Below are 144,179 nucleotides of genomic sequence, written 5' to 3'. Positions count from 1 at the left end.
CGGACGAGGGATCGGATTGGAATCTTGCGAGAAAGTTGATCCAACACCGATAACACTTCTAGGTCGTCATCGGTCATCAAAGACCTCGGTCATACATTGAAACGTGTTGGATCCTTCGTCCAATAAAAGGGAAACTTGGGTGTCTCACCGTCAAAGAAAAATTGTCGTCCTCCCTCCTCAATAACAACCTTAAAGAATCATGTCTTGAAGTTCTTATAAGATGTCGTATAAGGAGCGAAAAGGCTATTTTTAGATAGACCGACAAGGGACAACCAACCTATTCGGTCACCCGATCTAGTACGGAAAAAGTGCAAAAAAGACCTAGCTGTTGCCCTAAGACTCAACACATCACACAACAACTGAAAAACTTGGATCACTGCCCAGCTATTCGGATGTAGTTGCGTAGGGGCTACATTTAAAATACGCAACACTTCCATGATAAAGCCATCAAGTGGAAAGCGGACGTGGATATCATAAAATAAACAAGAATAGAAGTAGAAAAAATCCTTTCGCCCTTCCCCTCTACCCAAGCAAACAGTCTCAAACTCCCGACACCTACAAAGAGCGAAAGCACCACTCGACACGCCCTCTAACACAATATCTACACTATCTACAAAATCTTGAAGTAAAGAAACCTTGGTAAAGTTAGAGAAAACCTCACGAACACTACTATGTACTCATATGTACTCGGCCTCTCGGGTTTCCTCCCCTGGATACCCACTTAGTGATAAAGTCACCGCAGGTTCTACACTTTCCCGACTTAGAGGACCGACAGCCTGAGAGGAACCTTCGGCACTCTCGGAATCTCTCACAAGGGCATCATCACCCAATGGCCTCTCCCTATTCGGACCTCCAGACACATATGAAAATGAGGTGGTAGCCGAAAGAGAAGACATCGTTACCTCTAGAAAACTCTTCAATCAGTGTATATAGAATGTAAGGATATAACTCGGCTATCGGACTCTCGGAGCTAATACACGGTTCACACGAGGAAATCGGAGCCCACCATCACTCCTATTTATAGGCAACGAAGATGGAAATGCGAACCGTCAAAATGAATATCAATCGTTGGATCAACATCCAACGAACGAATCAGATTACACCTAGCGTACGTCTTTCACTATTGCAGCTACACGCGTCTCGAGTACAAGTCACCACACTCGACACCCAGCAACTAAGCAGTCACGAACACACTTGGCCTGCAAAACCTCACGGCAATTTGAATCTACTTTACGTTCAAACCAACTCACTCGAGCCTGGGGGGCATATGTACTACCGGATGGCCGAAAGGCCAACCAGACAACAAAGCCGACTAGACGACAAGATGCAAAGGTAAACACCTAATTAGGTATAAACAAGCCAACTTAAGTGATTAACACGGTTAAGGCACAATTGGGCCTTCGTTTGGACCCTAAAGTAGACCCATAGCAACCATAGCCCATCTAGAGCAGTATAAATAGCAAAAGAGGCACAACACCCAAGGTAACTATTCACTCCCTACTCCTCGGGTACTTAGCTCTCAGACTAACTTGATCGTCGGAGTATCTTTGTAGGTACCCCCCATCGTGTCCAGATCAGAGATCCAGCCGAAAGAAGTCTAACCGTGAGACCGGGAAGACGAGAAGATTGCAACAAGAAGAAGTGTTCTGCAGAGTTTTAGTGTTGCAGGAACATTATGTACTACCGGATGGCCGAAAGGCCGACCAGACAACAAAGTCGACTAGACGACAAGATGCAAAGCTAAACACGTAATTAGGTATAAACAAGTCAACTTAAGTGATAAGCACGGTTAAGGCACAATTGGGCATTCGTTTGGATCCTAAAGTAGGCCCATAGCAGCCATAACACATCTAGAGCAGTATAAATAGTAGAAGAGGCACAACACCCAAGGTAAATATTCACTTCCTACTCCTCTGGTACTTAGCTCTCGGACTGACTTGATCGTCAGAGTGTCTTCGCAGGTACCCCCCCCCCCCCCCCTCCCATCGTGTCCAGATCAGGATCCAACCGAAAGAAGCCTAACCGTGAGACCGGGAAGACGAGAAGATTGCAACAAGAGGAAGTGTTCTGCAGAGTTCTAGTCTTGCAGGAACATTATGTACTACCGGATGGACGACCAGACAACAAAGCCGACTAGACGACAAGATGCAAAGCTAAACACGTAATTAGGTATAAACCAGCCAACTTAAGTGATAAGCACGATTAAGGCACAATTGAGCCTTCGTTTGGACCCTAAAGCAGGCTCATAGCAGCCATAGCCCATCTAGAGCAGTATAAATAGCAAAAGAGGCACAACAACCAAGGTAAATATTCACTCCCTACTCCTCTGGTACTTAGCTCTCGGACTGACTTGATCGTCGGAGTGTCTTCGCAGGTACCTCCCCCCCATCGTGTCCAGATTAGAGATCCAGCCGAAAGAAGCCTAACCGTGAGACTGGAAAGACGAGAAGACGAGAAGATTGTAACAAGAGGAAGTGTTTTGCAGAGTTCTAGTCTTACAGGAACAAAAGGTAAATAGAATAAAAAATGTAATAAATATGTAATTATACTCTCAACCACCCATGTAAAGTCAACTAAGTCAAAAATATTGTGTTACATAATCAGGAATCTCAAGTGCACGTTGATTAAAGGATAACAAAGTAAAAATTGTTTTATCTACATGTATTCTTTCGTTATTGAAGGCACATACATAAGGATTGTCATGTTGAGTTTATTTGTCTTTCTTCACCACCAGTTCCACGTCAATTACATGATTCAAACACGTAGAATAGTTACGTTTCCATTCAAATGAACAATAATCATTTAGATCCAAACAGACACTATAAATAAATTATTATAGTTAGATAATAAAATACACGTAATAATTTAAAAGAAAATATTTAAGTGATAAATATTTTTATATTTTTATGACATTTATAAATTTATGGAATTGAAATAAAGATAAATTAATCATTTAGCATAGGAAAGCTAAAGGACTACACTTTGTTAGCAACTACGGTATGTGGGACTCAACTAGTTACTTTCTCTTTCCCTCCATGCTTTTCTTCCATTCCAAGTTACTCTTACATTTCAAATGAAGTATTATATATTAATTAAAGGGTCATTTTAAAAAATAAAATAACATTAATAACATAATCTGATTATAACTTATAATAAAAATATTGATTGATAAAAGCAGCAAAGCAATTTTTGAAAAGCAATTTGGGGAAGTAGAAAGTTGAGAGATGGATTACTTTATTGAGTTTTTGTTGATGTGATTGAAGTTGACATCTTAACTTTGGGTGGGTTGATAATGATGATGATATTTTCTTCCTACTTAACAAACAGATACCCTTCCAAGGATTCAATTGTCCCTCACTCTCAACACAACTTCAAACATAATGCTCAGCTATCTTCTAACAATTTCTAATTGAAAACTAGGGGTCAATTAGGAGTCAATTAAGTTGGTTAATTTTATTTTTTCATTGCCTTTGTAGACTCACTAGTATGTCATTTTTATTGGTTTTAAAATAAGTGTTATTTGAGTTTTTACCATAATCTCATATTTACTGATACCAAGATGAAAAAAAGTAAAAAATTATTATATAAAAATGAAAAGTTTATTCAATTTTTATTACCATACCCGTTAAACCTTTTGGTGTATATGAAATTTGTGTAGTTATATGTTATTAGAAGGTTTGCAATTTTATTTTTTAGAAATTATATGAGGATGTTTGTAATTTTATCTTGTAAAAGTTACATCCGGGAATTTGCAATGACATGTTGAGTAATAAAATATTTTTGTTAAGGATATGTGAATGAAAGATTGTGTTCAGTTTGGTTAAATGTTATTGTATATTTTAATTTGTGCTCTTATTCTTATTGGTGGGTGTACTCTTACTAGAATAGATTATTTCCTATTTCACTATTTCTAATATGAACAAGATGAAGTAAATTCTCAATTAATTTGTAATTCCTAGTAAATTAATTGTTTATGGGTTTCAATGTGTCATGAGATTTTTTTTAAGAGTTATGTTATGCATCTCAATTTTTGTATGAAATAGATTATTTTTTAGTTTTTTTATTTGTAAGTTTTTAACTTGTTTTCACCCCTTTAGAAGATGGTAACTCATTAAAGAAGGGTAAAATTGTAAAAGAGTTGAAAGACAAAACCTTAAAAGTCATGATGATTTTAAAAAAGCATAAAAATAGAGTAGAAATAAGTGTTCTCAAAAACTTCTATTCTTATGTGAAATGGAAGGTTTCATCGAGATTCATAGAGAGAGAAGTTGTGAATAAGAAGAAAAATACACGGTCCATGTAAGAGAAAACAAAAAAACTATTTTGTTATTGAAAATTGTACACTCTAAAAGCTTAACCTGGTTTATAACATAAAACATGTTTATATAAGCTTTGAAAATCCTAACTCAAACAAACTAACATTAGTAACAAATAATTTATTTTCTATACACTAAACGATTCTTATATAATATATGTATTAGATGATATTCGTCTAAGGTGTATTATACAGTTTCTCGTTTTTCATCTTTCAATGCCAATAATCCTATCAATCATAATTTTTTTTATACATTAGTTAGTTTGCCAACTTATATTACATTGTTAGAATAAAACGGTACTAACTTGTTGTAATTGTTTTGTATCAAAAACCAAGATTTCTTCAAATTGGTAAAAATTGAGTTGGGACACTAGTGTCATGTTTAAAGGAAATTGCATTCACTCTCATTAGATTTTCAAATAATTTATTTTATTAATGTAGCCTCATTGAATGCACAATTTTTTTTGCATTTTCTTTAAAAAAAATCGCATAATAAATCTCTTACATGAAGTTTACAAAAATAGAAACAATGTAGTCCTCTATTCAACGTGTCCCTCACTTGTTAACAAAAGGTCCATAAGTATTCGAATATTTTTTTTACACAAAGAAAAAATCATTACAATATATACTTTTATGTCTTTAACAACGAGCAAAATAAAAACATAAATTTTTTTATTAATACTTTAAAAAGCACATATAATAGGGAAAAAGTATATAACAAACACAAATCAATAATTAAAACTTGAATAAATTCCGATGATTTGACTACCTCTAAATGCACGAATGATTATAAGATGCATATTTTGTTTGTGAGGATAAGGATTTCTTTTTAGAACAAAAATACAAAAATACAATCTATTATTAAAAAGATAAAGTATTCCTTACCATTAAAATATAAAATTGGTGATTGAATGAACAAATGTTTACTTTCACCGGTATTAAATTAAAGGATATTGATACCAGAGTTATAGAAAGTGTATTAAAGAATATTGATATCAGAGTTATAGAAGGATACTAATATTAATGGTGTATTTTCTAATTTTTAGCGGTTTTTTTTTATAGAGGTGAATAACCTTTATTTTTTTTATTTGTCAGTTATGATTTTAGTATTTATTAATTGATTCTTTCTCTCTTTAGCTATATCTAAAATGGATGTATTGCTTGTATTTCTTTACCTTTCTTTTACTCTTTTATCCTTCTCTATATTCTTTTATTCATCTATGTTCTATTTTATAATAAAGTGTAATCAAAATAAAATAAAATGAAAACTAAAGTAACTCATCTATAAATTTTAGAAATTAAATTGTTTAACTTTTTAAATATTTTATACAGATATTTCAATTACTACTAAATATAAAATATCATGTAACCTTACCGACATTAATGGAAATAATCATTATAGATTTGAATAAAAAAATAACTCTATAAATTTTGGTTAAGGTTAAGAAAACTTTAACAAAAATTAATCATTAAATAACTATGTAGTAATATTGGTGGATAAATATCCCAACAATATCAACTAGAAAATCATTCATATCAATATCAACTAAAGTCAAAAGATTATCTTATTAGCGTCAATAAAAAGTCCTAACTAATGTATCAATTAAAAAATATCTTGGTCAAGAAAATTTTAATTAATATTGATGGAAAATTAAATTTAATTTATGTTTTGATTGTTTGACACTAGTAAAAAACTCCATCTCACATAAACTAAAATAATATTTATTGACTGTTAATAAAAAAAAAAGTGTGTTTTACATTAGCTAAAAATATTGTCAATATTGAAAGAAAAAACATAACTAATTTGAATTAATGAATAAGGTTGACTCATATCAATATCTATCTCTAGTTTTTTTATATTAAATTAAATTGATTGTGAGAATCATCAATATATTTAATTAAAATGTAATAACTTTGCTATAAGATGTTATGAATTAAAATCTATATTATATAATTATAGATTGTCAACATACTGAGTTGTTAATAGATCTTAATGTCTAACTTTAAATTCAATCCTAGTCTTAAAAGTTATTAATTTGATCATAATCTAATAGAAAGGATTTGGTCTAATCGATACCATCTTCTTCCTACATATCTACTCTTTCTCTCTATTTATATACACCACACTTAAATTATTAAATAAAAATTAATTTTAAAAATAAAAAATAATTAATTATTATATTAAATAATTATTTATAATCTTTAAAATTAATTTTTATTTTAATAATTTTCTTATGATAGTATAACATAATTCCAATTACTTTTATATTCTCTAAAATACTTAAAAATATCATTTTAATAATAAATAATTTACATTATGATAATGACTAAACAATAAAATTAACTAAATATAATTTTTTACATTATTTTATTATTTTAAAAATTGTATATAGTATTTAAATTGAAACATTATGAATAACGTAATAAACAGTAAATACTGTATTTATTTTATTTAAAAACTTAAATTTGTAATTTCTTTTCTTATTTCTTAAATTAATTTATTTTTTCCTTGTTTCTGAAATTATATTTTTTTTCTTGTTTCTTAAATTAATTAATTAATTTAGTTTATTTATTTATTTTGATTTCTTAAATTAATTAATTTTTATGTATAAAGATGTACCGTACTGAATAGTGACTGAATGGTCATGAGAACATCTCATTTATATTCATATGATGAGTAATTTTGATGACAATTTTTTTTACATCACTTGACTCATTGTCCACGTGTGTGGCTCATCAGCAGTAAAACATTGAGAAGATTATTTGTTGTTGTAATATCTGACATGATGTTTTCTATTTAGGTTTATCTTGTTAATAATGTCATTTGTAATTTTATAAGCAATTACATGAAACAAAAAAAAATAATGCTGAACATCTACTTTTGTTAAATTATACGTGTAATTTTTCAAAATTAATATTAAAGAAAATAAACTAAGTTAAGCTAAAGTCTTCTTTTAAGTCTCTCTTTGTCTTAATGGAAACTCTGTTTGAGTGGAAGACTGTAAAAAGAGATGATGAACACTAATATCCATTTATATAATTTGTTTGGATCTAGTAATGTGCGTAGAAGTGTGAGGAAGGTGATCCCGGTGAACAATGAAGTGATAACATATAAACATATACTACGTTCTCATATTTGTATTTCAAAAAGACATCCCTTTTTATAGGGATTTAATATATACACATTTGTTCCTCTGGCTACTCATTGAGGAGCTTTATCACCTGCAACTTCATCTACTCCCGTGTAAATTAACACGACACAGATTTAAAGAAAACAAACACAAAACAAAGCACAAGGTAAGCTAGCTATTTTTTAGAATTCTAATATAAATTTGATTTTAAAAACACATAATTAATCAAATTCTCATAATTTGCACAAAGTCATCAAGTGTCTATCACATTTATCATCCGCATTATTTTTGTCAGATTTCTACCGACTCACATACTCAAACACTCTACTCTACTTTCGGAAGACTCGTGTATTGAAATTAGTATCCAGAGACCTGCACCTGTCATACTACTCACTGTGAATCCACAAAATCATGCACATAATCAATCATAATATCTCATCATCTCATATGACAGGGTAAATCCATTTGATTGCTCTGATAAGTTCTTTCAAACCTCAGACTCAACCAAATGAACATCATTCGACTCTCACCAACTGAATAATTTCATCTATGTGATTTCATTATATCAATAGAGTCATAATTATCTCATTCACAGGACACTCACAAATCAATGCACCTTTATAACAATCTCAACACGAAATTTTCTTTCTTGAAAATATTATGTCTTGATTACACTTTCACCTCATTACATACATCATTTAACACATCAATGCACCATTCAATCACATCATATTTTAAACTTTCTAAACAATCCAAATATATCTCAAAATTCACTTAAACACATAACTAAGTTCTAAATATATGCTCTCTAAATCAATCATCATCTAAAATCAAACAATCACTTCTCATCAAACATATCATTTAAGTAATTCAACAAAATATTCAAAAACAACCATTCAACTCATTTATATTATCATTCAAACACTTTCAATTCTCAATCACAAACACTTTCAACAACTTATTCACCTTAAAATCAATATAAAATATTCAAAATCAACCATTTCAGTCAATATATCATTTTACTCTTCAAAAGAGACAATCCTACAAGAAAAAATTGGAATTGGTGACCACGTCAACCCCACATCCAAATCTTCTAACCTAGGGTTCTATTTTAAAAAAATAAAACTAGCTTCCCTTACCTAAACTTGAGCATATGTTCCATAAGAGCTCCAAACTACCAAAAGCTCAAGGGTAGCCTAACTAGCACACACAAAGTCTTGATAAAAAATCTAACTATACCACTAGAACCTTGAGCTAATAGAGACTATTTCTGAAGATAAAAGCATCACATGCAAGATTAAACTAAAGACAAACCTAACCAGATCAAAACTAACTCAAAAGAAAACGAGACAAGAATGAACTTACTCTATCAGAGATTCTGATCGGGCAGTCTTGTAGTCTTTGCTGCCAAGAGTCTAATGGCGTACTCTGATCGTCAAATTGATGATTGAGGAGGTCAGAATCTTAGAGAGAATGCAGAAGAAAAGAAAATGAAGTTTTTAGAGAGATGATGGTTCTTTTAAAATGAAACCTGAAAAACTGAATTTCTATTTATATGCTCTTTTAAATTTAATAATAAAATATTTAGGTGTCATTTTAATTCTACCACTTCTATTCTAAAACTATTTTTCTTGGTTCTTATAGATCTCAATAAACTTTCCTTACACATCCACTCTAACATACCTTACTCTAAACACATTCACTTTGTTCACACTTTTCTATAAAATCCTCTCAGATCTACTCTACTCCCTCAAATTATCCCATCCAAACACACCCTAACATTTTATTTGGATTATGAAGAAGATTTGAAAGAGTGGAAAAAGATTCTGAGATGAAAAATGTGGAGAAAGTAAAGTTCTTTTGAATTAAGAAAAAAAAATGAATTTGAATGTAAACATGGTAGATAATTTGATTGATATAATATAACAAATTTTTATATTAATATATTTATAAATAATTTGTAAAATAAAAATTTAAAAATAATTTAATTTATTTAATATATTATTTTAATATTTTTACTTTACTTTACTTATTTAATTATAAAAAACATAATTATTAAAATAATTATAATTGATTATTTTTATAGTAATTTGATATTTGCATTTTTTTAAATTCTCTAACTTTTTTGTTTTGTTTGGATTAGAGGATGGATTTGAGATTATTTGAAGGGAAAGTGAGAAGAGAATTAGGTAGTTTGGATTAAAGTAAATAAAATCGTAAGTGAAGGAAAATTTATGAAAGTTTGTAAGTGATCGTATGAATGTGATTACAAATTTGTTCTTGTATATATAAAAAAGTAAAATATAAATATAATATAATTTGTTGCGAGTTTTAATTGTTTGTAATTAATATTTTTTTTCCAAACCCGTGTAAGAGATGTGTACAATGTAATATGATGGAAAAACAGTTATATCATAATACTTAAACGAGAAAAAGGCAACAATTATATAATCACATTTAGTTAAATTCTCAATACATATAAAAATGTATAAATTTTTTGATAAAATAAAATAAATTTATATTTATTATATAATTTTATAAATTTATTTTGATTATAATTATTTTTAATTTTGTACTGGACCAGAGCGCTTAGCTCAATGCTCATGTGATTGGACATCGGCACCTGCATCATCAGGTCAACTCGGTGGTTTGGTCGAGTTAATGGGCCGCGAAAGTGGGTCCGAGGAATGCATGCGTTGAAGTTCATTCATTTATACAAGGCTTGATCTGTGAGAAAGTGCAGGTTGTGTGTATAGTACATTCGGATCTAGCACAAGTAAATATTCCCCAAAGACACCTAGGCCTAAGAGCACTAGGGTTTTCAGGGGTAAGTTGCATGCATGATACGTGAAGGCTAGTGCGCCTACAGTAAACTGATGGGCCCCATGATGTTGGTACCTGAGTTGGTACCCTGACGACCATGCTGTTAAGATTGTGCACTCCGAGGAGGAAGATTTTGTGCGGTTGTTGTACTAAGATTGTGCACATTGTAACAAACTGTCCTCCCATCAAACCTACTTTCACTCTAGATAAGGTTCTCGTGAGAGAAGGGTTGTTACAATGAAGTAACCTAAAAGTAGTCTATAAAAAGGACTTGAGATCCCTGGTAAAGGTACACCGTTTCTAAGACTGAAACTACTTGCTTACTTACTCATTATTTCTTAGTCCATTACTGACTTGATCGTCAGAGTGCAATCAACAGGTAGGACCCCCTCTGTTTCAAACGGAGCCACATTCCAACATCTCAGGGAAAAAACAAATCCAGCAGAGGCAGACGGAGTCACAACCTGTTCCCAGAGCCAACTGATGACCAGGTCAACCGACGAGAACAAATTTTATTATTATTATTTCTTTTATTATTATTTTAGAATTTCATTATTTTTATTATTACAATTATTATTTATAATAATAATAATATTATTATATATATATATCGTAAAGTTGAATTGGAAGTTTTCAAAAAAGTTTATGCAGTTAAAAGGTTTAAAAAAAACATAATCGATTATGTAAAATGTATAATCGATTCTCTTTCTTAAAAAAAATAGATATAATCGATTATCAATATTTTGAAAATCGATATTTGTATCAATTTTTGTATTATTGTTATTTTGAAAAATAAGGGCATAAAGAGATTAACCTTTTTGCTAGTTGTACTTCTTCATTTTCTTTGCATCTCACAAAGCAACCACGAATGTACATCTCCTGTATATTCTCATCCCCAAATCCTCTAACATTGAAACCACACAAGATGTATCCATGCTGATGAAGAATAGTCACTCAGATCCAAATATATACTCGGATCCAAACATATACTTCAGGTCTAGAAACAAAGAAGTATGCCTGATTTATTTCCCAAATTGTAAAGCTTAACCTAATTTATTTACTTCGGATATGACTTTTCTAGCTTGAAAGTATTAATTTCCCCCAATTTTATAACTAAGGTTTTGATGTGAGTTGATTTTAGAATTGCACATTTTTATGGGTTGCACTTTATTTATTGTTAAGCATAATAGGGTAAAAATCCCAAAAAAAATTCTTACTGGACACGAACTTAACCAAGTGGTTAAGTAAGTGTGAATGTTCATTTCTAGAGGGCAAAGAGAAAACACAATTATATGGTGTTGATGATGAATAAGTGCAAAATCAAAGAGCATATAAGGGAAAGAAAGAAGATGGAAACCGAATAGAAAAAGATGAACAAAAGAACATAAAAGGATGGAAAAATAAAACTAAAAAGATATAAGCAAAGAGAACCTTAGGATGATGAATGTGTGGTGATGTGAGTTGATTAGGAGATGACCCATGAAAAGATACTTTCAAGAATTAGGATCAAAATTCTACAAAAAATCCAAGAACAAAAACAAGAGCAAGAAAACCGAATTGAAACTATGATACAAACACACTAAACCAAATAGAAACCCATTAACATGAAGATGAACCGAATAGAATAACTAAAAAGGAAAATGAACCGATTAAATGGAAAAACAACACATTTCCACCTATTAGAATCAATCAATAGCAATATTTTACCAATTGAAAATCAAGAACAAGAAACAAAACATGTTTTAGAGTTTTGATATGGAATAGAAATGGAAGAAGAAGATGAAAGGAGGAACTTATGTGGTTGTAGAGAAGGGAATGGTCACGCCACTTGAAGGATGAATGGCTCCAAGATGAGTGAAGAATGCTGCCACTTGAGAGTTCCCAAAACCCACAAGATAAGACTAGGAGAAGGAGAACAAGTCTCACAAAAACCCACTCAATTTTAGGAGAGTAACCTTTCTTTCAAATTCAATATCAATTGTTATGTGTACAATAACCAAGCACTTCTTTATATAATGTAGAGGGTTGGTCACATGAAAAGGCATGGGAAGGCAAAGGCATATGAAAATGCCGCCCAACAAGTTACACGCTCCATGGAAAAAGTGACTTTTGGTACTACTCTTCATAAGTCCTATACTCCTATTCATACTTCCCTTTTTATGTTCTATTTTAAATTTATTCTAAAGATATTACAGAAAAGATATTAATTGAGCTTGGGCCTCATTTTGAGAAGAGTAATAAGAAGAACTTCAAATGCTTTGGGCCTTGTCCATTTCTTTTATTGATGAAGTCTTTATTTGCTTGTTGAGATGATCCTTCAAGTATAGAATCCTTGGTCATCTTCATGTATTTTTGGGTCACGTCATGTGGTCACGCCACTTAGAGGGGGAGGAGACTCTAAGATGAGTGGTGAAGAGCCGCTACTTGAAGTGTAGAACACTCAAGATAAGACCCAAATTCTAGGATACTCAACTCACTAAACACTCTGATAAAGTTTCTTTTTTATTCAAAAATTAAGTGTCAAAATACATGAGGCAAGACACCCTTTTATATAGGAGAGATTGACTTGGGGAGCAAGAGTGAGAGGGGTAGGAACATCATTTGTGAGAAACATTCTAGAAGGTAGGTCAAAGAAACCCTAAACCTAGGTGCACATGTCATGAAAGGTGGGTTTGACACAAACCCAAATTACTAAGTACACCCTACTCAAATTACTAAGCACCCCTTCTCAAATTACTAAACACACCCTACTCTAGCTTATTATTCTATTTGGACTCCCAAAGTGAGCCAAGTTTATTTACATAAACTTGTCTTTTAAAAAGACCAGAAGAAAGAACATCTTATGCTCTAGCCTATGTCTAGTTCTTCTTGTGTTGAGATTCTTCTGAAGTTTGGTGAGAGCATTGTCTTAGATGTTGAGATGATTGACTTAATTGTGAAGTATTTGTTGTGTTCCTAGTCATCTGTTTGTCAAGATGATTTGTATAAGGTTTTATTGGTTTTCTTATTAAAAAAAATCAAAACAATTCTTATCTGTAAATTATCCAAAATTATATATATATATTTATTATATCATTTTAATTATATCTTCAAATTTCATCATTTAAATATTTAATAATTCTATGCCTTCTATTTAATCTGTAATATTATGTTTAAGAAATGGGAAAGCATAATTAGTATAATTATAATTTTTTTAAATGTAATCCATTGCCCTCAACAGTATCTCAATATGAAAAGAATTTGTGTATCTTTAAAATTAGTTTAAATAGTTACATAATATTTTAGTGCAAGCAATATTCCCGTATCTATGATATAAGATTGTAGGATATGATTCGTTACCTTAGATTCTCCTCTTCTTGCTTTTGGATTACTGAAATGAATATCAATTGACTATTAATAAAGTGTGATACAAATTTGATAATTAGCTTAATCGTTTCTAAATACGTTGTTGATAAAGGCTTTATTCTTAGTTATATGTATTAATTTTCATAATTTAAAAACACTTAACTGAAATTCTGAATAAGTGGGTCCTGGATTGGTGACTTATTTCGATTTTATTTTATTCTCCTCTTGAATGGTGGGATTGTACAGAGTCCATTATTATTATTATTATTATTATTATTATTATTATTATTATTATTATTATTATTATTATTATTATTATTATTATTATTATTATTATTATTATTATTATTATTATTATTATTATTATTATTATTATTATTATTATTATTATTATTATTATTATTATTATTATTATTATTATTATTATTATTATTATTATTATTATTATTATTATTATTATTATTATTATTATTATTATTATTATTATTATTATTATTATTATTATTATTATTATTATTATTATTATTATTATTATTATTATTATTATTATTATTATTATTATTATTATTATTATTATTATTATTATTATTATTATTATTATTATTATTATTATTATTATTATTATTATTATTATTATTATTATTATTATTATTATTATTATTATTATTATTATTATTATTATTATTATTATTATTATTATTATTATTATTATTATTATTATTATTATTATTATTATTATTATTATTATTATTATTATTATTATTATTATTATTATTATTATTATTATTATTATTATTATTATTATTATTATTATTATTATTATTATTATTATTATTATTATTATTATTATTATTATTATTATTATTATTATTATTATTATTATTATTATTATTATTATTATTATTATTATTATTATTATTATTATTATTATTATTATTATTATTATTATTATTATTATTATTATTATTATTATTATTATTATTATTATTATTATTATTATTATTATTATTATTATTATTATTATTATTATTATTATTATTATTATTATTATTATTATTATTATTATTATTATTATTATTATTATTATTATTATTATTATTATTATTATTATTATTATTATTATTATTATTATTATTATTATTATTATTATTATTATTATTATTATTATTATTATTATTATTATTATTATTATTATTATTATTATTATTATTATTATTATTATTATTATTATTATTATTATTATTATTATTATTATTATTATTATTATTATTATTATTATTATTATTATTATTATTATTATTATTATTATTATTATTATTATTATTATTATTATTATTATTATTATTATTATTATTATTATTATTATTATTATTATTATTATTATTATTATTATTATTATTATTATTATTATTATTATTATTATTATTATTATTATTATTATTATTATTATTATTATTATTATTATTATTATTATTATTATTATTATTATTATTATTATTATTATTATTATTATTATTATTATTATTATTATTATTATTATTATTATTATTATTATTATTATTATTATTATTATTATTATTATTATTATTATTATTATTATTATTATTATTATTATTATTATTATTATTATTATTATTATTATTATTATTATTATTATTATTATTATTATTATTATTATTATTATTATTATTATTATTATTATTATTATTATTATTATTATTATTATTATTATTATTATTATTATTATTATTATTATTATTATTATTATTATTATTATTATTATTATTATTATTATTATTATTATTATTATTATTATTATTATTATTATTATTATTATTATTATTATTATTATTATTATTATTATTATTATTATTATTATTATTATTATTATTATTATTATTATTATTATTATTATTATTATTATTATTATTATTATTATTATTATTATTATTATTATTATTATTATTATTATTATTATTATTATTATTATTATTATTATTATTATTATTATTATTATTATTATTATTATTATTATTATTATTATTATTATTATTATTATTATTATTATTATTATTATTATTATTATTATTATTATTATTATTATTATTATTATTATTATTATTATTATTATTATTATTATTATTATTATTATTATTATTATTATTATTATTATTATTATTATTATTATTATTATTATTATTATTATTATTATTATTATTATTATTATTATTATTATTATTATTATTATTATTATTATTATTATTATTATTATTATTATTATTATTATTATTATTATTATTATTATTATTATTATTATTATTATTATTATTATTATTATTATTATTATTATTATTATTATTATTATTATTATTATTATTATTATTATTATTATTATTATTATTATTATTATTATTATTATTATTATTATTATTATTATTATTATTATTATTATTATTATTATTATTATTATTATTATTATTATTATTATTATTATTATTATTATTATTATTATTATTATTATTATTATTATTATTATTATTATTATTATTATTATTATTATTATTTATTATTATTATTATTATTATTATTATTATTATTATTATTATTATTATTATTATTATTATTATTATTATTATTATTATTATTATTATTATTATTATTATTATTATTATTATTATTATTATTATTATTATTATTATTATTATTATTATTATTATTATTATTATTATTATTATTATTATTATTATTATTATTATTATTATTATTATTATTATTATTATTATTATTATTATTATTATTATTATTATTATTATTATTATTATTATTATTATTATTATTATTATTATTATTATTATTATTATTATTATTATTATTATTATTATTATTATTATTATTATTATTATTATTATTATTATTATTATTATTATTATTATTATTATTATTATTATTATTATTATTATTATTATTATTATTATTATTATTATTATTATTATTATTATTATTATTATTATTATTATTATTATTATTATTATTATTATTATTATTATTATTATTATTATTATTATTATTATTATTATTATTATTATTATTATTATTATTATTATTATTATTATTATTATTATTATTATTATTATTATTATTATTATTATTATTATTATTATTATTATTATTATTATTATTATTATTATTATTATTATTATTATTATTATTATTATTATTATTATTATTATTATTATTATTATTATTATTATTATTATTATTATTATTATTATTATTATTATTATTATTATTATTATTATTATTATTATTATTATTATTATTATTATTATTATTATTATTATTATTATTATTATTATTATTATTATTATTATTATTATTATTATTATTATTATTATTATTATTATTATTATTATTATTATTATTATTATTATTATTATTATTATTATTATTATTATTATTATTATTATTATTATTATTATTATTATTATTATTATTATTATTATTATTATTATTATTATTATTATTATTATTATTATTATTATTATTATTATTATTATTATTATTATTATTATTATTATTATTATTATTATTATTATTATTATTATTATTATTATTATTATTATTATTATTATTATTATTATTATTATTATTATTATTATTATTATTATTATTATTATTATTATTATTATTATTATTATTATTATTATTATTATTATTATTATTATTATTATTATTATTATTATTATTATTATTATTATTTCAACATTGCAACTTCATTATGGAAACAATCCCATTATTGCTGTCCAACATAGAAACGACAACATACTTGTTCCATTTAAACCATTGTTGGAGGAATCCTCCACCATCCCATCACAACCACCTACATCAATATTTTCTTCAAATATAAAATATTAAACCCTATGAACTAAAGTATCATAAAATATCAACTTTATACTTTTTCATTGTTTGTGATAAAAGAAAAAAACATCACAGCTCAAAGAGAGAAACAAAAACATTAGATTAAGATTCTTGAGATTTCTAAAACTACCCTTGTAATGCCTTTTCCTTTTTAATAAGCAAAAAGACAAGCCTTTTGAAAAATCTCTTAACCATGAGGGATGAGGACCCACAAGGGTCATTGGTGAATGTGAGGGACATACATGAGGATATGCTCATTCCTCCACCAAAACATATAGTCATATTTGTTGTGTTGTAACAAATGTTTTATTTTGTCTAAAGGATTTCAGATAATTATGGTGTTGGGGCAAATGGTTTGTCAAACAACGAATCTTCTTTGCCTTTGGTTTTTATGATTAAGTCAAAATAATTGCATGAACTCAAAGGCCAATGTAGGCCTCATTTTTTTTTTCAATGACACCCACCTCTTTTTCTAATCATGTCCGCAATTTCATTTTATTCTATCTTAAATATATATTTTTTAGTATGTGAAATTAATTTTTGTTTCAAACTTTAGACCTCATAATTACATGTAATAAGAAAACTATTGAAATGAGATATTATCCGTGTTTTATAACGAATTTTCAACTTACGAAAAATTGTTTCCTTAATACTGTAAATCCGTTTGACACGTAAAAAAACTAGTAAAGACTCATTCTAATAGTTTCCTTACTACAAATACACATGAAGTCTAAAGTTTGAATAAGGGACAAAAATCAATTTCGTGTAAGGGTACAGAGATGGAAAACATATTTAACCCTTTTATTTTCTCCATTCTAAACATAAATTATAATCTTCACTTTCAAATTTTGTAATTGAATATTTCCAAAAATCCTTTAAAAATTCATTGCTTCATTAGATTCTTTAAAAGTTCATCCAAGTTATATTAAATTATTTTTTTTATAAAAAGCTTTCATGTTAGGTATTACTATGTTACTTAACATCTCAACTCTATTAAATTATTTTTTATCAACATATACTTATTTACTAGTGAATACATGAATAAATTCGATATGAAATTGTTCTATTTGTGATACTCAACTTGGTTATTTTGAGTAAGGCATTAAGTTTGAATCTTGTATATCGAAAAAGAAAGTGAATCTCACATCGACTAAAAATAAAGATATTTCATAGTGTACCTAAGTGGAGAGATGGGGCCCAGGCACGGTCTGTTGACGTAGTATAATTGCTGACGTGTCGATCTTCCTCTTCTTCGGTCGGTCGTTCCTTCTTGGTGTCTCCTTCGGTCGGGCGGGGGAGGGTACCTGCGAAGGCACTCTGACGCTCAAGTAAGTGAGAGATTCTAAGTGTGATTCAGTAAGTGGATGAAAAAACGTACCTTTCTTTGGCTTGAGCACAGTATTTATAGGATTTCCTAATGGGCTTTCTGTCTCTTGGGTTCAGGATGGTCGTGGACAAGTCTTGCTAGGTTTTCACCGGGATGGCCGGGGAATATATCTTTTATAAGCACGTTCTCCTTGTTTTTCGGAGGTGTATCTTAACTACCTTAGCTTGCCACATTTTTCGGAGGTGTATCTTAACCACCTTACCTTGTTACGTAAATGACCTTATATTTATTATGCATTCGATCGGTTGGCCACGTGTGTTCGTTCGGTGCCTATCGGTACACATAGTATATAAGTGAATGCAAACCTCATCTCATAAACTCACTTTATAAGGTTGAGTTAGGCTTAAAGTACACTTTTTAATATGGTATCAGAGTCATTTAGAATTTATCTTATTGAGAGTTTGTTGGGTTTATCATGTTATCTGTTATCTATATCAGAAAAGAAAGTGAATCTCACATCGACTAGAGATATAAATATTTCATAATATGTGTGAGTGCAAACTTCATCTTATAAGCCAATTTTATAAATTATTACATTAAGCAAATAAAGCTTATTAAAGGTGACACATATATAAAATTTGACAATTTATGTATTATAAAAAATGAATTAAAATTTTGAACATTCAATTGTCTTAATATCTAAAAGGGCAGTTTGTGACTTATATTAATTCTATCCTAATTTAGTAAAAAATTTACTTAATTAAGACATTTCAATTGAGATTATTCGTTTTAATTTTGAAAAAAAAAATCCAGAGTACAGGTTACAAAACTACTACGAGAGTTTATGGCAGGAATATAAAATATCGTGGATAAACTCAAATGATATATTTTAGTTGATGAAAGTTGAATAATTTACTTTAAGAACTATTTTAATAGCTTTAGATAAAATAATTAAAAATTAAATAAAGCATGAATATGTTATTTAGAAAAGGTAAATAACAATTTTTATCCTGATTTTTTATAAACAATTATCTCTCTGAAATTATATATATTGTCCTTTTTTTCATTCAAAATTTTCCTTCTAAAAGACAACAAAGTTTAGATCTAGGTAATTTTGTGTAGTACAATTTAAATTTTCTATTTTCATGATTTTTTTACATATTGTGAGTTATAACATTCAGTATAAGAAAATCATTAAATACAAAATAATTTTAAAGATAAAAAATAATTAGTTACTATAGTAACTAAATTAGAGATCATTTTAAAGACTAAAAAAATTGTTGGTTTCTAAATTAGTTTCTATTAGTGATAAATAGTTTCTAAATTGGTATCTTATTACCTACAAAGGTTTTAACTACCAATTATTTAGATTCTAAATTTGGTAGTTAATTCGATACCAATTTAGAAACTATTTATCAATAATAGAAACTAATTTAAAAACCAACAATTTTTTTAGTCTTTAAAAGGGTCTTTAATTTAGTCACTATAGCAACTAATTATTTTTGGTCTATAAAATTAGTTTTTATTTAATAATTTGTTGTAGTGATCCCACTTGTTTGATTAGATGAGAAACAAAATTATTTAGTTTGAATTAGTTATTATGTGTAAGTGTGTGTTTGTAGGTTTAAGGAAAATAATTTAAATTAAATTAAGAATGAAAATTTTATCCAAAAAATTATAGATATAAAAAACACATTCATTCTTCATTTCCTATGTATGTTTATTTCTTTAAAATTATATTCTTTGTTTTAAGTTCATAAGATAATTATTTATTTTTCTTGTTCAGATTTTACTAACTATCACTACAAGAAAATCATTAAATAAAAAATAATTTTAGAGAAAATAAATAATTAGTAACTATATTGACTAAATTAGATATTATTCTAAAGACTAAAAAAATTATTGGTATCTAAAAGTAGTTTCTATTATTAATAAATAGTTTCTAAATTGATATCTAATTAACTATTAAGGTTTTAACTACGAACTTTAGAATCTAAAGTAATTGCTAACAACCTGGTAGCTAATTAAATATCAATTTAAAAACTAATTTATAAATTTTATTAATAATAGAAACTATTTTAGATATCAATATAAAGACTAATTAAGTTTTTTTTTCTAAAATTGATTTCTATTTAATGATTTTTTTTGTAGTGTATTACTATTTAAAGGTGATATACTAATTTCTAAGATAATTTTTTTTTGTCTAGACCCTACCAACTAGAATAGAACATAGTTCATTATTCAATTAGGATCTTGATTAGAGTAAGTTTTTTTAATAGTATGAATCTTCTCATTTTATTATATTTTTCACCTATGTGAGTTTACACTACACATTCTTTTATCAAATAAGAATTTTGGAATCTTACTTTAAGATTTTCAATTTATTCTTTAAGTTTTTGTTGACTTTGGAGTTCATTTTTCTTGTTTATCAATACGTTGGATCAAACTCTTACCATTAGACCAAAAGTTATTATGATCAGTCAATGTGAAACAATTTCTACTTAAGATTGTAGTAGCTCAAATGTTACCATTAGATTGTGGCTTGATCCACCTAGTTTCTGCCACAAGACAATTAATGCAACCCCGCAACAATATCTCCATTAACAGTTGTCATACTAGAAATCGAACTCGTGACCTTAGCTTTGATATTAATTCTTGAATCAAATATTTTTCACTAGGCCAAAAGTTATAGTTGATAGTTAGGACAAAATATTTTCTACTTAAGAGTTTAGCATCTTAATTGCCACTTCGATTGTGACTTGGTCCACATGACTTCCTTCACGAGATAATTGATATAACTCATAACATTTAACTCTAGTAGGGAAACTTAAATTAAGTTCATAATTTGATTTGATTAAGATTTTCATAGAATGATAAGGTTATAGGAAGAGTGAGATGGTTGTGAGTATTGAAACCATAGGGTAGTCTCTTTTGGTATATTCTAAAAGAAATGTTTGAATTATTTGATATGTAGACAAGGTAGTTTAATCTTAACGCAGTTGTGTAAAATTTGTTTAATTATTGCTAAAATAGTGCATTTTATGGTTAAATTCTGATTGGAAATTTTTGGTCTTAATGAAGTTAAGTTTTTCTACATAAGTTGAAAACTAATACAATTAAAAAGATTTATCAATGAAGTGTCAATCTAGTCACTCAAGCAATCAAACACTTTTTCTCAAGTTATAACTTATAATTTGAATGAGAAAGAGACTAAATCAATTATCTCTCTTCTAGAGCTATAACACGTAATCATCCTACATGTGATCAAGTGTCAAAACTTGCAACTATAAGGGTCAAATCTTGTAGCTCGGTAATGAGGTTACAACTTAAGCAAATGAGAGTCAATAACCAGAGAAAGGTCACTCAAAATATAACATTTTTTTAAAATTATGTTTTATTATTTTTTAAAAAATTCTTTATCTATTAAATTCATAAATAATGTTGGATTATTTGTTTCGATGAAGTTCATGATAAAATATGATTACACATGATGATTTAATTTATTGAGGAAATTTTGATACTTGTGATGATAATCTGACCTAGTTGTGGATCTTGTTATTAATATTGCAACCATTTATTGAAAGACAATATAACAATTTTATTGATAGTCTAAATTATATAAATTAAGATATCACATGGTGAAAAACTTGCCAAAGTTCTTGAACAACACTTTGTTAAGTATATGAAATACCTTATTGCATGAAGGTATTATTGACACTTTTGATATGATCAAATATTGATTTCTAATAAGACTTACTCAATGTTTCGATAAACAATATTTTTCATTGATCCTTTGTTAAGAAAAAATAAATTATAGTGTATGTGATTATTTGACTTTGTTAAGAAAAAAAATAATGATGAGTATATATATAAAAAGTAAATAGTAATACTTCTATATGTATTTGTAATTTGTTAAAAGAAGTAGATGAGATTATTTTTTTCTTCCAAGTGAATTATCCATTTTAGATTAATAATATAGTTTCAAAAAGAAATATGTAACGGTACACATTCTAGTGGGTGCCTTTTTTTTTGTTTAGAAATGAATTAAAGAAAAATAATAATAGTGAAATGAAACAGTTTGATCAAAAAATTGGGAAAGAAGAAGCAGTATAATTATTACTACACATCGATATATAAAATAAATTTAGAACTGTATTAAAGAAAAAGGTGGTTGATTTTGTTAGGTGTTAGTTGTGTGTAATTTGAAGAATGGATTGTAAGTTTAAGGAAGATGTAGGGTAAAATTGTAGTATAAAAAAGAAATGTTAAAAGTTACTACCTTTTGACCATATTCCGGGTTCAACGTCATTAAGCTCCCTTTTTCGTTTTAACTTTTACTTTTAACACCATCTAATTCAAGCATTCTTTTAGACTCTTTTTTTCACATAATACTATTTCTATTTTTATTTATTTATTTACTATTTCTATTTTTATTTGAAATTTAAAATTTGAAAATTAAATAAATAAAAATTTATGAAAAAATATCAATACAAAGAGAATAAAATAAAATATTTTATAGATATTTTTATGTGAGTAAATATTATGTGAATAATAAATGTAAATCCTAAATCTTAAGAAATTATAAGAAATATTATATAATTATATTTTTTATTATAATTTATGACATATATTTATATACATTATTTACATAATTTTTCATTTTAAATATATTTTTGTTTTTAATTTTTATTTTAAAATTATAATTTATACATTTAATTTTTTATTAAACCTAATAATAAATTTATTCACTTAATTTATTTTATTATTTCATACATATCATCAATGAATAATTTAATTTTTCTTTGTAATTTTTAAACCATTCTGTTAATATTTTTTTTATAAAATATTCAAACAGTTTTATTTAATTTTTACTATTATTTATTTTGATATTTTTTAAATTCACTATAATTTTATAAATATTTAAAAGTGAAAATAGTGTATATGAAAAAAAAAAAAAACGGTACTAAATAGAAAAATAAAAATAAAATAAATGATGCTGAATAGAAAAATAAAAATAGAAATAGTGGTATTTTAACAAATAGTTACTTCTCAACCTAACTCTGCAAATTCTGAACTACTATATCAACCTTAAACTCTAACAAAAATATTATTAAATTAATGTCCACATAATTATATTTTTTCTTTTCTTTTATTTATTAATTTCACGTTGGTCAATTACTTTTTTAGGGTTTTGTCATTGTTGTTAACTATATTATTAATCATATTAAAATGGTTAAATGTGACTAACATTAGTTTCATTGATTATTAGTCTTTAGCCTCTCTCTCTTCAAAGTTGGATTCAACTTGCATTTCCTACAACTCTTTCTCAATTTAAAAGGTTATTATTCTTCAAATTAGTATTTTTCAGAGAACAAATTACAAACAAAAAACAATTTTATTAATTAATCTTTAAAAGCATAATTTGATGCAGGTATTTTTAAAAAAACATAAAAATATTTCATAAGATACCATATATAGCATCCCTATTTTTATCTATATTTAATAAAATAATATGCAAGTAATATTTAATTAATATATAAATATACAAATAATATTTAATTAATATATAAATAAAAGTTTTAAAGTAAAATATTAAAAAAAAATCTACTTCTCCAACTACTCACTCAATGAAGAGCTTTATCACCTGCAATTAAGGTTATCAAACTCTAAAGTTAACAGACAAAACCCTTACAAATCTAAGAGCCCACTGGGTCACGAGTACTCGTTTTTCAACAAACTTGGATTAAAATCGGTCAAACTCGTTGAACTTGACTCAAACTCGCAAGTTGAGCCGAGTGAGCGATTATTTCATTCGCGTTTCACTAGGCTTAATCATTGTCGCATCGCCTTGCCACCGTCTCGTCGTACCTCGCGTTGTGTCGTCGTCATCTTGTTGTGTGTCATTGTCATCTCACGTCTCCAAGAATCGCATCACTGCGTGTTGTTGTGCCCCGTTGCCTTGTTGTTGCATCTTATCGTTGCAATCGCGTTGTGCCTTGGTCTATCCTGGTTCACAAGTTTGGGGTTGTGTGTTTTGTAGTTTGCGAATGGGGTTTGGTTGGGTTGAATGTGGAATACAAATTTTGATTTAGGTTAGGTGAATTTGAAATAGAAAATGGTAGAGAGATATTTGGGGGTTGATTTTTTATACTTAGCCCTTGTTTGGATTGGGGGATGGCACAATAGCTGCAAACGGATGTGGGGTGCCACCCCCGTTTGGATCCGGTCATGGTTGAGGGTGTGGGTGAGGGTGAGGGGAAAGTTGGGCCAAATGAGAGAGCATTCAGAAGTGCAGAGAAAGGAGAGGGTGAGAGTGTGAGTGTTAAGTAGGATGAGTGAAATATCATTTGTGCCCTCACTAGATTTTTGGATGTATGTGGGCATTGTACATGAAGCATGCATGCGCATCTGTGAAGAGAAGCTTTTCAGCAGCAAGCACATGAGATTCCTGACCATTGTTCAGGAATCTGTTTGACCAAGTTCAAAGCTCAATGAATGCATAGGCAAGTTGGTGAGAGGATGGATGAGCGTAATAAAGAGGTGCAACAATATATATGTGGTTCCCAAGCTCACAAAGCAGAGGCAATTCGGTTCTTCACAAAGCACATACCTAGAGAACTTGGAGAGGGTCGTGAGTGCGCTTGGTTCTTTGTTTGTGACCTCAGGTGAGCTGTGTGAGTTTAGTTTCATTCTTAATCGATTATCACTGAAAATGAACATATGCCATAATCGATTATGAGGAAAAAAAATAGTTGATAATCGATTATGTTCATGACATAATCGATTATCTTTAAAAAAAATTGTGAGATAATCGATTAAGGTCGTTTTTGCACTGGAAGCATAATCGATTATGTGCCATAAACATTTAGATAATCGATTATGTGCCATAAACATTTAGATAATCGATTATGTGCTATTTTACATTAGGGTGATAATCGATTATGGTTCTAATTTTCTAGATTTATGATTTTATGTTTTTTGAACTAATTTTTGAATGATTTTTTTTTTCACACACAGTTTGATAAATCTTAGACTTGCATTGTGTTGTGGTTTTGTTCGGCTCTCTTGAGGTATGTGTTTTTTTTTTTTTAAATTGTGTTTGGATGTTTAGTTTTATTTTGAATTTAATTTGTTTAAATTATTTTAAAGTAGTTGTTAATTAGTTTTTAATTTTAGATGTGAAAGTTTAGGAAAATTGATTATCTAAGATTGTATATTGTTAATGTAAAAATTACATGAAATTTGAATATGTTATTTTTGTGACATGAATTGAATTAAATTTATAAATTGAAATTAGAGATCTAAATCTATTCTTTTAAAATAATGTTATTAAAAAATTATAAAAATTGTTGCAGTAATTTAAAACCAGAAAAACCAAATATATAGAAGATTTTTTTAACATAAATAAATTTATGAATGTATAGATAGTAATTTTTTTATATTCTATTTTTTAATTCATTTCAATTTTATATTATTTTTTAAGTTATAATTGAAACTTACAATTATTTTAATTATCAAAATTATGTACAAAATTAATTATTATTTTATTATTTTTTTTTACACATGGACAAAAGTATACTTTATTATTATATATAACATAATGTAAAAGAAATTAAATAATATAATACTAATTATTTTAATTAACTTAAATCTCCTTTAAACTAATTAATATTTTATTTTTCTATTTATTTATATACAAGGGTAAATTTGTAATCTTGAAATTTACATTATTTAAAATATATTAAAGTACTTTCACAACTATCACATCATTCACATTTTCCAATAAACTTTCTTCACACATCCACTCTAACATCCCTCAATCCAAACACCTTCAACTTTCTCCACACTTTGTTTACACTTCCACTCCCCCATACCCTCAACTTTCCACTCACACAGAACCTCTAATCCAAACAAAGCATTAGTGTGTGGCTGAAATTAGATTGAGGAGATAAAATAATCTGTTATTATTTGGATGTGTTCCAACAGATTCAAGCTTTAAGACGTTAGGAAGCAGAAGTGGTTCAAATTCTACCACCATCTCCACCATCACCTAAAAGTAAAAATGCTACTGAATGAAACATATATGGATAGAAACGTGGAAGTTATTGGGTTGATTTTAATGATTTAATTATGGTATAATTACTTTATTCGTCCCTACATTTAGGGGCAATAGTCAATTTAGTATAGAGGTTTTTAAAGAAATCAATTTGGTCCCTATGTTTCTTAAAATGTATCCAAAATTGTCCTTTCCGTTAAATCCCCTCTTACGGCGTCAAGGACTGCTTATATGGCAGAGAAAAGGGGAATTTGGTTTACTGTGAGGTGTGACGTGTCAACTGGGGTGGATGGTTGCATTAGTTTAGTGAAAATTGAAATAGGGGTAAGGGTTTTTTCATTTTGAATTGGGGGTTACGAATTTAGGGTTTTTGAAAAACGACATTCTTAAGGTGCGAGTGTGAGAAAGATTTTGTGATGCGATCCTGTCGTGCCTTTGTTGCGATTGTGAGGTGGTATCCCGTGGTGCGATCCCGAGCCCGTGGTGTGTTTCCATGACATGTACAGAGGGTCAGATAGACGATTTTGGATCCTTCATCGGCGTCGACGGCGACATGTACAGAGGGTCCTGGGTGGCCGACAGAAAGCACAGAAGGGGTTCTGGTGCGGGAGAGGTTCTAGTGTGGGCGAAGGAGTTTATGGAAGATTACTCGAATGTCGTTGTTCTAGACTCACCGGAATCAATCAAGAGGCTCCACAACCGGGTTTCAATGTTGCAAGTTGTGTGGGATTTGAAAATCGACGACCAAACCTGAACTGTTGGGATTCTGAAGCAAATTATGATAAACGACAAGGCGAAGCTGTTCGACCAACGAATCTGGAAGCGGAAGGAAAGGAGTGGTTGGGGAGAGCGTGAGGTGCATGAACCGGAAGTTGCTGCCGGACGTGGGAGAAGAGGAGTTGATGAGGGTTTTGGAGGATTTTGTAGGTTTCAAATTTGGCAAGGGAAGAAAGAATTGACTATAGGTACTATAAGATAATGCATTTGGATAATGCTGAGATGCCTCCCCTGAGCTTCCTTACTCGTATAACTCGGGAGTTGAGACGTGTGATGAAGTTGAACCTGTTTAATTTTGATGTTATTAGAGATTCTGAACGTGTTTTACTAACTTTTTTGTGTGATGGGTTGTGCAAGAAACAACAAAGGGGTGAGAGTGAGGAGTGTGTGAAAGATGCAATTAGGATTGTGAACGGTACTAGTTGTGGTGATAGGGATGAGGGTGCCATTGAAGTTTCTCTTTATCTGGAAGACAAAGAGAGTTCTTTACAATTATGAAAATATAGTATTTAGTGTTCAATGTGTTATCCTCCTAGTTCAACATCCTCCTCCCATTCTTTAATAAACTATCAATTCCCAAACCACTACTCTATTTAGATATTCCTTCTCAACATACTTGAAGTTGGGTTTCCACCAAAAATATTATTGTTTAATGTTTTCTTTTTAAAATATTATATTTAAATTAATCAATTTAAAATTTTAATTTCAAGACAGTTTAATTCCTATTACATGTAAAAATTATATATAAATATATTTCAAATTTTAATGGTGGACTTTATAAAATAAAACAATGCCCAGTTTTGAAATATTCAATAATATAAAAAAAATTATGATATCAGATAATATTTAGTAATTAAAAATATAAAAAAAAGTAGTTAAACAAAGAGATAGAGAAATAAGAAAAAATAAATAAAAACCACAACCACACACAACAACGTCAACATTTGATCTTGACACGTCACATTTCTCAATCACATCTCTCTGTCACATAAGCATCATTTGACGCTGTAAGGTGAGATTTAACGGAAAGGACCAATTTGCATACATTTTAAAAAACATAGGGACCAAATTAATTTATTTAAAAACCACTATACTAAATTGACTATTGCCCCTAATTGTAAGGACGAATAAGGTAATTAAATCTTTAATTATCTTATCAGGTTGACAGTTAATATTTTGTTTTTGGATGAACTTATTTATTTTAATATTGTATAATTGGTATTATGAATATGTTTTTAATTGAATTTTTATATGAAGTAAACTCTTATGAGTCTACGAGTCGGGCTTACGAGTCGAGTTTATAAACTTTCCACGAGTCTACATAGACTCTCGAGTATGATAACCTTGCCTACAACCTCATCTATTCCCTATAAATACACGATCATCATACATAAAGAAAACAAAACACAAACAAACAATACGGTAAGCTAACAATAAAATAATTCTATATAATTTCAATTTAACAAACATAAGCCATTAGGTCTCATACAATTTAACCATGAAATGTCTATCATAAATTATCATTCACATTTCTTATGTTAGATTTTTCCTAACCAACATGCTCAAACACTTGACTCTACTTTTGGAAGACTCATCCATTGACTTAGACTCAAAGATTTGCATTGTTCATACTATCTCACTGTGAATCCACACAACTATGGGCATAAATAATCTCAATATCATATCACCTAGTATGACAAGGTTAATACATTTGACCTGAAAGACCATATTTGATTTCACACCGCAGACAAAATCATATAAACCTCCTTCAACTCTCAACACCTGATAACCGTCATCTATATGACTTAAATATATTAGGAGTGTCAGGATATCTCCTTCTAGATGAATCCCTAATCAATGCACATTGTAAACCATCGTAACACGGTATTTTCTTTCCTGAAAATACTATGTCTTGATTAAAAATTCACATTCCACATCTCACAATATCCAAAATCACACAATTAAGTTTTACCAAAGCTTAAAATTTCAAAACACACAATTTCATTTGATACTCGCATAAACATCTAATTAAAGGATTTTTTCAATTAAATATACATAAAACAAAATTTTGCATAAGTTATAAGTAAAAACTATAAAATAGAAATAAACCAACCTTTTAAAAGCAAGTACAAAATTTCAATGTAAGTTTTTTTGTATAAAAAAAACTAGTTTGAGTGAAAAAATTATTGTTTGAATGAAATTCAACCTACGAGCACTCTAGAATTTCCCCATTTTTGCTTGAACGAAATCCCATCTTGTTTGAGCAAAAATGGACCAGAAAACACCTCAGAATTTACCCTATTTTCGCTTGAATGAGATCACATCTTGTTTGAGCGAAAATGGACACGAGAGCACTTCATATTTTCATTCAAATTGTTATTTTTATCAAATATACTAAATCAATGTAACAAATTCCTTGCTAGAGTTTGATAATTACTCTAAATCAAAATCAAACAACCAATACTCAACAACATAAAGTGATTCATCAAAATATTTAAATACATTCATTTACTTATTTAAATAAAAAACAATATAATTCTATAACATCTATTACATCAACAATTTCACATTCTAATCTCCATTAAAATTCTAATATACTAAAAAACAAGCAATCCTGCAAGAAATTTTCAGACTGGTGACCACGTCACCCCCCACATCCAAATCTTCTAGCCTAGGGTTCTATTAGAAATTTAAAACTAGTTTCCCTTACTTGAACTTGAGAAAATGCTCACTAAGAGCTCCCAATCTATCAAAAGTTCAAGGGTAGCTTAACCTGCACTACAAAGTCTTAATAAAAAAATCTAACTATATCACTAGAACTCTAAGCTAACAGAGACTAATCCTAAAGCTAAAAGAGCCATATGCAACACCTAGATTGAGACAAACCTAACAAGTTCAAAATTTGACTCAAAGAAAAGAGAAAAAATGAACTTACTCTATCAGAGATTCTGATCGGACTGTCTTATAGTCTTTGCAACCAGGAGTCTAATGACGGACTCCGATCGTCAAACTAATGTGCAAGGAGGTTAGAATGTCAAAGAGAAGGGAGAGAAAAAGGAAAAGAGAAGTTTTATAGAGATGGTGGTTCTTTTAAGATAAAACCTAAATAACTGAATTTTCTATTGATAACTCTTTTTATTTTAATAATAAAATATTCATGTGTCATTTAAATTATACCACTTATAATCTAAAGTTATTTTTCTAAATCCTTACACAATATATAATATTAATTATTTATTGTTCTTATTGTTTACCTTGTTATTACATTATCTTTATTATTAGTTTTAAATCTAAATTAACTATCATCATGACATCAAATTGTTATAAAACCATATCACTCTTGCAACAACTACCACCACAATATTATTATTAACTAAAAATTTTGTTAACTCACCGTCGTTATATCACCTTGTCATATACATGTACCAATTAAATTATATCTTCTTAATATTTATTAATATTATCACTTTTGTCATTATCATATTTAATATTAAGATTATTATTAATTAAAGTTTTGTTGATTCACCATTATTATATCACCATGTCATATACATGGTACCAATTACATTATCATAATATTTATTAATGTTATTACTTTTGTCAATATCATAATTGATATTATTAAGATTATTATTTTATTGTTCTTACTATTATACTCAAGTCATTCTTATTATCATCTTATTATTATAATTAGTATTTTTATTGTCACCATAACTATCATTATCATTGATACTTTCTTTGTCGTCATTATTACCATTATCATCAATGTCACTACAATTATCATTACTTTCATTATTGTTGTTGCTCTTCATTTTACCACCATTTTGATTGTCATCATCATCTAATTGTTATCATTTCATTATCATCACTACCTTCTTTATCCGTTAGAATTTATGGCTCAAACAAGGGCGAGGGAGGGAGGGAGTTAGTTGTTTATGAAAGTTTTTCGCAAATAATGACTAAGAATGAAGTTCTTTAATGATTTATAGAAAGAAGAATCAGAGAAGCCAAAAGAAATAAGCTATTAACACGGTTATTAGTAAAACAATCGATTGATATTTCGATATAACCGGTTGTTTATATCACAGAGATAAAAGCAAGTATAAGCAGTGTATAAAACAAAAATATTAATTGGTTGAAAATATGAAATAACCGGTTGATTATGATAACAAATCAAATAACAAACAGATTATACCAAAGAGAGAGATAGAGAGATTCACACAATTAGATTATACTGGTTCACTCAACCCTGAGCTACATCCAGTCCTCAGAACAACCTATTAGTATTCCACTAGCAATTAAATTCATATTACTACAACACACCACAAAGAGGTTACTTTGAATCCCACAAAGCTCATTCACCCTCTTTGCAACACTTCACACCTCAAGCCAGAATCCCACTGACTTTACAGGATTTGACCAACACTTACAAAGGTTTATCAAAGTACAATTACAGGAAACTAAGTAAGAATAGAAAACACCTGGAATTACAAAACCAGAAGCCCTATGATCAGTTCTTGCACCAGAGCAAAGCTTTAACAACAATCTTGCTAAACTTTGAAAAACTTCTTTCAAAAACGAATCTTTAATTTCTCTTTTGATTCCACAACAATATGTTAAACTTGTATATTAAACATTTGAAAGAAGGCTATATATATATATATATCATTTGAAATATAGTCGTTTAAGACAATTTTAATCAGTTGAATCAGTTAAAACAAGTTTTCAAAAAATTGTTATGAAAACACACATTTAACCGGTTGAAATCACGATTTAACTAGTTGAATGAGTCAAGCAGTTGCATAATTAATTCAAAAACCTCAAGCCAGCTAAGTGACAAACAACCGATTATCTCGATGATTCAACCGATTGTTTTCCCTTTGCTTGGAAAAACACTTTGTTTCTTTTAAAAATTATTGATCAAACTTTGTGTAGGAATAAAAAATGATCTTAACAAAGATTCTAAACAACCTAATCTAAACCCAAACCAAGAAGTAGCACAACTTCGGGCTTCATGTGGATTTGAAACATCAAAGCTCCAAAGTTCAACAATCTCCCCCTATTTGATGGAGACAAATCCTTGGGATGCTTTTAGGAATGTTCTTTGTTTAGAATATGTTAAACTTGCATTCATGAGCAAACACAAAAACACAGGGTAATCTATTCCAAAACAAATAAGCACCAAAAACCAATTCGCTCTTGCTGATTTCCAAAACAGGAACATCATCCAAATCAGATGAGAAACCAACAAACATACATAGATGCAAAACAGATAAACAATCGGTTATTTCGCAGGAATAACCAGTTGAAATTTGCATATCAAACTTTAACAGTTTTAACAAAATTCAATTTAAAACCAGTTAAAGCAGTTTATAACAGCAATGTTCAAAGCAATAAAGAAAGCAGTTATTAAGAACATTACAGAACCAACTTTTCCCCCTATTTGTCTCATCAAATAGACAAAAGGCAGGATTAAAACAGCAAAAAGAGAAGAAGAAAAACTTAAACCAGAAAAATTAAAATGAAGGACTGTCTTCCCTCTCAAATTGTAGTTCCATAATCTGATTTTGAACTTCTTCAATCTGTTCATCCAATGTTGAGAAACGTGAGTCCATATTGTTAAATCTTGATTCACACATGTCATAAAGGTTTCTTTGATTCTCAACAAAGGTGTCCATACGGTTGATCATCAATATTTCAAAAGGTGACATTGTTGTCATCCTTTCTCGTCCAACACCTTCACTTGGACCAACATCATCTGCAACATTAGTAGTAGCAACAACAGCCTGCTCAGTAGCATTTTGTTCATCTTGAACTTCACTGGTTGAGGCAGCTGGATCATCACCTTTACTTACCCAAAAACCATTGATCTTGGTGAACCCATTTTACTAAGTGAGCCACTATTAATCTCACTTGAGGATTTCACCACTTCAGCCAACTCTTCTTCTAAGTCCACTTCAAAATACTGAAGAAATTTAGTAATTAAAATGGCATAAGGATAATGAAAATCACATAACCTTGTGGCCTTCTGCATGTGATCCTTGATTATTTGAATCCAGTTTATCTTGACTTGGTTTATGATGCAATAAATCAGCACAAAATCTTCTTCTGTTAAGGTTGAATGGTTGTTGCCCCTTGGTGTTAAAATCCAGGAGACAATGAAAGCCACCAGCCTTTCACTCAATTTCAGTCCTCCAACTACTAAGCTTCTTATCCTTGAAAGTGGGTTTTTGAGATAGCTTTTATAAAACTGCATTTTGTTGAACTCATCAATTGCTCCAATGTTTCCCTTGTTGATTCTAAGACCAGAAAACTTCAGTCCAGTGACAACAGTCCATACTTCATTGGTTATTTCCAAATCTACTCCTTTAACATGAGAGAGAAGAGTATCACCATTAAATTAGAGATTGGTGTAGAAAACTTTTACCAAGTCTGGATAGATTTTTCCAGACATCTCCAGAAAATGTCTCAGCATTTGAACCTTCGACAACCTTCTCACTTCCATGAGCTTTTGTTCCTTCAACCATTTGAAAGAGATAACTTTTGGAGTGTTAATCATTTTCCTACTTGTCTCTTGTAAATATTTGTTTATCAAGTCTAGATCACTTGAAAACAGCTCTCTAGTTTTCCACTCCTTCTTACTGTTCTTGTTTTTCATTCTCTTTGAGGAGGGAGGAGTTGATTCCATGGCTAAACAAAAAGAAATCGGAAAAGGAACACTGCAGAACAAGTTAGTGCGGAGAGAGAAAAAATAGTTGATTGTTTTTTTGAGGAAGAACAATCGGTTATTTTAATTTTATAAACCCAGAAAAGGCAATCAAGCATTTGGCATTTAGTGGGTTAAATTCAAACGTAAGGGAATCAAATTAAAACCAATAAAGTTGTCTTGTCAAACCCTATCAGTAAACACATGTAGATTTGACTAAGCATTAAAGAATTTTGTTTTCCAATAAAAATAGAATATATTTTTCTAAAAAGTAATAACTGCTCAGAAATATCATGTTCAATATTGCAATAAATGTGTATTTGACCGCTAACGGTACAGAGAAGGATCAAGTATGCAAATCAAAGCTTAAATAAATAAAGCAGAATCAGATATAGTACTGTTAGGGCTAAAATAATCGATTGTTTCGCAGAATCAACCGGGTGATTTTCTGTGACAGGAATTTTGAAACAGAGAAAATTCAAATCCTTCACCAGAACCTGAAGAACACATATACAGGTTAAGGCACACCATTTGAATGATAATAGGGCAGATATAAACCAGAAACACTTTACAAAAACACATAATTGAACATAAGATTGATTGTCCAAGCAAAGAAGAGAGATAAGAACTTATTCTATTAAGAACACATGTACAGATTTGACAAACAGTTCTAAAATCCATAACACTAGTTCTAACACAAGAACTTGCATCTATGAAAGCTAGTTTCAACATATTCTTCATTATGGAAGCAAAGTCCTAAAAAAGAAAACCACCAGATACCGAATCTTTATCCCTTTATTATTTGATTCACAGGGACAAAGATTGTCTTTACTCTTGTTGTTTTTCCCTTTAGTAGTCATTCTTCAAGCCCAAAAGTAATTCTTGGCTGCCAAGGATACCTACAAGAAAAGATTAAGAAGCAAGATTTGGTCCCCTATGAATTTGAGTACAATGATGTTAGTAGCAATCTTAGGAACCTTCAAAATCTTAGGAACCCACTTTAACAAGCATCTAGGAACAAGAATTTTACGAACTTTACAAAATCTCACAGAATGACCCTTTCTCATACAGTAGAAACAACAAACAACCGGTTGTTTCGACTTTTTAATCGGTTGATTTTCTGTAATGGTTGAAAAAGGTTTTAAACAATCACTGTTCTTGCTTTGTGGGTTAAAACCCAAACCAGATTTTCCTAAAACACAATTCTGCGAGGAAAGCATAATTTCAAAATTGGACTTCCCTTTAGCAAGCTTATCCACAGTTTTTATAAGATACAAAACTTTCTTTTGAAGAGATTCACAGTTTTCACAAACACTAGAATCACACTTGCAAGAAGAATTTTGATAAATCATTTCAAGGTTTTCAAAATCAATTTTTGAATTGTTCAAATCTTCTTCCAGAACCTTGACTCTCTCTTTCAACCAGTTGTTGTTACTATTCAACTGATTATTCAAAAGGGTCAATCTAGAGGCTTCTTCATGAGTCTCTTTAAAAGCCTCAAGAAGTTGAAAATTATTTTCATTATTGATGGATAAGTTTGAACTTACAATATTTGATGCAGATTCCTCTTTTGCCATCAGACACATGTTGACTTCTGAACTTTAAGAGGATGATCCAGAGGAAAGCATGTCATTGTCCAACCAAGCACTTCTTGAATCTTTATGAGTTCTTTGAAGAGTGTCCCACATATCTTTACCTGAAACACACTTTGAAATTGTAATCAGTTCATTAGAATTAAGGGCAGATACAATGATGTTCACAACTACACAGTCAAGATGTTCGCTTTCAGAAGAAATATTTTCAAATATAGGCATAACATAACTATTTTAATAACATTCCAGATTTTTCTATCTATAGATTCAACAAAGAATTTCATTCTTATGCACCACAGTTCATAGTTCATACCACAGAACAATGGTGGTTTATTTAAAAAGGCACATTCCCCAAAAGAAAACTCTTCAGCCATTTAAAAAGGATTTAAGATCAAAACTTGAATAACTTTCGAGAACCTTGCTCTTGATACCAATTGTTATAATTGATGTCTCAAACAAGAGGGGGGGGAATTGTTTATGAAAGTTTTTTGCAAATAATGACTAAAAATAAAGTTCTTTAATGATTTATAGAAAGAAGAATCAGAAAAGCCAAAAGAAATAAGTTATTAACACTGTTATCAGTAAAACAATCGATTGATATTTCGATATAACCGGTTGTTTATATCACAGAGATAAAAGCAAGTATAAGCAGAAATATTAACCGGTTGAAAATATGAAATAATCGGTTGATTATGACAACAAATCAAATAACAAACAGATTATACCAAAGAGAGAGATAGAGAGATTATACCAATTGTTAAAATTAATGTCTCAAACAAGAGTGGGGTGAATTATTTATGAAAGTTTTTCGCAAATAATGACTCAAAATAAAGTTCTTTAATGATTTATAGAAAGAAGAATCAGAGAAGCCAAAAGAAATAAGCTATTAACACTGTTATCATTAAAACAATCGATTGATATTTCTATATAAACGGTTGTTTATATCACAGGGATAAAAGGAAGTATAAGCAATGTATAAAGCAGAAATATTAACCGGTTGAAAATATGAAATAATCGTTTGATTATGACAGCAAATCAAATAAAAAATCGATTATACCAAAGAGAGAGATAAAGAGATTCACACAATCAAATTATACTGGTTCACTCAACCCTTAGCTACATCCAGTCCTCAGAGCAACCTTTGAGTATTCCATTAGCAATCAAATCCAGATTACTACAACACACCACAAAGAGGTAACTTTGAATCCTACAAAGCCCACTCACCCTCTTTGCAATACTTCACACCTCAAGCTAGAATCCCACTAACTTTACAGGATTTTACCAACACTTACAAAGGTTTATCAAAGTACAATTACAGGAAACTAAACAAGAATAGAAAACACCTGGAATTACAAAACCATAAGCCCTATGATCAATTCTTGCACCAGAACAAAGCTTTAATAGCAATCTTGCTAAACTTTGAAAACTTCTTTCAAAAACAAATCTTTAATCTCTCTTTTGATTCCACAACAATGTGTTAAACTTGTATATTAAACATTTGAAAGAAGGTTATATATATAACATTTGAAACCTAGTCGTTTAAGATAGTTTTAATCAGCTGAATCAGTTAAAACAAGTTTTCAAAAAATTGTTATGAAAACACACATTTAAACGGTTGAAACCACGATTTAATCGGTTGAATGAGTCAAGCAGTTGCATAACTAATTTAAAAACCTCAAGCCAGCTAAGTGACAAACAACCGATTATTTCGATGATTCAACCGGTTGTTTTCCCTTTGCTTGGAAAAACACTTTGTTTCCTTTAAAACTGATTGATCAAGTTTTGTGTAGGAATAAGAACTGCTTTTAACAAAGATTCTAAACAACCTAATATAAACTCAAACCAAAAAGCAGCACAACTTCAGGCTTCATGTGGATTTGAAACATCAAAGCTCAAAAGTTCAACATTACCGTCATCACCATCATTTTCTACCATCTCACTAATGTCATATTTGTCATTATCATCATAGTTGCCACAATTGTTATTGATAAAATATAGGTTGAGTTCAAGAGAGAGTGAATTAAATTATGAAATAAAGTATGATTAATTTTCACTAAATTAAATTGACTAAGGTTGTAACCTATTATTTATGAAGGTTTGAGATATTAAGTTAAGAGTTCAATATGTTTTAAGAATACATGTAACGAGCAATATATAAAAAAAAGGAAATATGTGAGAAGTATAAAAATATAAAGAATTATAGTGAATCACCTCATACTAGAGTTACATGTAGCACAGATATGGATACGAACATTGACACGACACGGAGATACGTATAATCTCTAAAATGTAAGACACAAGGACACATATTTATATATTATATACTTTTGAATTATATAAATTGAAAATAAATATTTATGTGCAAAAGTATGTTTGAGATTCTTTTGGGAGCATGAAGATATTTTTCATGACAAGTTCAAAAGAATTTGTTCCTTATTTTTATAATCATAATAAAAATTTATACAATAAATTTGAGTTTTTAGAAAATTATTGTATTATACCTTTTAAAATTGTGTTAGAACCGTGTTAGAATTTTAAAAAATCTAACAAATATTTTTTGAATTGAAAACTTCACTGATAAGTGTCCTACGTATGTCGTACGAGTGTCGACATCGATACGTGTGTCTGACACGGATACGCCATTTAAGAGAAGTGTCTGAGCCTCATTACATCTAGTTGTCTAATCCTCTAATAAATCAATCCACTACATTTTAAAAAATTTACAAGAATCTCTCAAGAAAAAAATACAATACATCAAAGAAGATCTTGAATCCTACAAGATCTTTCACCACTTGTGAAATTATATTAGAAGTAACACCCTTAATAGCCCTAGTCAACATTAATTACACCAAGCAAATTAGAAAAGTAACAAGAGTAAGTCCAAAAATTGAGTAAAGAAAGACATATGATTTGCTATAAGAATAGTGAAACAAGTGTTTGAACCAATGATCAGGTCAAGAAAACTCCAATAAGTGTTTTTTTTATTTAAAGCATGCATCTCTCTCTAATTTGTAAAATTATTTCTTAAACAAGGGAAATAATATCATTCAATTTTGTAATATGTATAGAGAGTTAGCTTGATTTATATATGACAATTTTAATTTGTTATAATGAGATTTTAATCTATTTAAATCACTAAAATTTGCATTTTAAGTTATTTTAATTATTAAAATGGCTTTTCAATATATGAAAACAAAGTCAATTTCAAGACTTTGAGTTTTAAGTTAATTTTATTCATTAACTTTTGCTTTTAATAAATTAAAACGTTATGGCTTGCAAACCCAATAAAAGTATGAACGCTTTAATAAATTAAAACATATTTTAATCTCTTAAAATATAACTTTTCAAACACTCTAAAATACTTCCACATACTTTATAACTTAATCAAACCCAAGCCATACATTAGAGAGTCACTCAAAACACATCCAAAGTCAAAATGAAACATAATAACAAGATCAAACACTCTAATCAAGTTTTGTTTATCTCTTGAACCAAATCAAGTGTGTGATTAGATAATCAAATATTTATTCTTTAGTTTTGCTTGAAGTCTTGAACCTTTCATTAACTAATGCTTATTTTATTTTTACCTTATGTAATATCATATCCTATCATAAAAAAAACATATGCATATTAAATTATGATAAAAAAAAAATATATATATATATATATAAACCACATTCACCTATCTTTAGGGTGCTTATTGAATAGAATAAGTCAACGGCCAATTCACCAAAAATAAATTATATTGACTTTTTATTACAATTTGATCAAACTAACACTACAAGAAAAAAGACTTTGAGTGGAGGTTAATATAACTATAGGAATTGATTTAATTAACAGAGATTTTTTTTAACCTTTGTTAAGTTCCAAAGATTATTCTAAAACCTCAACAAAATAACGGAAGTTTTTTTAACATTCGCTAAATTTTAAAGGTTTTTTTTAAAACCTCAACAAAATAACAGAGATTTTTTTAACTTTCGTTAAATTACAAAGGTTTATTTTAAAACCCAAGCAAGATAACAGAGGTTTTTTTAACCTTCGTTAAATTCTAAAGGTTTATTCTAAAATCTCAGCAAAATAATGGAGGTTTTTTTAACTTTCAGTAAGTTACAAAGGTGTATTCTACAACCTTAGCAAATTAATGAAAGTCTTTTTAACATTTGTTAAGTTTCAAAGGTCTATTATAAAATCTTAACAAAATAACATATGTTTTTTTAACCTTCCTTAAATTCCAAAGATTTATTATAGAACCTTAATAAAACACTCCATATTTTTCAAACTTCAATAAATAAATATATTTATAAATAAATAATTAAAAACTATATAATTTTAATATATTTTATAACTAAACTCTCTAAAATTTTGAAAGTGTAACTTTTACATTACAAATAAGTTTTCTAAAGTTTCAAAAATTTATTTTAAAAACTCAGCAACTAATATTTGATAAAATTAGCAAATGTATTTTAACCTTGGATTATAAGTATTTCAACAACTAATATTTGATAATAAGTATTTCAACTGTATTTGCATATTTCTTATCATTGATGGTAGTTGGTTTATATAATTCTTTGTTTTTTTTTTTGTTACGAACTATTACTTCAAAAAACTTGACTTATTTTATTTTAGCTTTTGATGTACTTATATTTTATGTGTAATTTTAGTTTTAGTTATAATTGTTAATATTTAATTCTCAATTTTGAAATATTTTAAATTAATTCTTTTTTAAATGCATCTAATAATTAATTCACTGTGAAAGTGAGAATTAATAAAGTTAATTTCTCCTTGCAATATGTTCAAACAATCTTTAGGCAATAACACACATGACTTTGAAACTCACATATGACAGATAATGCAATTATTTAGGATATATAAAGTAGTGATAAACATTAGTTGTTGTCGAGTTCGGTAACATTGGTTTATGATCCAAGTTGGGGCAGTAAGGTGATGGAAGAAGCAATATTGGAGTAAGAAGAAGATAATGTCTTATTTAATGTTTCTTCTATTTAGATATAATAGATACAAATTTGGCTGAATTATAATTCCTTGCTAGGACTGTCGACGACAGCCATTGAGTATGTGCCCAGAGAGCAGTGTGTCTACGGTGGAAGAGAGAAGTTCGGAGGAACGTTAGAGATTGTGGAAAATGGGGTTGAAGGTTATTTCAAACAAGTCATTTTACGAAAATTTTGAAACTCGTGGTATTTTACGAAGGTTCTTAAACCCATGGTATTTAACAGGAGTTCTTAAAGACTTTTCCTGAGGTTTAAAAAAGTCCCAGAAAAATGAATGGTTTAACGAGAAAAACTACAACCCTAAGTAAATGACTTAATAGAATTTTTAACTCTTGACAATGTAAAAATAAACCCTTATTAAAACCACCATTTTTTTTTCCTTGTAGTGTAAACTCAATATAATCTAACTCAATCTTCTAGGATTTGGATAACAGGTTATATAAGTTGAATTTTAATTAAATCAATCAAAAGTCGACCAAAACTATTAAATAATAATATATAGCAATATTACTAACATTCAATTTAAGCCAAATTTATTAACTAAACGTCTGTTTAATATCAAATCATTTAAATTTTAAATTATTTAAATGTTATGTAATATAGTCTGTTTTTAAAAAATTATAAAAAAATATAATATAAAAAATATTTTGAGATTACAAATTTAGAGGAAAAAAAAATCAAAAAACTTGTAACCAATTCAGTCTAGGTAAGAATAAGTTGAGTTAGATTAAATTTAATAAACAAATGGCAGAAATTTTAACTCAATTTAATTTATAATTTTTTTATAAATTTGGTTGATGAATTTGCAAGATAACAAAGGTTTTTTTTAGCCTTTGTTAAATTCTAAAGGTTTATTCTAAAATCTCAACAAAATAATGGAGGTTTTTTAACCTTCCTTAAATTTTAAAGGTTTATTCTAAAATCTCAGCAAATTAATGGAGGTTTTTTTTAACTTTTGGTAAGTTCCAAAGGTTTATTCTACAATCTTAACAAATTAATAGAAGTCTTTTTAACCTTTGTTAAGTTTCAAAAGTTTATTCTAAAATTTAAACAAAATAACAATTTTTTTTAACCTTCCTTAAATTCCAAAGATTTATTGTAGAGCCTCAATAAAACATTCCATATTTTTCAAACTTCAATAAATAAATATAATTATATATTTATAAATAAATAATTAAAATTATATAGTTTTAATATATTTTATAACTAAATTTTCTAAAATTTTTGAAAGTGTAACTTTACATTTCAAATAAGTTTTCTAAAGTTTCAAAAATTTATTTTAAAAACTCAACAAAATAACCTTGGATAATAAATATTTCAACCACTAATCTTTGATAATAAGTATTTCAACAGTATTTATATATTTCTTATGATTGATGATAGTTGGTTTAGTTGGTTTATATAATTCTTTTTTTTTTACGAGCTCATATTTCAAAAAACCTGACTTATTTTGTTTTAACTTTTGATGTAATTTTATGTGCAATTTTAGTTTTAGTTATAATTGTTAATATTTAATTCTCAATTTTGAAATATTTTAATTAACTTTTTTATTTTAAAATATATCTAATAATTAATTCACTGTGAAAGTGAGAAGTAATAAAGTTTTCTCCTCACAATATGTTATTGCAATCTTTAGGCAAAAACACACATGACTTTGAAATCCACATCTGACAGATAATGCAATTATTTAAGATATATAAAGCAGTGATAAACACTAGTTGTTTTCGAGCTAGATAACAGTGGCATGTGACTCAAGTTGGGGGCAGTAAGGTGATGGAAGAAACAATATTGGAGTAAGAAGAAGATAGTGTCTTATTTAGTGTTTCTTCTCCTTACATATAATAAATATAAATGTGGTTGAATTATGATTCCTTGTTAGGACTGTCGGCGGTGGCCATTGAGCCTGTGCCTGGAGAGCAGTGTGTCTACGGTGGAAGAGAGAAGTCGGGAGGAACGTTAGAGATAGTGGAAAATGGAATTGAAGGTTCTTTCAAATGACAAGTCATTTTACGAGAATTTTGAAACTCGTGGTATTTTACGAAAGTTCTTAAACTCATGGTATTTAACAGGGGTTCTTAAAGACTTTTCTTGAGGTTTAAAAAGTTTCGAAGAAATGGATGGCTTAGCGAGGAAAACTAAAACCCTAAATAAATAACTTAATAAAAATTTTAATCCTAGATAATGTAAATTAAACCCTTGTTAAAATCACAATTTTTTTTCTTGTAAACTCAATATAATCTAACTCAATCTTCTAGGATTTGGATTAAGTTGAATTTTAATTAAATCAATCAAAAACCGACCAAAATTATTAAATAATAATATATAGCAATATTACTAACATTCAATTTACGCAAATTTCATTAACTAAACGTTTGTTTAATATTAAATCATTTAAATTTATTTAAATGTTATCTAATATAGTCTGTTTTTAAAAAATTATAAAAAATATAATAAAAAGAATATTTCGAGATTACAAATTTTAGAGGAAAAAAAAACTTGCAACGAATTCAGTCTAGGTAAGAATAAGTTGAGTTAGATTAAATTTAATAAAAAAATGGCAGAAATTTTAACTCAATTTAACTTATAATTTTGTTATAAATTTGGTTGATGAATTTTCACAAATATAATCTATCTTGGCCGTGTACATCCTATTACATAGTTAGCTATTTAAATTATTCGTAGGTTGTTATACAAATAAAAATGGGAAATTAATTAATTAAATAAAAGGGTTGAAAATATATGGGTCCAGTTGGCCCATGGTGTATAAAAATGATGGGTATAGATTTGGGCATTACTTGTAGCTTAAGGGCTTTGCTATTCCACACCCACACTTTTGTTGTATATTATTGCAAACAAAACATTTATTACAGTGTTACTTTGCAATGCCTAACCAAGATACATTTTCATAAATAATGCAAATATCTTTCCATCGAGTTAATTTTTAGCAAAAAATAAAAACAGAAAAACTATTCTCTTTCAATCAAACAAACTCATATTTGTTGAATTTAAGTGTAAAAAAACTAATTTATCCTGTTATTATTTTACAGATATCCTTATATTTAAATTTGACCATCATCTTCAATAAATATAATTAAAGGAAATTTGGAAAACATATAATTTTCTTTTTATGAAATAAAAAAATAAATAAACCTCAAAAAAATTAATTTGGCGTGAAGTTTCAAAAGTAGTACATAATGAATTTTTTATTATGTAATTAATTCTAAATGTTTTATTTGAAAGTTTACCATTTCATTTAAACTAAATTAATTAGAATATAAGTTACATATTTTAATAATAATTATACAAGTTACTTTAATGACAACGCAAATTTCCCTTTTAGTAGTAGGTCAAATTATTTTACGAAAAAATAACCCAACAAAAACTTGTATGTACGTTGTGTTTGTGTACTGTGAAATCAAACTCCTATAACGCAAAATAAACACGATTTCTTCAACGTGTTTTTTTTAAAAAAAAGTATTCATAAAGTTAAGAAGAACTTAGCAAAATTGGGGAGTGTAAATAGTAATAAACTATGCTGATAAATTTTAATTAAAAACAAGTATTGGGTTTTAGGCCTATTTATGACCAAAGCTAACGCTAAAGACAAGGGCAATTGCTTCCTGCACCATATCACTGCACCCGATTTCAGTGAAAAAGACGAAACTGTCCTTAAAAAAAATTTCTAAAATATGTATTTCGGATTTTTTTTTCCAGAACGAAATTTTATATTATGGATTTTTTTTATCTGGAATGAGTTTTTCATTTTTGTTTCTGGATTTTCATTTCCGAAACACAATAATCTATTTTCCAGATTTTTTTTTCTGGAATGTATTATTTTTAATTCCGAATTTTTTTGTTCGAAATAGAATTTTAATTTTTGTTTCTGGATTTTTATTTCCAAAACTCAATAACCACTTCTGAATTTATTTTTCTGGAATATATTATTTTCAATTTTGGATTTTTATTTTCAGAATTAAGGGCATTTTTGGAAATTAAAAAAATATGTTGGGTGTAGGTTAAAAATGATTGGGTGTAGGAAGCATTTGCCAAGTCAATGCAAAGTTTTAAACAAACCTTTTATATTTTGGCAAAAATGAATTGGCTAAAAAAATACATGTAATGAAAAGCTTAACAAAATCGACTATATTAATGTTTTACCCCAAAAAAAACTGTTTATTCATTCTATATACTTAAATTTTACAACTAATAAAGGGTTTTGAATATAAAAATATATTACAATAAAAATCCATAAGAAATTAATATTTTAAAATAAACATTATTTTTTTTTACATTTATTAGAAATAGTTCATATCGTGATACTAAATCGTTCTAATTATTATTTTCCAAGTTTATTGCTTTGTATAGTAAGGCTTCAATTTTTTGTTTTATTTTTTTTTTCAAAATAATCATCTTATTGATATAAACTTTTCACTGACTTTGACAACTAAATTTTACTTATTATTTTGATCTATAATATTCAAAAGCCAATAATATTTTATTCTACGAATCCAGAGCCAGTCTCTTGAACCAATTATTTGGTTCATATTTGGAGCTTGAGATGGCCATAGACATGTTAATTTATGTAATTAATATCAAAATTGCTGAATTGACTTTTTTTGCCTTATGTGGACTAAAACATCAACAAATATCTTAGTTAGCTCCAAGTGGGTCAACCTTTGGTTGAAAGAAAAAAAAAGTATGGTTCATTTCATCACATGTTAACATGTTAACAATACATTTAATTAATTTTTGAGTAATTCTTTTTAAAAATATATTTTTTTAATTATATTACATATTTAAAATATTTTTTATTTTCATCTAAATACTCAAATGTTTAATTTTGTTATTAATAGAATGAAACAGTTATTGCTTTTATCCTTTTATTTAATTACAATAATTGTTATTGCTTTTTTTCTACCATTTAGTGGTGTGTTTCTTATTTTTAATTTCTTAGTTTATAATTTCTTAACATCATTCACTTAATCAATAAATTTATTTCCATACATTACAGTTTTAAGTTTTCACCCAATTATTTATCTTAAAAAATTAAAATAAATATACAAAATAAAATAAAACAACATGAAATTATTTTTACACAAAAATAACACCATAAATTAAAAAAACCTTATTTCTAAAGTCATGGCGCAACCCACGACTTCTAAAAAATAAAAAATAAAGACATAAAGTTAGGACCGAATCCACGGCTTCTACTTAATTTAATAAAAAAACAATTTAAAAAAATAAAATAAATAAGTCATGTCTTCATGCATGACTTCTATTCGATTATAAAAAAATGGTTAGGACATTACGTACGATTTTTATAAAAAAAATTAAAAAAATTAAGACTGAAGTCATACTCCTAGTGATTTCAGTAAAAAAAATCTGATTGATAGAAAGTAGAAGTCATAATTAAATGCATGATTTTTTTTCATTTTAAAAACATCATAAAAAATATGATTTACCTATTTTTGTAAAAAGTAATAAACTTACCCATTTTAATAAATGTAAAAATTACACCAAATCCGTAAAGAAACCTAAAAAAAGTCATGCTTTAAAATGTTTTCTAATTTATACGGGTCTACAAAAGTTTTGAAATTTTAGGGATATTCTTCTTAACAATAATCATGTTTAAAACACGGAATAAAAACATGTTTTCAAACAAATGAAAGTAAATTATTTCTTACACTACTTTTCCTGAAAATAAGAAGTTGAATGTAAAGATGCTGTGACAAGATGGAAGACAACTATGTACGATAGTCATCATTCACAATTTTGAGTTTTCAAAAACATACTTATGCTTCTGCACAATAATTATATACTAATGTTGCAACATTCATCTTTTCAATTTTGTTCTTTAGATTTTTGGATTCTAATTTATTACAACATCAACTATCATATATTCAGTGTTGACTTATTTAATCTACATCATTCTTTTTTATTATTATTGCTGTGAAAAGACATTAAATATTATCACCACTTTTTTTTTAAAATCTTATCATGACTTGCATGGAGATATTGGTGGTGCAATATGTCTCTTGTAGATTGAGATTCATTTTCTTGGTTCATTAAACTAAACTAAATTTTTCCAAATTTTGCTTTTGAATTATTTCAACTATTGCTAATCAACATCTTATCTAAAAAGCATATTTTCTAATCTTTAGTCTTCAATTCAATTTAAATAATTTGATTTGAGTTTGGAGATTAAATTTGGAAGAGGTGGATCCAAATCTTGTATTCTGGTTCATATCTAATCAATCCATCACACTCTCTACAGTGAACACGTTCTACCTTTTCCTTCGTCTTTTCTCTCTCTCTAACTAACAATAACTGGTAACCCTCTTGTCTCATCCTTCAACATAGTTTTTCTCCCCCAAGTAGATATTTCTGTGAAAAACACAACACAATACAGTGACCCATCATTGAAGTTGGAGTCTTTCCTCAAAAGGGGTGTGTGGGGTGCTTTCCATGGATGATGGGTTGGAGCAGAGTTGGTGGGCCAACATGCCCCACGAGCTTCTCAGAGAGGTTCTCCTCCGAATTGAGTCGTCGGAGGCCAAGTGGCCACCGCGGAGAAGCGTGGTGGCTTGTGCCGGAGTGTGCCGCACCTGGAGACTCATCGTCAAGGAGATTGTCAAGCCACCTCAACTCTCTTCCAACATAACATTCCCCATCTCTCTCAAACAGGTTACTGCACAATCCTCTCCATTCAAATTTCCTCAATTTCAATTAGTCGCCCTTTACTCTTCCACCTTTATTTATTTTCTTCTGGATTCATCATACTTCATCCTGAACCACTTGAAATACTAGCTAAAGTGATTTTCTATAAATATTCATCATGTATTTAGTTTCATCATAAGGAACTGATTCTGGTTCCTTAATTAATCTAGATTAGAGTAACATTAGTTAATTTTAGGTTAGATCGAAACTTTTTTATTGAAATTTCCAACTATATTTTTTGGAATAAAAGTATCCAAACATAAATCACCTCACTCTAAAACAAATTTTACTAAATCAAGATATGATGCACACACGGTCTTGCTTGCTTGTTTTGGAGTTTTTAATTTTGAATGGATTCTATGGAGATGCGGAAGCTATATGGAGGTATAGGTCAGATCAGAAAGGTGAATTTGAGGTGTGGAAGTAGAGGTTTAGAAGAGGTGAGACCAACTTCTAAAGAGTCCTAGGCTAGACACACAAATTGGTGCTAAAATAGAGTGAACTTGAGTCAAGTGAGACAACATTTTGGCATAAATTTCTTACTCAATTCAGGTTGCATTACAAAAGGCTTAACACACTTATTTATAGTTCTAAATGCAACCAAGGTTCAAAATTTAATCTTAAACTCTTCACTCCTATGGTGACAAATGACTCCCTCCCATTGGAGTAAATCAAATTAGAGGTTGACAAATGACCTTTCTTTGTTGGTGAAAAATTCTCTCATTAGAGAGATGATGACATGTGGACCTTCATGCCCTCCTTGCCTATGCTTAGATGGATTTCTCATGCTTCATATGTCATGCTTACAATTTACACCCTCTTTTCCTGTGTATATCCTACTCTACTAGGCTAAATACATGAAAAATAACCAAAAAACAAGTCCAATAAAATCTTCACTACTATGTACAAATTTTCAATGCTAGAAAAGACTCTTCCAAAATATGCTGGTTAGATGGTCATCCATCAAGACATGTGTGGTTATATAAGAAATATAAGATTAAATAACACATTTGTCTAGTGATTTATGAGTTGGATTTTTGAAAATTAGACTTTTGTCTTCCTTGTATTGTTATTCTTAAGTTGCACTGCTTAAACATAACCTGAGTTGGTAAATACATTTTGGCAGCCTGGCCCAAGGGAACATCTACTTCAGTGCTTCATTAGGCGCAACAGTGGCACACAGACATATTATCTGTTTCTCAGTTTATCTAGTGGTTAGTAGTTAGTCAATAGTTGAGCTTATTCTTGATTCCCTTGTCTAAAATACTTCGTTAGTTTTGGAGGATAATATAAGGTTTCCTTTTTATGCTTTCTCAATTCATTGTTTAACTGTATGTTCCTTTTGGCCACTATCTTTTTCAATTGCAGCACTAGCTGATGATGGGAAGTTCCTTCTAGCTGCGCGTAAGTTCAGACGCCCAACCTGCACAGATTATATTATCTCCCTGGATGCGGATGATATGTCCAGGGAAAGCAGTGCCCACATAGGGAAATTGAGGTGCATTCTTAATCACGCGCTGTTGCCATTATTGTTCTTTTTAGTTTCTTAGGGTGAAGATTAACCCATTTTCCATTATATTTTATAAGATCAAATTTTTTGGGAACCAAGTTCACAATCTACGATAGCCAACTGCCTCATGCAAGGGCAAAGATGACAAAAAGTAGCTCCACTAGGCTGGTGAATCCAAAACAAGTTTCACCTAAGGTCCCTACAGGCAACTACCCAGTTGCCCATATCTCATATGAACTGAATGTATTAGGCTCCAGGTAAAGCTTTTAACACTGCTATCATAGTTCTTCATGTTTTTCTTTTGCTTGACAAACCTATAATGATTTGAGTTATGGATGTTTCTGCTGAAAGCATATTAGCTAACTGAATTTTTCTTATATACAAACTAAACAATACTTACCATATGTTCATGGCAAGCAGGGGGCCAAGGAGAATGCATTGTGTCATAGATACCATTCCTGCTTCTGCTATTGAACCAGAAAGGGTAGCTCCTTCACAGACCAGTTATTCTACTAGTAACATAGGTACTTCATTCCCATTTTTTCAGACAAACTCAACTCATCTAGAAAACTCCATATCTGGAGAGCAGAACAATAAAAAAGATGACGTTCTAGTGTTGAAAAATAAGGCTGCCAGGTGGCACGAGCAGATGCAGTGTTGGTGCTTAAACTTTCAAGGGCGAGTGACAATTGCTTCAGTTAAAAACTTTCAGCTGGCTGCTTTGACAGTCAATGGACATGCTGAACCACAAGAGGATGACGTCATCCTCCAATTTGGAAAAGTTGGGAAGGACATGTTTACAATGGATTACCGTTACCCTATCTCAGCATTTCAGGCATTTGCAATCTGCCTCAGCAGCTTCGCTACCACGGTTGCTTGCGAATGATGCATGTTTGGAGTATCTTTGGACAGGTATTCATCTCCAAGCTCAACATTCTAAAATTAGAACATAGCTTGGACAAGAAATGGATAAAGAGAAAGCTAGAGAAGGTAGAGGGTGTTTTGCAACAGCCTAACTGGTAGCTCATTGTGCAAAATAGCAATTGTGTTACATGTTTGTTCACTGCAGTAAGAATCAGCTTAGATTAGTTTATTAGCTTCTTTTTTTCTTCCTTCTATTAATCAAAGCCTTACTGGTCCATTTACAATACTTGGCATTGATAGCCATATTTCCTTTCAAAATCAAACAAGGAATATAATTTTTGTGGCTGATGTTGTGTTGATTCTGGGTGTAGTTTTGTGATTGTAACTGTCATGTTTGCTTCTTTGATCATGTTGGCTTTCATTCAAGCGTGGTCTTTAGCAGTATGGTGTGATTTGATGATGGCTTCATGGGAAGAATCTGACAAAACTGCCCAAAGGTAATTGGAAATTTGGATCATCGTCAGCTGAAATACTAGGGCGGTTATGTGGATGTGTGAGGGTTGTTTGTTTTTCTGAGATAATTTTTTCGTCCCATATTTGTATCTAGCTCCCTGTTGTGTGCGTGTATGTTTTATTCTTTCTTAGCTTTGTCTTTCATTTGTTTCTAGTTTCCTACAAGTGCAAAACACATGTTCTTGAATTATAAATTACGGAAATAATGTTTACAAATGCATTTTATTGAGTCCTCACAACATCCGGGCTTCTATCTACTATCACTTCTTGTAGTTTCCTAGCCTTGTTATAGCCTAATTTTATACGAAACAGAACATGATTTGAATCAGCCAAAACCACACTAAACTATTCAAGTGCTAGAAACAAAAATAATAAGTCAAACAATTCATACTAAAGGAATAGAGTAATCAATTTAGTGCATGTTTGGACGTTCTTTTCTTGTTTTGAATCTACTAATACTTGGTTTTGCGCCACTTGAAGTTTTTGAACGTGAGTTTTATTAGAAAACGTGGATCCAAAACACCAATCCAAACATGTTAAAAGTTTCGAAATTTAACATTAACCAAAAAGTACCTCTTCCGTTCGCACTTTTCCACTGATTTCACGAGTCTTTAAAAAAACGTACAATTAACAATTAAAGTTTATTGGATTTTTTACTAATAATGTATATTGTAATTATAAAATACCCATATTAAGTAAAAGATATTACTTTTTTTACTTAATGCACATGAATAAGAAATATTAACTACATTAAAATGCACATAGTTTTTTTATAACACATCTTTACAAATTATCACAAGTTGTTGTAAATTATCAATTTAGCATTTTTTTTATCAGTTAACTCTCATACTCATTTCCCGTTTTAGATCAAGACAAGTGATTTGGGTTTGGTAACATGTAAGCAATTGATTTCAGACTATCGTTTAATAATAATTTATCATAAATTTGTTTATTTTTATAATTGCTATTTTAAATTATATTTACTATGATCTTTTTATTGATTAATAATATGATTTTTTCCAGTGAAATGAAAGTGCGCAGAAATTAAACACGTCGAAACCAGAAAAATATGTAAAATGTTTCCCTGCAGTTTTATTACTAATAATGGCAATAAAAAAAATGCTATCCAATTATAGAGATATGGTATTGATCATTGATAGTACCCCTTTTGTTAGAAAAGTAGGACATTGTGTAAAAAAAAGTAGTACGTTGAAACTTCAATCAGTTTTACAAATCCTGGAAAGACAACATTAAAAGTGAATTTGAGCTGCCATGCACAGAATATTCTCATAGTGGAAAGATGGAATTGAAGAAGGAAATTGAATGCTTATCAAGAAATTAAAGACTCTGTTAGTTCAACAGCTAGAAGATTTGTACAAGAGGATTGCAGCATCTTACACTTCATGAATTTATTTAAGCATGCTAAGCTGATTCATTACTAAATAATCTTCAAAGTAAAAACCTCCAAAGACAAAGACACCGCCAATTTAACTGCTTATGCTCGACAGTAAAAAGGGTGCATGATTCCTGGTTTGTTGGATGAATTTCACAGGTAGAGACTATGCTATTGAATTTAGGGCCGTGGCAGAGCCGTGAGAATACACTTTAAATATCTAAAACAACAAAACTTATTTGAGAGACATTATAAATGCATGCATCTAATTTTATCCAAACTGTCTAAGAACAATTTACCAATGTTCAGAAATCCTACGCACTTCAAAAACTTAGTGTGCTTGAAGCTCCTTATTGTTGAATTTTCGACAACTGTAATTTTTAATACTCCTTTCTTCAAGGTTGATGCATCTTATTATTTAATGGTTGTGGGAGTGCACCACACATGAAGGAAAATAACTATTGGAAAAAAGTGTGGCAGAAAGGCTAGCATGCTCTAGTGCCAGAAAAAAAAACACTGGATTGTGTATGCTAAATTGTTTAAGGAAATTACCTAATTTGATAAGAATAATTCGTGGGAAACAAAAAATTGTAAGAGTAAAAACGTTGACCCCTGGTATTTGCTTTCTTTTCCCCCTAGCTAAGAACAGCTTTATCAAAACATATAACTGTTCCAACAAGACAAGAAGCATGGGCCTTACTGCCATAGTAATAGAATTACTAATCCTAGTAACTTTCCATGTTCTCTTGACTCCATATCAAAATAAATAACATGGCCAGGCCACATAACGGGCATGAAAACTCCTCTTCGCACCGCACCATAAAAACAATACAAAACCTTCTTAAACAAATTATTCCTTTCAGTAAAAAGAGGGAAAACATAACATTTCAACAAAATGAGAAAAATTGAAACGTTAAAATTCACCAACAAGTCAGCCAAATTGGTATTCATTTTTCGATTGTTACACAGCCAAATAGATATTGTATACTTGTTGAAAGAGGAGTTTTCCATGCAACACTAGAATAAACTTTCCCACCACCTCACAGGAATACCAAATGATGATTTGAATAAGGGGACAATTAAATATGCCTATGTATAATTAACTAGAAACCCCCTTACAAATAATAAAATTAATTTTTTTCAATCTGATTATTCCTAGGAATAAACAAAGATAACTTACAAACACCTTCTAAACAAATTAGAACACTACTGTATTAGTAACGTTTACAGTACTCCCTAAACCTACAGTTGTGAAATACTTAAAATGTTGTAAAGCTAAAGGACCTGCCAGATGCACAGAGCAATGTATATACCCTAGTCTTTGTCAATACAATTTCCTCTGTTCCTATCCAAACAAAGGAGACGTCTACGTATTGAATACAAATTTAAGACCACACCTGGTACACTAAGGGTCTTCGAGAGCAACATCTCAAGAGCTAGCAATATTTAAGACGTAGATATATCTCTCTTTTAACACAATACTTGCAATCCAGTAGTAATAGACACTAGTTACAAGAGCTAGCAATTTGTTAAAACATGGCATGCCTATGTAGAAAATAATAGAAAATAAAATATTTTTCATTTCAAGAAATGTGCATACAGAACTTGATAGGTGCACCTTTTTCGAGCCATTGAATTGTCATTCTCTAACACCGATTCTTCAAAAGCTAGAAAACAATAATGTAAAGAAAAGGCACAAATCAATAAACTTCAAAATCATATTAGGTGGCACCACCACCATTCATAAAACCTTCTTTGCGACCTTCGAAGCCTGGTCGCATAAGCTTTTTCTCTCTTTTGGCAATTTTCCGCATTTTCTTCTCATGAATCCTGCCAGCTATGTTCTCTGTCCTTTTCTTCTGTTTCTCCGCCTTCAATTGGTCCCTCGTTTGGATTCTATCTTTCCATTTCTCGGAATTTTTCTTCTGCTGCTTCTTCTCCTTATTAATACTTTTCTTCAGGAGCTTGGGATCATCGTGAACCTTAACCCCTGCTGCTCTATCCATGGCTGCTTTCCACGATTGCTTCTTGGCAAAAGCTTCAGCCTTCTCAGGATCATTCTTTTTCACTTCTTCCAACTTCTTGGCCCTTTCAAGTTCCTTATGCTTTGAAAGTTTCCTCTTCTTCCCTAGCATTTCCTCATTCTGAAGTTTGACATGGCCAAACACAAGCTCCTTGGAAGCCTCTGCAGCATCCTTCTTTACTTTCTCGACCAACTCAGCACTCACATTGTTACCTTCATCAGTTTCATCATCCCTCTTACGTTTATGGTCCTTAGTATATCCTCTCCTAGCATCTCTCTCATCCCTTTTCTTTTCTGAATTCCCAAGGTTTCGTCCTGCCCGAAACTCTTCAAGTTTGCGATGAAGCCTTTGCCGAAGCTCTTCATAAGTCACAGACCGATCATCTTTTTTCAATCCAGACAAAGGAGGTTTAGCCACTGCTGCACCCTTCTCTTCATCACTGTCATCCACCTTCTCTTTTCCCAAGCTTTCCTTGAGAAGATCAAGGGTAGTTGCAGAGGGTTTGTCAGGGTTCAAACGGTCCCTCCGAGACTTCTTGATATTCTCCTTGGTCTCTTTCTTCGCCTCAGCCTTTGCAATCTTGCTGAGACCCTGAAACCATGGCTTCTCCTTGTCGTCAGTAGGCAGATAAAACTTGGCCGGAATCAACTCAATTAACTTGTCAAAGAAAAGGGCATGCTCGTGGATCACACGCCCCAAATCTTCAACACCACCATCACACTCTGCCACAACACCACCCTTTTGTTTTCTGTTCTTCATCTTCGTCAGTCACTGTGTAACCCTAAAACCTCACTGCAATAGGATGGGGAAATTAAAACAAACTAATAAACACAATTATTTTTCGTTTAAATAGAATCAAATAGTTCTCGAGGACAAAAATAACGCAACAATTATGATATAGCAAAACAAAAAAGGGGTTCAGCGAAACTGAATTCGAAAACAAGAATGAAAAAAAATGGGTTCAACAAAACTGAATTCGAAACAAAAAAATGCAAAACAACGGGTTCAACCAAATTGAATTCGAAAACAAAAATGCAAACATTCAGCGGAACTCACCTGGGTAGAAGACGAGTAAGCTGTGCCCTCAAATTAGGGTTCTCATGGGTTGGAATCCATTTAAAAAAAAAAAAACTTTTTACTTATTTATTTTGTGTCCAGACATGGTTTGGCCAAGGCCCATCTCAATTGGGAAGGTTCATATGAATGTATTTAATAAAAGAAGATTTCAGATTTTTATTTATTTTTTAATTTATCATTATTGTATTTAAATTGTCATATGCATTTGACTATATATGTACATGGATATTTCTTATTTTATGCTAAATATATATATATATAAAATAATATAAGAAACTAATCTTAAAAAAATTATGTAAATCATGTTATATATGTGCAATTTTGAAATGTGAAAAAATAAAATAATTGATTATTTTATACCTATATTATAAATAAAAATATTTTTTTATAATATTTAAAGTTTGTGAACATGTTTTATTAATAATTTAAATTATAACTAATTAAATTAAAAGGTTGGTATGAAGTTAAATATTATTTAAATAAATTATTATTTTAATCTTCAATGGAAACATTTATATATATATATATATATATATATATATATATATATATATATATATATCTGTGTGTGTAGTTAGTTTGTTAACACTTATATAAAACATACTAATCATTGTGTTATTTTATATAGGTGTTTTTTACTTTAAATAATCTTTCAATGTTAAATCATCATGAAGAAATACAAAATATAAGTACGTGATATTTTTATTCATATGTTTCAAAATATTTTTCTATTAAATATTTTTAATGATATTATTTTATACCACATGTCATAAGTATATAAAAATTAAAAGCCAGTATTTTTTTAATTCACAGTAAAGTTATATAAATTAAAAGACTTTCCTCCTGTCAGATGTATAAAAAAATAACACCCTAAAAACTTAACGACTTGATAAAATAATATATATATATATATATATTATGATGTAAATATGAAAATAAATAAATAATATGTTTTATTAAATAATAGTAAGTAAGTAAGTATGAAGAGTGAATGATATCTTATTAATACCTTTAATATAAAATATTCAAAATAAATTAGTTAATTCAAATTAAAATTTATCAAATTAATTTGATGTAGAACTTTTAAAATAAGTTTTTTTTTTATCTAATGTCCATATGAGTAAAGGTAGGATAGATTATCGGTTGATGTACTAACTCAATCAACTCGTTTATGGTAAGGTATATTAAAATATATTATTATTATTATTATTATTATTATTATTATTATTATTATTATTAAGCATGATATCTATTTAACTATGATAAGTTTGATAAATAAATAAAGTGTTGAAATTTTAAATAAATTATTAGAAATTTTTCCAAAATTTATGTCTATTTTTGTGTAAATATTGTGATCCTTGACTATAATTTGATAATAACGACAATTTTTATATATTTTTATAGATATTTACTTATTTTAATTAAATTTTATGAATGTGACACATATTAATAGAATTATTTCAAGTAATATTTATACTAAAATATATGATATTGTAAAATGTATGCTGAATATTAAATTTAGACTTTTACACAAAGATATATACTAACATGTTGTAAGTTTTTTAATTTTCAATTTAGATAAACCATCCATTGTTTGCAAATACTTATATTTTCCCTAATTTAAAATCTCAAATATAAATACTCACTTTTTTTTTGTTTGAGTCTTGACCATTTATAGTATCAACATAATGTTTTAGAAATTTTCATCAAATTAATTTTGGATTCTTATCATATTTCATTAATATTAAAATAATTTTTTTCGTATAGATTATTTTTTTGACCTTTTTTTATTGGATAGAAATCTAACCAAAATATTAGAATGAGATTTTTTTACCACTTATAAAATATTTATTGTTGTAAATAATTGCATAAGAACATCCTAACAATATTATGTTCTCTAGTATATATTTTCTTCCATGAAATAATATTTCAACATTAAACCACAGTTAAAATATATCTTAATTGTAATAAATACTTGATAAGTGATATTTTTATTCCTACAATTGAAAGTACTTATTTAAATTTAATGATATTAATGGTTACAATATATCATAAGTATATAAAAATTGAAAGCCAAATTATTTTTTATTTACAGTAAATTATATAATTTAAATGACTCTCCTGTTACTCTTAGATTTTTAAAATTATTAAATATATTACTCAGTTAAAAATAACTGATTATTTTATACGTATATCATAAATAAAAATATTTAAAATTAAAAAACTAATGAAATTAAAATCTAGGTATTAAAATGATATATTATTTAAATAAATTAACATTTTAATCTTCAATGCAATGAATATATATATATATATATATATATATATAAAATTATGTGTGATTATATTATACAGGATAGGGAATAAAGGGTTGATGATTGAGAAAGATAAAATATGTTGTAGCTCTCTGAAGCAAGACAATAAATCAGCAGCACTTTTGCAGCTTCACCAAACACCAATGCTTGTGAAAAATAATTGGTGTTCTATTGCAATTCTTTAATTATTTTTGAATACTCTTTCACACCATATCTATCTATAAGATTCCTTCTTTGAATGTGTGCGCCCATTCCCATTCCCTGCCATCTTCTTCTTTCTTCTTGGTGCATCCACACTAGTTTCCATTAATGGACCAGACCAGGTCTGGATATTTGATTTAGGATATGACAAGTTTGTGGAACTAAATGGAACATCAGGAGGATCAAAAATTGGATCCATGTGACGTGAAGAACCCAAAGGATAGCCTAGAGTTCCATCTTCATGAGGTGGAGGAAACTTTTCACTCTTGCTCTTGGCATTTGCATGTGTTACCAGTCGCCATCTCTGTAATAACAGTTAAACCATTACTACAGCATTCAGACACAAAAGTAAGCTCTCATATGAACCAACAACACTGTATGTATCAATGTCACTTTATCAAAATTGGAAAGTGCTTTAATTCTTAGTTAACTGGGATGGGAAGATACATACAAATGCATATATATGTAAGTTTCTCATTCGATCATTGAAAAGGGATGAGAAGGAGATGGAAGACGAATTTCAAGTGTTGTTTTAGACAAATGGATGCATGTGAAGATCAATGTTTTCAACAATCGCTTTATTCATAAGAATAATAAATATGAAGAATAAAGTATTCACCAAGTAATCTCTTAGTGATAATGGAGTTCGTGTTGTTCAAACTATTAGGAAGAGACATCCTAGAAAAGGTGTTAAGATGTCTATTAAGAAGAAATGAGAGTCCTTACTTTTCTGGGATATTCATCTATTGGTGTTATTTTGGTTCTTTTGTTTGTTCCATAGTTTTTCTTTGGAGTTCTTTTTAAAAGTATTAAAATCCTATGTTCTAATTGATCTAAATTTGATCTTTCTTATGTATGGGGTTTGGCCTAGTCCCCATTCTTGTTTGTTCTCTTTTTTCTTTATTTTTTAATAAAACTTTTTCATGTAATGACAGAGATGCTTAACATGAAGTTTAAAAAATATATATTCACCAAGACAAAACGTATTTGCACAGATGAATGAGGTGCTTATCTGACATACATCAATATTTGCTTGCAACTCAGCACTGGAATCTGGAATTGGAATTCCCCTTCCACCTCTATCACGTGGACGTGATTTCTTCACACCAGCGTTAGTTTTGTTAGCAGCCCTCAATCTACAGTCATGAAACATTACAATTAAATTATTGAAATTTGTGGATCTTCAGTATTTTCAATCAGAAAAATCTTTTGATTCCACCAGTATCATTGAGAGCTAGAGAATAAGAGAAAGTTCACAAGATGAGGGATAGCTGAACAAATTTGTTCAAACTATATACATGCCTCGCAACTTCCTCAGTCAAATATAGAAAAACAAGGGAATCGAATGGCAAAACAATCTAACATACAAACTTGGTCAGAATAGATTTTTATGCAAACAAGAATTCAAAAGATAATTGAGAATTTCATCTATAAGTTAGAGAAAAACTTGATCTTCAGTATTTAAATATATTCATGAAATCTTTGTTATGATGACTAAAGCAATTTAAGTTATCCACCTTCTAGCTTCTTCATCCCGCAATTTTGTATCCATCTCCTTGCTGGGAGGATATTTTGGAAGGCTAGAGGGTTCACAGGCATAAGGTTTTGTAGTAAAGAACTGCAAAACAGAAGCAATTAATATTAGACTTAGATTCTTATATTAAATTGTTGGAGTAATAAGGATTTCAAGCTTAATTCATCATATCTATACTTAAAACTATATATAACCACCTACATAAAGCTATCCCTGCCATTTTCCATGAGTGTCAAGCAACCTCGGTTTTCTTTAAATATAGAGTAAAACCAATCCAAGGAAAAAACAAATTCAAATGAAGTTCAGTATTACTAGTCCATCCACTAATAGACGCAATTTAAGTGATTTTATGAACTCTGTAAGACAGTTAACTCATGATAAGAATGTATTTCTTGATAAGTGGCAAACAAAGCCCTGACAATCCAGAACTTTTATTAAGAATAAACAAAAGCAATAAAAGTCAACAGGAGGTGGTATATGGCATGAACAAAGCAAATGTGGCTTGCTTAAAACCACACCCATCTTTGTTTGCAGTGAATTACTTATTCTATTTGTGAATTGAAACATGACAAGAAGGGAACAGTCAAGTAGATGTAGCAATCCTATGCATATATTTTAAGGAAATAGCAGAAATAAGTGATTTTGTAGGATTAACTAGTGATAAAATTGTATCTTACTTCACTCTGTAATGCAGCTGTGGCAGTTTGGCGTTCAGCTGGATCGATTGCAAGAAGGGTCTCAGTTAGTGGCAGAGATGATGCTGGGAAATTCTTAAATGTCTCTTCTATGCACCTCTTGTATGATTGTCGGGGCTTAAAAATGGTAGCATGTGGCAGCTTTGACTTTTTCCAATATTCATCAGAAGGAGAACCACAAAGCTTAAATATCTTATGTAGCTGCTCCACCTATGAAGCACAGAGGATATATATATCAATAAAATCAGAAGCACAAACCTCACAGCATGAGCAACAAACTCTTGCACCATTTACTAAATTACTAGTAAAGTGAAAAGTCTTATGCTCTTGAAAGGTTCTCCTAGAGAAATTATAAAATGAAATGAATCATTCAAAGATTACCTCGGTTCGACCAGGCATAATAGGCTTGCCAGCCAACAATTCAGCAAGAATGCAGCCAGCACTCCAGAGGTCCACTCCTACACCATAATCAGTGGCTCCAAGGAGAAGCTCTGGAGGACGATACCATAAAGTAACCACCCTGCTGGTCATAGGGTGCTTTTGATTAGGATCAAAGAAGGAAGCTAATCCAAAATCAGCAATCCTAAGAATTCCTTCGTTGTCAATAAGAAGGTTTGACCCCTTTATATCACGATGCAACACATGACGGTTGTGACAGTGTTCCAGTCCAGAAAGTAGCTGATGCATATAACATTTAACCTAAAACACCCAGATATGATCAAGAAAAGAAGTTCAAAATCAGAAACAGAAGACTGATTTGAATTATAAATTTCAACCAACCCTAGTTCTAGATTTTACAATATGCAAGCTAAATAAGTAAATACCTGAGACTCTGTGAACTTTACTGTTGGACTTGTAGCAAGTCCAGCCAAATCATGCTCCATGTATTCAAACACAAGGTACAAACTGCATGACATCCTTGAAGTCACTAAACCTTCCAGTTTGACAACGTTGGGATGATCCAGATGGCGCAGAATAAGGATCTCTCTGGCCATGAATTTGACACTCTCCGGCTCTAAATTGTCAAAGCGGACCTTCTTTAGGGCAACAATTTTCCCTGTCAAGGTATCCTTTGCTTTGTAAACATTGCTATAAGTACCTTGTCCAACCTGATAGAAAAATAGTCCAAAAAAGCCAGTTATAGATCAGATATTTGTTAACTTTACAAGAACAGAATGGAAGTAGACATTTTAATAGAAGGGCTTTCTATTAATAACTTTCAAGATAACAGAAAAACCCAGATCACAAAGAATTCTTGTTGTTAGATGTTGCTTACATTTGAAAACAAAAACAACATAAGCAATAAAATCTTCAAATTTGAAATCAAAACAACCAAGTTCCACATACTTAAACTGGAAAAGAAAGCAAAGCAGTCATTAACCTCCATACCTTATTCAGCTTTTCAAAAGTGTCGGCTCTTCTAGGGATCAACCCATTTATAGCTTCGCCAGCAACCTTGGAGAGCCAAGAGGGCCACCCTGCAGCTACTTGCTCACCATGCACATGGTTAGGTGGATTGCTTAACCTTGGATTCGGCTTCGAGGATCGCCTTCTCTCCCCTTTTGGGGGCTTGCTCTTTTCCTCTTCTCCACCCTCCTTAACATTCCCACCGTTCTGAACAGCACACTCTTCTGCTATTTCAACTTTCACTTCCTCTTTCCTCCTTGACGCTCCTTTCCCAAACACACACCCCATGTCTCAAAACACTCATTTACTCAAACCCGTCTTTTCTTCTTCTTCTTTTTCCTCTTCCTCCACCTCACATTTCCTCACTTGCCAGAACAACATTTTCCCTCATTTTTTTTGCAATTCAAACGCCACAGAGAACGAGAATCAAGCCCTAATAGTAGTTTCCCCCCGCCAATCTAAAAAGCTGAAAGGGGGGTTTTGAGTTTCAACCAAAGGAATGTGCAAATGTAAATTCAAAAGACCCTAACTTTTCCAGACAAAAGTGAGAATGCAATGATTTGGTGTCACCCCACAAGTTGCAATGCAGTCAAAGAAAATGAGCTTATATCAGTCAGACATGCACAGCAGAAAAGAAAAAGCAGAAAAAAAAAACAGTAAAATATGACCAGCTTTTCCCCCACTAGTGAAGTTCCTTTGTTCTTGTTCTTCCTACTATGTTCTCGGAAGTGGTTTTTTCTTCTAACCCTTTTAAAGTGTATGTGGATATGGATACTGAGCTATGTCAAGGTTGTAAACAGTAAAATTTTAGGAGTTTGGGGCATCCCAGATTCAAAGATTAATGTACATAAAACAATGTCTCGGAAAATAGAAATGGAATAAAAAAATAATAATGCGTGGAAAGGATCTGATATGCTTTTCCCCACTTCACTCTCGCACTCTCACACACAACGTTGTAGTGTCTACATACAAGTTAGTTTCGAACTTTTGCAGCACTGGTTTTGTATTCACTAAGGAAACTTCCATGGAAAACTATGGAGAGAAAAATCAAAGAAACGTGCCTTGGACACATTTAATTATTTATTATGCTTGATCAACGACCATGGTGAAGTGTTTTTATTAATTTTAACATGCAAAAATATTATTGGTTGAGTTAGTTGAATGGTAAGGTGGGTCCTATATGTTCTACCAACTAAACTAACTTTACCTGCTCATGGCTTCCTTCCTTGGCTATTGCACATTTATTTGCTTTACTTTTTTCTTTGGAAAAGGAAAGAAAAACTGCTCATTCTTATTAACACAACACAACTTTAATTTTAGTTCATGTATAATGATAAAAACCCCACAATAACAAAAATATTATAGTATTAGTATTACATATGCATTACCTCAAAATTGGTTGATTTCTTTAACATGCATCTTATTGTGAAAGGAGACAGTTGGCTTGAATCGTACATTCTGCTGGTTTGGTTCTTAGCCATTGGTGATAAATGCCTACTTTATTACGCTCTTCCCTCCTGTTTGGACCTTTTGTTTGTGCCAACGTTGGAACTTTGTCGGCTTCTCAAAATCATGTAAAAAACAATATATTTTTAGTATAATTGTTTTTGTATATATATTTTTTAAATAGTGTGTTCAGTATATTATACAAGTTGGTAAAATTGTGTGGTGCATGGCAATGGCATAGGATATATATGGGCAATATTATGAGCCACACTCATTGATTGGATAAAATGATAAAAAATGTGGAGAAGTAAGAGTGTGATTGGTTTACATTATAGTAACCCACTCACTATTTTCTTGGCAAAGGACAGCTACAAGAAAACAAGGTTGTTAAGATAGGTGAGCATAAATTGACCTTAGACATTTTAATTTGCCCCCTTCAATTATATATGTGTGTGTGTTACATATATGATGAGATAGATTAGGCAGCAACATTTTCCAAAAGTAAGAAAATTTCGTTGGTTGGGATTTCTGAGTTGTTGCATTGTACCATGTACTGAGGTATCATGATTGGGAACACAAACAACTATGTTTAGTTGTTGTTTGTCTGCTATCACAGAAGGAACTTCATATTTCTAATATACTCCACGATGCTAATTTGGTGAGTTCTTTTCATCCCTTTCTGGTGAGTGGGGTTAAGTTTTGTAGATTATTTTATATTTGTAGTATAATTTCTTGAGGGTTTTGTTTAAGTCTCGAATAAAATGATTTTAATGGACAATATCTCCACAGCAAAAAATTGTTTCTCTACACTATTATATTTATTGAGGTTCACATCAATATTTACTCAACTGCCCAAAAAAATCTTTCACTTGGTTAGTTGTAAAGCTAATGTATTAATTTCCTAGCCACAGCTTATAATTAATTTATGTAAGATTGTTAACAGGAATCATCTGTCCACTGTAAAACATAGACTAAAAAGTTATCTTTGTATATGAAGATTAATAAATTAAAGTATTTTTCTTGTTTGGTGATAAAAATTATTTTTTTATTGAATTAATTTTACAAGATTCAATAAAAGTAAAGGTATCATACACGAGATTCCACTGTCGGGTTGCTGTTAAAAGGGGGTAAAATGAGCATAACCTAAAAGATTTTAAAAAACAAGAAAACTTAATTTTCAAATTCACTAAATTTTTATAAAGTTAAGCGTCAGATGTTGCTACAAGAGATTTGAAGATGTTGCTCTACAAGTATTGGTTAAATAACACGTTGGTAGTAAATCTAACAAAGCTTAAACCCAATAATTGAAAGGAAAATTGGTTAGAGTGTTTGATACAAGGACTTGGACCAATAAACATGATTTTAAGGATGTAAATATACTAAGTAGATTTGACTTTTTAAAAAGAATTATTTATTGGAAATCTTATACTTCAACAAGTAAGATTATACACAAATTTTTGTCTCACTTTCTATCAATTGTAAATTATCCTCAAATATGATTTATAACAACAAAGTTGAGAGGATGATATCTGAATATCGTATGCATAAATGGTTGAAAATCTTATGTATGTCATACTTTGTACAAGACTAGACATTGCATAAATAGTAACAATGATTAGTAAATTTATGACAAATCATGGTGAACAACATTGGAGTGCTATTAAGAGTATCTTAGATACATCAAAACAACCTTATGTGTTGCATTATGTTTTGAAGGATAATAATTAGGTTGTCAAAAGTTATGTTGATTTAAATTTTGTCACTAGTTTTGATAAAATCTATTATTGGTTATATGAGTTTACACTTGCAAGATTGACACTAAGTTGTTTATCCAATTTACATGATATTATAGTTTTATCTACTACAGAAATTCAATACACGACAAATACCCAAACGTGCAAAGATACTATATGAAATCAAAGATATTGAGGAACTCAAGTACAAAGACTAAAAAATTATTATATATTATGACAATTAGAATGTCTTGCACATTGCAACAAAAAATCTCTCTTTTATTATGACATTACTTTATTGGAAAAGTAAAGTAAGAAAAAAGTATAAATATTTACACAAATAAAAACCTAACAAATGAAAATTTTGATTAATAATGACAATTTCATACTACTTCAATCATAACATAACCTATATAGAAAAATAAACAACATATATAACCAAAACAAATAATAAAATATAATATAAATATTTATTTAATTTTATCAAAAAAACTTAAGTGAAAGAATAGGAAAAGAGAAATATTAGGAGAATTTTATTTCTATGCTTAATCTTTGTTATTATAAAAGAAATATAATATTTTTTAAGTAAAACACATCAAAATCATTTTTCTACTACGTTTGAGAGAAAAATTAAGAAGAAAAAAAATCTCTTTTAAAATTATTCTAATAGTTATTTATTCATTTTAAAAGAGAGTTTATTGTTTTGTACTTTTAGAATAAAAAAATTATAATTTTCTTTTCTTTAATAAGATCATGTTACTTTTTTTTATATTTTAGTTATAAATTATTGTTATGTAATACCTAATCCGTAGATGTATGGTTATGTTGTTATAGATTGTATATTTCTAGGAACAATTCTCATGTGTTGTGCCATCCCTGTCTGCATTACTGCAGGCTTCAAAGAAAGTATATTTTGGCCATTTCTTATCGCTATGGCTCTTGGGATCCCTTCTTCTAAGATAGAAATTGGTGCTCTGCGTGTCCAAATCTTGGAACCAGGCCATAGTCAACACCTTTATCCATGTCTCAGACACTCATTTGCAGCTGTCAGAAGGTACTGGATCATACCTTGTCACTCCAAATTTGTTTCATTTGCAACTCTGGGGTGTAACACATTCATTGAAGAGATTTCCCTGCCTTCTATGTTGATTTTACAGCATACCATGAAACTGAGTAATATTGTGCTGACAACATTTGCTATGACTTTTCATTCTCTTAATCTCTTTCCTTCACATTTAACATATTTTGTATGCCACAATATTTTTCTCCTAACTTGTAGCTATGAACCAGATAAGATATAAGGTAGCAGTGTTTTCCCTTTCATTTCATTTCCTTCTGTTATGAGCCAAAAACCAAACACCTTGTCTGCATGCTCCTCTTCATCGTCTTCAAATCTTTGAAAGTTACCTATAATATGATGACTATGAATTAGACATTAATCCTCTGTTGAACTTCTGCTTTAATAAACCAAATCAAATTCCTACATTGCCACAACTTTCATTGCTTTATACACAGCTGATTTCAAAGTTTCAATTACAAAAGACTGTAAAATTAATCAAAAACTTGACAACACATCTAACAGGCCCATGCTTTTTGCACTTTTTCTTTTCTCTTTTCACCCCTACTTTTCTTAGGTCTTTTTTGTATTCTTCAAATACTCCTCCTCCCTCTCGCCTTCACACCTCCCCTTTTTTGCACATTTTACAAAAAATTTAGTCTTCAAAAGATAAAAATAGTCTACCTTGTGAAATTAGTTTCTATAATAAAGTTTTTTAATTAAAAAAAATATTTTAATAAATTAGTTTGTATAAAAGCAAAAACAGAACTACAAATAGCATGGGCTTAAGGAGATATGCAAGACCCATGCAAAGGTGCAACTGGAAAAGCACTAAGAGCCCAGCTCTAAGCTACTATTATAACTCGGAAGCTTCTTCCTGCACCCCTATATTTTTCTTCCTGCATCTCTACATTATTTGAAATACCAAAAATATTCTTTTACAGTTTTGGGTGATTTCAGAATAAGAGTTTCATAAACAAAAATATTTTCAGAATAGGAAATGCATAAAACAAAAAATCATTCTGAAAAATCTTTTTCGAAACATATATTTTTTATTTATTTCCAGATTGATAAATCCGGAATTAATAAAATATATTCCAAAACATATGCTCTGAAAATATTTCAGAGAAAGCATCTGAAAGTATTTTAAAAGGAATAAAATAGTCTTTGTAAAAAATATGGGGTGCAAGAAGAAATTTTAGATTGCAGGAAGAAACAGCCTTATAACTCTTCCCTAAACAACAATGGCATTTGCTTCCTGCATCATGGTTTTGAACCTGCATCTCATGTCTTACGTTAAATGATAAAAATGTTTTTTTTTTTAATTTTTAAATGAAAACTAAATACGTTCCAGTTCCAGATTTGATATTACAAAATAATATTTAGATCTGGATTTTCAGAATTTTTTCTAGATTTTGAAAAAATTTGGAATTTTTTCTAAATTTCTAGATCCTATTTTTGGAATTTTTTCTTTTCCAAAATATTTTGAAATTTTGTTTTCTGAAATTTATTTTTTATTCCATAACTGTTTTTTCATAATGAGATTTTGATTTTCTAATTTTATTTTAATTTTTCTTACAGAACACAAAAGTCTATTTCAAATTTTCTTTTCTAAAATATATTTTTTAATTTCAAATTTCCAATTCTAAAATGTAAACTTTTTAAAAATTCAAAAAGTTGAATTGCAGGTAAAAAAAATTAAGATTTGCAGGAGGTCTACGCCAACAAAAAATCATTTAATATCATTTAGGTCAATGGCTTAGGTAGGTTTTATTTGGGTTATGATTTATCAGTTTTTTAAGCATGATTTTTTGTAGTTAGGAACTTGATTCTTCAACATGCGTAAGAAGAAAACTTTATTGAAAGAAACGAACCTAACTTTAATGATCTTTACATCTAGAAAGAATTGAATTTCAGATATTAAATGAAAAATATTTCTGTAAAGAAAAAATAAATAAAAGACTGCAAAGATATTATACTTTTTTTAGATTATGATCTACCAACAAGATTAATTTGGATTTCTAATTTGTATTTACAAAATGTTTATTAGATAAGATAAAATTCATTTCTATAGTCTGTGTGTGTGTGAAAGATATTATTGTAAGATACTTTATTTCAAATTATGTATATGCAGAAAGTTTGTATTAAGAAAGATAGATTTTGTGAAGAGATAAGAGGTAGAGACCTACACTTCACTCCATCACCCCCCAAATGAACAAATCCTCTACGCTTATTCTATGCAAAATATCATGCTTGTCTCTTTTAGTACTTTAAAATTGAACAATACATTCTCACTTATTTGTTTTCTTATTTTTAATAATAACTAATTTAGATTAAAATAAGTTTAATTTTATTCATTATTGTTTGAGATCCTACCTCCATTATAAAAATATTTCATATATAAAAATATTTCATAGTATATAAGTGTATGTAAATCTTATTTTATGAATCCATTATACAAAGTTGAGTTAGACTTAAAAGTTAATTTTTTAATATGATATCATAATCACTTAAAATTGATCTCAATAAAAGTTTATTGAACCTATTAAATCACCTACGGTCAGACTGCTATTAGACACATAAATCATGCAAAAGTTGTCAGATCTCGAATAGAAGAATATATTAAAAATTTTGACATTTTATAGTATATAATTTAATACAAATCTTATCTTATTAACTGACACTATAAGATTAAGATTAAATTTCATAAATCATTGCAAAAAGTTACATTAATTTTGATGGTTGTGTGCATTTAAATTGAATTTTATAAACAACCAACAGATAATGAATTTTGAAGTGTAGTTATTACATAAAGTTTAAAAAACACTCAAATGGTATTAAATTTGTTTGCATTAGTTTTGATGGTTGTGTGCATTTAAATTGAATTTTATAAACAACCAACACATAATGAATTTTGAACTATAGTTATTATATAAAAATATGAAAGTTTAAAAACACTCAAATAGTATTTAAAAAACAACTGAAGGAAGATGCATAAAGATGCCTTAAAGGATAGAAACTTGATCACGTATATTTATTTTCAATTGTCTAACTAAACATGAAAAAGAAAATATTAATACCACTTTTGCTGTTACACGTCATTTATTTATTTTTTCTGAACAAATTTTAAGACAGTGGCAAAGTCCTTAATTTTTTGTTTTGTAGGAAAAAAAGAGAGGAAAAACTGAGATAGATCAGAGAAGTGGTGGATTCCCTCTGGCCATGCGATAGGTGTTGGTTGAAATTGGAGAAAGGATATCATTCCCCTTTTCTTTTCCTTTTCACTGTACCATTAAATTAACACTGCAATCGCCCAATAAACACAACACTGTTCCTTCTGTTCGCAATTTCAAATGCACAAAGGAAAATCAGATTCTGTCTCCATTTTCAGTTCACTTCCTGAGGATGTTGTCCTCAAAATTGCTTCGCTGCTTCAGGTTCCCCTTTACATATTGTATTCGGATAACGAATTTCAATTTTCCTTACACAGAAAAGCTTCGATTCTACTTGACCCTTTTCTATCTTTTTCAATTTGGTGCAAAAAAACCCAAAAAAGGTGAGGGATTTGTGTGCCTTAGGTTGTTGTTCGAGGTTCTGGAGGCAACTGTGCTTCTCGGATTGCATTTGGGAGTCTCTTGCCAGAAACAGATGGCCCTTACTCTCTTCCTTCCATTTCCCTTCTTCTTCTACTCTCACTCATTCTCCCAATTTCAAGGTATTAACTGATTCTCCCCTTTTTGGAGAAACATCCTATTTGTTTTTCAACCTTATTTGATCGAAGTTTGGTACTTCTCTTTATTGGTTTCTGAATTGGGACTCTCGGATCGAAGCCTTAACTTTGTTATTTATTTCTTCTGTGTTCAACTTTTTTTTTTTTTAACTTTGTTGGAGAAAACTTGGTCCCCTGCGATTAAATTGAGTATATAGAACAAGCATCAGCAATGTAAAAAAAAAAAATTACACCATCAACGAAATACAGATTGTCAGGAACTGTACTTTTATTGATATTTGCTTATCTTGAAAGTTATCTTAGCATGCTGTAAAAACCTTTTACATTATCACTATATAGAAATTAAACTCCATTGAATTATGGTTTCATGGTACTGACGATTTTGTGGTTGGATGTATGGTAATTGTTTGTTTGGAAATTGGGTTACAGAAGTGGAGGAAATTGTACTTGGATAGGCACGTGGAATTGGGAGTGAGAGCAAGGGCTGTTCTGAAGTTTGTCGAAGCTTGTTCACGTTCTGAATCACTTGAGGTTGGGGACCATCTAAAAGCTGTTGACACCCTGATTGGTACGAGCTTTGGGTTTGAAGACGTGCAGAGGTTCTTGTTCGACCCTCAAATGAATGTGCTGATTAACTTGGTTGGGGTACACTATTGCCTCACAACCCTTGGGATTCGGGTATTCCCATTCTGTGACACCCTATTTTGATTTGTTTTGTGGGTCATGCTAAGTAGTATCCTAGTTAAGAAATCAACAGTGAGGGGTTTGTTTGGACAACCTTCCCCATAAAGGTTTCCAGGAGAGAAAAATAAGAAAAATTGAAATAAATTTCTTCATGAATTAAAATTAGTTTAGATGTTATAGCTAATTTGCATAAACTCTCATATAGTTTCTCTAAATTTTTACTTCTTAATTTTTGCTTAAGTTAATTTTAATCTGTAGAAAAACTTATTTCATTTTCTCTTTTTATTTTTTTCTTCTAAAAGTATTTATGAACATGTTTGTCCTAATAGATAATAGAAAGCTTTGATTGAAGATTACATTGGAACTCACAAGATAATGCACTCTAATTTTCCTTGTTTTTTTATGGAGTTTATCTACATACACTCCTGTTTGAGATCCAACACATTTTAGGTCCCTTTAAAAATATAATTGCTTCATCATTGGTTAACTTGGTGTCACTTGGTAAAATTTTGGATGGTTACTTTTACTATGCACGAGTTTATCAAACTGCGTCTTTGGCATATTGGCAATGGTATATATGCTACTTTTGTTTAATGCAAGGCTGCAACTAGAAAACAAGAATAAATGTGGTTTGACATTTGCCAAATGTGAATCTGAACAACTGTTTGATTGCATTAACTTAGTTTATTCAAGTTTATCTAAGGTAAACATCTTTGCAAAATTTATTGTGCTTGTTGGTTTGACCACATTTAATTAAGAAAGTTACTTATTTGTTTCCTTAGAGCTTCAATTTTTTCATGCCTATTCATAATCTTTGGTCAATCAAAAAAAATATATTTTTATCAGTTTTATGTAGGGTAATAATATCAAACAATGATTAGGGAAAAAAATCCTTGTGACACATGCCCAAAATTACCTGTTTGTGCATTTCATGTTTCTTGAAAATAAGGTAACATGCCATTTAACAGTACCTAATCTTTTGTCATTTGTTGCTTTGTTCCCAAGTTTTCATCTTTAACACCTTTAGAAATAAGTGGTGTCTTTTCATCTTGTGTCTGTTACCTTTTTCCTTTAAATTTCATTCATATTCTTTATTCTTTGATCCTTCCTTAGAGAAATAAATACGATAAAGTTGAACCATGATCTGTAATATATATTTTTCCACTTCCTTTTTCCTCTTCCCAGGAAAGCATATTGGCAGATTATTTAATTGAATAGATGTCTGCCTCATAGTTATGTGAAGTGGATGTATTTAATATGTAAGTGTCTTCAATGGCAGGGTGATAATCTTGTAGAAACCCTTCGGACTCGTGAGATTTCAGATCGGCGTGTCTGCGTCAAGTGGTGGAAAGTTGGTAGATGGTTCTATGGCTTCCGTATGAGGGATGAAACACATTCTCGGTGGGTTTCTTTGGCAGATTTGGCAGCAGAAGATGATGAGCATGTTTTGGGAGTGCTTCGCCGAGGTACTATTCATGAGGTTTTACGTGTTCAAATCTCTGTGGTTGGTCGTACATCAACACATTGGTCCCACAGATTGGAATAGTTACAGGGAGAATCAACTAAGGCAATAATAGCTATCAGTAATTCAGTTTTATTGTGTATAGTTTGCTTTCAAACTCTCTTGTCATAATACATATATAGGATGTCATCAAAGATAAGACAATAACAAGTTCACAATGCTTATTGGCATATTTGAACTCTGAATCTGGTTGTATATAACTGAGAATTCATAAACTTGATTTATGGCAGCACCTTATAAAACGAAAAAAGGCTTGAAGGTTTTCGTACATCAACTCAGATACTGCAAATTAGACCTTTCATGAGAATGATTCTCAAGCTCACTGTGACAACTGACCACAAAATCGGTCCTTTTTAATGCTTGGACATAACCTACATCCACTGTTAACATTTTCTCTTTATTCTTGGTTATTGGATTTTGGAAAGTATCCTTTCAAAGTATTAGAAGATAAACAGAATTGGTAGTGTTTTATTCGTTGTAGCAAATGCTATAGCTTGCGTAGGGAAACTGCTCGTTTTGTGGTTAAGAAGTGTTAATCCTTAGTAATTGCAGCATTGGCTTCTACTTCCAGTTACTTTAATGCATCAATAACACGACTTTCTATTTGTATTTTTGTGGGAGCATGTATAATGAAAAATTTGAAATCATTTATAGCACGAATGTCATGTAAAATACAACCGAGTCCTCGAGGGGAAACACTGATTTACGAAATAATCTACACAACTGAAGCAACACATCAAGTTCTCTACACACTCTTAACAATTGCTGAGCACACTAACTTTATAAACAATGCAACTATAAATGAAAACGTGAATAAATACGCAGAATGCATGATCCATGTTCTTTCCATCTACTTGGGAACTCGACTATGAAGGCTGTAAGCTGAAAGCCAAATGAGCACGACTGTCACAATGCTTCCAAACAAAGCCACTGCTACGGAGGCACCAACATGTTTACAGAACTTGTCGTAAACATTACAAATTTTATTCCAGTTGACATGCTTGTTTCCCTTCAAACCCACATATGCTACACCCCCAGCTGTGCCTGTTGCTGAGGCTATTATCCCCAATATAAGCTGCAAAAAAGCATTGTCATTCAATCATTTGTTATGAAAGCAAGCGAGTTGAAGAGAAGAGGAATTGCAAGGTGAAGAAAAAATGGTTTATTGGATTAATTACCACATCCAATAAGATAAAGTAGAGGAGCAACTTTGCTTTAAGGGCTGGATTTTTAATGGCGTAGAGTGATGCAAGAGTTGTAATGATACTGTAAAGGCCTGCTACGGACAATGCAGCCACAAAGTATCTGCATGTATGTATCACATTACGTGTCAAATGGCAGCTCCATAATAACAACAAGAAGACTTGTTTGACAAAAAGTGTCCGTGAGAATAAGCCATTCTATTATAATAAATAACCTAATAGCTGTATGCAAATGGAAGACTTTGGATTTATAAATACAATAAGACACTACGCGTGCATCATGGACCACTCTGACTCATCCTTATTATAGCTTGGAACTCGTCAAATTTTAGATGCTATATTAAGTAACAAACGAGTACAAAAAACGAAAGAAACATCCTTGTTCACATAGAAAGATACCAATATCTATATCCCCACTTGGAATCACTTTCTCATATGGATATATCAAATAGTACATAAAATTTCAACGTTTTATCTAAGAATATTAATATATGTAATACTGAAGAAAATCAACACGTTCGTCTGAAAAGGTTTTGGCGAGCTTCTGACAATACCTTTTGGAAATACGATAAAAATACATAAAGCAAAACCTTAAAATGGGGAAAAAAAATACATAGATAGCATTGGTTCTTCCTTTGAAACCCCATAATGCCTGAAACATGGGAACCTGTATGTCTTTTTGTCGTTTACATCTAATTAAGGTATACATCCCTTATCTGTGTCTACATTCTGGCTACAGGCATACAAACTTGGATACTCCTACATCCCTATTTAACTCTCAAAAAATTAAGGATTTTTTTTTTATCATATATAAGGAATTGGTGAATCAATTTTGTCACTAAACCTTCATGACAAAAAAATTGTCATTTTGATGTCACATGTTGCAGTTATAACCACAATAAAGAGGCATAGTAGCAAGACAGTTACAGATAAACCTCTATCTAAACGATGGATTAAGTTCCTTTTACGAACTAAAACTAATCTGTACATATATTAAAATTATTTTTTCAAAAGAAAAACATAAATTAATTTATACATCATAAGTTTTAAATTTTATGCAAATAACATCATCCAATTTATAATTTTTTTGGAAGTATTAGTATTCGTTGAGAAACTTATTCAGACAGTTATAATAAATTAGCCAATCTACTAAAAAGTTGAGTAACTCTCCAACTTACACAAAGGCTGGTGAGTATCTGAACTTGGCTGGGCGTAGAAATTTAGTTTCATTACCAGTGACGATGACCACAACAGATACAAGGGATGCTGCAAACAACAAAAACCTTAGGATGACATCAAATTTAAAGTAATCAACACCAGCAGGTGCGTGAGCTGGAGTTGATGAAGTTGGTCTGTGTTCAGTGTCTCCAGGCTTGTCTGTAGAAGACATGTTGGTTTGCTAACTTGGTTTTGACAGCAGCTAGTGAGGAAAAATGGAGGGAGATAAGGATATAGTTTCAACAATGATATTGTGCAGATATATATATAGGTGGATAGGGACTTGAGGGAAAGGCAATGAAACCAGAAAAGTTTAGAAACAAATGAGTTGGAGTTTCCTGCACGTTAGAGTTGGTTTGAACAGTTGCTTGTTAGTAGTTGGTGTGGACGTGTGATTGTGATGAGCCTGACACAGCTCATGGTCTATGTTAGAATATTTTATATATACAAGGTTTTCATATGGAAAATCAACATGAGGATACGTACTTCCATTTCAAACTAGAGATATTTTTGGTTACCAGCTAAATAACTTGGTTTTTGTAATCTTAGATTCTGATTTTGTTTGTATTATTATATGTGCATGTGTCCACACTGCATAGACAATATGAGTGTTACATCCATGACCTCTAGGTTGGTAATTTCTTGTTGGAGGATAAGAACTAATTGTCTTATGTCACATCATGTGAACACGTACGAATCAATCATTTTTATTTCACCCTAATCATCATTTCAACGAGTTTCCAGAATCAAAGTTGCAGACCCTAATTATTATGGGATTAATAGACAATTCCTAATTGATTTTTGGCAAACACTTTTAAACAAAACCAACACCACAATAACTTGGTGATAAGCGTAGTGGAAATACTATAAATGTTAAAGAGAAAGAGAGAGAGAGAGAAAAAAAAAAGAATGACTAGACATCACCATCCCCGGAGAACTTAATCTTATATTATAGAAAAAGTTTTGTTCTTCATAAAAGCTTTATATATTTACAATATTATATCTGTGATTTTCTATTTCCTGCAAACATGAAATTAAAAAAATATTTACTTTTTTTAATAAAATTAAATTTATATATAAAGTAAAAAAATTATTAAATAATAACTAAATTTAAAAATTAAAAATAGTGATTATATTGATTAAATTACATACTAATTTAAAAATTAAAAAATTATTAATATTTAATGTGGTTTTTATTGTTAATAAAATATTATAAAATGATATTATTTTATATATTAAATTAATTTTTAAAAGATTAATAAAGATTAATTTAAAATAGTTAAAATTTTATTAATATCAACTAAAAATTATTTTATAATTTTTTATTAATAATAAAAAATATTTTAAATATAATAATTTTTTTAATTTTATAAAATATCTCCAATTTAATGTAATTTTGACTTTATTTTGCTAGTCAAAAAGATGATAGATTTAAAAAAAAAAATTGACTCGTATATAAAATAAAGGGTTTTATTACTTCGAAAAAATCAACATGCTAGTTAGAGGGAAATTGAATTAGAATTTCTGAATAAGATTTTGTATATGAGTCCTAAAATATATTTTATAAAAAATAATTAGTTAGCTATTCTTTGATAAATACTATAGAAAATAGTGTAGTTATTATAATAAAATACTAATAATCAATTTAATTTATAGGTATACAATTTTTCCAAAAATATTTAATAAAATTATTTCCTCTTTATATATCATCTTAAGATGATGATTTGACATAAAAATTGATTTTTTATTGAATGTTAGTTTGAAAAGATTTCCGATTCACATGAATTCTTAAATTGTTACAATTTTCAACTATTATCCTCTCTGTCAACAAGTGGTTACACATAATTTTTAAGTGCATTTTTCCCATTCAAAAGGAACACTTTGTTTTTTTATATAAGGTGATAGGGTCCACGGAAGAATTTATATAATAACTTTGATTCCTAGATGCATGCAAAAGATTACAATGAGAAATAACAAATAACACTAGAAAAATATATAACCGTAATGATTGCTTGTGTACAAGTTTTATACACATTCAAGAAAGCATAGAAAAAAGAGTATACTCTATAAATATATTATATTCAATTAAAATTTATATATGTTACAGTATATCCAACAAAAAAATTTAGACAAAACTAAAAATAATTTAAATATTTTTTTTCTTTAACTCTATAATATGTTTTTTAAGAATAAAATTGTTCAAATTTCAAAACAAATAAAATCTCGCATCTAGAAACTTTTTTTTTCTTGATTTGTTTGTGGGTCATGTAGAAGAAGGTAACTGTGGAATGCTGTATTCTTTTTCGTAATTTTATCATCTTTGATTATTTTTATATATTACCTTTAAGTAAAGAAAGGATGTAATAATTTGTTAAATCAATCACACAATACTGATATATCTTTATGTGAAACATTGAAAACCCAACTAAAGCTTGTGATTTTGTATAATTTTCTATGGCTTTTTAAATATCTTTAAAAAAAAAAAGACAAAAGAAAGGGAAACAAGAGTACGTATTGGTTGAAAGAAAGTGAAAAAGAATAGAAGAATCTCCTTTTTTTTCTTCTTTCAAATTTTCTTTTCTTTTCGTTCTTTCATATATTTATAAAAAAAATGCATTTAGTTTAGGGGTTGAAATTAAACCATGAAGAAGGAACCAAAATATGATTGACCATTTTGAAAGAAAGTTTGAATTATGGGTAGTTGAAAGGAAGAACATTAATTGATGAATGTCGTATGCAAAACGTCACAATGGGATAAGTTATAGAAATCTAAATCTTGCATAGACGTATGAACACAACTCACGCAATTGAATTAACAACTGGTTTTGGTCATCTTCAACCTCCATCACCAAGTTCCTATCTTAATTAATCAATTAACTTACCCAATTGCTTCAAATAAGCAACAAAGTTGACCAATATATTCTATTCAATATACTAACATGAATTCGGGATTTTGTTTTGCTACGTTATAATGAATTATCAACTGTTTCACCTAAGAAGTGGAAAATCATGTTAAGTCTTCGTCAATGGTAATATATTGATGTTTCGTGAAGATTGAAAGTTTGACATACTAATCATACTTAAAACGTAAATACGTCTGAATATATCTCTTGGTAAAAGTCTATGAAATTTAAATTGAATAATATTTTGAATATTACTATTAATTTTAATACATAGTATTATATTAAAGTTCTTGAGGTTGAAACATTTACTTTATAAAATTGGCTTTCACCAATAAATTTTGTAACACTAGTACGTAATTAAGAGAATGAATTATTTATTAAATTAATAATACATTGAACTTTATGGTAAGAGTACATTGGAAAAAAATCATAGTTCTTTCACTTCCAAATATGATGTCAAGTTAGTGTTTCAAAGAAAAACAAACAACTCATTTTAAGTCTAATTTAGGTAAATTCTCATTCTACCTTCGTATCTTCTCTTACACTTCACTTTAATTCTAACAATACCCTTCAATTAAAACACAAACTAAAATTAACAAAGTCTAATTTGCATTAATTTTTTAATAAATAAAAAGTGACTAAAAAGTCCAAATGTCTCCAATAAACTTTTCTATAACAAAACAAAGTTAACAAAATGTCACATTTAAATTGATTTCTTTTTATTTTAAAAAATATTTTTGATATTGTTTATTTTTAAATGCAATGAAAAGTTAAATAAGAGTATTAAGTTATTTGAGTCTATGTGTGTTATAAAAATATAAGTTAATAATGATTAAACTATTTCTCTTCAAATAATGAAAAAACTAAATCAAATAAAAATGAAAGATATTTAAAAAATATGTTTATTTTTATTATTAGTTTGAGTGAAAATAACATTTTATTTTTCTAAATTTCTAGTCATTTTTTTGAAACCACAAAATCCACAAAAAATTGTGCAAAATGAAGTAAAAAAAAAAAAAATATTTTAATACTTAGATCATTGAATAAAACAAAAATATTTTCGTATTTGGAAATATTAAATACAATGAATATTTTTGTGAACTCCTCTCACACATGCTAAAATAATGAAATTGCTATCTCAAAGTCAAAGAAGAATAGAATGCAACTTAAAGAAATATATGAGGTACAATTAAGTCTATTAAAAAAAATGAAGTTGTGTTTCATTTATGACTATTTAAAATTAAAAAAAAAAGATTAAAATTGACTTTTTATATTAATATAAAAGTGTATAGAAAAGGGTATTAGAGGTGGAGAAAGAATTTATCCTAATTTAACTTTGGAATAAAATATAAAGACAGATATTTAGTTTACACCAATTAAAAACAGTAAACATAATTTAATTTCATTAATATCAATTTTAATTTTAATTTGTACCAATTAAAAACAGTAAACATAATTTAATTTCATTAATATCAATATTAATTTTTATTTGCCCCAATTAAAAATAGTAAACATAATTTAATTTCATTAATATTAATTTAAAATATTTTTTCAGCAACAAAAGATTGTATTTATATGGTTATATACAATGTATATAAAGTATGTTCAGAGAATGATAAGAACCAGAGATTCTGAGTTCCTATATTAGAATATAAGCCACAAACTCTCTTTATATTGCCTCATTCATATTTCCTAAACTCATTTTGTTATTTAGTATACAAGTTGAGCTAATTTAAGTGGCACTTATGTCTCAAAATACATCCTAGTATCAAATCTTAATTCATTTTGCAATCTGATGATCTTGTACAAAAATAAGGGTTCGACACCCTAAAATCTCTATATTTATTCATTTTTATTTGTCTATCAGAAAAAAAAAATCTCAACAAAACATCCTAAATTAATCTACATTTATTATCAATAAAAAAAAATATCTTAACAAAACATCCTAAATTAGTAAGAGTGCAAGAAGTTAAGAGATACTACATTTTTTAGACTTAGAATGTGAAACATAATGGCACAAAATACTCTTATATTTAAGGTCAATTTGAGATTAGACACAATGTCTGATACAAATTTCCTACAATTAAGAATAGTTTTTGTATTGGTAGGCTAAAATCGAGAGGTATAAGCCGAGAACTAAATATTAAACAACCAAAGTGATAAGCTAAAACCGAGAGGTCTGGACCGAAACCTGAAAGGATAATATAGACATTATAATAAAGCCCAATTAAGATAGAAACTTGCATGAGGGGGTGTATAAGTAATAAAAAGGTGTAGAAAGAAAGTCCAAAAGTAATGTAGAAGGCCCATTAAAGAAACCCTATAGGAGGTCAGCGTAAGAAAAAGGTAAGAGTGATTTTATCTGAAAACTATTGAACTATTTCTGACTTTGGCATCAGAGCGACTTGCAGGTACACCCCCCCACTTGTGTGAAGGAGCAGCCGAGAGTACCTACCGAGAGGAGCAGCCGAGAGTACCCGCCGAGAGTAGAAACCGAGAGTCCAGCCCAAGAAGAAACTGAGTTCAGCCCAAGAGGAAACCGAGAGTCCAGCCCAAGATCGGAAGATTTGTATAAAAGATCGTCTTGTCAATCTGGTTCTAGTGTTCTTGGTCCCTGTTGTAAGAACATTTTGGCGCCCACCGTGGGGCCGAGAAATAGTTGAAAAAGGTAGAAGACAAGATGGATCAAAGAGAAGAACAAGGAGGAGAGCAGGCAGATAACGTTAGCATGCCAATGACAATGTTGATACAGCTGCAGAAGGAGTTTGAGATGTTAAAAAAGAGTAATGAAGAAGAATTGAGTGTGCTAAGGGCCGAAAACGCACGCATTAGGAGAAAGTTACAAGAGGAGACAGTTTTGAACTCATCTTTTGAAACTGTTCAGCTAAGAGCACAAGTCAATGAGAGGATTCATCATAATGAGAGTTCCCAGACAAAAAGAAGATTGCTTGGAGATTCTGAAGTTTTCGCAGGGGCATCTTCAAGGAAACATCCCTTCTATGACGTTATAGTTGATACTCCACTGCCTGACAATTGGAAAAATCTAACTATTGACAAATATGACGGAAGCACGGACCCTGATGAACATATCGCAATATATACCACACAAATTAGTTTATATACATGGAACGATGCTGTTATGTGCAGGGTGTTCCCTACGACGTTAAAAGGAGCAGCATTAAGTTGGTTCACACGTCTTCCACCCTTAAGTATAAACTGTTTTGATACATTGGTGGAAAAGTTTGGAGCTCAGTTCGCAACCAGTCGTCCTCATCATCTAACCTCGATTGCTTTGGTAAATATAAGACAAGAGAAGGGAGAGTCGTTAAGAATGTTCATGGAACGCTTTGGAAGAGTTGCCCTGGGAATTCGAAATCTCAGCCCAGAGGTTACCATGCATCATATGATAACAGCACTGAAACCAGGACCGTTTGCTGATAGTCTTTGCAAGAAACCTGCGACCAATTTGGATGAGTTAAGACAGCGAGCATCGAAATTCATGCAAATGGAAGAACTAAGAGAGTTTCGAAATCAGGCAAGGATTGATGGAGGTGAAAGAAAGGTGATAGAAAGAGAAAGTGGACCTATGGCTAGAAGAGCCAGAGAAGAATTCAGAAGCCGAAAGTTCCAGCAATACACACCCTTGAATACAAATATAACAAGAGTCCTACAAGAAGCCATGGCGGCAGAGATAATACCACCACCTAGAAAAGCGCGAACACCGGAAAGGGCAGACCACACTAAACATTGCGAATATCATAAAAATCATGGCCATCATACAGAGGAGTGTGTTGGGTTGAAAGATAGAATAGAGGAATTAATTCAGGCTGGGCAGTTGAAACGTTTTGTTCGAGGAGGAAATACAAGACTGAGGTTAAGTCCGGAGAGAAGATTGAGAGGGGGTGAGACAGGAGAGAGAAGGGTGGAAAGATTTGAAAGAGAAAATAAAAGAGTAGAAAAGAGAGATGATAGAAGAGGTGGGAGGTCGGAAGGAAGAAACGATAGAACTTACCAAAACACAAAGTTAGTAAGGCGAAGTAGGGAACAAAGTTTGGGGAGGCCCGTCAGGGGGTTTATAAATACAATTTCAGGTGGTTTCTCTGGAAAGGAATCATCATCAGCAAGGAAACAACATTGGAGAAGTATCAGGACCATTAATCATATTTTCAAAAGAAGAACTTTGCCACCAATGCTTTTTACAGATGAGGATTTTCAAGAAATTGATCCTGATCACGACGATCCTATGGTGATAACAGTAGAGATAGCCGAATATGCCGTCATGAAAACCTTGGTTGATCAGGGGAGTTCAGTTGATATTTTATTTTGGGATACTTTCAAAAGGTTGCATCTAAGAGAAGAAGATATTGTGCCTTTCCGAGAACAAATCATTGGCTTCTCAGGGGAGAGAGTTAGCACGAAAGGATATGTTGATTTGATGACCACATTTGGAAGAGGCAATAAGACTAAAAAGATCAAAATCAGATATTTGGTGGTGGATGATTCTACATCATATAATGTGTTGTTGGGGCGATCTTCTTTGAATAAGTTGGGAGCAATAGTTTCAACACCACATTTAGCTATGAAATTTCCAACAGAAAAGGGGGAGATAGCAACGGTCTATGTTAATCAAAAAGATGTTCGAGAATGTTATGCAGCAGGTTTGAAGATGAATTTGAAGGCACACAAAGATACCGAAAGAATGGTGGCAATGGCAGATTTGGACCCAAGATTAAATGACGAAAGATTAGAACCAAAAGAAGAGACCACAGCTGTAGTATTGGGCCGGGACGAGAAGCAATGCACTTATATAAGTGGAAGTTTGCCCGAAGAATTGTTAAACAAACTTATCACATTGTTACGCAACAACAAAGACTTGTGTGCTTGGAAACCATCTGATATACCTGGAATCGATCCAGAGGTAATTTGTCACAAATTGTCGGTATGTCGAGAAGCGAGACCGATATCTCAAAAACGAAGAAAGTTGGGTGAAGAAAGACGAAAAGCAACAATTGAAGAAACCGAGAAGTTAATGCAAGCTGGTTTCATTAAGGAAGCTCAGTACACGACATGGTTCTCCAATGTGGTGCTAGTCAAAAAACCGAATGGAAAATGGAGAATGTGTACAAATTATACAGACTTGAATAAAGCTTGTCCGAAAGATACATATCCATTACCCAACATAGACCGATTGATAGATGAGGCGTCTGGACAAGAAATGATGAGCTTTCTCGATGCCTATTTAGGGTATAACAAAATACAAATGTATGAGCCGGATGTTCCAAAAACAGCTTTTACCCCAGATACTGCAAATTATTGTTATAAAGTCATGCCTTTCGGCTTGAAGAATGCTGGAGCAACATATCAAAGATTGATGGATAAAGTGTTCAAAGATCAAATTGGAAAGAACATGGAAGTATATGTGGATGATATGGTTGTGAAGTCGGAGGAAGTAGAGAAACATTTGGGAGACCTTGAGGAGGTGTTTGCACGCATAAGAGAATACAATATACGTCTCAATCCAGAAAAATGTGTGTTCGGCGTCAAAGGTGGAAAATTTCTGGGTTTTATGCTAACCAACAGGGGCATTGAGGCAAATCCTGATAAATGCGAAGCAATTATGAAGATGGGAAATCCAAAAATCCTGAAAGAGGTGCAAAGACTAGTGGGAAAACTAAATTCATTGTCAAGATTTTTACCAATTTTAGCTGAAAAAACTAAACCAATAGTAAACTTATTAAAAAAATATGAAACCTTTGAGTGGAGTGAAAAGTGTGAGCAAGCCTTCTCTCAAATCAAAAGTATGGTAGCTGAACCACCAATCCTAGTTAAACCTGAGTCGACCCAACCCATCATAGTGTACTTAGCAACTTTAAATGAAGCCATAGGAGCAACATTAATCCAAGAGAACCCGGACCAAAAACCAATATATTTTGTAAGTAGATCCCTCCAAAATGCCGAAACCAGATATCCCAAGGTTGAAAAAGTTGCCTTAACACTGGTGTACGCCGCAAGACGTCTTCGGCCATACTTTTAGAATCATCAGATAATTGTGAGGACAGATTATCCAATATAAATTTTTTTGAGAAAACCAGAACTTGCAGGTAGAATGGTGACATGGTCAATGGAGCTTTCAGAATATGGAATCAAATATGAACCAAGAGGACCAATCAAAGCCCAATCCCTTGCAGATTTCATCATCCAGATGCCGACAACAACACAGCAGGAACAGTGGATATTATATGTAGATGGTGCGTCAAGCAAAAAAGGAAGCGGAGCAGGGATAGTACTTGAAGGACCAGACAACTTCCAAATAGAGATGGCATTGAGATTCGAGTTCAGAACATCCAACAACCAGGCCGAATACGAAGCTCTTATTGCAGGATTACTATTGGCCAGAGACATGGGAGTCGAAAATGTCATTTGCAAAAGTGACTCTCAACTCTCAGTGGGACATGTACGAGGAGATTATCAGGTAAAAGATCCATTATTGATGCAATATTATCATAAGGTATTTGATCCTGCCTGTTGACCAAAACGCTGGAGCTTTGCCTCGTCAAACTTGGATCGACTTATGCGCCGTGCTAGCCTCCGTCCTTCACCGCGATCCACCTCAAGAACCCTGCAAAAGACGAAACGATGCCGCTGCGGCCGATCACGCTCCGACGCCCAAGTCAGCGACTGAACCACCAATTACTTAAGAGTAAAACTTAAGAACTCTAAGGAACCGTGACCAGTTCTCTCTCAGTGTGCTTAAGACTCGCAAGCGTAAAGAAAACAATCTGAACGTGCGTACCTCAGAAGTTCGTTGGAAACTCTTATATACCTGGGCACTTTCTCTCTCCTGGCAGTTACACATCTGAACACGTGGCTCGCATCCAGCTGTACACGTGCCTTCATCTGGAGCATCCTTGACTTGGGCGCTACTTCTGACTCTTCTTTGGCTAAGTTACTTATGCATGATATACTCAGTGCATAGATGCCTTGGAGCGTGATCTCTTCTGGATGGCGAGTTCGGGTGCCTTCGTACACACCTTCCCTGTGGTCTCGCCGGCTGCCTTCATGATCTGCACTACCTGTTTCACCGTATATGTTCAAGTAAGCTGTCCCCCGACCTCATCCTCTGGCCAGCTGGGAAGTGTCCATCTGCCTTCATCTTCGGCGATGTCCTTGTTTCGGCGATCTCTAATCACTTGGTCGCCTGGGTTCACATCTGGCGACTTCATCTTCAACTTGGTGACCGCCGGTTTAGGTATGATGGAGATCGGAGCACGCCAACTTAATAACTGGCGACTACGCGAACCCCCCGACTTCCTCCCCTTCTGCCAGCCAGGTGTCCTATCCAACACGCCTATATAATAGCTTGATGCCACGTCACCACTTCCGACTACCAGGGCGGTACACAAGCCCCCCAGTCTTAAGCGAAGACTCGTCCAGCGAAAAGACTAAAGGAGTCACGTCACTGCCGATCTACGTGGCACTGGCGCAGAATTCCAAACGTTTGTACTTTCTGCTTTCCTGACGCTCCACCAAACATTCTCCCAATCGCTCGACACGTGGCTGCATCAACGGTTGCCTTTAGTTGTCGTTTGAGCTTCCAAAACCATTCGAAAAACCCTTAAACCCATTTCACTTCTACTGTTCCATCACCTCTTTGCTTTCTCAAACGCTCTGAGTTTCTTCTGCGAAAACCCACGACGCTCTTCAATCTTCTGGATACTCAACTTCCTTCATCGTTCTTCCGATCATAGAAAGGTACTCCCTTTACTTCTTCTGCTGAGTTTTCCTGCATTTTGACCGATTCGCATCATCCATTAACTGTATGGTGCATACGCTGTGGGCTGTTTCTTCTATTTCTCCCTTCTCGTAACTTAGGGCTTCGTCTCCATTACAACGAACCTTTGTTCGTTCATTTTTTTCATCCTTCTTTCACAATCAAGTCAGCCTCTGCTACCTTCGCTCACCTTTCCCTTTCTTTTTCCTTTGCAGTTTCCGTGATGGCTCGCTCAAAGATCACCCCAAATCCTCCTCCCTCGTCACGAAACCCTTCATCACAAGCTCACAACCCACCACGAGCACCTGATGCTTCTTCTTCCCAGGCTGAGAGGCCTGCAACCTCTCGCCCTGACCTGGCTCAGGCTACTCCACCGGTCGCCGGAGGAGCCTCCGTCCCCACTCCAGACTATAAAAAACTTTACCCCTGGGCCAGCTCGGCACTGCTGAAAGAAACTTCTTCGATAAACTCTGCAATGGCGGTACTCCGACTAAGGAAAGGGGACCAGTCGGATCTTTCCTTTCACAAGGAGCATGATAGCAAGATGGCCGTGCTGCCTTGCCAACCTGAGGAGCCGATCTGCGCTGACGACAAAGCGAGCGATGGCGAGTCGTTCTGCTTTCTCTACACGACGTTCTTCAAGAAGGTGAAGCTCCGACTTCCCTTCACTCGTTTCGAGCGAGAGCTGCTGACCGAGCTCGACATCGCCCCCGCCCAGCTTCACCCCAACAGCTGGGCGTTCGTAAGGGCGTTTCAAATCATATGTGCACATCTGGGACTGCCAGCGTCAGTGGATGTTTTCCTCTTCCTTTTTGAAGCCAAGCATCCAGGAGATCGCCTTTGGGTGAGTCTGAACGGGATTGCTGGGAGGTCGATCCTTTCTATCTTCCAGCAATATTATAAGGATTGGAAGGGGAAATTCATTCAAATACGCCAAAACGACCAGGATGCTTCGCTGCTCGATGGGTTTCCCTTGTACTGGGTAAACAAGGGAAACAAAGACTCCAAGGGAAGCTTCAGGAGGCCAAGAAGCCCTGACAACATGGGAGCCTTGGACAAAGATCTATGCCTCTTCTGGAAGAGCGTGGCAGACGCCAACATCACTTTCCTCACCACTGCGCTTATCTCCTTTGAGTTCTTCGAAGACCAACTCGAGGCTCGAATAGGTTAGAGCTCACCTCAATATCTAAGTTATTGCTCTTGGCGATACCTCTGTTAACTGTTTTTGGGCGTCTTGTCTGTTGTGCACAAGACTTGGGTTTATTTTTTGCACCACTTATCTGCTTTACTTGCATACTGACTCATGTGTTTATCTTTCTCTCTGAGCTGACCCATGTACCTTTGTATTATGCAGATCTCATGTTGGGCAAGGGAAAACTGGCTGAATTGAGGGCGCTCGCCCGAGCCCATGGGTTGGCGTCGGGTTCCCAGACCGTGCCAAATTCAGTGGTGGAGATCGTCGCTGCCCAGGGCAGATCGCCCCCTAAAGGCCTAGCCCCTTCAGAGGCCCAGCCCGCCCAACAACGCAAAAAGCTCATCCTCAGGAAGCCAAAGAGGAAAACCCCTCAGGTGGTCCAAGAGGATGAAGAAGAAGACGATGAGGCAACTGAAGATGGCCTCATCACCAAAAGAAAGAGGGTGGCGCCTTCTTCACCACCCGCTCCACCTCCTCCTCCAACATCAACACCACCTTCCACGCCAGCTCCACCTCCAACACTGCTTCCTTCCCCAGTTCCCACATCGCCAGTCCAAGCAGTTCCCTTGGCGGCGGCATTTCCTGTGGTTGAGGCTGCTGAGCCCAACTTCATGGAGAACCCCCCGAGCGCCTCCACGCCATATGTTTCTGCTGGAGGGGGTCCTCCTTCAACCGCCTCAACTGCTGAAGCCGCACCAGGCGAGAATGAAGGCGCTCACAACTCGCCTATCATTATTACCGAGTCCCCCTCGTCACCACCGCGTCAAGAAGCTCCAACTCAACAGCCAACTCAAGAAGGTGGTGGCGAGAACCAGCAACAGGCTCCCCCAGTGCTTCCACAAGCAGACCTCTCCCTTGCGGTCAAAAGAGTGTGGGAACCCTTCTCAGCAAAACTCAAGATGATGGCAGAGGATTTTCCCTCCATCATATCAAAAGCTGTGGAGACTTCCAGCAAAAAACTCCAGGATGACATCTTCGTGCTCCAAGAGAAGAATCGCACAATAAGGATCGAGGCGGAGAAGTTATCCTGCAATCTCATGCTCGCGGAGATCGATCACTCCCGAGTGGAGGATGCTATGAGCACCGAGCTTCGGGTGGCACGCAAGGAGGCCACCTATCTATGCCATAAGGTGCAGCTCTTAGCTCAAGAGAAGATCGAGCTGGAGAGCAAGCTGGTCCCTTATCGCGTCAAAGTGGCTGACCTGGAGGCGTCGATCAAAGCAGATGCCGCCAAGGTAAAAAACCTTGAGAAGAGGTCAGCAGATCGGGAGGTCTTCTTGGGGAAGGTTGAAAAGGAGAGAGACGACACCATGGCCAAACTCGCCGAGGCCAAAGAGGAAAATGGGAAGATCGCCACAAAGCTGGCTCAGGCGCAGGCGGAATCCAAGAAGGTTGCTGAGGACCTCCTTCAAGCTCGGGAAACAATTGAAGAACTTAAGAAACAAGCTGAAGAGCTATAACAGCAGAACGAGGGGCTCAAGAAGCAGATTGAAGAACTCGAGCTGAGCTCTGCCCAGATCCTCGCTGCTGGGTTCGATGCTGCCTTGGAACAATTCGCCTGCCAGTACCCTGACTTGGATCTCTCCATGGTGTCGCTGAACAACGAGGTGGTGGACGGGAAGATTGTTCCTTCTGAAGATTAGTTGCTTCCCTCCATCCATTATTCCTATGCTTTCTCCTTTACACATACTCACTTGTAATAGGTTTTTCCCTTTTTCTGTACATGTATTTTGAACTAATGCCACTTATGTTATGACATTTCCCGCTCCTTCACATAATCTCTCTTGTCAATTTTGTCTTCCTCTCACAAATCTCTTAGACGAAATTAACTTAGTAACTCTGCGAGCGCAATTGTATACTAACTGCTTCGAACTATCGAATTTCGAACGATAACATTCTAACAACTCGTAAACTTTTAAAAGCAGCGAACTTCATCGTAAAACTACTCACTAAACATCAAGTTTCACTTCAACTGACAGCTTAAGGCACAACTTACCTGATCTGCTCCATTAAATGGGCCTTTGCTCGTGCCACCGCCCGAATCTGATCGCCAGAGGGTCTTGGCGATGTAGGCTTTCTCTTGCCCTCACGACTTGGCCATTGTTCCCTCATCTGGGGGTAAAGGCGCCTTTCGGATCCTTCTCTACCTCCCTGAGCTTCAGAACAAGGAATCGGGTGGCTGGGCGTTCTCTTCGAACCTACCTTAGCCACCCTCCGAACTTCTTCCACCCTTTACACCATACCTGAACTCGTTCGAGACGAGAAGGATTTTATCTTGCCTGAACTCGCTCATCGGTGAGAAGGTCTTTAACTCGCCTGAACTCGCTCATCGGCGAGAAGGTCTTTAACTCGGGCCTCTACATTGCCCCAGGGGCTACATCTTCTCTCCCCTAGAAACATTGAGGACTTTTTGCTGGTGCCTCTACATTGCCCCAGAGGTTACATCTTCTCCCCTCTGGAAGCACTGAGGACTTTTCACTGGTGCCTCTACGTTGCCCCAGAGGTTACATCTTCTCCCCTCTGGAAGCACTGAGGACTTTTCATTCTAACTCGCCTGCACTCGCTCGACGGCGAGGAGGTCTTTATCTCTTTCTCGCCTCAGGACGCGCGAGGGCGTTGAGGTCTTTTAACTGGTGCCTCCGATCGCCTAAAAACGATGAGGACTTGAAACTTTAACTGATGCCGCCAATCGCCGAAAAGCGATGGGGACTTAGAAACTTTTTAGAAAGCATGCAACATAACTCCAACTCGCCTTAAATCACATATAAGTGACAAGGTCTTTCTTCAAAACTTTCGAAAAACAACAAGCATGCAATCTAAAACACTTTAAACTTTGAAAACTCTTCTTTATTGGGCGGCCTCATTAAAAACCCTCCTAAGGGAAAAAAGAGTGCCCCCTTCAAACTGTTTTAACAGAAACATTGTAAAGCTCTACACGTTCGTTTTTACTTACAACGCTTTTAACTGTAATATAACTTGAGGTGTGTGGCGTTCCAAGTGCGAGGAATCGCCCCTCCTTCCAGCGTTTCTAAGCGGTAGGCGCCGTTCCCGAGCGCCTCGGTTATCCTGAACGGTCCCGTCCACTTAGGCGACAGCTTGTTCTCCATCTCGTACTGGTGGGCCTTCCTCATCACCAGGTCGCCTTCTCTAAACTGCCTTGGCATCACCTTCGAGTTATACCTTCGTTCAATCCTTCTTTTCACCGCCTCAGCCTTCACTCTTGCCTCCTCCCTGACCTCATCCAGCAAATCCAGATTCAGCCTTCTTTCCTCATTCGAGTCTTCCGCTACAAAGTTCTGGAATCTCGGCGAGCTCTCTTGGATTTCCACTGGAATCATTGCGTCGCATCCATAGACCAGGCTAAACGGGGTCTCATGGGTTCCTGACTGCTCGGTGGTGTGGTACGCCCAAACTATACGGGGTACCTCCTCAGCCCAACTTCCTTTGGCTTTCTCTAGCCTTCTCTTCAAACCTCTCAGCAATACTCGATTGGCTGACTCTACTTGGCCATTCGTCTGAGGGTGCTCGACGGATGCAAATACCTGTTGAATTCCCACCCCTTCGCACAGTTTCTTCAACAGGTGGCTTGCAAATTGAGTCCCGTTGTCCGACACCAGGCGCTTGGGTACACCAAACCGGCACATGATGTTCTTCCACACAAAGCTCTCGATCTTGTGCGCGGTGATCTGGGCCACTGGCTCTGCTTCGATCCACTTGGTGAAATACTCAATCGCCACCACCAAGTACTTCATCTGCCTGATCGCCAGCGGGAATGGTCCCAGGATGTCCCCATGTATGAAACGGCCAAGGGCTGTAAATCGACTTCAACTCCTCGGGAGGCGCCTTGTGCCAATCGGCGTGCTGCTGGCATTGCTTGCAGCACTGCGCATACTTCTTGCAGTCTTCCCTCATTGTTGGCCAGTAGTAGCCTGCACGGAGAGTCCTTGCGGCCAGAGCTCGACCCCCGACGTGGCTTCCGCAAATCCCTTCGTGGAGCTCGGCCATGATTCTTGTACATTTTTCCCCATGCACACATTCCAGGAGTGGGTGAGTGAACCCAAACCTGTACAACTCGCCATCAATCATTGTGAACTTGCTAGAATTCTTCTTTATCTTCCTAGCCTCCGTCGGATCCAGCGGGAGAAGGCCATCCGCCAGGCATCGCTTGTACTGTGTTACCCAGGTGTCTGGCTCATGGGTCGTGCAGACCTGCGTCATGTTCACCTTTTCTCCCTGACATGCTCTTATTCTTGGCGACCTCAAGGTCTCTTGAGTCAAGGATCTGTGACTCCTCGCCGCTTTCTCCGTCGACTTCCTTATTTGAAGAACCAGGTGATCTGCCACAAATGCTCTCGGCGCCTTCAGAGTTTCTTGAATCACCGTCCTCTGCCTACCCCCCTTGCCTGAACTGGCGAGCTTAACTAGCAAGTCAGCTCGGGCATTCTGCTCTCTGGGCACCTGCACCACTTCAAAGGAGATAAAGGAACTTTTCAATTCCTGTACATACTCCAGTGGTAAGCCGCCATTTGTGGATCTTTAGCCTGGAACTCGCCTGTTACTTGTCCCGTGACTAACAGCGAGTCACTCTTAGCCATCAGCACCCTAGCTCCCATCTCTTTAGCCAGCAAGATACCGGCGATCAGCGCCTCATATTCTGCTTGATTGTTGCTGGCCTTGAAGGCAAACCTCAGGGATTGTTCGATAAGCACGCCGTTGGGTCCCTCCAAGATGACCCCAGCACCGCTACCCTGCTGGTTCGACGATCCATCCACTGAAAGCACCCAACGAAAGTCATCCCCCTTAACTCGTGTCGCTTCAGACGAGAGCTCGACCACGAAGTCTGCGAAGATCTGCCCCTTGATCGGACCTCGGGGCTCATATTTAATATCAAACTCCGACAGCTCCACCGCCCACTTCACCATCCTCCCAGCAACGTCGGGCTTCTTCAAGACCTTCTGGATGGGCAAGTCGGTCATCACCAGTATCGTGAAGCTATGGAAATAGTGGCGTAACCTCCTTGCCGAAAAGACTACTGCTAGTGCAGCCTTCTCCAGGGCCTGATACCTCGTTTCGGGGCCCTGCAACACCTTACTAACAAAATAAATAGGCTTTTGAGCCCGATCTTGGTCCTGGGCGAGCACCGCACTCACCGCCCTCTCAGTCACAACAAAATACAACCTGAGAGGGGTTCCCACCAGCGGTTTGCACAAAACTGGCGGGCTCGCCAGGTACTCTTTAAGCTTAACGAAGGCCTCTTCGCACTCCTTCGTCCAGGTAAACTTGTTGTTCCGCCTTAAGCACTGAAAATACGGATGACCCTTCTCTCCGCTAGCTGACACGAAACGAGACAGGGCGGCCATCCGACCTGTAAGCTGCTGCACTTCCTTCACGGTAGCCGGGCTCCTCATCGCCAAGATGGCAGCGCACTTATCAGGGTTGGCTTCTATTCCTCTTTCAGTTAAGAGAAATCCCAGGAACTTCCCAGCCTCCACGACAAAGATGCACTTCTCGGGATTCAGCTTCAACCTAAACTTGGCGATCGTAGTGAACAACTCCTCCAAGTCCGCAACGTGCTTGCTCTTCTCCTGCGAGGTCACGACCACGTCATCCACGTACGCTTGCACATTCCTTCCCAACATTGGTGCAAGTACTCGATCCATCAACCTCTGGTACGTGGCCCCCGCGTTCTTCAGCCCAAAAGGCATCACCTTGTAGCAGTAGCACGATCTCTCGGTCATGAAGGCAGTCTTCTCTTCATCCATGGGATGCATCTTGATCTGGTGATACCCCGAGAAGGCATCCAGGAAACTCAGCAGCTTACACCCTGCAGCACTGTCCACCAAGGCGTCTATGCTTGGCAAAGGATACGAATCCTTTGGGCAAGCCTTGTTCAGATCGGTGAAGTCGACGCACATGCGCCATTTCCCGTTGCTCTTCTTCACCAGCACGACATTAGCTAGCCACTCAGGGTACTGGACTTCCCTGATATGGCCTGCAGCGAGGAGCTTCCGGGTTTCGTCTCTAATCGCCTGCCTCCTCTCCTCATTGAACTTCCTTCTCCTCTGTCGCACTGGTCTCACCTGGTTGTCTTTCGCCAAATGATGGCACAAGAAGTCGGGATCGATCCCGGGCATGTCCGAAGCGGACCATGCGAACGCATCCAGATGCCGCTCTATCACCTTGGCGATCTGGTCCTGGAGCTCAGTCTCCAGAGATCTTCCCAGCTTGAAGATCTTTCCCCCGATCTCCCTTTCGAGCCACTGCTCGACGGGTTTTGGTCTGGTCTCTCTGGCGATCACCGCCCTGGCGATTCCCAGCTCCCTCGCTTCCTCAGGGCGATTCCTCGCCTCTTCTTCCTCTAAACCGGCGTTCCCCTCCCCCAGCTCAGCATCTACCATCACCACGTCGCTTCCGGCGGTCTCCTCTATTACCGTCGGCCTGGGCTTCACACCGGGAGGCGGGGTGGTTGTCACTTAACTCACGGACCTCTTGTTCTTCAGGCTATTCTCATAGCACTTCTTTGCCTCCTTCTGGTCGGATTTGATGGTGATCACCACCCCCTCCATAGATGGCAGCTTCACCTTCATGTGCCGGGTCGAAGGTATGGCGCCTATTCTGTTGAGCATGGGTCTTCCCAACAGAATGTTGTATGCTGAAGGAGCGTTCACGACAAGGTACTTGATTTTCTCTGTTCTCGAGCCCGCCTCATCCGAAACGTAGTCCTCAACTCAATGTACCCCCTGACCTCCACCTGGTCGCCAACGAAACCATACAAACACCCTCCATAGGGCCTGAGCTGGTCAAGGGGTAGCTCCAACTGTGTGAAAGTCGGCCAGAACATCACGTCTGCTGAGCTTCCTTGGTCCACCAGAACCCTGTGGACCTTCCTCCCTGCTGTAATCAGCGAGATGACTATGAGGTCGTTGTCATGAGGCACAACGTCCCGAAGATCTTGCTTTGTGAACGTAATGTCCACGTCCGGCGAGTGATCCTCAAACATATCCACCGTCATCACAGACCTCGCATACTTCTTCCTCTGTGACGCGGTGCATCCACCACCTGAGAAACCCCCTGCAATGGTGTGGATTTCTCCGTGGGTAGGCATCTCGTGCTGCTGAGCCTCACCACCTGCTGGGTGGGAGCTCGACGCGCCCCCCGTCCTTCTATCCAGCAAGTAGTCGTTGAGGAATCCGCTCTTGACCAGATCGTCGAGCTGGTATCCTAAAGCCAAACATGAGTCCACGGTGTGGCCAAAGCCTTGGTGGAACTCGCACCAGGCGTCTGGCTTTGGTCCCAACACCTTGTCGCCCACCTTCTCGGGCGCCTTTAGCCTAGCTGATATATTGGGAATGGCGATCAGGTCCGCCAATCCCATGACAAACTTGTGCTTTGGCGGGCGATTGTACTCCCGTCGTGCTGGTTGAGGGCGCCCTTGGCCCCTGCCCTTGTTCTTCCTTGGATCGTAAGGATGGCGAGTCCTCTGATCCCTCCTGGCCGCCGCTGTCTCCAGCACCCTCTGTGGCTGGATCCTGGTCTGGGCACGTGGCCTAGCGGGAGCTACGCTTCCCCTCTTCTCGGCGACCTCACTTTCATCGGCGATGTGGGCCACCGCAAGTCGCCTGACCTCAGCAAATGTGGCAGGGTGAGCCCTGATCAATGCCTCGCAGAATGGTCCTGGCAGCACGCCCTTCTTTAATGCGTAGACCAACATCTCTTCGTCTTTGGCTGGCGAGCGGACCATCTGCGCCCCAAAACGATTCAGGTAGTCCCTGAGGGACTCTCCCTGATATTGCCTTATGTCGAACAAATCATAAAACACCCTGGGCGGTGCCTTGTTCACTATGTACTGCTCGACGAAGATCTTTGAAAACTGTTGGAAGTTGGTTATGTGACCCGTAGGCAGGCTCACAAACCATTCCAGCGCCGTTCCCTGGAGTGTGCTCACAAACATCTTGCAGTACACAGCGTCTGATCCTCCTGACAGCATCATCTGCGTATGGAACGTGGTGAGATGTGCCTCAGGATCCTCCACGCCGGTAAAAACAGCCTTCACAGGTACCACACTCGCAGGAATAGGCGTGTCCGTAATCGCCTGAGCGAAAGGCATAGGGAAAACGCAAGGCGGCGTTGACGGCGCGACCTCTTCAGCGACTGGACGTCCTCGCTGCTCCTGAAAAGCTTGACGCAGTTCCTCAGTCACTCTGCTAAGCTCATCATTCCTGGCCCGAGAGATGACCAGGTCCTCGTGCATTCTTGCCTGCTCTATATGCGAGGCTTCCACATTCGCCTGCAGCGAACGCATGATTTCCACCATCTGCGCCATAGTCATGGCGCCTTCAGCAGCAACGGGCGCAACTGGACTTGAACGGTTGCTTCTCATTTTTCTCATGAAAACTTGACAAATCAGAGAGCGATGAACAACACCTTCTTCAGCGACGATCGATTCAGCGATCAATCGGTCAGATCTTCGCGAAAATTCGAAGAACCTCAAGAACACAGCAAACCTTCACAGAAACTCGCAACTCCACCAAAAACCAACGCTTCTTCCACGAGAATCCAAACGAGCAACAGAACTCAGATCTCACCGATTAAAACTCGCGTAAGCAGCAAAAAACTTCACCTCACCGAACAAAAACCCAAACGAACGGTGGAAAATGGTTGCACCAGCACACAACCAAACAGAAACCGTAGAAACCTCCAAGAACTCACACTGTGGATGGGAACAGGTTTTACACGGCCCCACAGTGGGCGCCTGATGATCCTGCTTGTTGACCAAAACGCTGGAGCTTCGCCTAGTCAAACTTGGATCGACGTATGCGTCGTGTTTGCCTCCGCCCTTCACCGCGATCCACCTCAAGAACCTGCAAAAGACGAAACGGCGCCGCTGCGGCCGATCACGCTCCGACGCCCAAGTCAGCGACTGAACCACCAATTACTTAAGAGTAAAACTCAAGAAGTCTAAGGAACCGTGACCAGTTCTCTCTCGGTGTACTCAAGACTCGCAAGCGTAAAGAAAACAATCTGAACGTGTGTACCTCAGAAGTTCGTTGGAAACTCTTATATACCTGGGCACTTTCTCTCTCCTGGCAATTACACATCTGGACACGTGGCTTGCATCCAGCTGTACACGTGCCTTCACCTGGAGCATCCTTGACTTGGGCGCTACTTCTGACTCTTCTTTGGCTAAGTTACTTATGCATGATACTACTCAGTGCATAGTTGCCTTGGAGCGTGATCTCTTCTGGATGGCGAGTTCGGGTGCCTTCGTACACACCTTCCCTGTGGTCTCGCCGGCCGCCTTCATGATCTGCACCACCTGTTTCACCGTATATGTTCAAGTAAGCTGTCCACCGACCTCATCCTCTGGCCAGTTGGGAAGTGTCTATCTGCCTTCATCTTCGGCGATGTCCTTGTTTCGGCGATCTCTAATCACTTGGTCGCCTGGGTTCACATTTGGCGACTTCATCTTCAACTCGGTGACCGCCGGTTTAGGTATGATGGAGATCGGAGCACGCCAACTTAATAACTGGCGACTACGCGAACCCCCCGACTTCCTCCCCTTCTGCCAGCCAGGTGTCCCATCCAACACGCCTATATAAAAGCTCGACGCCACGTCATTACTCCCGACTACCAGGGCGGTACACAAGCCCCCCAGTCTTAAGCGAAGACTTGCCCAGCAAAAAGACTAAAGGGGTCACGTAACCACCGATCTACGTGGCGCTGGCGCAGAATTCCAAACGTTTGTACTTTCTGCTTTCCTGACACTCCACCAAACACTCTTCCAATCTCTTGACACGTGGCTTCATCAACGGTTACCTTTAATTGTCGTTTGCGCTTCCAAAAACCATTTGAAAAACCCTTAAACCCATTTCACTTCTACTGTTCCATCACCTCTTTGCTTTCTCAAACGCTCTGAGTTTCTTCTGCGAAAACCCACGACGCTCTTCAACCTTCTGGATTCTCAACTTCCTTCTTCGTTCTTCTGATCATAGAAAGGTACTCCCTTTACTTCTTCTGCTGAGTTTTCCTGCATTTTAACCGATTCGCATCATCCATTAACTGTCTGGTGCATACGCTGTGGGTTGTTCCTCCTGTTTCTCCCTTCTCGTAACTTAGGGCTTCGTCTCCATTACAACGAACCTTCGTTCGTTCGTTTTTTCATCCTTCTTTCACGATCGAGCCAGCCTCTGCGAACCTTGCTCACCTTTCCCTTTCTTTTTCCTTTGCAGTTTCCGCGATGGCTCGCTCAAAGATCACCCTAAATCCTCCTCCCTCGTCACGAAACCCTCCGTCTCAAGCTCATAACCCCCCACGAGCACCTGGTGCTTCTTCTTCCCAGGCTGAGAGGCCTGCAACCTCTCGCCCTGACCTGGCTCAGGCTACTCCACCGGTCGCCGGAGGTGCCTCCATTCCTTCCCCAGACTACAAAAAGCTGTACCCATGGGCCACCTCGACTTTGCTGAAGGAAACTTCCTCAGTAAATTCTGCTGGGACAGTTCTTCGATTGAAGAAAGGGGACAAGCCCCACCTGTCATTTCACAAGGAGCACGACGACAAGATGATGGTGCTACCTTGCCCCCCCGACATGCCAGTTTGTGCAGACGACAAAGGGAATAACGGCGAGTTGTTCTGCTTCATATACACCACCTTATTCAAGAAGGTGAAACTTAGGTTTCCCTTCACTCGTTTCGAAAGGGAGCTACTAACCGAGCTCGACATCGTCGCCGCCCAGCTCCATCCCAACAGCTGGGCATTCGTGCGGGCGTTTCAAATCATGTGCGCACATCTGGGACTGCCAGCGTCAGTGGACGTTTTCCTTTTCCTTTTTGAAGCTAAGCATCCAGGAGATCGCCTTTGGGTGAGTCTGAACGGGATTGCTGGGAGGTCGATCTTCTCTATCTTCCAGCAATCCTACAAGGATTGGAAAGGTAAATTTGTCCAAGTGCGCCCAAACGACAAGGACGCCTCGCTGCTCGACGGCTTTCCCTTGTATTGGGTAAACAAGGGAAATAAAGAATCCAAGGGAAGCTTCAGGAGGCCAAGAAGCCCTGACAACATAGGAGCCTTGGACAAAGATCTGTGCCTCTTCTGGAAGAGCGTGGCAGACGCCAACATCACTTTCCTCACCACTGCGCTTATCTCCTTCGAGTTCTTCGAAGATCAACTCGAGGCTCGCATAGGTTAGTGCTTCAACGTTTAAGTCTTTGCCCTGTGCTGTTCCTCTGTCAACTGCTGCTGGGCGTCTTGTCTGTTGTGCACAAGACTTGGGTTTTATTTTCTACATCATTTGTTTGCCTCATTTGCATACTTACTCATGTGTTTATTTCTGTCTCTGAGCTGACCTGTATACCTTCGTATTATGCAGATCTCATGTTGGGCAAGGGAAAACTGGCTGAATTGAGGGCGCTCGCCCGAGCCCATGGGTTGGCATCGGGCTCCCAAACTGTGCCCAATTCAGTGGTGGAGATCGCCGCTGCCCAGGGCAGATCGCCCCCTAAAGGCCCAGCTCCTTCAGAGGCCCAGCCCGCCCAACAACGCAAGAAGCTCACCCTCAGGAAGCCAAAGAGGAAAACCCCTCAGGTGGTCCAAGAGGATGAAGAAGAAGACGATGAGGCAACTGAAGATGGCCTTATCACCAAGAGGAAGAGGGTGGCGCCTTCTTCACCACCTGCTCCACCTCCTCCTCCAACATCAACACCACCTTCCACGCCAGCTCCACCTCCAACACTGCTTCCTCCCCCAGTTCCCACATCGCCAGTCCAAGCAGTTCCCTAGGCGGCGGCATTTCCTGTGGTTGAGGCTGCTGAACCCAACTTTATGGAGAACCCCCCGAGCATATGTATCTGATGGAGGGGGTCCTCCTTCAACCGCCTCAACCGCGGAAGCCGCACCAGGCGGGGATGAAGGTGCTCACAACTCGCCTATCATCATCACCGAATCCCCATCGTCGCCACCACGCCAAGAAGCTCCAACTCAACAGCCAACTCAAGAAGGTGGTGGCGAGAACCAGCAACAGGCTCCCCAAGTGCTTCCACAAGCAAATCTCTCCCTCGCAGTCAAAAGAGTGTGGGAACCCTTCTCAGCAAAACTCAAGATGATGGCAGAGGACTTTCCCTCCATCATATCAAAAGCTGTGGAGAGTTCCAGCAAAAAACTCCAGGATGACATCTTCGTGCTCCAAGAGGAGAATCGCACAATAAGGATTGAGGCGGAGAAGTTGTCCTGCAACCTTATGCTGGCTGAAATCGACCACTCGTGAGTGGAGGATGCTATGAGCACCGAACTTCGGGTGGCGCGCAAGGAGGCCACCGATCTACGCCATAAGGTGCACCTCTTAGCTCAGGAGAAGATAGAGCTGGAGAGCAAGTTGGTCCCTTATCGTCTCAAGGTGGCTAGCCTGGAGGCATCAATTAAAGCAGATGCCGCCAAGGTAGAAAACCTTGAGAAGAGGTCCGTAGATCGGGAGGTCCTCTTGGGGAAAACTGAGAAGGAGAGACGATACCATGGCCAAGCTCGCCGAGGCCAGAAAGGAAAACGAAGGAATCACCGCAGAGCTGCTCCAAGCGCAGGCGGAGAACAAGAGGGTTACTGAAGACCTTCTTCAAGCTCGGGAGGGGGCCGAAGAACTGAAGCAGCAGAACGAGGGGCTCAAGAAGCAGATTGAAGAACTTGAGCTGAGCTCCGCCCAAATTCTTGCTGCTGGGTTCGACGCCGCCTTGGAGCAGTTCGCATGCCAATATCCTGATCTGGACCTCTCCATGGTGTCTCTGAACAACGAAGTGGTGGACGGGAAGATTGTTCCTTCTGAAGACTAGTTGCTTCCCTCCATCCATTATGCTTTCTCCTTTATACATACTTATTTGTAATAAATTTTTTCCTTTTTCTGCACATGTATTTTGAACTTATGCCATTTATGTTATGACATTTCCCGCTCCTGTACATAATCTCTCTTGCCAACTTTATCTTCCTCGCATGAATCTCTTAGACGAAATTAACTTAGTAACTCTGCGAGCGTGATTGTATACTAACTGCTTCGAACCATCAGCTTTCGAATGATAACATTCTAACAACTTGTAATCTCAAGGTAATGAACCTTAGCGCGAAACCATTTTTTCAAATAACGAGCTTCAACCCAACTAATGGCTTAAGACACAGCTCACCTGATCTGCCTTATCAAAACGGGCCTTAGCTTTCTCGCCATCGCTTGAATTTCTCCTGGTCGCCAAAGACTCTTGGCGATACTAGCTTCCTCTTGCCTTCACAACTTGGCCATTGTTCCTTTATCTGGGGGTAGAGGCGCCTTTCGGATCCTTCTCTACCTCCCTGAGCTTCAGAACAAGGAACCGGGTGGCTGGGCGTTATCTTCGAACCTACCTTAGCCACCCTCCGAACTTCTTCCACCCTTTACACCATACCTGAACTCGTTCGAGACGAGAAGGATTTTATCTCGCCTGAACTCGCTCATCGGCGAGAAGGTCTTTATCTCGTGCCTCTACATTGCCCCAGGGGTTACATCTTCTCTCCCCCAGAAACACTGAGGACTTTTTTGCTGGTGCCTCTACATTGCCCCAGAGGCTACATCTTCTCTCCTCTGGAAGCACTGAGGACTTTTTACTGGTGCCTCTACATTGCCCCAGAGGCTACATCTTCTCTCCTCTGGAAGCACTGAGGACTTTTTACTGGCGCCTCTACACTGCCCCAGAGGCTACATCTTCTCTCTTCTGGAAGCACTGAGGACTTTTTACTCTTCCTCGCCTGCACTCGCTCGACGGCGAGGAGGTCTTTATCTCGCCTCAGGACGTGCGAGGGCGTTGAGGTCTTTTAACTGGTGCCTCCGATCGCCGAAAGACGATGAGGACTTTAACTTTAACTGATGCCGCCAATCGCCGAAAGACGATGGGGACTTAGAAACTTTTTAGAAAGCATGCAACATAACTTCAACTTGCCTTAAATCACATATAAGTGACAAGGTCTTTCTTCAAAACTTTCGAAAAACAACAAGCATGCAATCTAAAACACTTTAAACTTTGAAAACTCTTCTTTATTGGGTGGCCTCATTAAAAACCCTCCTTAGGGAAAAAAGAGTGCCCCCTCCAAACTGTTTTAACAGAAACATTGTAAAGCTCTTCGTGTTTGTTTTTACTTACAAAGTTCTTAACTGTAATATAACTTGAGGTGCGTGGCGTTCCAAGTGCGAGGAATCGCCCCTCCTTCCAATGTTTCTAAGCGGTAGGCACCGTTCCCGAGCGCCTCGGTTATTCTGAACGGTCCCGTCCACTTAGGCGACAGCTTATTCTCCATCTCGTACTGGTGGGCCTTCTTCATCACCAGGTCGCCTTCTCTGAACTGTCTTGGCATCACCTTCGAGTTATATCTTCGTTCAATCCTTCTTTTCACCGCCTCAGCTTTCAATCTCGCCTCCTCCCTGACCTCATCCAGCAAATCCAGATTCAACCTTCTTTCCTCGTTCGAGTCTTCCGCTACAAAGTTCTGGAATCTCGGCGAGCTCTCTTGGATTTCCACTGGAATCATTGCTTCGCATCCGTAGACCAGGTTGAATGGGGTCTCATGGGTTCCTGACTGCTCGGTGGTGTGGTACGCCCAGACTATACAGGGTACCTCCTCAGCCCAACTTCCTTTGGCTTTCTCTAGCCTTCTCTTCAAACCTCTTAGCAAAACCCGATTGGCTGACTCTACTTGGCCATTCGTCTGAGGGTGCTCGACGGACGCAAATACTTGTTGAATTCCCACCCCCTCGCACAGCTTCTTCAACAGGTGACTTGCAAACTGAGTCCCATTGTCCGACACCAGGCGCTTGGGCACACCAAACCGGCACACAATGTTCTTCCACACGAAACCCTCAATCTTGTGTGCGGTGATCTGGGCCACTGGTTCTGCTTCGATCCACTTGGTGAAATATTCAATCGCCACCACTAAGTACTTCATCTGCCTGATCGCCAGCGGGAATGGTCCCAGGATGTCGATTCCCCATGTATGAAACGGCCAAGGGCTGTAAATCGACTTCAACTCCTCGGGAGGCGCCTTGTGCCAATCGGCGTGCTGCTGGCATTGCTTGCAGCAATGCGCATACTTCTTGCAGCAATGCGCATACTTCTTGCAGTCTTCTCTCATTGTTGGCCAGTAGTAACCTGCGCGGAGAGTCCTTGCGGCCAGAGCTCGACCCCCGACGTGGCTTCCGCATATCCCTTCGTGGAGCTCTGCCATGATCTTTGTATATTTTTCCCCGTGCACACATTCTAGGAGTGGGTGAGTGAACCCAAACCTGTACAACTCGCCATCGATCATTGTGAACTTGCTAGAATTCTTCTTTATCTTCCTAGCCTCTGTCGGATCCAGCGGGAGAAGGCCATCCGCCAGGCATCGCTTGTACTGCGTTACCCAGGTGTCTGGCTCATGCGTAGCGCAGACCTGCGTCATGTTCACCCTCTCCCCCCGACATGCTCTTATTCTCGGCGATCTCAAGGTTTCTTGAGTCAAAGACCTGTGACTCCTTGCCGCTTTCTCCGTCGATTTGCTTATCTGAAGAACCAGGTGATCTGCCACAAATGCTCTAGGCGTCTTCAGAGTTTCTTGAATCACCGTCCTCTGCCTACCCCCTTTGCCTGAACTGGCGAGCTTAGCTAGCAAGTCAGCTCGGGCATTCTGCTCTCTGGGCACGTGCACCACTTCGAAGGAGACAAAGGAACTCTTCAATTCCTGTACATACTCCAGGTAAGCCGCCATTTGTGGATCTTTAGCCTGGAACTCGCCTGTTACTTGTCCCGTGACTAACAGCGAGTCACTCTTAGCCATCAGCACCCTAGCTCCCATCTCCTTGGCCAGCAAGATACCGGCGATCAGCGCCTCATATTCTGCTTGGTTGTTGCTAGCCTTGAAGGCAAACCTCAAGGATTGTTCGATCAGCACGCCGTTGGGTCCCTCCAAGATGACCCCAGCACCGCTACCCTGCTGGTTCGACGATCCGTCCACTGAAAGCACCCAACGGAAGTCATCCCCCTTAACTCGTGTCGCTTCAGACGAGAGCTCGACCACGAAGTCTGCGAAGATCTGCCCCTTGATCGGACCTCGGGGCTCATACTTAATGTCAAACTCCGACAACTCCACCGCCCACTTCACCATCCTCCCAGCCACGTCGGGCTTCTTCAAGACCTTCTGAATGGGCAAGTCGGTCATCACCAGTATCGTGAAGCTATGGAAATAGTGGCGTAACCTCCTTGCCGAAAAGACTACTGCCAGTGCAGCCTTCTCCAGGGCCTGATATCTCGTTTCGGGGCCCTGCAACACCTTACTAACAAAATAAGTGGGCTTTTGAGCCTGATCTTGGTCCTGGGCGAGCACCGCACTCACCGCCCTCTCAGTTACAGCAAAATACAACCTGAGAGGGGTTCCCACCAGCGGTTTACACAAAACCGACGGGCTCGCCAGATACTCCTTAAGCTTGATGAAGGCTTCTTCACACTCCTTCGTCCAGGCAAATTTGTTATTCCGCCTCAAACATTGGAAATATGGATGACCCTTCTCTCCGCTAGCCGACACGAAGCGAGACAGGGCGGCCATCCGACCTGTAAGCTGTTGTACTTCCTTCACGGTGGCCGGGCTCCTCATCGCCAAGATGGCAGCATACTTATCAGGGTTGGCTTCTATTCCTCTCTCAGTTAAGATGAAACCCAAGAACTTCCCAGCCTCCACACCAAAGATGCACTTCTTGGGATTCAGCTTTAACCTGAACTTGGCGATTGTGTCGAACAACTCCTCCAAGTCCTCCACGTGCTTGCTCTTCTCCGGCGAGGTCACGACCATGTCATCTACGTAGGCTTGCACATTTCTTCCCAGCATTGGTGCAAGTACCCGATCCATCAACCTCTGGTACGTGGCCCCCGCGTTCTTCAGCCCAAATGGCATCACCTTGTAGCAGTAGCACGATCTCTCGGTCATGAAGGCAGTCTTCTCTTCATCCATGGGATGCATCTTGATCTGGTTATACCCCGAGAAGGCATCCAGGAAACTCAACAACTTACACCCTGCAGCACTGTCCACCAGGGCGTCTATGCTTGGCAAAGGATACGAATCCTTTGGGCAAGCCTTGTTCAGATCAGTGAAGTCGACGCACATGCGCCACTTCCCATTGCTCTTTACCAGCACGACGTTGGCCAGCCACTCAGGGTACTGCACCTCCCTGATATGGCCTGCAGCGAGGAGCTTCTGGGTTTCGTCTCTAATCGCCTGCCTCCTCTCCTCGTTGAACTTCCTTCTCCTCTGGCGTACCGGTGTGACCTGATTGTCCATCGCCAAATGATGGCACAAGAAGTCGGGATCGATCCCGGGCATGTCCGAAGCGGACCATGCAAACGCATCCAGATGCCGCTCTATCACCTTGGCGATCTGGTCCTGGAGCTCAACTTCCAGAGATCTTCCCAGCTTGAAGATCTTTCCCCCGATCTCTCTTTTGAGCCACTGCTCGACGGGTTTTGGTCTGGTTTCTCTGGCGATCACCGCCCTGGCGATTCCCAGCTCCCTCGCTTCCTCAGGGCGATTCCTCGCCTCTTCTTCCTCTAGACCGACGTTCCCCTCCCCCAGCTCAGCATCCACCATCACCACGTCACTTCCGGCGGTCTCTTCTATTACCGTCGGCCTGGGCTTCACACCGGGAGGCGGGGTGGTGGTCACGTAACTCACCGACCTCTTGTTCTTCAGGCTATTCTCATAACACCTCTTCGCTTCTTTTTGGTCGGATTTGATGGTGATCACCACCCCCTCCATAGACGACAGCTTCACCTTCATGTGCCGGGTTGACGGTACAGCGCCTATTCTGTTGAGCGTGGGTCTTCCCAGCAGAATGTATGCTGAAGGAGCGTTCACGACAAGGTACTTGATTTTCTTTGTTCTCGAACCAGCCTCATCTGTAAACGTAGTCCTCAACTCTATGTACCCCCTGACCTCTACCTGGTCACCAGCGAAACCATACAAGCACCCTCCATAGGGCCTCAGCTGGTCAAGGGGTAGCTCTAACTGCGTGAAAGTCGGCCAGAACATCACGTCTGCCGAGCTTCCTTGGTCCACCAGAACCTTGTGGACCTTCCTTCCTGCTGTGATCAGCGAGATGACTATGGGGTCGTTGTCATGAGGCACAACGTCTCGAAGATCTTGCTTTGTGAACGTAATGTCCACATCCGGCGAGTGGTCCTCAAACATATCCACCGTCATCACAGACCTCGCATACTTCTTCCTCTGTGATGCGGTGCATCCACCACCCGAGAAACCTCCTGCAATAGTGTGGATTTCTCCGTGGGTAGGCATCTCGTGCTGCTGAGCCTCACCACCTGCTGGATGGGAGCTCGACGCGCCCCCTGTCCTTCTATCCAGCAAGTAATCATTCAGGAACCCGCTCTTGACCAGGTCGTCGAGCTGGTATCCCAAAGCTAAGCATGAGTCCACGGTGTGGCCAAAGCCCTGGTGGAATTCGCACCAGGCGTCTGGCTTTGGTCCCAACACCTTGTCACCCACCTTCTCGGGCGCCTTCAGCCTAGCTGATATATTGGGAATGGCGATCAGGTCCGCCAATCCCATGACAAACTTGTGCTTTGGCGGGCGATTGTACTCCCGGCGTGCTGATCGAGAGCGGCCTGGGCCCCTGCCTTTGTTCTTCCTTGGATCGTAAGGATGGCGAGTCCTCTGATCCCTCTTGGCCGCCGCTGTCTCCAGCACCCTCTGTGGCTGGATCCTGGTCTGGGCACGTGGCCTAGCGGGAGCCACGCTTCCCCTCTTCTCGGCGACCTCACTTTCGTCGGCGATGTGGGCCACCGCAAGTCGCCTAACCTCAGCAAATGTGGCGGGGTGAGCCCTGATCAACGCCTCGCAGAAGGGTCCCGGTAGCACGCCCTTCTTGAACGCGTAGACCAACATCTCTTCGTCCTTGGCCGGCGAGCGAACCATCTGCGCCCCAAAACAATTCAAGTAGTCCCTGAGGGACTCTCCCTAGTACTGCCTTATGTCAAACAGATCATAAGACACCTTAGGCGGCGCCTTGTTCACTATGTACTGCTCGACGAAGATCTTCGAAAACTGTTGGAAATTGGTTATGTGACCTGTAGGCAGGCTCACAAACCATTCCAGCGCCGTTCCCTGGAGTGTGCTCACAAACATCTTGCAGTACACGGCGTCTGATCCTCCTGACAACATCATCTGCGTATGGAACGTGGTGAGATGTGCCTCAGGATCCTCCACACCGGTAAAGACAGCCTTCACAGGTACGACACTCGCAGGGATAGGCGTGTTTGTAATCGCTTGAGCGAAAGGCATAGGGAAAACGCGAGGCGGCGTTGACGGCGCGACCTCTTCAGCGACTGGACGCCCTCGCTGCTCCTGAAGAGCTTGACGCAGTTCCTCAGTCACTCTGCTAAGCTCATCATTCCTGGCCCGAGAGGCGACCAGGTCCTCGTGCATTCTTGCCTGCTCTATACGCGAGGCTTCCACATTCGCCTGCAACGAACACATGATTTCCACCATCTGCACCATAGTCATGGCGCCTTCAGCAGCAACGGGCGCAACTGGACTTGAATGGTTGCTTCTCATTTTTCTCATGAAATCCTGACGAATCACAGAGAGCGATGAACAACACCTTCTAAAGCAACGATCGATTTAGCGATCAATCGGTCAGGACTTCGCAAAACTTCGAACAGCCTCACGAATACAGCAAACCTTCACAGAAACTCGCAACTCCACCAAAAACCAACGCTTCTTCCACTAAGATCCAAACGAGCAACAGAACTCAGATCTTACCGGTTAAAACTCGTGCCAGCAGCAAAAAACCTCACCTCACCGAACAAAAACCCAAACGAACGGTGGAAAATGGTTGCACCAGCACACAACCAAACAGAAACCGCAGAAACCTCCAAGAACTCACACTGTGGATGGGAACAGGTTTTACACGGCCCCACGATGGGCGCCTGATGATCCTGCCTGTTGACCAAAACGCTGGAGCTTCGCCTCGTCAAACTTGGATCGACGTATGCGCCGTGTTTGCCTCCGTCCTTCACCGCGATCCACCTCAAGAACCTGCAAAAGACGAAACGGCGCCGCTGCGGCCGATCACGCTCCGACGCCCAAGTCAGCGACTAAACCACCAATTACTTAAGAGTAAAACTCAAGAACTCTAAGGAACCGTGACCAGTTCTCTCTCGGTGTATTCAAGACTCGCAAGCGTAAAGAAAACAATCTGAACGTGCGTACCTCAGAAGTTCGTTGGAAACTCTTATATACCTGGGCACTTTTTCTCTCCTGGCAGTTACACATCTGGACACGTGGCTTGCATCCAGCTGTACACGTGCCTTCACCTGGTGCATCCTTGACTTGGGCGCTACTTCTGACTCTTCTTTGGCTAACTTACTTATGCATGATACTACTCAGTGCATAGTTGCCTTGGAGCGTGATCTCTTCTGGATGGCGAGTTCGGGTGCCTTCGTACACACCTTCCCTGTGGTCTCGCCGGCTGCCTTCATGATCTGCACCACCTGTTTCACCGTATATGTTCAAGTAAGCTGTCCACCGACCTCATCCTCTGGCCAGTTGGGAAGTGTCTATCTGCCTTCATCTTCGGCGATGTCCTTGTTTCGGCGATCTCTAATCACTTGGTCGCCTGGGTTCACATCTGGCGACTTCATCTTCAACTCGGTGACCGCCGGTTTAGGTATGATGGAGATCGGAGCACGCCAACTTAATAACTGGCGACTACGCGAACTCCCCGACTTCCTCCCCTTCTGCCAGCCAGGTGTCCCATCCAACACGCCTATATAAAAGCTCGACGCCACGTCATTACTCCCGACTACCAGGGCGGTACAATGATGAAACAATCAGCTTACTCACAAAGAGGTTCAGCAGAAAAGAAGGTATCCTAAACCGAATGAATCCAATTCCTCTAACTACACTTGCTTTGGTTGTGGTAAAATAGGGCACATCAAGATGGATTCTCCAAACAATCAATCGAAGGAAAAATCAGCCAACAAGAAAGTTGAAAGGGGCAAGGGGAGAAAAACTTACATTTCTTGGGAAGAGAATGAAGTATCTTCAACCAGTAGCTCACTAGTACAAAAATAAGAAAAGAGTGCTCATTATTAAACGCAGCTCAGCGCTTAAACGCATTCGTTAAAAAAGCGGTGGCATTTTTGAAATTATGTTGATTTACAAATGCGGTCATTGGGTAAGACCGCATTTGTAAATCACGCGCATTGATTTACAAATGCGGTCATTGGGTAAGACCGCATTTGTAAATCACGCGCATTGCTTTACAAATGCGGTCATTGGTAAGGCCGGTGTTGAGGTTTACGAAAAGGTAAGTAACATAGACCACATCTTCGGTAAGTCAAAAAAAAAGTCATCTGTGACAAATATTTGGAAGAAGAAATTAATCTTCTTTGATCTTCCCTACTGGTCGAGGTTAGAAGTCAGACATTGTATAGATGTAATGCATGTTGAGAAGAATGTGTGTGATAGCTTAATTGGTACACTTCTTAACATTAACGGGAAGACGAAGGATGGTCTAAATGCTCGTTTAGATTTGATTGAGATGAACATATGCGGCGAGTTGGCACCCATAGAAATGGGTAAGCGTACATATTTGCCCCCAGCCTGTTACACAATGTCAAAAGATGAAAAAATTAGTTTTTGTCAATGTCTAAAGGGTGTGAAAGTGCCACAAGGACATTCCTCAAATGTGAAGAGCCTAGTGTCAATGCAAGATTTGAAGTTAATTGGGTTGAAGTCTCATGATTGTCACATCTTGATGCAACAGTTGTTGCCGGTAGCTATCCGTGGGATCTTACCAAAAAATGTTAGACATACCATAACCCATTTGTGCTCATTCTTCTCTTCCATCTGTTGTAAAGTCATTGATCCCTCAAAACTAGATGAACTTCAAAATGAAATTGTTGTTATCTTGTGTGAATTGGAGATGTTTTTTCCTCCGTCTTTTTTTGACATCATGGTTCATCTAGTGGTGCATCTGGTAAGAGAGGTTAGATTGTGTGGACCAGTGTACTTAAGATGGATGTATCCTGTTGAGCGGTATATGAAAATTTTGAAAGGTTATGTGAAAAATCATTATCGTCAAGAGGCTTCAATGATTGAAAGGTACATAGCTGAAGAAAGTATTGAATTTTGTTCAGAGTACATGAAAAAAGTAAATCCAATAGGTGTTCCAGCTAATTCATGGCACCATAGGCGTTCTACAACTAAATGTTTACGTGGTGTGAATATTGTAAGCAAATCTCGATCAGAAGTCTTGCAAGCACATTTGTACATATTGAATAACACAGATGAAGTTTTACCTTACATAGAAGCTCATAAAGCCATTGTGAAGGAAAATAACCCAAGACAAGCAGAGAAATGGGTCTTGATGGAACATAATAGAACTTTCATGCCTTGGTTTAAAGATGAGGTGTTCAAGGATTCAACGGCATCAGAGACCTTGACTTGGTTGGCTGCTGGATTGAAGTTTGATGTCATCTCATGTACAGCGTACAAAGTGAATAATTGTATATTTTACACGAAGTCCATGGATGAAAAGAGTACAATTCAAAATTCTGGTGTTACTCTTGAAGCCGAGTCAATGCAGTTTTCGACTTCGAAAGATACAAATCCAGTACTTGGATCAATGACATACTATGGGTTTATAGAAGAGATATGGGAGATTGACTACACTAAGTTTTCCGTTCCAGTTTTCAAGTGTAAATGGGTTGACAATAAAAGTGGGGTTAAAATTGATGAATCAGGATTCACACTAGTGGACTTTCGAAAGATAGGGTATCGAGATGAGTTATTTATAATAGTTCAACAAGCATCTCAGGTTTTCTATGTGAAAGATCCTACGTCAGAACATTGGTATGTCGTTTTACACGGGAAAAAACAAGGGGAAGCCATAGATGATATTGAAAATGGCGAAACTCGTTCATTCACACCAATGATAACTAATAAAGATGACGATGTACTTGATGATGTACATGCAACCCGTAAAGACCACAGTGAAGGAATTTACATATAAACATTCAACCCACATGCAACATGTAAATAAACATTTAGAATTTTTTGTATTATTTTTATATGATTTTAATTCGATGCACATTAACTAATGTTTGTTACCTAATTTTTTTAATAGAGACATGGATGACGACCAGACTCCAGACAGACCTCGATCTGGACGAGGCAGTACAGGACCTACTAGATTGAAGCGTCTTGCATTGAGACGTGCTGCTGGTGAGAAGACACATGTTGACATTGACGTCAACACTGGAGTGGCTTTTGGTCCTAAGGCAGATGAGTTTATGAGCTATCTTGGAGTTGTTTCTCGTGAGAGGCTCTCCATTTTGATTAATTCATGGGATGAGGTTTCAGAGGTTGATCGGAACATGCTATGGGAGGATGTTCTGGTAAGCTTTACATTATTATTGTTATCATATAATGCTTTTTAATATTGATTAATTAATTTTAATTTGATGATGTTATTTTCCAGGCAAACTTTGACATTCCTGATGTGGAACCGCTTCGATCAAAGATATTATCCAATATCGCACTTAAATTTCGTACCTTTAAGTCAAGACTGACTTCGAGATACATTTTTGGCGACCTTAAAGACGAAAATCCATGTTTAAAGTACCAACATATTGATGAAGAGACATGACGTCTTTTTAGAGAAAGCCGTGAAAATGAGGCTTGAATGGTAAGTGAAGTAACTTTTTTGTTTATATAACATTAATAAGTTTATCTTATATACTTCAGTTTGTTTATTTCAATTATGACAGGATCGTCGGAAGAAAGCTCAAGAGATAGCTTTGAAGAATCTTACCCCGCACGTTATGTCTTGTTCGGGGTATCGAAAACTTGAGCAAACACTGATGGTGGAAAAGGAGAAATCTCAACAGGGGACGTTGTCTGAGAATGTGGAAACAGGGGTCACTTCTCCTCCATCACCACATTTTCGCCATGTAAAATGGAAGAGGGCCCGATTAAAAAGTCGGGTGCACCAAGTTCTGAGCAATCCGGGGTTATAATCGAAAAAATTGTAAGTTATTTTTGTTATTTTCAATTTTTTTAAAGCATTAATTATATTAATGATTGAAAATATGATTTTTGTGTACTCTTGCAGGATTCCTTGGAATCCGACGGTAAATTTGTTGCTGAAGGTCGTCACGATATCCTGGTTGAAGCAATTGGACGACCTGAACACTCTGGTCGTGTTCGTGCAGCTGGACAAGGGGTCGGAATTAAACTTTATTTTGGAGTTTCAGAACGACAACCATCCTCCTCCTCCAAGAAGGAAACTCAAATGAAGACTAAGTTACGTGAAGAAATAATGGAGGAGATGAGAAAGGAGACTGATTTGATGTAGCTGGAGATGAAAAAGGAGAATGATCGAATGCGACAAGAGTTTCTATCGCAACAAGTTTGTGATGAGCCGATTGAACCCCTTGTTAGTCCCACTCCCAAGAGCACAAAGGGGAGTTGTGCGGCTCCTCCAACATCAGGGGATGATATCAATGGGCAGACAGAGGATTGTGAGCTACTGGTAGTCGGCGGCAAACTTCCTCGGGTGGTGGCACTTGGAAAAGTCTATAAAAACGCCACCACCTTACATAACGTTCCTCTCTCCCCTGATGTGGCGAAGGTAACAGTTGAAAAAGTACGATTTCCTGATGCTCGTGTTCCACTACCTTCAGATGAGGTAACCACTGTGGCCGATGCATTTCAGACATTCGTTGCCTGGCCCAGAGAGCTCATTCGATCTATGCCCAAACCTCATGTAATAATTTCCTTTCATTATATTATTTTTTATTTATATTTATATATTACATATAATTTAATACAAATGTTGTTTATCTTGTAGAAACCTTTTCAGCCACCAAGTCCGAAAAAGAAGCGTGAGGTTCCAGTTGACGATCCTATGGCTTCCCTACGTCTCATTGCTAGTCAGATTGGCAATGATCCTTTTCCAGTTACGTGGGATAATACATTTTTTCAAATAAACACTGAACTGCCACTGATGATTTACAACACAGATTTATCAGAATTTATATCTGGGGAACAGGAGCTCAATATAAGTATAATTCAATTTTTTATGATGTAAGTATCTTTACCTATTATTCAATTTACTTTATGTTAAATTATTATTGATTATGCTTTAACTAAAAACTTGTAGGTTTTTGCATAGAGTCTGTATCACTGAGGGGAAGGAAAATATGTATGGATTCTTAGATCCTGCATATACTAATCCCGTTGGACCAAACTCAACTGAGACTCAAGCATACATCACTAACATCCTGGAAAAAGAGGGAAATTTTTTTTATTTATGCCCTTATATTAATGAGTAAGTTTAATTATATGTCATCAATTATTATTATTTCATGTTTTAAATATTTACTAACTCTTATCATTGGTTGATATAGACATCATTGGCAGTTACTTGTCTTATCAATGGTTGATAAGACTGTTGTGTGGTTCTGTTCCCTACACAAGAAGATTCCCACAAAATTTAAGGATATCATTGATACGTAAGTATAGTATAAACTTAACTTTAAATATGTTACTAATTAACCATCTACTAACGAGGTTTTTTTGTATTAACCAGTTCATGGCGTGGATATAACATCCTAAAAGGTCGATCCAATTCAAATAATTTGAACTACATAAGAGTAAAGGTTTGTAATTTTTTTCTTTCTCTATTATCATTGTTTATCAATATACTGACATATTACTTTTTATTGAATTATAGTGTAATAAACAACCAGGAAGCTATGAGTGTGGCTATTACATTATGCAATGGATGATTACCATTATAAGACTAGGTGTTAAAACTGGTTGGAAAGAGGTACTATATATGTTAAATCATTTTTATAATTCTTGAACATATATATATATATATATATATATATCTAAGTACTAATTTATGTCAACTTTGCAATGTAGTTATTCACAGAAGAAACACCAATGAGTGAGGAAGGCATTTCATATGTTAGAGATTCTTGGTCCACATATTTCATTAATTTTTATAACTCTAGCATAGGTAAACAATAGTGGTTTTATTATATGTAATTTGATCACTTGTAAATGTACATTTTGATGATTTATATTGATTACTATATTTCTGTATTTGTCTGGCTGGGTTTGATCATTATGCAGGTTATTAAAATATATGGTTTCTGCACAAAACAAATTGAACTTTAAAAAAAAAACACTATTTACAAATGCGGTCATTTACCAAGACCGCATTTGTAAATAGTGATTTATGAATGCGGTCCTATGACCGCATTTGTAAATGCCAGATTTACGAATGCGTGCTGATCAAATGCGGTTCTATGACCGCATTTGTAAATTTAAAATAGCCGCATTTGTTTTACATATCTGCACTAATGGCTCTTCAACTGAGAGTGAGGAAACCAATCTGTGCTTCATGGTGAAAGATGAAGGATCAATCTCTGATTCAGTAAGTGAATTCTCTATGGAATCTGATAACTATGATCAATTGCTTGCTGCTTTCAAAGAAACACATGATGAGGCAAATAGATTGGTTGTAATATGCAGTAAGTTGCAAAAGGTAAATAATGTGCTTGCACCTAAAGTAAAAACACTTGAGGAAGAACTGCATAAGGCTAAAACTGATCTTGTAAATCTTGAACTAACATGCTTGCATGCCTCTATTAAAACCTGTGAAAACTGTAAAAAAAATGAAAAACAAGTGGAATATTTGCTAAAAACCCTATGCAATTTCACTAAGGGAAGAGAGAATCTTGAGTCTCTCCTTGGTTCACGGAATGTAGAATGTTGTTTTTAACAAGAATGGTATTGGTTATAACCCTGGAAGTAATAAATGTTAAAAAGCTTTCGAATTTCTTTGTTCTAGCAAAATCTGGTTTCTCAGCTTTTAACAGTGGCCAAAAGGCATCTCATGTTACCTGCTTTTATTGTATGAAATCTGGTCATACCTCTAGGTCATGCATTGCTAGAAAATATCTTGTTCCTAAAAACTTAGCCAAATGGCTACAAAAGGAAATGTTTTAATCTTTGTTGGACCCTATACTGAAAAGGGTACCATTTGTATCATTTTTGCTCTGTTTTGCAGAAAGGCAGCAAGAGAAATCAATGGTATTTGGACAGTGGATGTTCAAAACATATGACTGGTGACCTGACAAAATTTACCAGCTTAAAGCTCAAGGCAGAGGGACATGTAACCTATGGGGACAATAATCGTGGAAGAATTCTGGGCAGGGGAACTGTTGGAACTGGACATTCAACCACTATTGAGAATGTGCTTTAAGTGGAAGGACTCAAGCATAACCTTCTTAGTATCAACCAACTATGTGACAAAGGATACAAGTTGAACATCAAGTCAAATGGCTGCAAAATCTCAAATAACTCCTCTGGTAAGGTGTTGTTTACTGGTAAGAGAGTGAATAACATATATCTCTTGGATATTATGGAAACTGATTCTTCAAATGAGTGTCTACTGTCTAGAAGTGATGAGTCTTGGCTGTGGCACAGGAGGTTAGCTCACATTCACACTAATCACTTAAATAAATTGAAATCCAAAGACCTTGTTTCTGGTTTGCCTAACATTAAATTTCAGGATAACAGGCTCTGTGATGCTTGTGTGAAAGGTAAACAAATTAGATCCTTTTTCAATTCAAAGGACATTGTTTCTACTAAAAATCCATTGGATGTATTGCATATGGATTTATTTGGACCCTCTAGAGTTGCTAGCTTGGCTGGAAATTTGTATGCTTTGGTTGTTGTGGATGACTACTCTAGATATACATGGACTTTTTTTCTTGCATATAAAAATGATGCTTACAATGCTTTTAAGAAATTAGCAAAGGTTTTGCAAAATGAAAATGGTTGTTGTATAAAATCCATTCGAAGTGATCATGGGGGTGAGTTTCAAAATGCTAGATTTGAAAGGTTTTGTGAAAATCATGGGATATCACATAGCTTTTCAGCTCCTAGGACTCCCCAACAAAACAGTGTAGTTGAAAGGAAAAACAGATCATTAGAGGAACTTGCTAGAACTATGTTAAATGAATCTAAGCTTCCTAAGTATTTTTGGGCAGATGCAGTCTATATTGCAGCTTATGTGGTAAACAGAACCTTAATTAGACCCATCCTTAAGAAAACACCATATGAATTGTATAAGGGCAAGAAACCTAGTTTGAGTCACCTTAGAGTGTTTGGGTGTAAATGTTTTGTATTGAATAATGGCAAAGAGAATTTGGGTAAATTTGATGCTAAATCTGATGAAGGTATTCACATTAGCTATGCTTTGAATGGTCATGCATATAGAGTCTTCAATAAAAGATTGCTCATAGTAGAAGAATCAATGCATGTAGTATTTGATGAAACTGATCATAGCATACCTAAAACTGCTGCAGATGACCTGGAATGTGATGATTTAAAATATGTTTTAAATAAAAATGAATTGATTCATATTGATACTGCTGACTCACATGCTGTCCAAGAACCTACTGTTTCTGCAGGTTTGCCAAAAGAATGGAAAACTCCAAGAGATCTAACCCTTGATAATGTCATTGGGAACATTGAAAAGGGACTTTCAACTAGGAAATCCCTGAATAATTTCTATGAGACAATGGCCTTTATGTCTCGTGTGAAGCCTAAAAATCTGAATGAAGCCCTCAAGGACAGTAACTGGATTCTGGCTATGCAAGAGGAACTGAATCAATTTGCTCTGAATGAGGTATGGACTCTTGTTCCTAGAATACTTGAAATGAACATCATTGGAACAAAGTGGGTATTCAGAAACAAGATGGATGAGCATGGGGTGATTACCATAAATAAGGCTAGACTAGTGGCTAAAGGGTATAATCAAGAAGAGGGAATAGACTATGATGAAACATATGCACCAGTGGCTCGACTTGAAGCTGTTAGATTGCTCCTTGCCTTCTCCCGCATCAAAGGATTTAAGCTATTCCAAATGGATGTGAAGATTGCCTTCTTGAATGGTTATATAAATGAAGAGGTATTTGTTTCACATCCACCAGGATTTGAAGACCATCAACATCTAGGACATGTGTTCAAACTCAAGAAAGCTCTCTATGGGCTTAAGCAAGCTCCTAGGCAATGGTATGCGAGGCTAAGTGATTTTCTTACCTCACAAGGCTATGACAAAGGCACATCAGATAAGACCTTGTTCATTAAGAAGAAAGAGAATGACACAATTCTAGTGCAAGTCTATGTGGATGATATCATATTTGGATCAAACAATGGAGAATTGCGTGAAACTTTTGTGGAAATCATGAAGAGTGAGTTTGAAATGTCAATGATGGGTGAGTTGAATTATTTCCTAGGCTTGTAGGTCAAACAACTCAAGGATGGCATATTCTTAAATCAAGCCAAGTATTGCAAAGATCTGCTGAGGAAATTTGAAATGGAAAAGTGCAAACCAATCATCATACCCTTCTCAACTAGATGTTACTTGGATCAGGATGAAGCTGGAATTTATGTTGATGAAACTAAGTACAGAGGACTCATAGGATCCCTTCTGTATCTCACTGCCAGCAGACCTAACATAATGTTTGCAGTGTGCATGTGTGCTCGGTTCCAATCTGCTCCTAAAGAATCACACTTCAATGTTGCGAAAAGGATTCTGAAATATTTGCAAGGAACTAAAGAAGTTGGCTTGTGGTATCCAGATAACATTTCATTAAGTTTGACTGGCTACTCTGATTCAAACTTTGCAGGTTGCAAGATTGATAGGAAGAGCACCAGTGGTACCTGTCACTTGCTTGGATCAAGCATGATCTCATGGCAATGCAAAAAACATGCATGTGTTGCACTCTCCACTGCTGAAGCAGAGTACATTGCAGCAGGGAGTTGTTGTGCTCAAACCATATGGCTAAGATAGCAATTGAATGACTTTGGTATCTTACTTAACAATATACCTTTGTTGTGTGATAACACAAGTGCCATCAATTTAACTAAAAATCCTGTCATGCATTCAAGGACCAAACACATTGAAATTAGGCATCACTTTCTAAGGGAACACATATCAAATGGAACATGTGAGATTAAGTTCATTGGAACAGATTTACAGCTTGCAGATTTGTTTACAAAACCATTGGCCAAAGATAGGTTTAATTTTCTGCTTAATGAATTGGGAACTATAAATGTTAATTGTGCTTCACAGTGAAAAATTAGATCAGTTTATTTGCAATTAAATGTGTTTATTTTTGGTACTGATATACATTGATGACTAGGAAAGAGAAATTTTAATCTTTGACTGATTGACTGACTTAGTGGGTATTAACCACTGAATCTTTGACGGTTTGGGTCATGGTCTTGTACTCATTTGATGCATTGGTTGCTTAAATCATGGTGTGATATGCATGCATCGTGATTCAAAATATTTGATGCCCCTTTTTACAAGATTCTATGCACATATACAGAGAATAAAATCCTCATGCATATCTACTCTTAATTGCTTCCATTCTCCTTTATAAATTTGTGCAAGTGTGCTGTCCATACTCACTGCTCACCATTTGAATCAAAAGGTAATGTGTCTTTCCTTGATAATTTCATACTGAATGGTTATTACTATGCACTAATTTTGGTTTAAGTTGTGTTTCCAGACCAAACTCTATTTCAACTATGACTTCTTCATCACGTCAGAAAAAGAAGAAACAGAACAAGCAAAACATTTTTCTAGGAGTGCTGGAGAACTGGTTTGCTGGAGATGATGAGGGGATAACTGCCTACATCCATGAGATGAGTAGAAAGAAAATCAACATTCCTAAATTTCTAGAGTTCTCGTGGTTGAAAACTGAAAATCTGGCTGAAACTAGATCTGCATTGAAGCATCAAAGGCTGAAGCAGCTTATGGAAATGACTGGTAATGTATACCCTGACCTTGTGAAGGTGTTTTACATCAATCTGACTTTGGATGGAAAAAATCTGGTGTCTTACGTGAAAGGGACCAAGATGAAAGTCACCAATGAAGTGTGGAATCTAGTTGCTGGAATCAAGTATGTTGGTTTGAAGGTGGCAAAGGAAATACAAATGGGATTCAGGAGTTTAACAAAATACAGTACTATCGAAGCTATGTGAGGGATTCATCCCTAAGTGTGAACAGGTTCCGTGCAGGTAACCTGAATTTAACCCCTAGATTACTTGCCTATATCATTCCATGGCAACTCATTCCTAGAGGCAAAAATCATGTTGTGTTGCATGAGGAAGATATAATCCTACTATATTGCATTATGAACAAAATAAAAGTTAACTGGGTTTACATTATTTCGGAGCACATGATGAAATCCAAAAGGTTAGCTGATTACAGATTTCCATATGCTATCCTTGTTTCAAAATTGATTGGCTATTTTGGTGTTGATACTTCTAATGAGAGGAATGAGACTATCAAGGCTGTGAGTGAGATTGACAATGTTACTCTCATTAAGATGGGATTTCACAAAGTGGAAGGCAGCTGGGTATTCAATAGAAGCAGGACTCATAGAGAGGAACATGAAGCCTTAAATCTCAACAATGAAGATGGTGATGATGTTGTTCCTATGGAGGATGATACTGTTCAAGCTGCAGAACAGTCCTGCTATGTAATCCATCACTCATATAGATAAGAGTCACCTGCTGATCATGCTGGGAGTCAAAGGATGAGTTCTCCATCTACTGAAATCAGAGGAGATTCACCTGCACCACAAGCAATGAATGAAGATGCTGCTAAAACTCCTCAAAATGCTCTTGTTACCTATGAAACCCCTCAATACAGAGGTGAACCCTTATCCATGTTTGAGAGGCAGGTTCTGTATCGCCTTGATGCCATGACAGCAGAACAGAGGGCCTACTTCGAGACAACTCAAGCAAGGTTTCAGCATCTTGATGATCAAATTGAAGGAGTTCAGTTGCAGCTCGCAGAATTATACTACAAAGATTAGGAGTATCTTGCTTTCCATGCTTTTCTTTCATCAGTTTATATTTTTGTAATTATGAACAATTTGTATTTGTTTATTGACTGTTATGGTTGTGTTATCTTTCTATTTTTATCTTTCTCTATGCTTAAATGCTATTTGATGAATCCAAAGGGGGAGAAAAATAGTTCACCATGCTAGGTAAAGCTAGGTGATACAAGAAGTTACATTCTGCACCTTAAAACTGATTCACATGTTATGCATTGTTTCAACCTTTTAGTTTGGTATTTGGTGCAATACAGGTTCTTAAAGCAACTGAGCTATGGGGATTTGTCTCCATCAAACAGGGGGAGATTGTTGAAGATGGATGTTGCCCCTTCAAGACATGTGTTTGATGAAGCCAAATGTGTAATTTTCCTTAGTGTTTGCTTTTGCTTTAAGGATGTCTTAGGTATAAATTAGAGGTTGTTTAAAGTAGGTTTTTTGCTAGGTAACTCACCTTTTAACCCCTGACCATGTGATAAGAGCAAGCACAAGTTTTATTGAACTGTTTTGCACATGTTTTGCAAAAATATCCTTTACTGCATAGAAAATGAATATGTTCTTCTCTAAATGAATAAACTCTTTTCTTAAACTGATGCTTTGATTAAGTGTTTTTAAAAATCGTGTTTTGTGCATCAAGTATTTTGACTAAGTCTTCATTCCATCAAAACGACTGTGTTTCACTTGTTAAAAAGTTTCAGTTATCGTTTTGAAAATGAATCTTTTCTTCTGTAAATGAATAGATTCTTTTTAGTCTGGTGCCATGGTTTTCTTAAAGGGCTTTTTACGTTTTATCCTTGCACCAGGGAGTTTGTCTAAGTCTCCTACATATAACAAATTCTCTCACTGCCTTTGAAAATAAGTCTGTTCATTTTATTTTCAATCTGTTCTTTTTGTAACAGCTTTAACTGGTTTTTGAAAGTTTGTTATAAAAAATTTTCTATAAAAGGAGAGTTTGTTCTGGCTTTTAAATGTTGTTCATATCATTGAGAAAACTAGTTTTACAACAGAGAAATAAGAGATTTCAGAGGATTAGCATGAGTTCTTGAAAGATTTTTCAAATCACAAAGTGTGCTTGTTCTTGGTTGGTTCTAAGGCTTGGTTAGAGGTGTTGTCACTGTGTGAGCAATCTATTCTACTGGTTTAAGGCAAATTTTTGCATTCTCTATCAGGTGTATTAGTTTCTTTCTTCAATTTTTTTTAAAGTGTGGTTGTAAACCCTTCTTGATAGGGTTTCTTGAAGAGTAGTGTGTGCTTGAATAGTGTTTTTCAGCAAGGTGTGCCATGTTCTTGTAGGGTTCAAGAACAATGGTGTTTGTAATTGTTTTTAATTTTGGTTTAGTGAATTTCACCTTGGATTAGGTGAAGACTGGATGTAGCTTATTTGAGTGAACCAGTATAATTGTTCTGTGTTCATTCTCTTTTAATCTCTGCACTCAATAATCGCTGATCAAACTAATCTGTTAAGAAATAAATCTATTCAATTGTGATTGAATCTGTTCTTTCTAGGCAGATGTATACTGTTCTTGTTTTTCTGGAAAACTTTCTGAAAGAACTTCTACATAAATCTATATGTGTTGGAACATCATTGAAATTCATGTTCTGTGAAGGTTAATACAATTTGTTAAGTGTTTTAAAAACAAGCATTGACTTTGTATTCAAAGGTTGTGATTAACTGTTGTAGCTCTCTGTTTTAATTCTGTGATTAGCTTTGAATGCTCATCGGATAATGTTTCATCCTTCGAATCATTTGTTGAGGATTCTGTTTTATTCGAGAAACTAAGTAATGAAGAGGGGGAGAAAGGAGAAGGGTCGGAGGTTACCAAAGGGGAAGGAAGGGGGTGGGTAACGGAAAAAACAAAAAAGGGCCTTGGAAAAGAATGTGCATAATGTTAGAATGGATGACTTTAAACTAGAGAGGGGGGGGGGGGGTTGAATTGTTTAAAGAGGGTTTTCGCAAACTTTTAAGCCAAGAATAAAATTACTTCGAGAAACAAATGATAAGGAATTCAGTTTGCCAAAACAATAAGCGAAAGCAACAGCACCAGAAAAACAATCGGTTGTTTCGTAGAAAGAATCGGTTGTTTATACCAGTTTGCAAAAATCAAAATTGAATTTAAAGAGATTAAGGATAGAGAGAATGCACACAGATGTTTATACTGGTTCACTCTAAACCCAGAGCTACATCCAGTCTTCTCAAAAACCACTGAGGAATTCCACTAAGCAATCAAACCTAGATCACTTACAACACAACCAAGAAAGTGACCTTGATCCTCTCAAGACACACACTTCTCTTGGTCAACACACCAACACTAAGAATACTGATCTTGATCCCCTCAAGAACACACAACACTTCTCAGCAAACACACAAAGATTCTTTCAACAGATACAAGGATTACACTTGTTACAGAAGCAAATCTCAAATCAATACAAGAGAAAATCCTACCTCACACTCTTTTATTAAACTCAAAGCAATCTCAACTTTTCAAAAACTCAAAACTTGTGTAAAACCCAAATCTGTTTTACTGTATTTAAAACAAAGTTGTTTGTTATCAAATCTTAACAAACTATTCATTGCTTTTATAGATTGATCAAAGCATTAAAAACTGGAGCGTAAACAGTTCGAAAATCAATTAATGCTCAATTAAAGCACAAAAACAATTTTTCTGTTATGGTACCAAAACAAACAATCGGTTGTTTCCTCGAATCAATCGGTTGTTTTGGTTTTGACAACTCAACCATTTGAAAAACAGTTTTCAACCTTTTCTAAAAACACTTAAGTATAAAACAATCGGTTGTTTCGACAAAACAACAGGTTGTTTTTCACTTAGCTTGAAAAACATTTTTCTTTTAAAAAGATTGAGAATGCCTATGCTTTGGATTCAATCAAGAGTGAATTACATAAACAATCTACCCCAGATCCTATCTAAGACAGCTCAGCAATAGCAACCACAGTCTAGCCTTCAACATCCTTCAAAGGGGTTTGGATTCTTCAAAGCTTGAACACCACTTGGTTCAACAATGTCCCCCTATTTGATGAAGACAAATCCCTGATGCTTGTGTTGTACCTGATTGAATCTGAAGCAGTTCCTGCAAAACACAGTTTTAAGCAAAGCATAGAACTTCTGATATTTGGTTAGCACAGAAACAAATATAGAAATTCAGAACATAATATCAGAGTAAACAACAAACAAATATTGGAGCAAAAACCTATGAGGTTTTACTCATACAAACTGTTTTGCAGAAAATAAAAACTGAAACCAAACACAACATACATCTCCCCCTATTTGTCTTCATAAATAGACAAAAAGAAGAGATGAAAAAGATAATTGTTCTTAATACATCAGATTTAAAACAGCAAAAGCAGAAAAATAGAAAAAACTGATACAACCACAAAAAACAATCGGTTGTTTCGATACACCAACCGGTTGTTTTTCTCTTCATTCATCATCATCAGCATATTGAAATCAAAGATCTGGTTCTGTAGTGCCTCAATCTGTTCATCTAGGGTCATGAAACGTGCGTCCATGCTGTCAAACCTGTTATCAATCCTCTGGAAATTGAGACACATAGATCATGGAGATTCCTTTGATTCTCCGCAAAGCTATCAAGCCTATTAACCATGAATCTCTCAAAAGGAGACATGGTTTGCATTCTTTCTTCTTGATTTCCAGCACCATCACTAGGTCCAGCATTTTGATGTGCTTCAGGTTGATCTTCATGTTGAAAATCCATATCTGCAGCATGTTCATCTTCTTCATGATCAGCAACAGCACTAGATGAGGCTCCAAGGTCACCATCTTTGCTAATCCATTTGCCACCTACTTTGGTGAATCCCATTTTACTGAGAGATCCATTGTTCAACTCTTGAGTTGACTTGACCAACTCAGATGTTTCATCCTCTAGGTTCACTTCAAAATATAGTAGAAATTTAGAAACCAAAACAACATATGGATAGTGATAGTTACTTAACCTCATTGCCTTTTGCATGTGCTCTTTGATGATGTGTATCCAATTAATTTTGATCTTCTTCATAATGCAGAAGATGTACACCAGATCTTCTTCTGTAAGAACTGAATGATTGCTCCCCCTTGGAGTTAGAATCCAAGTCACAATGAGGGCTATCAACCTTTCATCAAGCCTTAAGCCACCAACCGAACAAGTCCTAACTTGTGCATTTTAGTTCTTCAAACAGCTCTTGTAGTATTGAACTTTGTTGAAGTCCTCCACTACTCCAAGGTTCCCCTTGTTAATTCTGAGGCCTGAGTACTTTAGACCAGCTACAACAATCCACACATCATGTGTAATCTCCATATCTACACCTTTTACATGAGAAACAAGGTTGTTTCCTTCAAACTTGAGATTTGTGTAGAAAACTCTTATCAAATCTGGATAGATATTCCCTTTCATCTCCAAGAACTTTCTAAAGGGCTGATCTTTGAGGAGCCTTCTGACATTGTCCAGCTTTTGGCTTTTCAGCCAATCAAAGCAAACAACTTTAGGGTTGTTTATCACTTTGGTGCTAGTCTCAAATCTATATCTCTCAATAAGATCATTATCACCAGAAAACCATCCTTCAAGCCTTCCTCCAGACCTTATTGCTTTGGATTTGACTCTTCTTGAGGTGGGAGGAGTTGAGTCCATGATGGCAGAGAAGAAAACAGAGAAAAACTCACACAATATTTGCAAGAGATGTTGCAATTGGTTGTTCTTGTGGAATAGATCAACTGTAACAGATTTTATAGCAATAACAGAATCATAAAGCATTCAATGACATGAGTGGGTACCAGATTTTCAGAGAGAGAGGACTTGACCATGCCCTGCACAGAAAACGTCAGAAAAAGCAGAAAATCACATGGTCTTCACATGTGATCTTTGACAAGTCATTAAAAGCTCTTCAATTTCCAAGATTTTGGAATATATTTCTTTATGACTGTTGTAACTTCTTTCTGAGCGTGATAAGCTTTCAACACATGTTTATTGACCAAGGATTCTTTCTTTAATTTGATCTGCAACGGATAGAAATTCAAAATAGAAATTAAATTGATTTCTTCACAGTGCTGTCAGACTCAAAACAATCGGTTGTTTTGAGGAAACAATCGATTGTTTTTCTGCAGCAGTTAAAACTGATTTTGAAATTTTAACTATTAGCAGAAAGAATTCAAAGCAGATGAAATCACACATTTTAAAGAGGTTATACAAACATGAAAATGAACTTTAAAAACAGGTATTAAGAACAGAGATAAGGAAGGTCTTATCCTTTGTGTTATTCTTTCAATGAGTCATGTGCTTTGTGATCAAGAAGCCTTATTTTAACCGTTGAGGGCTTTTGGACAGATATAGAACATTGATTCAGCTTCAATGTTGGTCTTTTTCTTCCAAGAACTTGATCAGACGACTCAGTCCCTCACACTTCTTTAGATTTCTTGCACAAACATGAGTTCAAGCAACAAGATTTGGCCCCTTCACAAATGTGGGTCCAATTGATTTCTTTTTCTCATTTGGAACCTCACATCCTTTAGGAATCCATTTCATGTAGCCCCTGGGAACAAAAAACTTCCTTATTTTGCAGAATCTAACCGAATGGCCCTTTTTCATGCAGTAAAAGCATGTAACAACCGGTTGTTTCGAGTTAACAATCGGTTGTTTTACTGGCTTTCTTGAAATTTTTTTTGAAAACATATCTTGTTTGTTTTGTGGATTAAAGCCTAAACCAGCCTTTCCAAAAACACAACTTTGAGATGCCAAGACATTCTCAAAGTTAGATTTCCCTTTTGAAAGCTAGTCCACGGTGTGAATAACATAATGCACTTTTTTCTCAAGATTTTCACAATTTTCGCAAATGAGAGTGTCACACTTGCAAGAAGAATTTTTGAAATGTGTTTCCAGATTTTTGAAATCATTTTTAGATTTTTCAATCTCATCTTCAAGTGATTTCACTCTCTCTTCCAGCCAGCTGTTAAGTTCTTTCAATCTGTTGTTTGAAAGCACCAATCGATTAGCTTCATCGTGAGTTTCTTGATACGCTTCAAGCAATTCACTATAATTTTGTTCATTTAAAGAAACATAAGAACTTACTTCACTTGAGCTGCAAGATTCATCATCATCTTCAGCAATCAAACAGATGTTTGCTTTCTCATCTTCACTTGATGAAGAGCTTGATGATGATACCTCATTCTCATCCCAAGCTATGTAGGATCTCTTTGTCTTGCCCTTCTTTTCCTTGTAGCTAGGCTTTTTCTCCTTGGTTTTGTTTGGACAATCTGCCTTTATGTGACCTTGCTCACCACAGCCAAAACAAGTATAGTTATTGGAATTAAAATAATTGGATTTCTTGGTTCCATACCTATCTTTGTTGTTGTCCTTGTCGCGGTTCCTCTTCAAGAATTTGCTAAACATTCTTGACAATAAGCTAAGGTTTTCCTCATCACTATCATCGTTGTATTCTTGTTTGCCTTTGTGCTTGGAAGCTTTTAAGGCAATGCTCCTTACGTGCTTGTCTTTGCTTTCTTAAACATTGAGTCAATTCATCTCTAACTCATGTTCCCTAAGCTTGCCATACAAAGAAGCCATACTCAAGGATGTTAGATCTTTAGATTCAGATATAGAAATTACCTTAGGTTGCCATGCTCTATCAAGACATTTCAAGATCTTGATGTTTAGCTCTTCCTTTTCAAAGGTCTTGTCAAGGCTCATGAGATGATTGATGATGTGCGTGAATCTTTTCTGCACCTCAGCAATTGTTTCACCTTTGAGCATTCTGAACATCTCATACTCTTGGATTAGAGTATGCTTCCTAGCTCTCTTTACCTCATTTGTACCTTCATGAGTTACCTCCAAGGTGTCCCACATTTCTTTTGCTGATTTGCATTGAGAGACCTTGAAAAACTCATCGGAATTTAAAGCAGAGGTTATTATGTTTTTAGCAATGCAATCTAATTTGGCCTTCTTGCTTTCTGAATTAGTCCAATGGGACCAAGGCTTTTCAATGAAAGATCCATCTTTTTCAAACTTTGGGACAAAAGGACCATTTTCAATTGCATCCCAAATTCCTTTGTCAAGTGATTCCATAAAGATTTTCATTCTCACTTTCCAAAATTGGTAGTTCAAACCACAAAACAGAGGTGGTTTGTTGATTGAAGCACCTTCCCTAAAAGGTAGTCTATCAGCCATCAAAAAACAGTTTTAGGATCACACTTGAATAAATTTCAAGAACCAAACTCTTGATGCCAATTGTTAGAATGGATGGCTTTAAACTAGAGGGGGGTGAATTGTTTAAAGAAGGTTTTCACAAACTTTTAAGCCAAGAATGAAATTACTTCGAGAAACAAATGATAAGGAATTCAGTTTGCCAAAACAATAAGCAAAAACAATAGCACCAGAAAAACAATCGATTGTTTTTGTTTATACTAGTTTGCAAATATCAAAACTGAATTTAAAGAGATTAAGGATAGAGAGAATACACACAGATGTTTATACTGGTTCACTCTAAACCCAGAGCTACATCCAGTCTTCTCAGAAACCACTGAGGAATTACACTAAGCAATCAAACCTAGATCACTTACAACACAACTAAGAAAGTAACATTGATCCCCTCAAGATACACACTTCTCTTGGTCAACACACCAACACTAAGAATGCTGATCTTGATCTCCTCAAGAACACACAACACTTCTCAGCAAACACACAAAGATTCTTTCAACAGATACAAGGATTACACTTATTATAGAAGCAAATCTGAAATCAATACAAGAGAAAATCCTATCTCACACTCTTTTATCAAACTCAATCTCTAAGCAATCTTAACTTTTCAAAAAATCAAAACTTGTGTAAAACCCAACTCTGTTTTACTGTATTTAAAACAAAGTTGTTTGTTATCAAATCTTAACAAACTATTCATTGCTTTTATAGATTGGTCAAAGCATTAAAAACTGGAGCGTAAACAGTTGGAAAATCATTTAATGCTCAGTCAAAGCACAAAAACAGTTTTTCTGTTATGGTACCAAAACAAACAATCGGTTGTTTCCTCGAATCAATTGGTTGTTTTGGTTTTGACAGCTCAACCATTTGAAAAACAGTTTTCAACCTTTTCTAAAAACACCTAAGTATAAAACAATCGGTTGTTTCGACAAAACAACATGTTGTTTTTCACTTAGCTTGAAAAACACTTTTCTTTTAAAAAGATTGAGAATGCCTGTGCTTTGGATTCAATCAAGAGTGGATTACATAAACAATCTACCCCAGATCCTATATAAGACAGCTCAGCAACAGCAAGCACAGTCTAGCCTCCAACATCCTTCAAAGGCGTTTGGATTCTTCAAAGCTTGAACACCACTTGGTTCAACACATAAGACTTTGTGGCTTTTCAGAAAAAATCTACTTTTTTTTTGTACGAAAAAGGAATTGAGCTCACAGGGAGTATTAGTGGAAGGGACAGCTGTGTCAGCTACTCAACAAGTCAATGTAGCGTGTGGGGTTATACAAAACACCTTGGCCAACCTAGTAGAAGTGGTGGAGTCATTTAGCTATCTTAATAATGGGCCCATTGTATCTGAGGCCCAATGTAAGGAAATTGGATTGCAAGCCCAATCGAGTAACAGGGGTGGGTGCGTATCAGATGCAGGAACGCCTTTGGGAGGAACACGCGATTCAGATGGAGATGTCGGTCAATCATCGACGTCGGAGAGTGAGAGGGAGGCGTAACCGCTGGTGAAGTCGTTGATGAAGAGCAGTAAAGGGGTCTCTAGCTTGCCCCTTTGGGTAGAGAAGTCGCAATCAAAGCAAAACATTTGTCGGACAACCTCTATGATGGAAGGATGTGGGGGAGATTCAGGGAAGAAGACGCTTAACTTTGGTTGTGGAGGAGAAGAACCCATAGCGGTGGACGATACTCAAACTCCAGACAGAGTACGTCATCTGCGCGCGTTATGGGATCAGGGGGATCAAACGGTTCAACGGCGGTGTCGTTCTAAAGGGGGCCTGGGATCGTTACATTATGGAAATAGATACTCGACCAGGTCAAGCTCAATCTCTTATGCTTTATCTGATTCTGAAATTGTTTAGTGTAATAATCGTATTAGGAAGGAAGCAGTTGAACCTGAACCAACTAGAATTTGGGAAGTAGGCAAAAGGTTGGGAACGACTTGTTCACGGGATAAAAACATGATGCAAAAAGAATTGGAAGTTATGGAGGATAGGGATAGGCAAGTTCTGAGTAAGCTGAAGAAGGGAACGAAGACTGGTTGTTTATGATTATTGTTAAGATAAATATCAGAGGTTAGGGGGAGGAGTAAAAATGAAATATCTTAAGCACATTATTTGTAAGGAGAGAGCGGAATTTGTGTGTATTCAAGAGACCAAAGTTATGGAGTTTTATGATAGTAGATGTTTTGCTTTGTGGGGGGATAATAAAGCTGGTTGGGTGCATAGCGAAGGAGAGAATGGGGTAGAAGGCGTTCTTTCTATGTGGCACAAAGAAGCGTTTGAATATAGCTCCCATGTCAAAGGAAGAGGTTTCTTAGCTGTTACTGGGGTTCATACTAAATTGAATTGCTTATGTATCGTCGTTGATGTGTACGTTGCATGTTCACTAAGTGATAAGGCAGTCATGTGGGAGGCTCTGTCAAATATAAGAAGGGTTAATCAGAATGAGGTGTGGTGTTGTTGCGGGGACTTTAATGCTGTTAGGAGTATAGAGGAAATGAAAGGTGTTAGAGGATTTTCTAGCCAGAAGAGGGAGATTAAAGAATACAATGAGTTCAGTGATAAGAATGTGTTGGTGGAGCTACCTATTGTTGGTAAAAAGTTTACTTGGTACAAGTCAGATGGGTCTGCCAAAAGTAGACTAGATAAATTTCTAGTTTCCTTGGAGTGGCTCCAAATGTGGCCTATGAGTAAGCAGTATGTACAACCGAGGGAAGTCTCAGATCACTGTGTTGTAGTGGCCAAATCATGGGTTAAAGATTGGGGTCCTAGACCGTTTAAAACAATAGATGCTTGGCTTTCGAAATTTGGATTCATGGATCTGGTGAAGGGAAAGTGGAACAACTATGAGGTGCAGGGAAATAGAATGTCCAAGCTCAAAGATAAATTGAAGTTTTTGAAAGGTGACCTTAAGGAGTGAAATAGGAGTGTCTTTGGAAATCTTGAGGAGAGTAAGCATAGGATCACGATGGAAATTGAGAAGCTTGATGTAAAAGATGCTGAATGTGATTTAATGGAGGGTGAAAACTTGAGAAGATTGGAGTTACTCAGTCAATGGAAGCTGATAGAGAAAAAAGTGGAATCTTTAAGTAGGCAGAAAGCTAGATCTACTTGGTTTAAGCATGGGGATTCTAACTCCAAATATTACCACTTTATTATTAGGTGGAGAAAACTCAGGAATGAAGTTAAAGGTGTTGAAATAGACAATCAGTGGTGTGAAGAACCGGAATCTGTGCACAGGGAAGCAAAAAAAGTGTTTGAACAAAGGTTCATGGCCACTACCGATCATAGTGTTCGACTAGGTCTCGTGGACTTCAGGTCTCTTCCAGAGGCAGTGAGTTTGAAAATGGTAAACGCTTTTTCTGAGGAGGAAGTAAAGGCTGCAGTTTGGCTGTGCGAGGGAACTAAGAGTTCGGGTCCAGACGGCTTTAACTTTAATTTCATTAAGAGTAATTGGGAGATCTTAAAGGAGGATATCATGGAAGCTGTATATGCATTTGAAGAATCTGGGACCTTTCCAAAGGGATGTAATGCTTCATTCATTGCTCTTATTCCCAAAGTGAAAGATCCTGTCATGATCGATCATTTCAGACTTATATCTCTAGTGGGAGCTTTATATAAGATTATTACTAAGGTCCTGTCGTGTCGTATCAAGGACGTCATGCACTTGGTTATAGACGACGTTCAATTAGCTTTCTTGGAAGACAGGGGTATGTTAGAAAGTGTCATGATGACTAATGAGGTAATCGAAGAGGTTCGGAGGAACCGGAAGAGTGGGGTGTGCCTGAAGGTTGACTTTGAAAAGGCGTACGACTCGGTTAGATGGAGTTTTTTTGTTGGATATGCTACTGAGGATGGGGTTCCATAGAAAATGGATAAAGTGGGTAAAAGGTTGTTTGGAGATGGCTATGGTGTCTGTGCTGGTTAATGGTAGCCCAACAGAGGAGTTCAGACCTACAAGGGGGTTGAGGCAAGGTGACCCTTTGGCACCGTTTCTTTTCCTCATTGTCGCAGAAGGGTTGGCTGGCTTACTTCGCAAAGCTGTGAAGGAAGATTTGTTAAGTGGTATCAAGGTGGGGAGAGCTGAATTAGAATGTTGTATGTTACAATTTGCAGATGACACCCTGTTCATGTGTGAAGACTCCTTCTCCAATGTGTTTACAATGAAGGTCATTCTCAGGGTCTTTAAACTTGCTTCTGGGCTGAAAGTTAATTTCTATAAATCAAAGTTGGCAGGTTTGCAGGTAGACAAAAATACCATTGAGATATATGCGAGAACTCTTAATTGTGATATCATGCAGATACCTTTTATTTATCTGGGGTGCAAGTAGGTGGTAACCCAAGGAGCATGCAGTTTTGAGAACCAGTCGTGGAAAAAGTTAAAGCTAGACTTAGTGCTAGGAATGGGAAATGCTTATCGTTTGCAAGTAGGCTATGCTTAATTAAGTTGGTTTTAACATCCATACCTTTGTTTTATCTCTCTTTTTATAAAGCATCGAAATCAATCTGTGATAAAATTTCTAGTATTCAGAGGAGTTTTCTCTGGGCTTGGGGCAAAGACAACAAACATATATCTTGGGTCCGTTGGGAAAATGTATGTAAATCACAAGAGGAAGGGGGACTGGGGGTCAAGGATGTTAGAAAGTTCAACCGAGCTTTGCTAGCAAAATGGAAGTGGAGATTGATGAGTGAGGAAAAGGGGAAAAGGAAAGAGATCTCGTTATCTAAGTATTATAGTGATGATGGAAGTAATCAAGGTTATGGTAGCCAACATTCTTGGTGGTGGAGTGATCTTGGTAAGGCATGTGATGAAGGAGAAGGTGAGGGGTGGTTCCATAATCATGTTGCATGGAAAGTTGGAAACGGGGACAAAATTAGGTTTTAGGAAGATGCATGGATAAACAGTAACAAACTTAAATCTTTTTTTCCCAGATTGTATTCCATATCCCTAGATCAAGGAAAGCTGGTGGGCGAACTAGGTTCTTGGGGGGCATTAGGGTGGTCATGGAGGTTAAGGTGGAGAAGGATTAGATTTAAGTGGGAAAAATCCATGGAGGTAGATTTGATGAACCTCATCACAGGGAAAATTGTGAACAAGGATTATGAGGATTCTCTTGTGTGGAGCGAGGATAATAAAGGTGTTTTCTCTGTGAAATTTGCGTACTTGACTTTGTGTAACTCTTCCAATGGTGCATCGTACAATGTGTTTTCGATGTTGTGGCAAGCTAAAGCGGTATCAACTTATGATAATCTCATCAAGAGAGGTTTGGCTGTAAATTCTCCCATGTGTGTGCTTTGTAAAGCAGTTGAAGAGTCATCCCAACATATCTTTATGAACTGTATTTTTGCACAACGGGTCTGGTCCCTTTGCCTCATGTGGATTGGTATTCTGTCTGTACAACACAAGAACCTTTTAAATCACTTTGAGAGTTTTCACTTAATTCATTTAAGTATTAAGCAAAATCAAGTCTGGAAGGGTTTGTAGGTTGATATTGTTCGGAGCATATGGGATCAGAGAAGTCTGATTGTGCTTAAACAAGGGATACCAGATGCTGAAGAAATCTTCCATTCAACCCAACTGTCAATATAGTTGTATGTGAAGTATGGGGCGGTCTACAAAGCTGCTGAGGTGGGGGATGTTGTTGAGAAGTGGCAACTTCATGTCATGTACACGGTACTTGGGCTAGTTAGGAGAGGTGTGAGGATGGCAGTGAGTTGTAGTCGTACCGATGTAGGGATACCGTGGACAAGGGGAACTGTGTCTCATGAAAAGTTTGAGTAAAACAGAGGTTTTGCAGGGCAGGACAATACGCTTCAACATATCTTTGAGGATACGAATCAACAAAACTGGTGTTTGTTTTTTATGCAGGGAATGAGGGAAGCAAAGGAGTTAACTGTAAGGAGGTGTAATTTGCTAGTTTTTTATCGGGGGTGGAGGGTTGGATGGAGGGATAAGTAGTAGGTGATGTCAGGAAAATCAAAGTGTTCCTTGTGGTGAGTATATGCAGATTTAAGGAAGCAGAATGGAAGGAAGAAATGACGAAGGTTCTAGTATTGGAGTATTTGGAAGGAAGCAATGTGGTTTTACTTGGTATACAGAGAAGTAAATGATATTCTGGAAGCAACATAAGCATTTCAGAGAGTAATAGTTACTGGATATTTGTTTCTCTCTATTTTTTCTGCATTTCAAAAGATGTATCTGTGTTGGCTTCTTTTTTGTGAAGGCACGTGGTGATTCTCTAAGTTCCTATAGCATTATTCTACAGCGGTGAGCGGTCACATTTCTTTCCTATATAAAGAATGCATTTTAGGAGGTGATGGAAGCGGGGCCGCTGGGAGCTTACAAGAAAGCAAAGGGGTTGTTAAATTATCATGGTGTTGAGCCGGCTGCAGGGCTCTTTTTTTCTTTAGAAACAAATTGTTATATCTGTATTGAGCTGCATGTTTCTTGTATTTGGATTGAGTACCCATAAGTATCTCTTTTATTTTATTATATTCTTTGCTGATAAAAAAAATAATAATTAAAAAGATGCACATAATTCGTAGCTAAGCCTTCTAAATAGTCCATCAAATTTCACTCCGCAAGTTATGAAATAAAAATCATTGTAACTTTCTAAAAATTAGAATAATAAACCGAAGAAGGTTATTATTTATTATATACACTAATACTTTTAGAATTATTAGAGAATTATATATATACCTGGTTAAGTTAGGGTATAAAACAATATTTTCTTTTAAATTTCTTGAAGTTTATTTTATGAGATTAAATGATCAATAAAGTGAGCATCTATATACACATCAATATGCATTCATCTTATTAGTATACAAATTGATATGTATATCAATTATATAAATTAATCGGTCATCACTATTATCACAATTAAGTATAGATTAAGTGAGGTCATCTCTGTTGAGTATCTTTACTTTCTAATGTTGAAGAAGAGTTTCTTATTTCAGTGATCTTATATCATTTAGATAAGATAATTGATTTTATTTCTTCACTTAATCAATGACTATTTGATTAAGTGTGTATTGCTTGAGTGTTTATCGCTTGAACAATGTACTTATTGGGTTTCTTCGAACAAGTTCCAGAAACACAATGCATTTCATTTTACCAACACTTGAACGATCATGTCATTGTTTGTCGAAATGTAATTGCATATTTTAAAACTCATATATCTTCATTATAGGTTTTTCTTAAGTGACTTAACTATTGCTTAAGCATCATCCCTCCTAAAGAAGAAAATTACTTTGACAACTCTCCCTTCCAAAAACAATTTTTTACTCAAGTTATATTCCTTATAACTTGAGCATCATATTGTCACTTAAATGATACCGAACTATACTGTTAATATTACATATTACGCTTAAAGTCATCACTTAAGCAATGCCATTTTTCAATTAAAGAATAATTCAACAATAAATTTAGATTAGTTACAAATCCTTTCAAAATATCAATATTATTGCTCACAATCTCCAAATTGTTCACTAACATCATATACATTTTACAAAATGTACCGACCAGTCCTCGGGCGTTGACCAAAGTCAAACATATGGTGGGACCCACCAAGGGGCTCCAAGGAGGAATGTTAGTGTGTCGACCGCTTTGGGCGTCGCCAGTGTGGGCGTCGCTAGGTGTAAGCGTCTCCCACCTTAAAGGCGTGACTCGTTGTCCTAAGAGCGTGCTTTGGCCCCGATGGTGCCACCCCCGATGCCCACGGGTAGGGAAGATCGTGGAGGGGGCGGCACGATAAGAGGCCACGGTACGGGCGAGGAGGCCTCGGGCCCCAGTACCTCAGAGCAGTAATAAAGAGAAGAGAAAGGTGGCTTCAAGGCCATATCCCAAGTACCAGTAGGGAGTAACCTGACTCGTGAAGTACCCACGCCGCCTCTTCAGAATCCCTGGGACAGATACGATCCGGGAGAGGGCCATGCCCAGGGGTAATCCATGTGCATGGTACGAGAGGAAGGCTGATACACTCCTAGGGCGAGTGACTAGAGGCTAGGGCGCATGAGTTGGCACCCAGGTAGTCACCCCTTGCATCGGATGCACTTCGAAGAAGGAAGACTTACACGCTAGGATTTCCCTAAGTTGGGTTACAGCATCGTAAGGCCTTCCACGTGGAGTTGCGCTTAAGTCAGAAAGGCCACGTGGCAGTAAGCACTGAAACCCAAGGTATATAAGCTTTTTTGAAAGCTTAGTGAGGTACGTTTTTACACATGCTCTAATCATTTGCACGCTTACACACTGTACGCATGAGTGATTTGAGTTGGAGAGAGAAGTTAGTTACAAGACGGTTATGCGCCTTCAGAACATCGCAATTACGGTGTTCCGATACGGAGATGCTTGGTGTTTTCTGTTTACTGACTTGATCATCGAAGTGCAAACGACCGCGAGGGCGCCCTTTGTTATCTCTATTTCAGGTACTCACGGCGGTGTAGGGTGAAGATCTGGAACCAAGATGAAGGTGTCCTTGATACGCGAGTCACAGTTACACACGAAGCACGTTCTGGTCAACCGGCAGGAACATTTGGCGCCCACCGTGGGGCCGATCTAAAACATCAGTCCCACCACAAGTGTTCAGGAGTTCAGTAGTAGTTTTCGAGAGAGTTTTCCAAGAATCTTGCAAGATCCACCGTTCATCATGAAGTTTACGCAGTTTCACCGATTGCTTTCGGTCCAGTTCAAGTTTTCGTTATTCGTTGTTGAAGTTTAGTTCAGCTCACCGTTCATCATGGAAGTTGGCTCAGTTCCACCGTTTGTTCGTGGTTTGTTTGAAGTTTGCTCAGTTCCACCGTTGCTCGTGGTTTGTTCGTGGTTTGCTCAGTTTTCACCGATCATTCTTCAGTTCAGTTCAGTTTCCACCGTTCTCTTTCGGTCTTGATCAGTTTCTACCGTTCGTTCTTCATTCCGTTCGTTTTTCACCGAAAGTTTTGTGAAGAACCGCCGTTACAGCTCTTAGATTTCCAAGAAACCGCAAGAAATGAGGACAACAAGGCAAAGTTCGACGCGTGCTGAGAGTGGTGACATGACCATGCAGCAGGTCATGGATATGATGCAAGGCCTACAGGAAGCGATGGCGGCATCAAAGGTTGAGCAAGAGCGCATGCAGGCAGACCTCGCGACGTCACAGGCGAGGAATGAAGAGTTATGCCGTACGAATGAGGAGTTGCGCTGCGGGTTGCGCAACCACTCAGGGCTACGTGAAGCAGATGATCGTGAATGTTTCACACCACCGAGGGAGTTCTCCACACCGTTCTCGCAGTCGATCATGGAGGCGGTGATCCCTCACACGTTCGTAGGTCCTAAGGTGACGTTCGCGGGAATGTAGGATCCTGAGGCACATCTCACTGCGTTCCACATGCAGATGATGCTGGTAGGCGGCTCCAACGCCGTAATGTGCAAGCTCTTCATGAGCACGTTGATTGGAATGGCCATGGATTGGTTTATCAGCCTTCCAGACGGCCACATCACTTCCTTCGCACAGCTCTCACAGTTGTTTCGTGAACAGTACATAGCGAACCGGGCTCCGCCACCGGTATCGTATGATTTATTCGACGTAAAACAGTATCAAGGTGAAACCTTGAAAGAATACATCAATCGCTTCGGGGCGCAGGTGGTGAAGGTTGGTACCACGGAGAAGCTAATAATCGTCTACGCGTTCAGGAAGGGGATGTGCCCCTGACCTTTCTGTGAGTCAATCATTCGAAGCCGCCCCCGAACCTTTGCAGAAATAAGGCATCGTGCGGTGGAGCACATCGCCACAGAGGGCGAGGTGTGCGAGAAGCGCATGAGCGTTGCACTCGCACGCCCGAGAGCACCGTCGCGTGCACAACCCGCTAGGGTGAACAAGACTGCGACCGGAAGGAAAGCTCAAGCGAGGAAGCGCCTATACGAGGCGAGGAGGCCCCAGACGAGGGGGCGAACGGAGGGGAATAGGCCGGGGAGGGAGGGGAATAGGTCGTTGAGGCATAATTTTGTAGTAGAATTGAAGGATCTAATCGCCGTGCCTAACATAGCAGACAGGATGAGGCCCCTAGTGAAAACTGACAAAGTGTTGGGACCCCACAAAGACTCGTGGTGCGAGTTCCACCAAGCGTTCGGGCATCACATCAACAACTGCTTGGCGTTGGGCCATCAGTTGGACGAGTTGGTGAAGAGTGGTTTTCTGAAGGACTATCTGGCCAGGTCTTCTACGGCCGCGGCCTTGGCGGTACCAGAGGAGGATCAGGCACATGAGATGCCGATCCATGGAGAAGTGCACACCATATCTGGTGGCTTCTCAGGAGGAGGATGCACTGCCTCTCAGCGCAAAAGGTACGTGTTATCGGTGAATTCAGTAGCTGAGGAAGGACTGGATGACCCGTGGGAGTCAGACCTTGTGTTTACAAAGGCTGACCTACGCGACGTCGTTCCCCGTGATAATGACCCCGTGGTCATTTCGGTCGTCACCGTTGGGAGAAGGGTACACCGAGTCCTCGTGGACCAGGGCAGCTCCGCCGACGTCATGTTCTGGTCCACATTCAACAAGCTGCAGTTGTCCCCTGACTTGCTGAGGCCATACACGGGATGCCTATATGGGTTCGCGGGGGACCAGGTGGAGGTACGTGGCTACCTGGAGCTGAGGACGACGTTTATAGATGGAACGACGTCACGTACTGATGGAGATCAAGATCAAGAAGAGATAGAGGCCGAAGATCAAGGACAAGAGTGTTGAAGATGGTTGCTGCCCCTTCAAGATTGTGTTTGATGAAGACTCATATGTAGAGTTTGATGAAGACTTATATGTACATTTTGCTTTGCTTTAAGTGTGTCTTAGTTAGTGCTTAGAGGTTGTCTAAGAGTAGCTTTTTGCTGGGTAACTCACCTCATAACCATTGGCCAGGTGTTAAGAACAAGCATAAGTTTTCTTAAACTGGTTTTCACATGTTTTACACAAAAACACGTTTTACTGCATAAAAATAAATCTGTTCTTTCCTAAATAAACAGATTCATTTTTCTCACTGATGCCTTGGCTAAGTCTTGTAAAAATTAGTTTTTTTGTGCATCAGGTATTTTGACTAAGTCTTCTTCTTTTCAAAACGACTGAGTTTTAAATTGTTAAACTTTCTCTGTTTTCGTTTTGAAAAATAAATCTGTTCATCTGTAAATGAATAGATTCTTTTTGCCTCTGGTGCCATGTCAAGCTTAAACGTTTTTTCAGTTTTATCTCAGCACCAGAATGGTTGACTAAGTCTCCTCACTTAACAGATTCTCTAACTGCTTTTGAAAATAAATCAGTTTATTTTATTTTCAATCTGTTCATTTTATAACAGCTTTAACTGTTTTTCAAAATTCTGTTATAAGCTGGCTTTCTATAAAATGCAAACTTGGTTTCTGAGTTTAATAACGATTCAAACAGTTCATACATTTGCAAAAAACAAGTTTTGACAGTAGAGAGTTAAGTGTTTTCAAGGATTAGCATTTGTTCTTCAAAGATTTCAAAAATCACAAAGTGCTTGTTCTTGGTTTGGTTCCAAAAGCTTGGTTTGAGGTGCAGCTACTGTTCTAGCAATCCTGCCTACTGGTTTAAGGCTGATCTTTGTTACCTCAATCAGGTGTAGTCGTTTCACTTCTTATTACATGTAATAGTTTGGTTGAATCCTCTTCTTGATAGGTGTTCTTGGAGAGTGGATGTGTGTGTGTGAGTGCTGAAATAGGTTTTTTCAGCAAGAGTACCTAAGTTCTTGTAGGTTTCAAGAACAGTGGGAAGTGTACTTGATTGTACTGTGTGTTAGTGAATTCCACCTGTTGTTGGTGAAGACTGGATGTAGCTCAGGTTGAGTGAACCAGTATAATTGCTTGTGTTCATTCTCTCTCTCTCTCTGCAATTTCGTTTCTGCATAATTGATAAAACAGCAAAGAAATAAATCTGTTCAATTGAAAATAAATCTGTTCTTTCTGGGCACTGTGCATACTGTTCTTGATTTCTGAAAAAGGTGTTTGAATCTGATAAGAACATATATAATCTGCTAAAAACCATTGGAACAGATTGACTGTGATAGGCTGCTCAAGAAACTGTCAATGCTATTAATTGAACCTTAAACAATTGCTTAAAGTTGAAGCTTGGTGTTTTGTGATTCATTGTTCTTAATTTCTGGAAAATTTCTTGACATCAAGAAGAACACTCATAGTCTGTTAAAAGCCACTGGAACAGCTTGTTTGCAAAGGTCACTCAATTATCTAGCATGCTAACAATTGAACCTTAATCACTTGCTTGAAATTGAAGCTTGCTGTTTTTTGTATTTCACTGTTTTTCAAATCTGATATCTGTGTGTGCTGCTGGAAATTATCACTGCATAGTCTTGTGATTAACCTTGCTGTATTTAAAGCGTTTCAAACAGAAAAACAGTGCTGAAATAAATCTGTTCATTTTCACATAAATCGATTTATTTTCTGTAAAACTGGGTTAAACATTGTTTCTGCGAAGAAGTTTTAAAAGGTCAATTCACCCCCCCTCTTGAACTTTGGCACTACTAAACCCAACAAAGAGGAGGTAGAGGCCGAAGTTGAAGAAGCTCAAGAAGTCATTAGCTTACCTCAAAGGCTTACAAGGAGCAAGTTTAAGGAATTAGGAAGTAGTGGTAGATTGTTTTCTCTTTTATAGTGTCTTTTGTATAAAAAGTAGAATGTTTAAATACATAGTTTTTAGGAAGGTGCTTAGAGGGAAACATTAGATACCTCTTTTGTAAAGCATCTTTAGGCTTTAGTTTAGAATTTTCTAGAAGGTGATTCTTCATGAGACACTATAGACGTTAGCTTAGGAGACTTTTAGGTTAGCTTGTGGTACAAGCTTTGTAGCCTCATGACCGGCCCTTGCTCCTATAAAAGGAGGGCTTGGGTCCTTCTAAATTCAAAATTGAAATTTGAAGTAACAAAACTCTCCCAAATTGGTGATTGAGTGTAGTGAGAACTTGCCTTCTCCTCTTCCTAGTCTCATCTTGAGAGCCTTGGTTCCCTCAAGTGGTGGCAAATCACACTTATCTTGGAGCTTTCACACTTCAAGTGGCGTGTTCATCAACCAAGAACTACAACCACGTAAGTCTTCCTTCTTCTCCATCTATTTCTTCCATTTCCATGTCCTTATGAATTCCTAAAACATGTCTTAGGACTTTTCTTGCATTTCTATTCAGTGCTTTAGCTTCTTTTGCTATTTTGTTCGGTTCATCTTCTCCTTTGCTGAATATAATCAGTTCATCTCCCTTTTCTATAGCTTTGTTCGGTTCATTTCACTTTTAAGGCATTTTAATCGGTTCATTTGAACTCTTGCATCTTTTAATCTGTTCAATTGGCAAGAAATGGGACTTCCATATGAGTTTTGGTGTTTGGCGCAAGTTTTGGAGAGTTCTTGAAACATAGAACATTGATCCATTTCTATAAAAGTGCCTATTCAATCTCCAACTCAAGTTGATTCCATAAAATGTCAAAGAATCATCTATATCTTGCTATTGGAATCATATCACGTACTGAGAGCATCCGATACCTAGTGGTGAATGCCAACTCAGCCTACAACATTTTGTTGGGAAGGCCTGCGTTGAATAGGCTAAGGGCAGTGGCTTCCACGCGTCACATGACGATGAAGTTTCCAGATCTTAGTGGACGGGTGATCGTGATCAAGTCAGATCAGGAGGAGGCCCGGAGGTGCTACGAGAATAGCCTAAAAACAAAAAGGGGAGTGTTTATGGTGATGGAACGCCCGTCCATTGTAGAGACGCCCATGGAGGTGGAGCCTTTGGAGGAGGCAGAACCCGTGGAGGCGACACTAGCCGAGGCAGTGCTCGCGGAGGAAGCGCCCAGGGAGGCTGCACCCTTGGAAGAAGTACCTGGTGAGGCCTCGCCCGTAAAGGCGACGCCTAGAAGAGATGGTCGGGAAAGCGAGTCTCGCGCTGAGAGCGCTCGGGACAGGCGACCCGAGCCAGTAGAAAACATGGTGGAGAGGCAGATTGGGGGCAGAATCTTCAAGTTGGGGCGACTGCTGAGTCAAGAGGAGCAGGATGAGGTGGCGGCAGTAATATTGCGCCACCTGGACGCATTTGCATGGTCCGCCTCGGACATGCCAGGCATCGATCCAGATTTTTTGTGCCACCATCTCACCATGGACCCTAAGGTCCGTCCTGTACGACAAAGGAGGAGGAAGTTCAACGAGGAGAGGCGTCTCGTCGTGCAGGAAGAAACAAAGAAGTTGCTGAGAGCCGACACATCAGGGAAATTCAATACCCTGAGTGGCAGGCTAATGCGGTCTTAGTGAAGAAGGCGAATGGGAAGTGGAGAATGTGCGTCGACTTCACAGACCTCAACAAGGCGTGTCCCAAAGATTCGTATCCACTCCCCAGCATCGACGCGTTGGTGGACAGCGCCTCGGGCTGCAAGATGCTGAGTTTCTTGGATGCATTCTCGAGGTACAACTAGATTAAGATGCATCCACGCGATGAGAGCAAAACGGTGTTCATGACCGAGACGTGTAGTTACTGCTACAAGGTTATGCCGTTTGGGCTGAAGAATGCGGGCGCCACCTACCAAAGGTTAATGGATAGGATCCTTGCTCCTATGTTGGGACAGAACGTGCAAGCCTACGTCGACAACATGGTGGTGACCTCTCAGGAAAGAGGGCGACACACAGCTGATCTGGAAGAGCTGTTCGCCACAATAGCTAAGTACCACCTCAAGCTAAACCCAGAGAAATGCGTCTTTGGGGTGGAGGCAGGAAAGTTTCTGGGATTAATGCTCACTGAACGGGGAATAGAGGCGAACCCCGATAAGTGTGCGGCAATCATCGCCATGCAGAGCCCAGCCTCGGTAAAGGAAGTGCAGCAGTTGACAGGGCGCATGGCGGCTTTGTCAAGGTTCGTATCAGCTGGTGGAGATAAGGGCCACCCATATTTCCAATGCCTGAAGAGGAACAACCGCTTTGTGTGGACAGTAGAATATGAGGCAGCCTTTATCAGGCTGAAGGAGTATTTGGCGACGCCTCTTGTGTTGTGTAAGCCATGGGTAGGCGTACCCCTCCGTTTGTACTTTGCAGTAAAGAAGTGGGTCATTAGCTCTGTGCTGGTTCAAGAGCAGGATCAGGTGCATAAGCCTATATACTTCGTGAGTAAGGCCTTGCAGGGCCCGGAGACGAGGTATCAGTCTTTGGAAAAAACAGTCCTGGCAGTGGTATTCTCTGTCAAGAGGTTTCGCCACTATTTCCATAGTTTTACGGTGGTAGTGATGACAGATCTCCCCATCCAGAAGGTGTTGCAAAAGCCAGATGTCGCTGGAAGGATGGTTCGCTGGGCGGTGGAGCTGTCAGAGTTTGATATAGTATACGAGCCCAGGGGATCCATCAAGAGGCAGATTTATGCAGATTTCGTTGCAGAGCTCTCACCAGGAGGCGCCCAACAGGAAGTGGAGCTTGATTCCCAATGGTTGTTATCAGTAGACGGATCCTCCAATCAGCAGGGAAGTGGTGCTGGAATAGTCTTGGAGGGGCCCAATGGGTTGTTGATTGAGCAAGCCCTATGGTTCGCCTTCAAGGCAAGCAATAACCAAGCAGAGTACGAGGCCTTGATCGCAAGAATGCTTTTGGCCAAGGAGATGGGAGCGCGAAGCCTCTTGGCGAAGAGTGACTCGCTGTTGGTTACCGGGCATGTGACAGGGGAATATCAAGCGAAAGACTCGCAGTTGGCAGTTCAAGTGGTAAAGGGGGCTTTCGCGACGTTTGAGTTGGTGCACGTCCCGAGAGAGCAAAATGTCCGTGCTGACCTACTCGCCAAGCTGGCCAACTCAGGCAAGGGGGGAAGGCAGAGGACAGTCATCCAAGAAACCCTCAAGGCGCTGCAAAAGTATGTAGCAGATAACAGAGTGGACGTCCTCCAGGTCAGTGCGTCCAAAAGAAGGCCAGAGAGGCATCGGTCTTTGACTCAGGAGACGGCGAGAGCTCTTAGGGTAAGTGTTTATACGACTTCGCCCTCAGAAGGGGACTTCATGCAGGTGTGTTCCCTAGAAGAAGGAGACACGTGGATGACTCCCTACATACGCTACCTCGCAGATGGGATCCTCCCAGCGGAGCCAGAAGAGAGCAAGAAGGTGAAAAGAAATGTCGTAAGGTATACCATGATGGACGGGACGTTGTTCAGGCATGGGTTTACACACCCAATCTTGACGTGCGTAAGTGGAGATGAATGCACTAGGATAATGGATGAACTCCATGAAGGAGTTTGTGGAAGCCACGTGGGGGGGAGATCGTTAGCATCCAAGGTGGTACATGCAGGCTTTTATTGGCCAACTGTGAGGCAAGATTGCGTAGGGTACGCCCAACGATGCAAGCAGTGCCAAATGCACGCTGACTGGCACAAGGCGCCCCCAGAAGAGCTGAGGTCAATTTATAGCCCGTGGCCTTTCCGCATATGGGGAATTGACATTCAAGGGCCTTTCCCACTGGCGATAAGGCAGATGAAGTACTTGATCGTAGCCATCGAGTACTTCACGAAGTGGATAGAGTTGGAACCAGTCGCACAGATTACTGCACATAAGGTACAACACTTTGTTTGGAAAAACATTGTGTGCCGGTTTGGGGTGCCGAGGCGTCTGGTCTTGGATAATGGCACTCAGTTCGCGAGCCAGCTACTGGGGAAGTTATGTGCAGAGTTAGGCATCAAACAGGTGTTCGCATCAGTCAAGCACCCCCAGACAAACGGACAGGTGGAATCCGCAAATAGAATCTTGTTGAGAGGATTGAAGAGGAGGCTTGAGAAAGCCAAAGGACTCTGGGCAGAGGAGGTACCAAGGATAGTGTGGTCTTATCACACCACGCCCCAGACCTCCACCATGGAGACGCCTTTCAGTCTCGTGTACGAATCTGACGTGATGATCCCGGTGGAGATTCACGAGAGCTCACCACGTTTCCAGAACTTTGTGGCAGAAGAGTCCAACGAGGAAAGGAGGGTGAATTTGGACCTGTTGGACGAAGCCAGGGAGGAGGCGAGAATAAAGGCCGAGGTAGTGAAGAGAAGGGTGGAGCGCTAGTACAGCTCCAAGGTGAGGCCTCGCCAGTTCCAGGTGGCGGATCTCGTCATGCGCAAGGCTCATTCGTATAAGTTGGAAAATAAGTTGTCGCCCAAATGGACCAGGCCCTTTAGAGTGGCCGAGGCTAAAGGGAACGGGTCTTACAGTCTTGAAACTCTGGAGGGAGGCCCCATTCCACGAACCTGGAACGCAGCCAATTTAAAGTTTTACTTTAGTTAAAGAACATTATGTAGTACACAGTTTTAAAGGGGACACTCTTTTTCCCTTTCGGGGGATTTTTAATGAGGTCACCCAAGTAAAAGAATGAGTTCCAGATTACATTGTCTCATTTTTTCTTTTTTCGCAATGTAAAGAAACGAACCCGTCACCTTGGACGCGAAGACACCCCAAAGGGAGTGGCGGGAGCGCACTCTCCGGGCGTGGGCGTCAAGTTTGAAAGGTACGCATAGCTTAGTTAATATTCGGGTGTTTAGACCATAGAAGAGCGATGTCGAGGCCATAGAAGAGATGAGCCCTCCTTCATCTTAAAGCGATGACGAGGCCAGTAACACCTTCAGTGGTGAGCACCTCAGGGCCACGAAGGGTAAGTAAAGATCAAGTCAAAGTTTATTACGAGTTAAAGAAATAGAAGGAATTCGAAGAACAAAAGGAGAGTCAATGGTACATGCGAAGATAAAGCACAAGCACGGTTATCAAAAGCAGAAAGAGAAGAGAAGAGTACACAAGAGTATGAAGTTAAAATGATCAGCTATATTCAAATATGGCAATACACAGAAACAAGTTTTTACAAAGTTACAAATTACAGAAAGAAGGCTAATCCTGGGGAGCTTCTACGGGCACAATTTTGCCTTCTACAACTTCGTTCAGGGGGCTGCAGCCAGAGACGTCGATCCCCGGGTTCGCGCAAGCCGCTTGGGCAAGGGCCTCAACAAACCCATTGGCAAAAGCACCCGCAGCGTCATTGACCAGCTCTTGCTCTGCCTTCTTGGATTGCTTAGCTTGGGAGGCCAGCTCTTGGTCTTTGGTCGCTAAAGCTTCGACCAGCTCTTGGTCTTTGGCCGCTAAAGCATTGACCATCTCCGCCTGCAGTTTTGCGAATTCAGCTCCAAGCGTGTCGAAGTCCTTAGTTTTAGCTTCAAGCGCTGCCTCTGCCGCTCCCAGCTTTAGCTCTCGATCAACGCATTGATCCTCAACTATTTTCATCTTGGCTTCAGTGGCTTTGGCAGCGTCTTTCAGGTCCGCAACTTCTACACGAAGAGGCACAACCTGCCCCAGGAGCTCGGTATAAGATTGCCCCGCTTCGTGCAGTCTCTTGCTAGCGGCGTCTTTCGCTTTCTGAGCCTCCTTTAAGGAGTCCTTGTAGGCTTCCTCCTGGCGAGTCCAGTGGCGCACCAGAGTTTGCTTTTCTTCCTTCAGGGAGGCACACTCTTTTTCAAGAGCCTGAAGGGCAGAGAGCTCGCTAGCCTTGGCTCTAGCCTGATCACGCCAAGTGGTGGCGCAAGCAAGGAAGGCCCCAAGGTAGTAGGCCATGCTCTCCTTCCTGGCCTCTTCAGAGGGCCCCCCTGATGTCGTCCTGCGTAGGTAGCCTCTCAGCAACTCTTGGACTGGTTGGGGAAGTTCTGGGGCCGGTGCGAGGGTAGGAGTGGGCTCAGACTCAACCCCACCCTCCAAGGCAAGTTGTTGGGGGTGGGGAAGTGGCGCTTGAGGGTGCTCCCTTAGGGACTCAACACCATGGTTAGAAGAGGAGGTGGAGGTAACGACCTTGGTGGTCCTCCTCCTCTTGAAGATCTGCCCATCAGCGGAGTCCTCGTCGTCTTCTGAAGGGACCACAACCACCCCTTTGCCTTTGTCCAGGGGGGCTGGTGTTGTGGCAGTCTCGACCAGGGCGAGGGGCATGACCGCGATGGGAGGTGGAGAGCTTGGAGTGTGAGTTGGAGAAGGAGGTTTTTGTTGTGGTCTTGTGGGGGAAGGGTGTTGGGAACGAGATGCTGGAGAAGTAGGAGGAGCAAGTTCAGAGGCTGGGCGTGAGGAGTCCCCAACTCCCTTGGATGCATTTTCGCCCTTGGTTTTCAAAGCTTGGACAAGCCTCAACCTTTTGTTCTTGTCCATTTTAGAATCTGCACCAAGAAAGCAAACAAAGCAAAGGTTAAGCACAAGCTAAGCAAAGGCATGAAGCAAACAGACAATTCATATGCAGGCAAGAGTGAAATTTAGCAGAAGCAGAAATCAAAGAAGATAAGTAG

At 35.8% G+C, this 144,179-nt stretch overlaps 7 protein-coding genes and 1 pseudogene across 7 annotated transcripts; 5 read left to right on the top strand and 3 right to left on the bottom strand.

Moving 5' to 3' along the window:
- Positions 1-27,408: 27,408 nt before the first annotated feature.
- LOC150028761 (inositol-tetrakisphosphate 1-kinase 1-like) lies at positions 27,409-28,190 on the top strand (annotated as a pseudogene).
- Positions 28,191-47,168: 18,978 nt separating this feature from the next.
- Positions 47,169-50,845, top strand: LOC137806963 (tubby-like F-box protein 3). The gene is made up of 6 exons (XM_068607365.2): positions 47,169-47,686; positions 48,846-48,933; positions 49,088-49,217; positions 49,307-49,486; positions 49,650-50,141; positions 50,521-50,845. The coding sequence occupies exons 1-5, from the start codon at positions 47,468-47,470 to the stop codon at positions 50,113-50,115; spliced, it is 1,083 nt and encodes a 360-aa protein (XP_068463466.1). The 5' UTR covers positions 47,169-47,467; the 3' UTR covers positions 50,116-50,141; positions 50,521-50,845.
- Positions 50,846-53,556: 2,711 nt separating this feature from the next.
- Positions 53,557-55,228, bottom strand: LOC137806964 (Surfeit locus protein 6). The gene is made up of 2 exons (XM_068607367.1): positions 55,080-55,228; positions 53,557-54,815 (listed from the first exon to the last, which is right to left on the bottom strand). Exon 2 carries the CDS (start codon positions 54,780-54,782, stop codon positions 53,721-53,723), a length of 1,062 nt encoding a protein of 353 aa, XP_068463468.1. The 5' UTR covers positions 54,783-54,815; positions 55,080-55,228; the 3' UTR covers positions 53,557-53,720.
- A 2,231-nt stretch (positions 55,229-57,459) lies between these two features.
- Positions 57,460-62,359, bottom strand: LOC137806962 (putative serine/threonine-protein kinase At1g54610). Its single transcript, XM_068607364.2, has 7 exons — positions 61,235-62,359; positions 60,670-60,954; positions 60,227-60,544; positions 59,828-60,055; positions 59,134-59,234; positions 58,638-58,752; positions 57,460-57,920 (listed from the first exon to the last, which is right to left on the bottom strand). Exons 1-7 carry the CDS (start codon positions 61,538-61,540, stop codon positions 57,630-57,632), a joined length of 1,644 nt encoding a protein of 547 aa, XP_068463465.1. The 5' UTR covers positions 61,541-62,359; the 3' UTR covers positions 57,460-57,629.
- An 811-nt stretch (positions 62,360-63,170) lies between these two features.
- On the top strand, positions 63,171-71,698 carry LOC137806965 (F-box-like protein). The gene is made up of 6 exons (XM_068607368.2): positions 63,171-63,356; positions 65,326-65,485; positions 68,654-68,925; positions 69,045-69,203; positions 69,648-69,896; positions 71,182-71,698. The coding sequence occupies exons 3-6, from the start codon at positions 68,842-68,844 to the stop codon at positions 71,446-71,448; spliced, it is 759 nt and encodes a 252-aa protein (XP_068463469.1). The 5' UTR covers positions 63,171-63,356; positions 65,326-65,485; positions 68,654-68,841; the 3' UTR covers positions 71,449-71,698.
- Positions 71,699-72,051: 353 nt separating this feature from the next.
- On the bottom strand, positions 72,052-74,339 carry LOC137806966 (CASP-like protein 1D1). Its single transcript, XM_068607369.1, has 3 exons — positions 73,805-74,339; positions 72,603-72,729; positions 72,052-72,499 (listed from the first exon to the last, which is right to left on the bottom strand). Exons 1-3 carry the CDS (start codon positions 74,014-74,016, stop codon positions 72,275-72,277), a joined length of 564 nt encoding a protein of 187 aa, XP_068463470.1. The 5' UTR covers positions 74,017-74,339; the 3' UTR covers positions 72,052-72,274.
- Positions 74,340-79,427: 5,088 nt separating this feature from the next.
- Positions 79,428-82,781, top strand: LOC150028760 (uncharacterized). The gene has a single exon (XM_090300102.1). It carries the CDS (start codon positions 79,428-79,430, stop codon positions 82,779-82,781), a length of 3,354 nt encoding a protein of 1,117 aa, XP_090156228.1.
- A 44,269-nt stretch (positions 82,782-127,050) lies between these two features.
- On the top strand, positions 127,051-127,809 carry LOC137839410 (uncharacterized). The gene has a single exon (XM_068648527.1). The coding sequence runs from the start codon at positions 127,051-127,053 to the stop codon at positions 127,807-127,809; it is 759 nt and encodes a 252-aa protein (XP_068504628.1).
- Positions 127,810-144,179: the final 16,370 nt, after the last annotated feature.

The sequence above is a fragment of the Phaseolus vulgaris genome, chromosome 3, assembly GCF_051622355.1.
Source record: "Phaseolus vulgaris cultivar YP4 chromosome 3, ASM5162235v1, whole genome shotgun sequence".
Taxonomy (NCBI): Eukaryota; Viridiplantae; Streptophyta; class Magnoliopsida; order Fabales; family Fabaceae; genus Phaseolus; species Phaseolus vulgaris.
Note: the sequence above shows the minus strand (reverse complement) of the source record. Positions and strands in the feature narration are given on the sequence as shown.

Bases quoted from the DNA above. Each gene is read 5' to 3' on its own strand.
- LOC137806963 (XM_068607365.2), top strand. From the start codon at position 47,468: ATGGATGATGGGTTGGAGCAGAGTTGGTGGGCCAACATGCCCCACGAG. The intron at 48,934-49,087 runs GTTAGTAGTTAG...TTTCAATTGCAG, and splicing joins GTTTCTCAGTTTATCTAGTG to CACTAGCTGATGATGGGAAG. The intron at 49,218-49,306 runs GTGCATTCTTAA...ATATTTTATAAG, and splicing joins GCCCACATAGGGAAATTGAG to ATCAAATTTTTTGGGAACCA.
- LOC137806966 (XM_068607369.1), bottom strand. From the start codon at position 74,016: ATGTCTTCTACAGACAAGCCTGGAGACACTGAACACAGACCAACTTCA. The intron at 72,730-73,804 runs GTAAGTTGGAGA...ACATACATGCAG, and splicing joins AGATACTCACCAGCCTTTGT to ATACTTTGTGGCTGCATTGT. The intron at 72,500-72,602 runs GTAATTAATCCA...GCTTTTTTGCAG, and splicing joins ACTTTATCTTATTGGATGTG to CTTATATTGGGGATAATAGC.
- LOC137839410 (XM_068648527.1), top strand. From the start codon at position 127,051: ATGGAGTTTTATGATAGTAGATGTTTTGCTTTGTGGGGGGATAATAAA.
- LOC150028760 (XM_090300102.1), top strand. From the start codon at position 79,428: ATGGATCAAAGAGAAGAACAAGGAGGAGAGCAGGCAGATAACGTTAGC.
- LOC137806962 (XM_068607364.2), bottom strand. From the start codon at position 61,540: ATGGGGTGTGTGTTTGGGAAAGGAGCGTCAAGGAGGAAAGAGGAAGTG. The intron at 60,955-61,234 runs GTATGGAGGTTA...TTTTTCTATCAG, and splicing joins CTTTTGAAAAGCTGAATAAG to GTTGGACAAGGTACTTATAG. The intron at 60,056-60,226 runs GTAATCTTTGAA...TGTGCTTCATAG, and splicing joins TTATGCCTGGTCGAACCGAG to GTGGAGCAGCTACATAAGAT.
- LOC137806965 (XM_068607368.2), top strand. From the start codon at position 68,842: ATGCACAAAGGAAAATCAGATTCTGTCTCCATTTTCAGTTCACTTCCT. The intron at 68,926-69,044 runs GTTCCCCTTTAC...AACCCAAAAAAG, and splicing joins AAATTGCTTCGCTGCTTCAG to GTGAGGGATTTGTGTGCCTT. The intron at 69,204-69,647 runs GTATTAACTGAT...ATTGGGTTACAG, and splicing joins CTCATTCTCCCAATTTCAAG to AAGTGGAGGAAATTGTACTT.
- LOC137806964 (XM_068607367.1), bottom strand. From the start codon at position 54,782: ATGAAGAACAGAAAACAAAAGGGTGGTGTTGTGGCAGAGTGTGATGGT.